This window comes from Cryptomeria japonica, chromosome 6 (assembly GCF_030272615.1).
Source record: "Cryptomeria japonica chromosome 6, Sugi_1.0, whole genome shotgun sequence".
Classification (NCBI taxonomy): Eukaryota; Viridiplantae; Streptophyta; class Pinopsida; order Cupressales; family Cupressaceae; genus Cryptomeria; species Cryptomeria japonica.
Window position 1 is genome coordinate 487,931,321 of NC_081410.1, and position 144,179 is coordinate 488,075,499.

The following is a 144,179-nucleotide window of genomic DNA, read 5'->3' on the forward strand; positions in this document are numbered from 1 at the left end:
ATCCCCTTCACTCTACCATCAGGGAATCAAATCTTGACTCTTCCATGACCAACAACCTTTAGATGAGAATCATCACCCAGATACACCTTCCCACCATCATATTCTTCATATTTTGAATACCAATCTCTGTGAGAGGTCATGTGGAAAGAAGCACTTGAGTCAATCAATAATACATCTTCTGATGCATGGGTTTCCAAGGCAATGATAAAAGCATCCACGTCATCTTGAGAGGATTTATTAGAATAAAAATCAAAGGAATTATTATTTTTCTTTTTCTTCTCCTCTTTACAACTTTTCCGAAAATGACCAGATTTTCTGTAGTTCCAACATTTCACCTTAGACTTTTTACCAGGAGACTTAGATCTCCCCAGAGACTTTGATTTTCCCTTCTTGTCCTTTTTCTTGCCTTTCTCCTTCGATCTACCACAAACAACTAGGGCCTCCTTAACCATCTTATAAGTCTTCCTTCACATCTATTCAAATAGTAATGAAGAAACCACATCCTCCATCTTGAAAGTGGTTGTTGTGCTTCCAATGGCCATCACAAGGTGATCCAACAAGTCCGACAAAGAACATAATAAAAGAATGCATTTGTGGTGTAGGGCACCCTCATGGTCTCTTGATTTTATTTGTTGTTTGAGTGCTAGATAGGTGGTCTTAGATCCTAGGTTGGTGTGTTGGATCATTTGGGTTCCTCTTGATGTAATAAGGAACCCATTTGTAAGGCCAATTGGCTCTAAGGTCATTTATAAACCAAGAGACTAAATTAGGCCATGGGGTTCATGAAGTGTATGGAGACTAGTTTGATTATTGATTTGGTCCATTAGAGGACAAGGGAATATGTCCAAGTGACGAGTTTAGTTTTTCAAATCCATTCTCAAGTGGTTGCTTTGGAAAACAAGCCTAATTAGGCCTATTAGGTCCGTGTCCATAGTAGGTGCTTAGGAGTGCTGGAGAAGAGTCAAGCCTCTATCTATTGGGATTGGATGTAAGCCCCAAAAAGGTATTTAAATATGCAAATTTTTCTAAGGGTGTTTTGGAATAATTTTAAAAAAAGTTGGAAATACCAGTCTGGCAGTACTAGAACTAGGCCTAAATAGGGGTTTCTTGACCCGGGTGCACAAAGGAGACTTCCAAATTTGATTGGAAGGTTAGGGTGAGTTATCCTAGTTATGAAAAAGTCCAAACCCTCCATTGGAAGTACAATTGGTGACTGGTTGTCATTAGAGTGTGTAGAACCCTAATTGTGGGGTTATATTAGGCCTTGGACTAGGCATAGAGGATTGATTTTGGGTCTTCTATTATTCTAGTTGCCCACTCTGCATTAGGTGGTATCAAAGAGAAGAAGGTTCTTGTAGGTGTAAGAAGAAGGTTGACAAGATGTTAGGAGGAGAAGACACCAGTTATGGGAGAAGGATGACCAATGTTGAATTGGCCAAGATGGTAAGAGATCAAGTAGCAACAAACAAATAGATTTGAAAATAATTGGATAAGTTGAAGGGAAATATGGAAAAGAAGAAAGGGGACTCTAATGATGAAGAAGAAGGGAATAATGAAGATTCCCTTTTGCAGGCAAGAGAGAGGATACCTGTAGATCAGATAAGTTTCCTTGAAGCCCTTGAGAGAGTAGGTAGCAGAGATGACAAAGAAAGCTTACCTATATTCACTGGGAAGATGAACCCAAAGGAAGTCATGGACTGGTTGGAGGCCTTAGAGAACCACTTTGAGTGTGAAGATGTGCCTAAGAACTAGAAGATGAAGATTGCTAAGTCTAAGATGAAGGGATCCACCCTTAGTTGGTGGAACTTCTTACAAAATGAGAGAGTAGAAGAAGGGAAGAACCACATATCATCATGGAAGAGGATGGTTGTAGAGGTGAAAAAAAAATTGTACATGAGGATTATGAAGTGGAAATGCACGAGAAGTTGCATAGCCTAAGACAAAAGGATTTGGATGTGAGTGGATAAACCGAGGAGTTTCACAAACTATCCCTAAGAGAAAACGTGCCAGAGAGTGAGAAGCGAAAGTTGGCAAGATACATGAATGGCCTCAAATATGCCATTCAAGATGAACTAAGTCTCTTCAATCCTGAGACAGTTCATAAATGATATCAAATGGCATTAAGAATTGAAGAAAAGTTCAGAAGAATGGGAGATTAACAAGGTAGAGGAAGATGAGGAAACTTCAAATGAAGGGGTAGATTTGGTGGAAGAGGAACATCTCCTAAACCACAAGGAGAGTCGATCAATCAATAACCTAAAGGAGAACCAAGCCATAGGGGTAGTTTTAGAGGAAGAAGACCAAATGGCTAAGGTAGATTTGGAGGTAGAGGAGCCAATGTGTTCATCGGAAGATGTTTCACATGTAATCAAGTTGGTCACCAATCATTGAGATGTCTGGAAAAAGAAAGGCTCTAACAGTCAAAGTGGAGAAAGAAGAGTTCATTTGGCGCAAGAGGATGACACCCAAAGTGTGAAATCATCTTCAAGGCATGTAGATCTAGAGCAAGGGGAGTGTCTAATGTTCCAAAGGACCCTCTTGAAGGTACCAACCCCCAAGGAGCCACCACAAAGGAAGGAACTGTTTAGAACTACTTGCTAGGTATGTGGGAAGGTATGTAGAGTCATTGTGGACTCAGGGTCAACTGATAATCTTGCTTGAACAAAGATGGTTAGCAAACTTGGATTGAAGAAACTCCCTCACCCTTGCCCCTACAAAGTCTCCTAGTTGAGAAAAGAGCAACAAGCCCTAGTAAGTGAACAAGTTTGGGTATATTTTTAGATAGGTGAATATAGAGACAATATTTTGTGTGATGTTTTGATTAAGTAAAAGCAGGTATTTGAAAGGTACCTGAACCTTTTACAAGCCAGGAAAACAAAAATGCTAAAAAAAGTGCCTAATCACTTCAAAAAGACAAAATGAACCCATCGGAAGGGAACAACTTAATACATCATTACATTAAAAACTCAAAACAGACAGCAAAAGGAAAGCACAAAGACAACAAAGAGATAAAACCAAGGACAACAATTGGAACTAAATACTATTAAGAATTTCCTTAGCCTGAACAACCATTTGTTTCATGTTGTTCGCTGAGGTCTTCATATCCTCCAGCTCACAACCTTCGATGTCATCCTTATTCTTTGTGTTAGCTCTGGTCCTCCTTTCATGACCCTTCTTGTTCACCTGCTCTTTATCACCATCCTTCTCTGCATTATTCTTAAACCTGTTGATAAAGATGTTCATGTTGTCCACCGAAGATTTGAGGATTTGGAAATTTTGATCAGCAATCTGCTTGACGTTGTGCTCCTGCCTGTCAATTGTGCTGCCAAAATCTTTCATTTTGTTTTCCATTTCCTTTCTATCTCCCATCTCATTGACCTTTTTTTCATTGCTAAGATTTTTCCAACCATACATTCAATAGCTTCCGCATTATGTAGAATGACCCCTAACTCTTTAACATGCTCCGCCAAGGGCTTGTCACCAACTGTAATTCTTGCCATGGCCCGTGTATCAGTTTTCAAACTGTTAATATCCTTCACCATAGTAGCAATGGTCTCACAGAAGGCCTTAATAGTATCTTTGTCACCACTGTCACTTTGACCCCCTTTTTCCTCCTTATGTAGACTAGTGGTATTCACGGTCTCCAAATTGTCCTTAATCGGGTTACCCTCCCCTTCTTTGTCCTGACTATCGATCCTCTTTTTTCTTCATCCTCCTTCTCAGATTCAACCAAAACATAATTGAAATCAGAATTGCTACCCTTTTTAGTGTTCTTTTTCTGAGCCTTCTTTCCAGTGGCTTTCCCTTTCCTCTTTTTAATAGGTTTTTCCTCAAGGGATTCAGTTTCAGAATCCGACATTTCAGATTCCACAATAATCCTCCTCTTCTTTGCCCTAATCCTCCCTTTCTTGCTAGTTTCTTCCGACTCTCCCTCGGTCTCCGAATCAAAGTTGAAACCACTATCCTTACTTTCTGTAGTCTCATCTCTGGCATTTTTTCCTTTAATAGGCTTTTCAATGCACTTCCCCTTTAGCATTTTATAAACTAGGACCATAAGCCCTTGGTGGAGGGCATGATCACCTTTAGGGTCCTTCTGGATCTCCTTTATAGTATGATCCATTGAACAAGTAAGGTAATAGGGAAGGCTAACCCTTTCTCCATGATGGAAATGGTTGAGAAGGACGAAGTGATGCCCATATGCCTTGGTAAACCTACCATCTAAGGTAATGTATTCAATAGAAGCAAATAAGACAAATCTTCATGGCCTGCAAATTCTCTTCGGGGAGTGGTAGGAGTTGTCAATTTTGATTATCTTTCTTCTCTCACCATCCATAATAGGAAACTTGTCTGCTGCTTTATCTAATATCCCTCCGTCCCTGTAAAATTTCATACCCTTGGTAGTCATCCCCGTGGCCTCAGCGATAACCTCTTCGTCTACATTCATCATATGTGATCCAATCATAATTTTTCCATTTTTCCAGTTCTTGATGAAATAGCTGGTGATTGTGAGGTCCTTCCCATTTAGTTGTTCCATGAAAACATTGAGACCCCCCTGCTGAAGGATACCCCAGACTTCTTCATTCTTTCTCCATTCAGAGCAGGAAGCAGGTTCAAATCTTTTCTTGTTACCTCCCATTTTTCCAACACCTTCCTTGCAATGTCTTCTCTCATTTTGATAACTTTTCCTCTAGTTTCTATGGTTATTCGATAAGAGTGCCCATAATCCATGCCAAATATTAATGATATGACACCTATTTAATAGCTCATTATCTTCAAGCAAGCCCTGCATCGAAAAAGGTGGAAAGGTCATTAGAAATAATGATTAAAAGTACCACGTTGCCTTGTATAGCTTCGGTCCTAATTGAGCAAGGATTTCATTTTACTTGCAATCTCCATTTTACCATAACTAGTAATGATGTCTCCTGATTGGCAAGCCAGGTTGGCTGCCCAATCAGCGCAAGAGTTGGCCTCCCTGTAAACATGTGTAAAAACACACATTTCAAACTCTTCGCTGATTTTCCTAGTAGCTTTAATAGCATTACTAATTGACCAAGATGGTGGGAATTTCATATTTAAACAATTGATAATGTTTAAGGAGTCTCCTTCACACCAAACTTTAGTGTAATTGGCTTCCTTGGCAAGGATAATCCCATGATAAGCTGCCATGGCTTCAACAACATGATTGGTCTGATTTCCTATAGGAATACATTTTATGATTTTACATATTCCCCATTCATCCCTTAGGACCACTCAACATCCTGCAACCCCCAGGTTTCCCTTAGAGGCCCCATCAAAATTGATTTTCATCCATCCTCATCAATATTTTGTGTGATGTTGCAGAGATGGATTCTTGCCATTTACTCCTAGGAAGACGATGGCAATATGATGTAGACTCAAGGCATGATGGGAAGAAAAATGTCTACAAGTTGACCAAAGATGGTGTGTAGTACACTATGACTCTAGTACCAGATGATGGTAAATAAAATAATGTTGTGATTAGTGTCATGTTAGTAGGTAAGGAGGAGTTTATGCAGACAATCAAAGAGAAGGATAAACCATGCTTTTCCATAGTGGTGAATCCAAGAGAAGAAGTGAGGAAGAAAGAAGAAGACAAGGTGGAAGAGAGGACTGCAAGTCCTAGAGAGGTGAAAGAGTTGTTGGAAAGATACAAGGGTATAGTTTTAGGAAGAAAACTAGAGACCCTACCACCTTTTAGAGATGTAAGTCACTACATTGACCTCATACCAGGATCTACATTGCCCAACAAAGTAACATATAAGTTAACCCCTGATTAGAATGAAAAACTTGCAAGGCAAGTACATGAGTTTCTAGAGAAAGGTTCATAAGGAAGAGCATTAGCCCTTGTTTTGTCCCTAAAATATTGGCCCCAAAGAAAGAAGGTACATGGAGATTATGTACAGATTCAAGAGCCATAAACAAGATCACAATCGGGTATAGGTTTGCTGTGCCTCAGATAGAAGACTTGATGGACTATCTAGCAAGAGCCAAGTACTATTCCAAGGTGGATTTGAAGACCGACTACCATCAAATTAGGATAAGAGAGGGAGATGAGTGGAAGACAACCTTCAAAACAAATGAAGGACTGGTTATGCCTTTTGGCCTCTCAAATGCTCCCAGTACATTCACAAGACTCATGAATGAAGTCTTGAAACCCTTTATCAATCATTTTGTTGTTGTATACCTAGATGATATCTTGATTTTAAGCAAGAATAGAGATGAACATATAATACATTTAGATTTGGTGTTGAAAAGGTTGAATGAAGAGCAGTTGAAGATCAATTTGGAAAAATGTGTCTTCTTATAGGAGGAGTTAGTGTTTCTTGGTTTTGTGATCTCCAAGAGTAGCTTCAAGATGGATCCATCCAAGGTGGAATTAATTCTCAATTGACCTACACCTAGAAATGCAAGTGAGGTAGATAGTTTTCATGGTCTTGCAAACTTCTATAGGAAGTTTATTAAGAAATTTAGTGGTGTATGTGCACTTATAATTGAAACTATAAAGGGGGTAGAAAATGTCAGTTTGTATGGACTAGTGAAGAAGAGAAGTCCTTTGAGTATTTGAAAAGAAGGGTAGCAGAGCAACCTATATTAGTTATACCTGATTTCCTTAAGGCCTTCACCATAGAATGTGATGCAGGTAACAAGACAATAGGAGAAGTCTTGAGTTAAGAAGGTAGACTAGTAGCCTTCTTTAGTCAAAAATTAAATGAAGCCAAAAAAAAGTATTCACTTATGACTTGGAGATGTATGCCATGGTCCAATCTTTGAGGAAATGGAGGCATTATTTGTTGCCAAAGGAGTTTATAGTCTATACTAATAACCATGCTCTAAGCTTTTTGAATAGATAGGACAAGTTGAACCATTGACATATGAAGTGGATGGAATACCTTCAAGAATTCACTTTAACCATCAGGCACAAGAAAGGAGTGGCAAATAAGGTGGCTGATGCCCTTAGCAGGAGGAACTTTATAGTGAAGGAGGTACAATTGGAGATCATAGGAATTAGTTCCATGAAGGATATGTACCAAGGAGTTAGGACTTCAAAGAAGCATACCAAGTGTGCAAGGAAATGAGTGACAAGTACCACAAGGAGTTCTCATACTTTATTTTGTAGGAAGGCCTAATTTTCAAAGGAAGCCAAGTTTGCATCCCTAAAGGATCCATGAGAGAAAACATTGTGAAAGAGAAGCATTGTGGGGGATTGGCAAGTCATTTTGGGATTGACAAGACCCTTGAATTGGTTAGAAGATTCTACTTCTGGCCTAGGATGCAAACTAAGATCATAAAGTATGTGGAGGGTTGTATCAGTTGTCAAAAGGCCAAGGGTAGCAGTTCAAATGCAGGTTTGTATACTCCTTTGCCCATACCAAACAAGCCATGGGATTCGGTCAACATGGACTTTGTATTAGGACTCCCAAAGACCAAACAGGGTTATGCCAACATCTATGTAGTTGTTGATAGGTTTTAAAAAATGGCTCTCTTCCTACCTTGTAAAACCACACATGATGCATCTCACATGGTAGTTATATTCTTCAAGGAGGTTGTAAGGTTACATGGTTTGCCACTGTCAATCATCTTAGACAGGGATTCTAAGTTTATTGGGCATTTTTGGCAAGCACTTTGGAGAAGGCTAGGTACCAATCTATCATTTACTTTAGCCTATCATCCCCAATCTGATGGACATACTGAAGTCATCAATAGGTCACTTGGAAACCTATTAAGGTGTCTAACTAAGGATTAAGGAGCTACATGGGATTAAATACTTCCTCAAGCAGAATTTGCTTATAATGACTCAGTGAATAGGAGCACTAGTCACAGTCCCTTTGAAATAGTGTATGGATCACACCCTAGAGGTATATTGGAGTTGAGAGATGTGAAGGATTTGGAGAGGAGAAGTGCATAAGCAGAAGACTTTACAGAAGTGATGAGAGACATACACAAACAAGTATAGGATAGGTTGGAGCAAACCTCAGAAAAATACAAGCATGCAACATATAGGAAAAGAAGAGATTTGCAGTTTAAGGTTGGAGATATGGTGATGATTCATCTCAAGAAGGAGAGACTCCCTAAGGAGAAATATACCAAGTTAATGATGAAGAAGATAGGTCCTTTCAAGATCATCCAAAAGTGTGGCAACAATGCCTACAAGATTAATCTTCCTCCAGACATTGGTCTCTCTAACACTTTCAATGTTTTAGATATATATGCATATAAAGGTCCTGCTACTGATGTGTGTGATGCAGGTCAAGATGACTCCAGTAAAGACAAAATTTTACAAGACCTATCTAAGTAGCCTAAGCTTGAAGTTGAGCATGTACTTGACAAGAGGGTGAGTAAGAAAATAGGGAGGCATACCTATTATGAGTATCTAGTCCAATGGAAGGAAAACCCTTAGAAGATGCAATCTGGATGACAGAGCAGGCCTTGGAGAAGATTGGATACAAGGTTCTAGATTTTCCAACTCAAGAGACTTGAGTTTTTTCTAGCCTCGAGAGTATGGTGCATGGAACCCTCTTGGTCTCTTGCTTGGTCTCTTGATTTATTTTGTTGTTTGAGTGCTAGATAGGTGGTCTTAGATCCTAGGCTATTGTGTTGGATCAGTTGGGATCCTCTTGATGTAATAAGGAACCCATTTGTAAGGCCAATTGGCTCTAAGGTCATTTATAAACCCAGAGACCAAATTAGGCCATGGGGTTTCATGAAGTGTATGGAGACCGGTTTGATGAATGATTTGGTCCATTAGAGGATAGGGGAACATGTCAAAGTGATGAGTTTAGTTTTTCAAACCCATTCTCAAGTGGTTGCTTTGGAAAACAAGCCTAATTAGGCCTATTAGGTCTGTGTCCATAGTAGGTTCTTAGGGGTACTAGAGTAGAGTCAAGCCTCAATCTCTTGGGATTGGATATAAGCCCCAAAAGGGTATTCAAATATACAAATTTTTCCAAGGGTGTTTTGGAATAATATTAAACAAAGTTGGAAATACTGGTCTGGCAGGGCTACTAGAACTAGGCCTAAATAGGGGTTTCTTGACCTGGGTGCACAAAGGAGACTTCCAAAATTGATTGGAAGGTTAGGGTGAGTTATCCTAGTTGTGAAACAGTCCAAACCCTCCCTTGGAAGTGCAATTGGTGACTAGTTGTCAGTAGAGCGTGTAGAACCCTAGTTGTGGGGTTATATTAGGCCTTGGAATAGGCATAGAGGGGTGATTTTGGGTCTTCTATTCTTTTAGTTGTCCACTCTACATCAATTTGTCTTGATCATCAATCTTATCACCAACAAAAATTATTTGAGCAACTAGCATGTTGAATGCATTCAGGTGATCTACAACAGAACCTCCTTCCTCCATCCTCAGAGGATACAAGTTCTTTCGCAAGAATAACTTATTTATGAAGGATTTACCTTGATAAATATCACCAAGCTTCTTCCAAAGTGCAGCTGCAGTTTTCTCCTCATGAAAATTTAGGAGCACCAAATCAGCCAGACAAAGTCTTATCAAACCCTTGGCTTTTCGATCCATTTTGTCCCATTCATCTTGCGTTGTATTTTGTGGTTTTTTCGAGGAAACTGCAACCCATATATCTCTATCCATGATAATTTCCTCTATTTTGAGTTTCCACAAATCAAAATTGCTGCCATTAAAATTATCCATCTCTATTCTATTGGATGTGCTTGCCATAACTAACTTGCAACAAAGTTACGAAATCTTCCACTACAAAACTCCCACTGAATTTAGATCTGCACAAAAAAATGTCAACCCAACAATAATAAGAAAGATGGGTAGGCTCTGATACCAATTAAAAGAAAACCTAAGTGTGGAATAATGCTTCCAAATGCTAAATCTAACATGAGAGGTGATGCAGAAATTTCTTACAAATTTTTAAACAATTGCAAATTAGATAAACACATATAAAATCAGATTTTACAAATAAAACCACAACACCAAATTTACGTGGGAAAACCCTTTCAAGAAAAAAACCACACTCCAAAAGCCAGACTCAATTATATTATTCAACAATAATAACAGTTACAATACAATGCACAAAGCCAATGCTCTTCAGGAGTAGGTACAATAGAGATTTCAAGAATAATTCCAGCAACATTACAGTGCCTTCAACTTGTCTCATACAAAACCACTAAGGCATCAATGTTAGGGGTCCCACAGATATTGAGAGGGGGGGGGGGGTGAATCAGTATTTGACTGGTAATTAAAATTTCTTAACTTAAAACATGCATAACATAATATAACAATGTATCGGTATGCAAGAAATAATGCAATAAACAAAATCAAGAACATCCACATGAAAAGCACACCATAACACAAGATTTTAACAAGGAAACCCGGTGTGGGAAAAACCTTGGTGGGATTTGTGACTCACAATATTCACTCACTAGCCAATAAGAGAATATTACTTACAATAGGGGCTTGCACATGCAGGAAGGCCAACTGCCTAGAGCTCACTGCTCAATGGGAAGTCACACTGACTTACAATAAGGATTATACAAATCCAATAACTTGTACTACTTTACAATAGCATCTTCAATGCTTGATTCAGTACCGGTTCCTACTCTGTTCTTTACATATACCCCTTGACCTATATTTCACACATTAGGTCTGCCTAATATTTTCCTTAATGCTTCTTACATCACTCATACAAATGTCTACAATGATCTCCTTTATATATAAGAGTCATTTTGTGTATTGAGTACCGGTGGAAGTAACGAAGCTTGTATTGACCTCTGGTAGGCCAGTTTGTGTCTGCATTTATTTAAGCACTGGTTTTCCTACTTCAATAGTTGCCGGTGGCACTGTTTCCTTATGTACCTATTCTGGTTGTTGTTCTGGAGCCTTTAGCTTTGTTTGTTTCTCTGTATGTTGTATTGCCTCAGTCTATGACTCAGTCTCTGCCTTTTTCTCTTTATCTTCTGCCGGTTTTTTAGTTTCCCCTACTACCAGAGGCTCACTAGCCATATCTGACTTTTTAGTTGTATCTTTGTCTACTACTATGTTGATCTTCTAAGTATCAACATCCATAGTATATAGGACTTTAGAATTAGGATTATTATCCTCTACATCCATACTCTCAGCTGCCAGTTGATCTTCAGTAGTTGTTGTTTTCACCGGTGGAGTATTTAAAGAAGGTGGGGGTAAGTTGTCTTTAACTTTGATGCTTGGTGGTCCACCAACTTTACCTTTACCCTTGTCTCTTTCTTTCTGATATACCTTTATAGGTTTAGGATTTCTGTACTCTTCTTGTTTTTCTTTCTCAACTAGGAATATATCCCATCCATCTTCTGTTTCCTCTATCACTTCATTAACTCTTCCTGCCATTAGTGAAATATGCTCATGTACAGTAGAGAATACTGACCGGTTTGCTTGAGCAATTAGGTCATCAATTTCTTGAGGAGAGTTTACCGGATATACAACAAGTAATTTTTCAATTTTTATTTTCTTATCCAATTCTATCACTGCTTGTCTTCTTGCCTCTAGTCTGTTGAATAATTCATTAGGAATTTCATTGACTACTTCCATAAAAAATTTCTTATACATATCCATATGTAATATAACACTATTTTCAACTTGTTCTTTCTCATCAGCTATTAGAGTGTCATATATTTTCTCTATATTTTTTAGTTTACCTTCCTCTGTGATTTCATTCAGCAGTATATCAAGAGGGGCCAAATCTTTGTTTGTCCTTTTCTTCTTCTTAGGTGTCAGTTTCTTCTTTGGTGTGGCCTTTCTAACTGGAGATCTCATTGCTTGTTGCTTTGGCCTTGTCCTCCTAGGTGAAGGTGTGGTTGCCGGTGAGGGATCTCTTTTTCTTACAACTCTTTTAAAAGTTGCAGGCATGTGACTTCCTGAAGAAGTACCTACTGGTGATAGGTGAGTTTCAGGCTGTGGAGTTGCTAACTCATCCTCTATTATGCCGGTTTTCTTCAATACATCTTCTTTAATGGCTTTTTCTTGTTTGGATCCTTTCCTTACAACTACCTCAACCTTTTTCACCCTTTTCTTTGATTGAATTTGTCTTTCAATATTATCTGCACTACCAAATACTTCTTCCTTGGGTTCTCTGGGGGCTTTCAGAAGTGCTTTAGCATATGTTTCAACTATGTGATCATCTGTTTCATATCCCATCTCGGTTACCCAAACTGTCCTTGGGATGGCCGCTTCCATCCATATTTCTTCTTTCTTGATGACAAAGCATATATCATCTTTGTATTTGTCTACAATATTCTATGATAACCTTACTCTTTTCTTCATTTTGGTCTTTAATGCTTGGAAAAAGTCATTAATATTGTTTTCCTTGTTCTCACCCATGTTATTGAATAGTTCAGTCAATTGTTTACCTACCGGTATGTCATATCCAAGTTCTTTGTAACCTATATTGGGAACCTATTTTGTTATGTGTAGCATCAGACATACTAACAAATTTCCAAATCTGAAAGTTCCTTTCTTGTCCTTTTTGATCTTTCCAAGGTTGTCAATTAGTTCATCCTTTAACCATTCACATATATCAATTTTTTCATTATCTGTGACCATGTCATAAGCACTCTTAATGCATAAACTTAAAACTGAATTAAGTCTATTAGCATGAGTAGCTTTATAACCTAATATCATACCGATGAATCTCACATTGATATCTATTACATCATTAACCCTTAGAGACCTCTTGTCAAATGTTGCACCAGTTAGGTCTATAACTGGGTCATTGGAAACCTTCTTGGTTTTATTTGGTCTCTTACCGGTGGTTGGTAACCCTGTGAAAACTTTCACAGCTTCCTTGGTGATCTTATGGATTTCATTTAACTAGAAAAACTCTCCATGTACCCTACTTAAAACTATCCTAATCACATCCTTTGGAAATTCAGGAATGCTAAGGATTTCTGTAAATCCTAGGGTCTCAATGATTTTTTGTTCATCCTTTACATTGCCGGTATTATCACATTTCATGGTTTTATACATGGTTTTAATTTCCTCATCTCCTAACTCTTCAATGTTGCAGTGGATGTACATTCGGGGGTCTTTAGCATAAACAATTCCCTTAGGAATTTGAGAGAAAGCACCTAGGGTATCATCCTTCTTTGCTATCTCGGGAACTAACTGAAATACGGGCCTAGGTCTTTTTATCACTTCAACAACATTAGGGTTTGTTATGTATTCAATTGCAGAGGTGGATGCCATGATTAAATACCTTTTACTGCCTTGGATGGATGATTGCTTGGAGTGTGCTTGCTTCTTGCTTGAAATGCCTTAGCTTGGAGTCTTCGCGCTCTCTGAAAATTTGAAATCTTGGTGAAATGAAATGGAGCCAAAACCTTAACTTTACAGTGTCTTTTTTCCATCTACCACATTAATTGCATGCCGGTTAAGTATTCACTTAACATTGTTTGCCGGTAATAAGTAATTTTCAACTTCTTATCTCTAATTGAGGGAATAATAGCACATGTATCAATAGATTGCCAAACCCTCAAGGAAATTTTCTTCAATTAGATGAAGAACTTCCTGCCCATGGAGCACTGCTCTATCCTTCAGGTGAAGCATCACTCTATCCTACCAGTGAAGCATTGATTTGTTTTACCGGTGGAGGAGTATTCCCAATATTTAGATCAGCTTTCCTAATCCATTGTTTTGAGAATTCTTTCTTAACCTCTTCAACTTTTTCTTTACCTTTCAAGCTAGAACTTTTGTTGTCTACCGGTGTTGCTTTACTTCTACAAAATTTAGCAATATGCCCAATCTTGTTACATGCATAACAAGTTACATTATTTTTCTGAATAGCTTTCCCATAACCTATGCCGGTTTGTGTTTTGCATTGATTAGATAAATGAACAAATCTTCCACAAACATAACATCTCACATTCATTTTGCAGTTTTCAGAGTTGTGACCTACTTTGTTGCATTTAGAACATTGATGGGTGGGTGTGTTGATGTTCTGATAATTTTTAGATCTACATTCATTTGCTCTATGACCATACTTATTACAGTTAAAGCATTTACCATTGAATTTATAAGCATTAGGTTGTCTTACCAGTTTGCTGTGATCCTGAGTATTTGCAGTACCAGAGCTTTCACCAACTTCAAAGCCAATTCCAGAAGTGTCACCTTTAGGTTTTTGATTCTTCAGCAAAGTGCCAAGTTCCTCTAAGCTTTTCTTGAATTTATCTTTGTGTTGATTTGCAGTTTCTAGTTCTCTTTCCAAGATTTCTTTTTGTCTCATTAGTTCATTTGAGTCATTCTGAGTATGCATCAGATTTGTCTTCAACATGTCATTTTCATAGCTAAGTCTTGTGTTCTCATTTGCTGCATCACTTAGTCTTCTGGTCAATTCTTCTTCATTCTTCTTCCTATCCTCAATCTCTTTGCAAAATCTCATAGTCATATCCTGCATTTCATTTTTTGTTGTCATGTTCTCTTGTTTCAACTTGCTTATCATATCATTAAGTGATTCCTTTTCATCATTCTCATTTTGCAATTTTTCACAAAGTTCTCTTCTCTTATTTCTTGCAATAGTAAGATTTTCTTGAAGTGCCTGAATGATATCCTGAGCTGCTCTTAAATCATTTTCTAATTTTATATTTTTCAATTTTTCTACATCATAGTCTGTAAGAGCTCCTTCAAGTTGCTTCATTAGATTTTCCATCTTTACCGATGTTAAGATCTTCCTCAAGCTGTTAGGCTTTTGAAAATAGAGGACAAAGCTCTAATACCAATTTTTAGGGGTCCCACAGATACTGAGAGGGGGGGGGGGGGTGAATCAGTATCTGACTGGTAATTAGAATTTCTTAACTTAAAACATGCAGAACATAATATAACAATGTACTAGTATGCAAGAAATAATGCAATAAATAGAATCAAGAACATCCACATGAAAAACACACCATAACACAAGATTTTAACGAGGAAACCCGATGTGGGAAAAACCTCAGTGAGATTTGTGACCCACAATATTCACTCACTGGCCAATAAGAGAATATTACTTACAATAGGGGCCTGCACATGCAGGAAGGCCAACTGCCTAGAGCTCACTGCTCAATGGGAAGTCACACTGACTTACAATAAGGATTATACAAATCCAATAACTTGTACTGCTTTACAATAGCATCTTCAATGTTTGATTTAGTACCGGTTCCTACTCTGTTCTTTACATATACCCCTTGACCTATATTTCACACATTAGGTCTGCCTAATATTTTCCTTAATGATTCTTACATCACTCATACAAATGTCTACAATGATCTCCTTTATATATAAGAGACATTTTACAATTTTCCAAGTTGGCTTACAATAATAAACAAAATATTGTATAACAAAAATCTTATTGGCCTTTGTGCCGGTATACTTCTTTTCTTCTGTGCCGGTGCTGGTGTCCTGAGTGCTGGTGTAGATTGTGATATGCTGATGCCGATATAATGTCTTTGCCGGTGCCATAGGATTGCAAGGTTGCCATCAATGACAAAACCTTCAATCACATACAATGTCTCATTGGAGTGTGCATTTGCCAACAATCAACACATTTATAGAGCTCATCACAAAGTGGTATGTGCACATGGTTTTCAAAACCAAATTCAAAGCACAAGAGGTAAGTTGTGTCACAAGCAACATCTTGCTAATCCAATGACATGTTGCACATTGCAACTTTTGAAGCAACAACACCTATCTCTTCTATAACTGTCATCTTGCCAAATGCAATGTAAGTACAACATAGAAGTTACCATGACCAAATAGGTGCCTTCCTTACCTCACACCACTTGTCAAAAGTGAAGTCAAATCATAAATACAAACTACCTAAATATAACTCTCCATAACTCTTCTACCGAAGTAGAAATCACTATAATCATAATAGGAAATTTTATCACAATCTAAACATAGCAACATATGACACTAGTTCCCAAAATAATATTAGAACTTCCAAAGTGGAATGAAAAATAAAACAAAAAAATAAATTAGCATGTTTGGACTCTAAGGTTGAGACACCTTAATCCCAACATTAATCAATTTTAATTTCCTCAAAAAAATTGAATTGTGTGTGTGTGTGTGTGTGTGTGAGAGAGAGAGAGAGAGAGAGAGAGAGAGAGAGAGAGAGAGAGAGAGAGAGAGAGAGAGAGAGAGAGAGAGAGAGATGCTTAAGTATCTTTTTATTAAAAAAATATTTTTCAAATTTTTTGAAATTAATTAGTAATGTGTTTGTTGGGATTCTTATTCATATAAGAAACAAAGATACATCATAAAATACAATAAGACATGATAATATAATTCTTATAAAACACTAAACTTTGAAAAAGACTTTATTAAAATATTATTTAAAATAATTAAAAAATAAAATAAAATAAAACAAAATTATATGACTTAAGTATCCTCTCATTAAAAAGATTTTTCAAGATTTTTTGATTGATTAGTGATAGATTTGTTGGGGTTCTTATTCACACAAGAAACAAAGATAAATAAAAAATGCAATAAGGCATGATGATGTAACTCTAATAAAACATTAAATTTTATAAAAGAGCTCATTAAAAAGAAAAATTTAAACAAAAATAATAATAAAATAAAACAAAGCAAAATTAAAATAGAAAAATTGAGAACATGGTCTTTAAATTTTTCTATAATCTAATTAAGAAACTTCCAACTTTGATCTCTTCACCTATAATTTCCATTCACACTTCTTAAAAACTTATATAAACTCCCAAAAAATACATATTATAAATTCTCTTTTAAGGTAAAATTAAATAAACTTCTAGCCCGTACGGGTAGGTGAGTTGGCTTGGGCGGTGGGTTTTCTCCACATCGGTCTCAGGTTCGACTCCCTCTCGGATTTTAGAGGGAGGATTGGTTGCGGGCTCTGGATTCTCTCCCTAGGGGACTAGTCTCGCCTCAGTTCGCCCCTTCCTGGCCCCAACTTAGCAATAAAAGTAAGCCCAAGGTAAGGCAAGTAAAAAAAACAAAAAACAAAAAAAACTTCTCCCTCTAAATTATTGGAAAACTAAATTCTAAATTTAGTAATCCTCTTGAACATATACCTCACTTTTAATATTGACAATGAGTAAAACTATTTTCAATATTAAAAAATATACTAATTAATTTCAAACTATAAATTAATTATAAATAGAAATCTTGGAAATTGAATATGTAATTATTTGTGAGTTCAATAAACTATAATATTAAATTATAATAAAATTTTAGATAAAATATGGGGGATGACTTCACAATGCACAATGGTTAGTTGTGAGCTTCCTGTTCACCTTTATTTTCCCCGATGTAAGTTCTTGGCAAGCCCGGTTGTGATTGTTGTTTTTCTTTAGCCAGCAGGGATGAACGTGTGTGACACTTGGTGGCCTGGCATTGCTCCCTCGGTTCTTCTTTGGTGTTCCATTTTTGAAGTAGCATGGGGGTGACAAATGACAATGCTCATTTACTATTCTTCTAGGTGGGCCCACTCGTTTGCGTAGTTTGCAAGCGGTTTCCTCGCAGTGGTCCCCTTTTCCGTAGTCCTTTCTCTTCTGACAGAATCAATTCAGTTCTGGGTAACCTCCAGGCCATTAAAGGAAAAGTTTGAGTTGCAGGGTTTGTTTTGCTGGGTGCGGCCTCTGTTGTGACATGCCATGTTTTTCTGTTCCAAGGAGGTTGTACCAGTTTTGGATTTTTAGGAGAGCTATTTTTAGAAGCAGTGGCGTATTTAAGGGGGGATTTCTCTGTCGCAGAAGGGAGGATTTTTTAGAGAAGAAGAAGAACGGTCTAATTTGCTAAGTAGGAGTTTTCTTTCATTTCCAGCCTTAAAAAACTATTTGGGATTTGCTATAAGAAGATTATTCAGATTGTGCCTGTGGCCTTTATGATGTCTTTCTTGGCTTACTGTTTATAGTGTTTTCTGTGCTATTGTTGTTGAAAATTCTGACAAACTTTGGGAATATTTTGTCTAAGACTTCACTGATTAAACTATGTTTTTCTATACTTGTTATTTAGTGAATGTGTGATGAATGTGTCCCTTTTGTTTTCTGGCAAATTTGGTTATGGTTTTGATTACGTCTTTGGCTTAGATGCTTATAGAAGTTGCAAATATTCTTTGATTTCTGTTGGTTCATTTCCTATTAATGATATGGCGCATCACCTAAGTATTTAGCATCTCATTTTCTTAAAAAGTATTTGTTTCCTCTCCCTTTCCTCAAAACTCAAGGAAGAGCCGGCTTCTCAACTCTGGAGGTCATTCAGTGTTTCTTTGCACGAGTCGGTCCTCCAACACTGAATTTCCCATAAGGCTGTTTGTCCCCAAAGAAAAATTTAGAGTCAATAGTTCTTTTTCTGGCACGCCGGGTGGGACCATTACCTTTAAAACAAAAAAAACACATCCCAGCTAGTTTATGAGTCATAGGCCCGTCACCAGGAGTCAAACGGCCCTAAATCCCCATCTTCTTTTCCCTCCATTGGTGACCATCCATTCTACCTTTGTTTCACTTCCACAGGGTTCCCCCACCATCATATACCCTGCAATGGCCCAAATTCCCCCCCAAAATTTTGTGACCTGGGACAATGGTAGTCCTCTCATCCCTCCAGTTCTACCCATAGTTCGGGGAGCCATTCCGACAGCCACGCTGAAAGCTATTCCCAAATTCATGGGAGAATGTCACAAAACCCCTGGAGAACATCTGCAGGATGTAGCTACTGTTTGTACCATACATGACATCACCGAGCAAAATGTGGCTTTGCGGTTGCTCGTAGCTTCTTTCAAAGGAAAAGCTCTGGACTAGTTTAGATCTCTAGGCCCTAGTACCATAGGGGACTAGGATCAGTTGGGAGATCGCTTCTTTTAGAGATTCTCAGACAAAGCTGACAGATCATCCCTCATGCACCAACTCATTACGATCAAAAGAGCTCCCACAGAGGCCTTAACTGATTTCAACCTAAGATTCCAGCGAACCTGGCAAAGGATACCATTGTTCACCCACCCGCCGGCAGATATGGCCTTCGTATTTTATCTAAAAGCTTTCAATTCTGATATATCAGTAATGATCCAATCCTTAGGGGGTAACACTCTTCCGCAAGCTTTCGACTTAGCAGTTCAAGCTGAAAATAACCTTATCGACGCTAGAAAGCTCGCACCTCACCCTACAATGCCAGTATTCCCCGAAATGTCTACCCAAGTAATGGAGGAAGCTGCACCGAGCACTTCTGCTCCACAGTTTATGTATTTGTTCCCCACTCCTCAAAATACCATCCATTCCGCCTCTGTGGCTGCTGAGGTCAATGATATGAAAAATATCTTAAGATCTTTCTCTAATGAAATCGTCAACCTAAAAAGGGCTCAGGTCTCTCCTACCAAACCTCCTTTTCAGCAAAATTTGCAAGGAAACAGACCCCCCTATCAACATCCTAATTATTGAGCTGAGAAAAATACCCCGCCGAATGGCCAAATAGTCCCTGTCCCTAATCCATTACAGGCCATCCACCCAAACGGCGATAGAGAATTGACTGTGGGTCAGAATAATTTGGCGGACGATGCCAATTCTTGGTGTTTTCCATGCAACAATGCTCACACCCCGAAGAATTGTCCAAGGGGTAATCTGCAACAAAAGGTCGCGGAACAAAGGAACTTAGGTATAATACCAGATGAATCCGCATATACATCCCCGGGCATGGATAATGCGACTTTTGTTGCTCAGATGCAAGGAATGTCATTACAACAAGAAGCGGAAATCGCCCATGATCACGCACTTTTTTCATGGATGGAGGACGACGATACAATACTAACTATTGAGGAAAGAACTTCAAAAAATGGGACCCCTATGGTGCATTCAGACTACAACCTTCGCTCTAAAAGGAGTTTGATCGGGGAGGATGCCAGTAATATAAGGTCAATACCCATAAACAAACCTCCAGAACCACCAGTCATCGTTTCTGCCTATCCCAGGAAGGAATTCATCCCTTACAAACTGAAAAAGCCTAGGGTTTCCACACCCCCAGTGTTGGATGTAGTAGATCAGATGAAGAAAGCTCTAGCCCATGTCTCTCTCTGGGACCTCCTGAGTATACCAGAGAAGAAAAGCCAGCTAAGGGAGGCATTGTCCCATGATCAAAAGGATACAGTCGCAGTAGCTCCACCACCCTCTCAGACGAATGGAATGGATTGCCACTCAGCAGTTAACAAGGCATACTCCCCTGCTACTTTGACAAATGAAGGCTCACCCTCCACTGCATAAGGAGAAGGTAAACCTAAGCCAAATCCTTTTTACATCACCTTGATAGTTCGAAACAAACTTTTGCATAACTCCATGATAGACTCTGGTGCTAGAACCACAGTCATGCCTAAGCAGATTGCTGAGGTATTAAACATTAAGTATGACCCTTTAAGTAAAGGGGTAATGCAGCTTGATGGGAACAAAGTCCAGACAATAGGTCTCATCAAAAGCCTCCCTTTGACCTTATTTGCATGTCTAAGTATAACAGTATCCCAAGAAGTAGTGGTCATCGACATCCCTCTCGTCTTTGGACTCTATTTGTCTCGAGACTTCACCGCTAAAATAGGAGGGTATATGTCCCTAGATTGGTCCCACCTGATTCTCCGTACCCAACATGGTGCTAAAATGAAAATATTTTTAGAACTTCTTCACGCTGAGCATATAACTGACCAAGCCTTGATTAATTTCGAGCCTACTCACACCTCTATAACCCATGATGTGCGAAAGGTGGTAGAACTGTTAGAAGATGAAGAAGTGACTAGGGAAATCCCACCCGAACAAGAAGCCTTCCTAAATGAGTTCATAAACTCTGATCCCTTCTCTAATTACCATGCCACCGGCCTAGGAACTTATTGCATTTTTGAAGAGGATCAACCAATCCCAAAACTCACCAAAGATCCTTTCTCCAAAGATCAGTTGTCTTCGACACTATGGACTCTACACTTTGATGGCGCCAAATGCAAAATGGGCTTCAGGGTTGGATATTGTCTCACCCCTCTGGTGGGCGATCTGATCCGAAGGTCTTTCCAATTATAGTTCACATGTTCGAATAATGAAGTAGAGTATGAAGGGCTAATTCAAGGCCTGAACATGGTAGAAAAAATGGGCATCAAGAAGCTTAAAGTTTTTGGTGATTCCAAATTAGTAGTACATCAAGTCCGAGGGATATCCACCGCCAAGCACGTCCGTATGAGATCCTACCACTCCAGAGTCTAGGATTTAATAAAATTTTTTGATGCTTTCAATATCACCAGCATTCCCCGGACACTAAATACCGAAGCTGATCACATGGCAACCATAGGGGCTCATTTTGATCTAGTTGTAGACCTCTTGGCCGACAATTCAACAGTTAATATGGTGGTCCACCGAGCTATTCTTGATAATAATACATATTGGCAGGTATTTGAAAGCGATGAGTAGATTGCTCTGTTTATTCAAAGCTCGGGAGAATTTGCCGATCACCTGCAACCTAGGATTAAAGAGGCTTACGGAGACCAAATTATCCAACTAAAATCCAACAAGCTCCCCAACGGTCTGATCACCTTGGAGAATTTGTTTGATCATGAGGATGTTAAGAAGGATAAGCAGAAGCTCATAGCGGACAAAGGAGATTACACTGAAATGTCAGTGGGACGCGAAAGAATCCTCAAAGTGGGCAAAGGTGTTTCCGTTGAAGACATGGCAAAATTGGCTTGATACTGTGATGAATATGAAGACATCATGGCTTGGTCTTATGATGATCTAAAAGGTTACAATCCCAGCATCATTCAGCACACCATCGAACTCACAAATGAAGCTAAGCTAGTCCGACAAAAATAGAGGCCTGTTAATCCTAAGATTGAATCCCTCATGGCTCAGGAGTTGAAGAAACTGATCAAGTCAAGGATTATTTATCTTATAAAACATAGTACATGGGTATCCAATCTGGTCCTAGTGAGGAAAAAGAATGGGGACATTCAGCTCTATGTGGACTTTTGGGACCTGAATCGCGCATTGCTTAAGGATCATTATCCCCTGCCGTCAATGGAGAAATTATTAAGCATTGTAGCTGGATCAGAAATGTTTTCTATGCTCGATGGTTTCTTAGGATACAATCAGGTAAGTGTCAAAATGAAGGATCAACACAAGACCACTTTTACCACCAAGTGGGGGACGCTTGCATATCAAAAGATGCCCTTCGGCTTGTCAAACGCTGAGGCTACTTTCCAAAGGGCCATGGATTTGGCTTTCAAAGAGTTAATAAATAAGATTATCTTAATATATTTAGATGACCTAACCATGTTTTCTAAACACCAAGAGGATCATTTCGACCATCTCGAGTTAGTCCTACAAAAATGTCTGGAATTTGGGATCTCCTTGAACCCCAAAAAGTGTATTTTCAGGGTTCCCCAAGGGAAGTTGCTGGGACATATAGTTTCTAAAGAAGCCATATCTATCGACCCTGACTGGGTCAAGGCTATCAAAGAGCTCCCCCTTCTGGTCAACAAAAAGGGAGTGCAGTCATTTTTGGGAAAAGTTAATTTTGTTAGTTGTTTCATTTTCGACTTCGCTGGGATAATAAGACCTATCACCCTCATGCTTAAAAAGGATGTACATTTCAAATTGACCGCTGAAGCCAAAAATGCCTTTGACCAAATAAAGCATGCTATCTGTTTAGCCCCAGTATTATCTAATCCGAACATGTCGAAAGATTTTATAATGTATGTCTATTCCAGCCAGCATAGTATTTCCATGGTCCTAACTCAAAAAGACACCCAAAAAGGAGAGCACCCTATCGCCTTCCATTCAAAAACTCTCAAAGATTATGAGCTCCGCTATAAATTTGTGGAAAAACAAGCCTTAGTTGCCGTAAAAGGACTGAAAAAATTCCAACATTTCATTGCCTGCAACAAGACTACAGTATATGTAGCTCACCCCGCAGTAAGAGAATACATTATGGAGGGCAACATCACGGAAAAAAGAGTGAATTGGATCACTAAGATCCTAGAATATGATGTTGACATCAAGCCCACAAAGCTAGTCCGCAAGAGAGGTTTATGTGAGTATATAGTGCAGGATGGTGAATCCCGTGTCTTCGAAACCATCCCAGAAGAGATGGTTATGTTTATGCCCGACACCCCCAGCAGAAATTGGATTGACAAAAGGAAGAATTTCATGAAGACAAGGACCTTTCTCGAAAATCTCCCTCCGACCAAGAGGAGATTCTACCAACTCCAAAACAACGGTTTTCGCCTCATAAATGAAATTCTTTTCAAAAGGAATTTTGACAGAGTCCTACTCCGATGTGTAGATCAAGGCCAAGCTGATAAAATTCTCCAAGAATTTCACTACGGCCCCTCGGGAGGTCATTTCTCCGCCCCAACAATTGCGATCAAAATTAATCAAGCTGGATACTTTTGGCCATCCATGTTCAAAGATGTACACACTCTAGTAAGAGGATGTAAAGAATGCCAATATTACACAGGGAGGGGTAAGAAAGCGGCCATGCCGTTCAGGCCTGTGTCAATTGAAGGACCTTTTTCTCAATGGGGACTCGATTTTGTCGGAATGATCAATCCCCCAAGCTCAGCCAGACATAAATGGATCCTGACCACCACAGACTATTTCACCAGATGGTCTGAAGCCGTTCCCCTACGGAATTCAACTGAAAACGAGGTGCTATCTTTCCTGGAAGAACTGACTTGTCGGTATGGTCCCCCAAAAACCATTATATCTGATAATGCTTGCGCATTCACTGGCTCATGGATCATGCAATTCACTCTTAGTAGAGGTATTTATCTCAAAACCTCCTCTTACTATTACCCCCAAGGGAACGGTCTGACGAAATCTACTAACAAGAACCTGATCCGACTTATCAAGAGGATAGGCGTAGAAAATAAGAGGGAGTGGCACCATCACCTGAGGAGTGCATTATGGGCCAACCGCATAACACCCAAGCAGATTCTCAAGAGTTCCTCGTACAAGCTGGTATATGGGAAAGACGTGTTTTTTCCTCTGTCACTGGAAATCCTGGCATTACAGTTGCTAAAATCTATGGATATCGCCGAAAATGGCCTGATGGTTGTAAGGCTAGCAGAGATTATGGAGTTAGAGGAAGTGAGGGAGGCTGCCTTCACAACTCTCCAGGATAGGCAAAAGGTCATAAAAAGATGGTTTGATAGTAAAAAGAGTTCTGATGTTATATTCGCCCTCAGAGACCTTGTTCTAAAGTACAATGAGAGAACGACAAAGCCAGGTCAACACACCAAGTTCGACTGCCTATGGGAGGGTCCTTTCTGCATCATAGGATGTAAAGGTTTCAACGCCTTTGAGTTAGAGGACATGAATGGAGACTCCCTCTCCATCTCGGTTAACGGTTTTCATCTTAAGCCTTATTATTAAGGGTCCTTCCCCTTTTCCATGTAAATAGTGTATATGTGTGGTGTGTATTTATTTTAATTATTTTCAGCTCAACAACCAAAAAGAAAGAGAGACTAGATAAAGAAAAAATAAAATCATTATATTAAGTCTTTCTCGTACTATTACAAAATGTGCGGGCCCTTGGCCTCTATCTTGTTTACATCTATCAGTTCTAGCACAAGTCGCGTTTTGCCAAGGACTTAGAGGCTAGTCTCAGTATCCTCCTCCTTAGTATCGGAGTCCCCTTCTTCTCCTAGCCATTCTGAATCAGAAGAACTCTCAGGCTCCTCGTGCATGAATGTAACCACCAGGTTAGGAGGCTGATTAGGCAATGGGACTCTTGGGAAGATATAGTCCCTGAAACTAGTATACCATTCCATGTCTTCCGGAATAGGGACCATCATATGCACTCATAGAAGAAACTCGACAGCTAGCTTGGCACGGTACTTGTGGGAGGACAGTGACATGGTTTTCAAGCCATTAATAAGTGGATGCCACCTCATTTCTTCATTCTGAAAGATGAAGCACTCTAAGTCAGATGCCACAGGGAGTTTGAGGAAAGGTACATGATATGCAACTACATCTTCAAGGCCCCCCAGATAGTCTAAAGGAAAGAGGGCCTGTGTCAGCTGCATTGTCAGTAGCCCAGATTGGCTGCAGTCCAGCAGAGAAGCCACGAAGCGTGAGTAGATATCTGTATTCACTCGGTATTGGTCTGGATTGCGAATGAAATCTTCCCCAAGTATCCATTTGATGGCAATAATTATTAATGGATTTTTCCTTCTTATCATCCCTTGCAGTCTCTGGTCTGATATATTCCCTAGGAAAGCGACTTGCGCCCTTCTACTGACGAGCCAAACTGGAGTATCCATTTCTTCAGAAACTCCACCGTTATAGCTTGCATTGTGATAAAAAAATGTCTAAAAAGACATATTTATAGCAAAAATCTTGGCAGATAAGCAATCGGCAACTTGAGCTCACCCTTGCCCCATTTTAATGTCTCTATCACACCTCTATTAATTTGCGTCATGCGAATGAGATTATTTCCAAGATATCGACGTCTAGTCAGTCACTTCAAAAAAGAATGGATGGAAACAAAGAGCCATACGTACTTTTAGGTACGCCCCCCCTTAAATGAGCCAGCTCCGCCAACCCGTTTCGGCTCATGTGGCCATTATCTCTAGCTGATCTCCTCGATTAAAGAAAGATTTGGCCCAAGGTACTTTTCTCAAGGAAGGCCATCACAATCAAGTAGTTTTTGGGAAAGTGGGAATGCCAGCTCCCCTCATTCGTGGAAGTTGATCATAGCGGCATTTTAGTTGGCTCGCGTGTCAGCCTAGCCTTAGCTTTCATGAAAAACAAGGCATATCATGCATTTAAAAGCTCAAAGTTTCTCCCGGTCATCAATCTATTCATTTTGCTGCCAAGGAGTCAGGCCAGAAGATGACGTGCAGGTTTCCATTCTCAATCTCCAGTCTGATAGTAGTCCAGGAAAGGCCGATTGTCGCCTTGATGGATTCAAAGGCTTCATCCGTGAAAGCCTCTCCTAGGGGTTTCTGGGTTGATATTTTTGAAGAACTATCTTACTCTTCTCATGCCATCCCACCAAAGAAGGATTATCCAAAGACTAAGGCCAAAAAGAAAGCGACCCGGAACCCGTCAGTTGTTCTGGATTCCTTAGAAAACATCTATGAGCCTGAGATCCGAAAGAAGCCCAAAAACCTTAGAGAGGCCACTTGTTCGAGGATGTTGCATCACAGAAATGACCCTCATAACGTCGTGGTGCATTTCTAGAAGAGTGGTACTCCCTAATCTTTGGTCCCTGCAGTTCCCTACTGTCCTGAACTTGTAGTTGCCTATGCAGAGGCTTTTGATCCTACCTCATTTTCTATCAGTGGCTCGCACTTGAAACTAATCACATCTCCAGAGGCTATTAGGGAAATGCTCTGCTCCCCAATCTTGGAGAATACTAAGGTTTACTTGGAGAGATCCATGGAGGAATTTTGGAGCACCAGGAGAGAAGCATTAACTTTCTATCAGAATGCCCTCAACCAGAGTTTATAAGCAGGGCCTCTAAAGTTTTCTTTGTCATACAATGATCTAAAACAAGAGGACCTTAGAGATATTTTATCTACCCTAGCTTGGTTATGTAGTCATGATAGCGACCGGAATATCACAGCTTCCATGATGGGCTTTCTTTTCAAATGCACGAAGCAAAGGGAACCTTTTCACTTTCACTTCTCCGTGACTATCGCTAAGGCCATGGTCAAGCAGTTATCTGAATTCCAATAGCTACGACGTTTCAGGTTCTCTTCAGTATTGGTGCACCTGCTTTTGCATCATAATGAATCCTTTTTCGCATAGTTCATGCGCTTGTCCACTTTCGATGAGATGGGAAGTGTATTGCCGGTATCTTGTTGGACGTCTCTGTTGCTGGCCTCTTATGACTCCTATCAGTTTTTTGACTTGTTCTTGGCTCCTGTACTCAAGGATTTTGGAGTGATTCCCAATGAGCCTCTCGCCCGTTTCTCACAGGTCCAAATGAACTGGATGCAGAATGAACGCCCTCCTTGCAACTAGTTCGTGGGCCCAGATTTCTCTTTCATCCACGTGCATGGTTTCTCTGAAGAGCCATTCCAACTACCTACTCACGTGACTAACAGAACCCTAGCTCTGGAAATGGCAAGGCAACTGGTAAGGGTCAAGCAAGCAATTGGAGCTGGGAAGCACGATACTTCCATCACAGAGGATAACAAGGCCATTGGCCCAATTACCCTAGTAAGAAGAAAGGTAGTTGAGGAAACCCTAACTTCAAAGCTGGTGCAGCTGAGTTTCGTAGTAATTGATGACCTGTGGAGTTATGACCCTGATGGCTGCTTGAGCAAAAGGAAAAACACTGTGAAGCATGAGCCTCGAGACTCATGGGCAGAATGTACCAATCCCCGGGTTGATGACCCAAGTAAATATGTGGGTCCCGATGATTTTCCTATTTTGGATCACCCCTCGTGGTTAAAATTTTATTCCTCAGTGCAAAGAGTCAACCCCGCGAAGCCAATTCCTTGGGCGTTGTTAGAAAGCATGAAAGCTTTATCCTGGCCCAAAAAGAAAAGGGAAATTTTTTTGGTCTATCGTCAGGAAGTGAATCAGCTTAGAACTAGCCTTGGAAACACACACTTGGATGAGCGTTTTGAGCAGGAATGGAGTAAAGTAAATAAATCTGACGATGAGACAGGTGACAGTTCCTCGCGCGGGGACTCATCTCTCGAGATGGTTGCTTAGCAAGAAGTTGGGATTATAAGAGCCAGAGCCAGAAATCCCTCCTTCTCTAGACAGTGCAACTTGTAGACCTCGTTCACAGTATAGTAAAGAGGCGGTCTGAGAAGCAGTCCTCTGAGGGCCCCCCAAAGAAAAAACCATATCTCAGTGGGTCAGAAAAGATTGCACCTAATACATCAATGACATCATCAATAGATCTTCAGTTGCTACAGCCTTCAGCCAATCAGGTACGTCCCTTTTTCCCTTCTTCCCATTCTCTGGATGTTCTTGCAGCTGCTCTCACACCTATCATGTAAACCTTAGTCCCTACTGCCCTTACGTTGGCCCCTGCAGGCATGACAATTAATCCCCAAGATGTGCTCGCATAGACTTCCGCTCCTCTCCCGGCCGGAACCCCCATACCTAAAAATTTTCAGTTGCCCACATCAGAAGTGGTCCCTGTGTCGCGCAGGCTAGGTTTCAAAGAGTTTTCCCCCTAGAGTATGGCTGCGGTGTCTGCCAGTTCCTTCCCATTAGTGAGTTCCCCTTTTGTCCCATTATTTTCCCTGCTGGCGGTGACTCATCTAGTCCAATCCTCCTTCGCTGCCCCTTTTTATGATCGAACCATTGGTTTGAATAAGGCAAATAAGAGGAAGGAGAAGGAAGGTTCTCGTTGCGCTCATCCTCACTTGCAGACCTATTTTAGCGAGCAAAGAGATTGCCTTTACTTTGCAAATCTAGTTCCCAAGGTTGACAAGCCAAAATCCCAGATGAGGCCTGATGATTATTGGTGCAGGAGCACCCTGGCAAACCTACAAGACTAAGAAGACTAGGAAGATGCAAGGGTGGAATCATGAAGCAAATCAAGTCAATTGGAATGTATTGAAGCCTATAATGGCCTATTGTAATGATGAATTTAATAAATTGTATAAAAGTCCTAAAGGTCTTGATAAAGACCTAAGGACCAAAATGCAATGTAAATGGGTTAATGGTACCTAGGAGTTTAGATAGGTTGAATAATGGTCTAATATGCTTTAAATGATCATACCATGATTAAAACCCATTGATTTGATAGGTTTGGTTGATTGCAAGCATTAAAAATGAAGTTTAAATTCAAAACTTGACTTCCAACAGCTAGTTCCAGTTTTGGTGGGAATTAAGTTTTGGAGTGGTTTAAGCACTTTAATCATTCTAATCAGTTGGGGATTGGTTGGAGTTGGTTGGGGAAGGTCTTATAAAGTCTTTAAAGTCATTTTGGTGTGGTTGGATGATGCTGGTATGGACTTGTACGGACTGTCTCAGAAAATTAATAAAAAACTCTTTATTTCTTGTCAAATCCTTGTTTTCTCATGCTTTCTTTGCATTGATAGACAGAAGGATCACCAGTGCTGTACATGGAGAGTTAATTTTTTGTTCCTTTCATGTTTTTGAGTGCATTTTGAAGTCTTGAAAGTTGCATATTTACATTTATTGCTAACTGTCCCAGGAGAACCAGGGATTTCTCACTAATTTGTGAGACTCCAAGCATGTGTGGATCCATCCTATGAATGTACAGGTTTGATTATCATAGGATGGATGAATAATAACTTGTAAAATAATTTCCTAACCTTTGATTGACAGGAAGGAGTGAAGAGTGCAGGTGTACACCATGAAAGTTGCATGAAAGTTGAAGAAAAATGATTAAAAATGTGTGAAAATGAAGGCTAGGGTGTAGCAGCAGAGAATATAATTGAAAAAAGGGGGTATTTTATGCATTGAAGTGTTTAGACACACCATTGTGAATATTTTTGAACTTTGGTTGAGCCTCAGAAGTGAGCGGAGGTGGGATTTCTAGAAAGCCCTAGTTGTAAGGTTGATTTAGTGAGGTTTTTGGAGTTTGGGTATCTAGGAGTGCAACCAAAACCTAAAACCTAGAAAATCCTTGGATTGAGACCATAAAAAGAAACTATACAGAAGGGTTAAGCCTGGAAGTGAGTTTGGAGGGTACTTCCTTCACAAAAGTGACCTAATTAGCCCTCACAATGACTAGGGACAACAGTTTTTTGAAGGCTTTGTTTCAAAACAATCATAGGAAATATTTTAGGTGTTGATAGAGGTTGATATTGGGTATCTAAATCAGTCATAACATTGGTCTATGTTTTGGGAAATGTGTGTGAAAAGAGCCAAAAACAGTCTAGCAGGCTACTAGGAAACTAGGCCTAGTGAAGGGCTAAAATTGAGTTTTTGTATCAGTTGATGAGTTGAGGGTTTGAAAACCTTGGAGACATGTTATTTGAAGTTGTTTGATGTATGTGGAGGTGGAGGAAACACCTGATTAAGGTGAAGACAAGTTTTGAGCCTATTGAGGCACTTTGAGCATTTGAAACACCATAGGAGTGTTGGGGTTTGGGTCCATATTCCATTCTAGTTTACAAGATTGCAACTAAATCCTCCATCCTCTACATCAATTATGAGTTACAAGAGATGGGCGTTAGTCTCCAAAGCACCATGACATCTGACAAGGTTGGGATGATGGAAGAAACTTCTAAAGTAGTGTCCACGGACTTTATTAAGAAGAGCCGTCATTTAGAAAAGCTCCAAGTAGAAAACTCTAGTCTCTGTGATTCTCTTTCCCAACAAAGGAAGGAAGATAAGGCTCGAGTATCAGAGATCAATCATCTACAAAGCCTGCTAGCTCAAGCAAACACAGAAAAAGGAAAGTTGCAGTCGGCCATCAATAGTGTTGGTTCCTAACTAAAAGGTCACGAAGTGACAAGAAATATAGCCCTGAAGGAAGCGCAAGATAGAGATTCTGAGATACAATGACTAAAAGCTACTTCTAGGGATGTCACCCAGGTTTAGGTGCAATTGTGCGAAGAAATCCTTCTCAAAGAAGGTTATGCCCGTCAACTGAGTGAAGCCCAGGTGTCACGGATGGATGAGAGGATGACTTTCAAAACCGAACTGAAAGCAAAAGAAGTAAGTCTCGAGCAATCCGGAAAATGTGTTTCAGAATTGGAAAATCTTCTACAGCAGGAGCAGAATCATACATTGCAGTTGCGACAAACTGTCAGGACCGGAGAAGCAAAAATCTTAGCTTTAGAAAATCAGGTGGCTATTGAGCAAAATAAAATCCAGCAGCTCCAACAGGAAACAGTTGGGAAAGATAATGAGATATCTCGATTGATGAGTATCCCACCCCCTCAACCAATTTCCCCAGACTTCTCCACCATGCTGATGGAGCTGTATGTTTCTCATTGGGAAAGGTAAAGTAGTTCTGCCCATCTTTGCAACCGGTGTTAAGATTTCTCAGTGATGCGCAATCTCTCTGTGTTGAGGCCGGGCACCTTATAAATAATTCTATGCTTATCATCGGTCTGAAATTCCCAATAGCCCAGACTCTTATTTAGTTGCTTTATTCCTCTCTAGAGGAGGAGCTTAGGGAGAAAGGGATTGCAGATCACCAACAATTGATCAAAAGGACTAATGTCTTCATAAATCACCACAGGATAATTATGCAAGTGTCAACTGCTCTGGTGCCTTTGCAATTTTCAGTACCAGACATTAAGCGACGTGTCGAGAAATTTGTTTCTATAGGCTTACCTTCTCCTTTCCCTGTGGATGGTTCTGTGCTATGGATTGAACAAGTATTGCAATAGATTGAGATGTTACAACAGGACAATTTTTATGCAACGGCTGGGAAGCCCTATTTCAGTGAATGAAGTGGAAGGTCTTTTGCATCCTCTAGGCCAACTCTCTGCTCTCCCGAACCAGGTCCACGATGAACCTGTACCTTTGCCCCTGGATGAAGTAATTTGCCTGGAGCAATATTTCCAAGAGTTGGAAGCGCAAGTTACTCTCTCAGAGGATGAATGGCTGCCCTTGAAGCAAGTTTTTGATCTTTTTCACCCCGTTGTGGGTTGAGGTTTGGTCTTCGAACCAGTAATTCCGGGTTCTTCTATTCTGCAGGCAGAAACGCCCCTGATAGTCGCCAGGAAATGTTCACCTTTATTTTCCCTGATGTAAGTTCTTGGCGGGCCTGGTTGTGATTGTTGTTTTTCTTTAGCCAGCAGGGATGAGTGTGCATGACACTTGGTGGCCTGGCGTTTCTCCCTCAGTTCTTCTTTGGTGTCCCATTTTTGAAGCAGCATGGGGGTGACAAATGGCAATGCTCATTTATTGTTCTTCTGGGTGGGTCCACTCATTTGCACAGTTTGCAAGCGGTTTCCTCGCCGCAGTCCCCTTTTCCGTAGTCCTTTCTCTTTTGACAGAATCAATTCAGTTCTGGGTAACCTCCAGGCCGTTAAAGCAAAAGTTTGAGTTGCAGGGTTTGTTTTGTTGGGTGCGGCCTCTATTGTGACATGCCATGTTTTTCTATTCCAAGGAGGTTGTGCCAGTTTTGGATTTTCAGGAGAGCTATTTTTAGAAGCAGTGGCGTATTTAAGGGGGGATTTCTCTGTCGTAGAAGGGAGGATTTTTTAGAGAAGAAGAAGAATGGTCTAATTTGATAAGTAGGAGTTTTCTTTTGTTTCTAGCCTTTAAAAACTATTTGGGATTTGCTATACGAAGATTATTCAGATTGTGCCTGTGGCCTTTATGATGTCTTTCCTGGCTTACTGTTTATAGTGTTTTCTGTGCTATTGTTGTTGAAAATTCTGACAAACTTTGGGAATATTTTGTCTAAGACTTCACTGATTAAACTATGTTTTTCTATACTTGTTATCTAGTGAATGCGTGATGAATGTGTCCTTTATGTTTTCTGGCAAATTTGGTTGTGGTTTTGATTATGTCTTTGGCTCAGATGCACATGGGAGGTCTTGGGTTTGAGTCTACTCAACTAGTTCTTAGCTCAAAATAAAATCTATTATTATTTATGAGTTCAATTGAAGTCAAAAAAATATGTAATTATTTATTGTATATCTTTTAGGATGGAGATTATGATAATAAAACAAGGAGTAATGAGTATGGATAATTTGGTGTCCACATAAATGGTAGAAGATTTTGGCCTAAGATGGATGAAGTAGTCACACCGATACAAGATTAAATGGTTGTAGTAGCAAGATGAGATATTAGTAAAATATTTGGTAAGGTTCAACATAGGTGCATATTATGATGAGGTGATATGTGACATTGTACTGATGGATGTGTGTCATATATGGTGTAGGCATATGATTAGAGGGATAACAACTACACTATAAAAATTATATCTAAGATAAAATTTGATGCCCCTTTAAGGACAAGCGAGGGATAAATATAAAGATACAGGTATGATGAGAATAAATAAAAGGTACAAGTTTAAAAATATATAGTTTTGAGATCATTCCTTCATAGATCTTATCAAACATTGGTAACTTGATCTTCTAAAAATAAGAGGCACCAAGATGTATGCTCCAATAAAAAGCTCATATTCATAAAAAATATCCACAAAGATTAGAATAATAATATTTTTCAAGAACATTATGTTGAAATGGAAACTTGATTGAAATAGAACTAAACACTCTCAATAAATTAATCATTGTTAGAGGGATGAACTAGGATAAATTTATGAAGGAGATATATTTTACATCAAAACTAATAGATATCCAAGCAAAGAAAATAAAATCTATAGGTGAAAAAAAAAACCTTGAGAATTTTAGCTACCTAAAGATGAAAAGAATCCAAAACATTTTCATAGAAGTTGAAGCTCTTTTGCATGACTTCTTATTATTTAAATTATGCAGCAGTAACACGATAATAATTAAGGACAATTTCATTGTCATCATTTTATGTATATATAAAATATGGTCCACTAATTGGATAATAAATATCACTTTGAATGAAGTTTGTGTTATACAAGGTAGTTTAACATCTTTAATTTTCACACATTGCAATAGATGGTTGGCCTAGCCTTAGCAAGATATGGGACTGATAGCACATTTAATCTCGATGTTTGATAAATCAATTCCTATGTTGGAGTGATACTTACCACACATTTGGTTTATCTTGAGAGAGTTTTGGCCTCATTATTTTTTGTTAGATGCTTCACACTCTTTAGCTATATGATCATTTGTTTCACTCTTTCTCTCCTTTCTAGGATCTTTGTGGTACTAAAATCCTCACAATAAATTTGCTAATTCATTTTGGTAGTGAATTATAGTAGATGACCATCCTTGTGAAGATCAACAAAGTTAGATTGAGAAAAAAAATATTCTTCAAAGATGGTGAGATTGCGACTGCCATTTTATAAATGCTTGGTATGGATCTCATTAAAGGATTTAGCTGACATAGTGTTGACATTGGCATCTCTTTCATATTTATGTTTAATATCTATACCATCATTGGTAGAAAGGAACTCACCAAGACCATGAGACAGCATTGCATTTGGAATAAAAATATAATAATGTAGAAGCAATTGTTGACAACATTCCTCTCCTAACTATCACTACTCTTCCTCTCAAAATATTTGAATGTCATATATTTACTTAGATTGATATTGTTTGTGCCATTAAGTCTATATTGATGGTATTTAATAAAGAATTTAAATAGATTCTCCATAAACCTAAGAAGACATCCTCAATTTGTTTTGTTAATATCTTACAATTAGGGCGTTCCATGAGGACATATTTCTTTGAGACATTTTGTCAAACAACTCACATGCCTTGCTCATGCTTCTACATTTTGTTTATATTTAAATCATGGTACTCTGAGATATTGAAGCTTGGCTTGCAACTATTTTACAAAACCTTGAGCTCTCTTGCATCCTGATGATGGATCATAGAGTGTGATTCAAAATGTTGATGGTTAGATTTCCTTTACACAATCAAATCTATAAACTGTATACAATTATGGTACTCTGTCACATAATTATTCAAGTCATTCTGTCAAGCAATTCATGTGCCTTGTTGAAGCTAACACCTTTTTCATACATGCCTACAAGGGAAGTTGCAACTAAATATGACAAAGTTCCTCTATCATTTATGCAATAATGAATGTCCATACCTTGTTCTAAAGCTCCCATTTTTGCATGGGCTAGGATGATATTGACAAAGGTTGTGTAGTCTAGGTTTACACACACCAATCACATTTGGTTGAGAGTTTCTGAATCCTATTCAACAAATACATTTTCTGCATATCCTGCAATCATAGGGTTCCATGACAACACATTTCTTTGTGGCATCTGGTCAAACAGTTCATGTATTGTGTCTATGTTTCCACATTTTGTATAGATGTCTACTAGAGTATTTCCAACCCTTTTAATACACTTTTATGGATACTGATACCTTGATAAAAAACTCCCATTTTGACAGAGGTGAGAAGTACATTGGGAAATAAAATAGATTGGGAAGGAAAATTGTTGCATCAACTCCATCGTGAGGATGCACTCCCATGTCTTTTATCTGCTCCAAAAACCATTTGCACAAAGCAACAAAGGCCCTGAGTATGTTGGAAATATGCCTCAAATTCTCTTGACCACTGTTTGGGTTGATCGGGGTAACTTACCCCAATGGAACAGCTTGCGGGAAGGTATTAGGTTGGACTCTTTCTACTGGGACAACTCTGGCCGATGAACTTGACTTCTCAGATTTGGTATTGACTATTGGGAGAGGTTGTTATTTGCTACATCAAAATCCTAATGTGTTAGCTGTCTTCCAGTTTGAATGCTTCACATATCAGAATAGGTGGTCTTAGGTCATCCCGATGACATGACGAAGTTGACTTTTCTTATCGAGATAGCATTGGCTATCAGACATGTAGGTTAGATGCAGATCTAACGGTCATCACTTCACTGCAATGTGAAACTGCTCGTTGAATACCGATATAGACTTGGCGACAACGTGGGATAAAAGGCGTACAAGTTAGATTCAGATCTAATGGTCATTGCTATACTGTGGTGGGAAACTGTGCAATGTATAACTATCCAGAGTTGACGACCAAGTGGTGGGGCCTGACAAAAGAGCTGCTTAGATGGGTTAATGAGTGAGCAAGTCCGAGATGATCGGACGATTGTCACTATACCACTATGACAAGGTGCACAAAGTTTATCCTCCACAACTTGGCGGCCAAGGTGGGGCCCGACAAAGAAGAGCTTCATTCCGGGTGGTTAGTGAGGCCATGCTAAGGTGGTAGGGCAGGGACCCCGGATCCAATCAGAGGCTGCCACGTGGCGAAGCACAGAAATAGATCAAGGAAGATCGCACGATTGGGGTAGCTGTTTGGTTGTCTTGCCAATATCCTGATGGAGTCGCCTTCAGTGATTGAGGTATCATCTAGAGATAGAGTCTACCTATTGGAGTGCTATTCCGATGAGTCGATGAAGATGTCTACTATTGTATCTGGGACCGAGATTTCTTGTTCATAGTTTGGTCAATGACCTGATGGTTTGGTATAGACATCCTCAGAGTGATTGGGGATCAGGGAGACACCAAGAAAGTTTTGCTGATGCCTCGATGGGATCATCTCTAGGTCATCGGGAGATTAGAGTAACTCATTTGGATTCTTTCTGATGGCCGATGGGGAAATATCCGACTGCGAATGGCCGTCCGGACTGAAGTCCAAAAGACTAGTAGGCAGACACTCAGAATGTTTCTGTCAGGGTACTTGAATACGAACCGACCCGACTTCTAGATGAATCAGGGATAATTGGTTTTCATGAGTTCATGAACCGACTAGCAGTTGCTCGACGGTTACACTCCGAAGTTGTTATTCTAATTGACAAGAATGTAATGATCTGATTCAACAGATGAAAGGTTTGTAGTCAGAGGATCAAAGTGATCATTGTTGTATTCTGTGGGGAGTTATTTTATAAATTAGAGTGTGGTCGAGAAGAAAAGAGGTTGAATGATGGTTGATCAGGGTAGAGTGAAGTGATAGGTTTGTGCTGATCAGAGTAGAACAAAGTGACTACGAAGGGATTCATAGAGGCTACGTTGTTATAGTCTTGCATGTTTGTAGTCTTGAATGTTCTACATGATGTTATAGAAGAGTTCCGAACTATGTAGACTGAGAATGAATACCTTCTTTGTTAAGACTGTATTTTTATTGTAATCTGTTTACTATAAATAAAGCAGTCTTTTAGCTGGGTGGTGGGTTTTTTCCCGTAAGGGTTTTCCCACGTAAATCTTGGTGTTATTTCTTTGTGTGTTTGGATATTTGAATCATCTACCCATGTCATCTTAATGTGTTGCAAAAGAATTTTAAAAGGCATACTTGCTTTATTCCCCTTGGAATTGGCATAGGAGAGAATTTTTCACACTGTGCTTTCCTTACAAGTGGTATCAAAGCCTGGCCTATTTTGTTATCCTTGTTGGGCAGGGTTGGTTTTTTGTGTCAATTCTATTTTTAGTGTGCATCTAGCAGAGTGTTTATTTGTCTTGTTTGTAGATTGAGATGGTGAATGCTTCTGGGTGAATGGAGATCGAGAAATTCAATGGTGTGAGTTTTGAGTTGTGCAAACTCAAGATGGAAGACTTACTAGTTGATAGAGATCTCTGGGTTGCTATGACTGCAACTTCTAAGCCTTCAGGCATGAAGCAAGAAGACTGGGATCTTGCAGATAAAAAAGCTAGAGGGTTAACCAGACTTTGTTTGGAAGATTCTATTCTACTAAATGTCCATGAGGAGAAGATTGCTAATATTCTATGGAAGAAGCTTGGAGACATTTATCAAGGAAACTCTCTAGTAAATAAGCTATTCTTGAGGAAGAAGTTATATTCCCTAAAGATGGACGAGGGTACATCTGTTGTAGATCATTTGAATGTTTTCAACATGATCGTTGCTCAACTAACCTTTGTAGGAGTCTAGATTGATGACGAGGATTGATGTATGCTTCTGTTATGTTCTTTGCCTGATACTTGGGATCATCTGGTAATGGCCATTGGGAGTACAACAACCAAGATCACAATGGATAATGTGGTTGCTTCGTTACTATCAGAAGAAACATGAAGATAATCTTCTGAGATGGTCAAGGAGGCCCTTGCTATTTGTGGTAAGACAGAGGACAAGAAGTCTAAATCCAAGTAAGAGGAAAGTTCTACTCCTGGCAAGAAGTCCAAAGTGAAGTGCTAGAACTGTCACATTCAGAAGGATTGCAAAGTGAAGAAGAAAAAAGAAAACAAGAGTTCTTCTAATTCTGGGTCCTCACAGAATGAGGATGGAGATGCCTTCTGAGATTCTTTAGCAAGTCAGACATCTGGTGGTGTCTAGTTCAATCACGATGCCATGTGAGACTAGGTACCATGGGTCTTTGGCAGTGATGCAGATTCATCATTTGATGGTGAATTTTATTCATGTAACTAAAGATGCTCACATCTTGAAGATCCATAAAGGGGTCCTTTTTAGAGATGTTGTTTATGTCATAGTTTGACATTTTTTCCTTAGTTAGGATGTTTTATATTATGTCTAGGTACACTCTTGAGATGCATTTAGAGTTTTGACATAATATGATTATGTTCATACAGAGCATGTAATCTCTTTGGATGAGATATTTTAGATCATGTGTGTCATGTTTATGTTCCTGATTCTGCAGTTGAAACTTTGACATTGATCTTGGTTTTGTTTTTATGTTTTGAGTACTTTGATCATTTGCTTGGTACTTCATGATAATGTGGTTATGCATTTGAAGTTTTGGCATGGGTTGATCAGCTACAGGTGCTCTTGGAAATGTGGAAACATAGATGGTGCTGGTTTGGAATGAGTAATAGGTTCAACTGAAAGGCTTTCATATGTGATAACATAGTTAGCATTTAGAGGTGAAGAAAGGGTACAATACAGGATGCTGTGAAGATTTGCTTGTAGGTTCTTTGTTTACAGTTAGTATTGTGAATGCTCTTGGTACAAAGGTTTTATTTACTTCTATGTAATGTTAAAAAAAGGATCTTTTTTCAATTCTTACATTACCTATACAGTGGGAGCTTCTTGGTGTGTATGTGACTGTCATTGCATTTGAAGTTTGAGACTGTGAGTAACATGTTGTATATGTTGATGATTTGAAATTCATCTTGTTATACCATGAAGGTATGTATAGTTGGATGTACTAGCACTTTCTATGGGTGTTATTCTAGCTATGTTTGTAACAAATGTTGGTACATTTGAGTAGCCTTGGGATCGTGAGGTTTTTGTTCTAGGAGTCAGAGTTATGTTTTTCTTAGTAGATAGCTTCAATGTGTGTCTAGTGGAAGTGGCATGATAAAAGGTGGGAGTATCCATGAATGAGATGAGACTTCTCTGCATGTGTATCAGTGGTGCACAAAGTAAACTATATTTTTTGATGGTTTATGATCAAGTGGTATATCAACATTGATGGACTTTTGAGTCCATGGTTCTCAATGGTGTTGGTATGTGTTCGGCATGGTAGACAGGTCTAGTGGATTCCTCAGCAAGTGGGAGATTGTTGGATATATGCCTCGAATTCTCCTGACTAGTGTTCGGGTTGATCAAGGTAACTTACCCTGATGGAACAACTTGCGAGAAGGTATCAGGTTGGACTCTTTCTATCAGGACAACTCTGGTCGATGAACTCGACTTCTTGGATTTGGTATCGGCTATCAGGAGAGGTTGTTATTTGCTACATCAAAATATCGATGTGTTAGCTATCTTCCAGCTGGAATGCTTCACATATTGGAATAGGTGGTCTTAGGTCATCCCGATGACCTGACAAAGTCAACTTTGGTCATCGAGGTAGCATCGGCTATCAAACATGTAGGTTAGATGCAGATCTAACGGTCATCGCTTCACCGCAATGTGAAAATGCTCTTCGAATATAGATATAGACTTGGCAACAAGGCCAAATAAAAGGCGTGCAAGTTAGATGCAGATCTAACGGTCATCGCTATACCACAGTGGGAAACTGCATGGTGTATAACTATCCGGAGTTGGTGACCAAGTGATGGGGCCCGACAAAAGAGAAACTCAGATGGGTTAACGGGTGAACAAGTCTGAGATGATTGGACGATTGTTACTATACTGCTATGACAAGATGCACAAACTTTATCCTCCGTGACTTGGCAACCAAGGTGGGGCTTGACAAAGAAGAGCTTCATTCCGGGCGGTTAGTGAGGCCATGCTAAGGTGGCAGGACAGGGACCCTAGAGCCAATCAGAGGGTGCCACGTGGTAGAGCGCAAAAAGAGATCAAGGAAGATCAGATGATCAGGGTAGCTATTTGGTTGTCTTGCCGATATCCTGATGGAGTCACCTTCGGTGATCGGGGTATCATCGGGAGATCAGGTCTTCCTATTGGAGTGCTATTCCGATGAGCCGATGAAGTCATCTACTCTTGTATCGAGGATCAGGATTACTTGTTCATAGTTTGGCTGATGACCCGATGGTTTGGTGTAGACATCCTCAGAGTGATCAGGGATCAGGGAGACAAGAGGAAGGTTTTGCTAATGCCCTGATCGGATCATCTCTGGGTCATTGGGAGATTAGAGTAACTCGTTTGGAGTCTTTTCAATGGCTGATGGGGAAATATCCGACTGCGGATGGCCACTTGGACCGAAGTCCAAAAGAATAGTAGGCAGACACTTAAAATGTTTCTATCGAGGTACTTAAATATGAACTGACCTGACTTTCAGATGAATATGGGATAATTGGTTTCCATGAGTTCATGAACCGACTGGCAGTCACTCGACGGTGACACTCCGAAGTTGTTATTCTAATTGACAAGAATGTAATGATCTGATTCGACAGATGGCATGTTTGCAGTCAGAGGATCAGAGTGGTCATTGTTGTATGCTATGGGGAGTTATTGTATAAATCAAAGTGTGGTCAAGAAGAGAAGAGGTTGAATGATGGTTGAGCAGAGCAGAGTGAAGTGATAGGTCTGTGCTGATGAGAGCAGAACGAAGTGACTACGAAGGGATGCAGAGAGGCTACGTTGTTATAGTCTTGCATGTTTGTAGTCTTGAATGTTCCGCATGATGTTATAGAAGAGTTATGAACTATGTAGATTGAGAATGAATACCTTCTTTGTTAAGACTGTATCTTTATTGTAAATAAAGTAGTCTTTCAGTTGGGTAGTGGGTTTTTTCCCGTAAGGGTTTTCCTATAAAAATCTTGGTGTTATTTATTTATGTGTTTGGATATTTGAATCATCTGTCTGTGTCATCTTAATGTGTTTAAAAATAATTTTAAAAGGCATACTTGCTTTATTGCCCTTGGAATTGGGGTAGGAGAGTGTTTCTGCACTGTGCTTTCCTTACAGAGTATACCTCGAAAGCCATCTAGCAAGGATGTAAATCTTTACATCTGACAAAAATCTTTCATGACAATAGCGAGACAAATGGAAGTTCCCACTTTATTTTATAGACTAAAACACTTCCAAACTTTTGCGTGGGAACAATGTTCAAATTCAAACATTAACGACGAGTCTTATTTGAATGGGATCGATGATAGGGAATAGACATTACGCGAAATAAATGAAAATGATGGAAACAAAAAAATTCAAAAATAGAAAAGCTTATAAATGGGAAATGTCTGTTGAGTTGGCCTGACCACCTAAGCAGTCAATGCTTCGAGTGTGAAGGTTAAGGGCATGTCCCCATGTTGCTTCTTAGCTTATTTTAGCTAGTAGCACCTGCTCAACTTTTTAAGGAGCAATTTGTGGAGCAGATGGCCCCATGGATAGTCAAATAGCTGCCTATTTTTATGCAATATTCTTAAATAATTTTGTAGATGAAATTATTGATAATATTTTTTACAAATATAATTCATAAGAAAAATTCTAGGCAAGTAAATAGGAGACCAAAAAAATATGGTGAAGCCATGCGTCTTTTTTTTCAATAAGCAACCACTGCTTATTTCTAGCCCCCCTTTTTTTCAAAGCTTATTTTCAAATTTTAAGCAGTTGTTACTCCACTAAAATAGGGAAAGATTCCAATTTATCCTTTTCCCTTAATTAAAATTTTACATGGTAACACTCCAACTGCTTAAATTTAAGAAGAAAATGCTCATAAGAAGTCGCATGGGGACATGGGGTAAGCTTGACCTAGTTGGATAAAAGTACAGGCTTATTAGAAAACTAAAAAATATTCGTTGAAATTTTTTAATTTGGGTATGCCTTCTATATACATAAGCTAGTAGCAGTCATGGTGTAACATGGAAGACATTAAACAATTATGATTTGAGCACAACTAAGGTTTGGGTTGGGGTTCCAATATGATTCAATTATAATTAGGGTTTGATTATGGTTAGATTAGGTTTCAAGTTGGAGGTAGGGTTTAATTATGGTTAGATTAGGATATTATTATTGTTAATGTTAGGGTTTGATTAAATTGTTAGGGTTTAATTATAGTGAGATTGGTGTTAAAGTTGGAGGTAAGGTTTAATTCTAGTGTTAGAGTTAAGTTTAGGGTTAGGTTTTAATTATGGTATGATCAAGTTTAGGGTGTTGGTATTGTGGATGACTTCGTCATGTGTTGGTTTTGTCATTGATGTCAAAACTTATCCTTTTGGAGGTCTACATTATTGATTTAGCACTTTGGTTATATTGGTTTGTTGTTGAACCGACACATTGTGTTCACCGACATTGTTAGTGGCTTATGCATAGTCACCAATATATGTTTACTGGTAGTGATGATGACTTGTTATCATTTGGAGATCATTTGGTTATGTCAAAGACATGGATTGGATGTTTGGATTTGGTTTTTTGCTTATTGGTCTAATCGAGTTTGCATATTTGCCTTTACCGACAGATAAGTCTAGGTTATGGACCAGTACAAGATATCATGTTCCAGATCAGCACGACACATTTTGGAAATGGTTTCTTGATTGGATATTAAGTAAATATATTGAGGCTAACATATTGTATCACATCAAGAATTATATTGTAATTGATTTAAAATGTAATATCTCTAGGGAGCCGACCTCATGTTAAGATCTTAGGTTTTGTATAAATAAATGTAAGATCTCATTTGAGAGATGTAATAGATGAGTGTGTGCAAATATTAAAGAGCGAAAATAAGAAGATCCTTGTGCGAATCACGTAGATATTATCTGAAGGTTGAAGGAAGGTTATGAAGGTGTTTGGCACTCATGTTCAAAGCTTAAACCGGTACTGGATCCAACATTGTAGATGCTATTCTGAAGCAATACATTGTCATTGGATTTAACCATCCAACTGTAGTAAGTGTGACTCCTATTTTGTGATTGAGCAGTGAGATCTAAGCGGTTGGCCTTTCTTCATGTGCAGACCCCATTTGTATACACTTACTATCTACACTAGTATCAACTGATTGTGGGTAAGGTCTCCCACCGTGGTTTTTCCCCTTACAGGGTTTCCATGTCAAAATCTCTATGTCATGTGCTGTGGATGTTGTTTTCCTTTCCGTCTGATGCATTAAGCTATACCAATAATACCATAAACATTAATCTATTTTACCGACATTAAAGTTTGTGTTACCGACACTGAGTTTTAAGTTGAAATAATTTGTTTTGGGTTATAATTTATTGGCAACTGATTCATCCCCCCCTCTTAGTTGTCCTTCCCAGTTCGTAACATATGGAAGGCTATAATCAAGATTATTAGTTTTGGACAATGGTCAGTTTAAGGATTGAGGTTCAATTAGAATCAGTATTAGGGTTAGGGATAGGGTTCAATTAGGAATAGGGTTAGTATAAAAATTAATTTATGATTTAATTAGGGTTAGAGTTAGTGTTAGGGTTTAAGGATAAAGCATTGTGTTAGGGTTTTGTTAACCCCCAATTATTTTTCAAAAAAATACCCACCCCTTTTTAAAAGGTCATCTGTATCGATTGTTAGGCCCAATATGGAAAGCTAATGTATTGAGAGGGGAGGGGTGAATCAATACTTCAAAACTTCTCTTCAACAATAACTTTACTATTATACATAAACCGAATAGTGCAGTAACATAATATAAAGCTAAAACAAATAGATAACAATCGTACATGATTCACTGCATAACACATATATTTTGGTTACGCAAAAACTCTTGGTTAGAGAGAAAAACTGCGGTGGGGATGGCACCCACAACTTCACTACTGCAATAATAAAGGTTGCTCGGTTAGAGCTACATGTTTAGCTATTTCTGATAGCTTACCCTGTTAAGAGTATCAAGATCTGTTAGATCTACCTCGCTAATGGATTTTACAACACTTAATCTAAATGCTGCACCTAGTTAGAGGCTTTATAATTTATAGACTTGATTAGAGTCTTTTACCCTGTTAAAGGTTTCTCTTACAACTTCAAAATATTACAATAAATCATTACAAATATCTGCAACTTTACATCTGGAATGTTATAGAAGATTCTATGTGCTTAGAATAAGATTACCTTGCTTATAGCATACCTTGGTAATCCATATAGTAACTCGGTAAACCCTTCTATTTACTCTATTCTTTGATTGTTCTCTAAAATCCTTCTTGGTGACCTCTGTGTCTCTGTAACAGTCATAACACTTAGTGCTTTCACATGTCTTGCTTTGTTTATTTCTATATCTTCCTTTCTGTCATGCTACATGTATATGTTTGATCTTAATCCATGTTGTATAAATAGATCTTTTATGTCGGTGATCCATTCATTGCTTCGATCTTACAAATATGTGTTATCGAATGAATAATCATGCAAAATATTTCATTGGTTAGATGACCTCAAAATCATACACAATTTTTAAGTACAATTTCCAATGTGATAACTGTTCTATGTGCCTCGATCTTGTAACACGTTTCCATATGTATGTCCAGGTTCAATGAATCTGGTAACACATTTCACTTAGTGTATATCAACTCGGTGTGTCATCTTTGCTGCTTGGTAGACATGGAATGATACTCGGTAGATAGCTCGGTGTATACTACGCTCTGAGACTACTTTCTTCTATAACTGACTAGAGTATATAGAATAACTTTGAACATAAAACTAATGGCAACTTGATAAGTAGTAACAATCTCCCCTTTTGACATTAGTTGAGATGTTTGACAAAAACTACTTTCAAAGTTATAACTCAATAATCTATATACTTGCAAAATTTTACTATACTGATAGTATATACAATAGTCAATGAAATAGTAAATCCAGATATACTCCCCTTATCGATATACTGTACAAAACTCTGATTTTGCATGCTCGGTGTGCTGCACTTGTTCTTTGCTTACTATTTTGTTCACTGCTCAGTATACTCCCCTTGTATACTACACTCCTTTTGTTTGATGCTATACTTTGATGCTTTGAATACTATATCACTCCCCTAATACTGTATCACTCCCCCTTTTTGACAAACATCAAAACTTAATTGCCATTCGGTGGTGGCAACTGGTCAAAAATGGATTTGTACTTGGTCTGTGCTTCGGTGAGAGCGACAGAGAGGGCATCCTTTACACTGTCCATTAAAGAATTTTGTGTTTTAATATCAACCAATAATGATATTAAGCCATCTAAAGTGCTTCCCTCTTGTGTAGTAGATAAGGATGTGGCTCGGTTGATCTGTTCTTGGATGGATGAAAGATGAGGAAGGAATAATGTCTGAAGTGTCATTATGTCCATCCTGATCTTGTGTTCTTCATTTCTTAGGTCCAATTGTTGAGCCATGAGCTGTTGTAACTTTGTATAGAAATTCTGAACTGAATTTGGCTCTGTGGTCAACTTATTTGAGAGATCGGTGATCTCTTTCTCAATTGCTTCCATTTTATTTTTGATGTCTTTAATGAATAAAGAAAATGTACAAAGTTTCTGAAATAAATAAAGAATGTGCTTGAGTTGAGGAGTCAACTCAGCAATAAATTTGACAAGTTTAACTTTGCCAATAGCTATAGCTTTCTGTACCTCTTCTATCAAGTTTGCAGTGAGCTCCTTGTCTTTTAGCTTGCTCAAATATTCTGATGCATCTACTCCAGATGTCTCTATCTTTGTTAGGAGTTCATCTAGTTGAATGTGGATGACTGCATTTGTTGACACTGTAGCTTCAGGTAGCATATCTATTAAGAGTGCTTTCACCTTCTTAAGTACTTTATTTTTCTTTTGAATCACCATTTGCTTCTCTTGTTCGGCCTTTTCTTTGCATAGTTCACTGAAATCAATGAGTGCTTGCCCCTTTAATTTTGATATGTCTACATTGGGAAACACTATTGGTTTTGACAAATCAACTTTGAAACTATGCCTTTTCATCTTCTTTTCTTTACCTTTCACTGATTGAACTAAGACAATGGCTTGTGAGGCTTGATGACCCTCGATGGGTTGCTCGGTAGAGGCAACACTTTGGTTGGTTTATTTAGCTTCTATAGTGTCCTTTGGTGTCTCGGTACTTGGTGTCTCAGTTGCAAAATTTCAAGTGCTAGAAGGTGCTTGAGACATCTGTTCTTGAGTAGTACCTTCTCCTGCTATAGACTTGTGACCTTCGGTGTCTTGATCCGTATCCTGAGGGGTTTTGGTTGAGACAAGTTGATTGACCGGTGGATAAGGCTGAACTTGTTCCAAGACTGATTCACTAGATACAAGTTTTTCATATGCATTTCCTTCTATCATTTCCTATTCCGGTGCCTCTGTATCCATAATATCTTCATCTATTTGAATGGTGTCAGCAAGGTCTTGCTCGTTAACATCAAGATCTTGCTCGGTGATATCAACTATTTCAACTTTAGCTTGCTCACCGACATCCTTGATTCTAAAGATTTCCTGCCACTTTTCTTTTGTCTCATTTTCCACTTCAATATACAGCCCATTCATCAGTTTTAAGGCTCTTTGTTTGACGAGAAACTTTGTGTTGTAGGTAGTCAGATGTTCTTTTATTTCAGCTACCGACATGTCTGGAAAGAGATGTACTAGACTTCTTTCTCTGATTTGTTTCTTCGAGTCCATTGCATACTTCCACCTATTGTCAATATGTAAATATAATTCATTTGGAAGTGACTTAGATAGTTCCAATGGAGCCAATCGGAATTTTAGAAGTGTGCAGATGACAGCTTCTTCAATTTGTCTCTTTTCATCATTATTTCTGGTTTCATACTTAACATACCCGAATCCTCCAAATCCACCATATTCTTTCAAATTAGCATAGAAATTTTCAACACTATGTACATTTACCTTCTTGCTCTTGACAATCTGAAATTTGCTTGCATCCTCAGATTAGTTGTCACTAGACTCTTTCACCAAAATGAGTCTCTGAGTAGATTTCTTGTAGGTCTTTGTTACCTTGGGAACAATAACACTCTTTGTTTTCTTACTTGGTGAAGCTGCAGATGCTCTAGTGTTAGGTCGCTTTACTAGAGGAGTCAGTGTGGCCTTTGATGTGTCCTGCTTCTTTCTTTTCAACACTTTTCCCTTAGGCAATTCGGTGCTCAATGTTATAGCTGCCTCTTGGGATTCAGATTCCTCTTTGGTAATGGCAATAGTGCCTTTGACAGGTGTGGAGGAAGAGTCTTCTCCGAATTTCTCCGATAATGCCTTTATCATCTTTGTTGCCTTTCTTGTAGCTTTGGGTACTACAATGCTCATTTTTACTTTTTCCTTCACTTCTTCATAGGTTCCATACCTCAGCTTGGTAGCATGCCTCAACAATGTGAGAAATGCATCAATTTGCTATTGTGTGATGTCAAAATCAATCTCGTAACCCATAGGTGACAAAGATTGAGTTCTCGGTTCCACAACATTCACATAATAGTAATCAGTGTCTACTTCAAAACATATGTCATTTTTGTATTTCTCCACTAGCTGGGGTGGAATTCTATACCTGTTATGCATTTTCTCTTGAAACTTACTAAAGTAATCATCCATAATATCATTAAAATTATCTCCTAGCTTCTTAATGAAGTCATTGATTTGATGGGTGATTGGTCGGTGTAGTTCCCAAACAACTTTACCGACTGATGGAAAGAATTTTTCAAAATAGAAAAACATGCATACAAGTAGTGATCCAAACTTTAGTGTATTAGCCGAGTTGTTCTTCTTCGGCTTCCTGATGGTGTTTAGATTCTCAAATAGGTTTTTCAGCAGCACCTCACAAAGATCAATTTTCATTCCCTTTTTCACAATTTTGTATGCTAGGTCTACTGTTGCACAGGGTACACTGTTTTCCCTTGCCGATTGGAAGAAATAGTAACCTATTACTCTAATGGCAAATTTTAGTTCTGCATCAGTGACATTGTTCAATTTCAATCCTCTGCAATCTGATTCCACTCCGGTTAAACTGATCAATTCCTTCTGTGATATCATCTTTTGAGCTCGGGCATGATCATAAATAGGGTAACCAGTAATCAGATGAATGATTTCCTTGGTAATCTTAAATGGTTTCTCTTCTAGCCACATGAAGTCATCATGAACTCTACTTAGAACAAACTTGACCCACTAGGGTTTGAACAAATGGGGATAGGTTAGGGCTTCAATTAATCCCTTGATCTTAATGTGCTGATACTTGCTATTCAATTTACCATCGGTGCACAATTCATCATAGGTGTTTTTGATTTCAACATGATTGAGTTCTTCAACACGACATTTGGTGAAGAATCTCACATCCTCGACTAATAACACTCTATCTGGGATGAGTGAAAATGCGGTTTTGTTATCTGGTTCAGATGCAACTTTGGGAGTTAATGAGTATTTTAGTGAGGTCTTTTCAACATTCTTGACAACAATGGGATCTTGGATCTTAGGTGACATTAGTAGATTTCAGATAAAAACTAACAAAAGATCCTTAGGGTTTCAAGATTTTCAAACGACAGATGCTTCACACTTAGCAGATAATAGAAACTTGATAAGATCGGTAAACCAACTTAACAATGCGTTGAGATTGATGTAAATACCTTGAATTTGCTTTGTAGGAGGTTTGGTCACCTTAGATTTGCTTTGCTCTGCTCTCTCGAAAACTTGGTAAGTAAAAATGACCACAAAAATGCTTAAGTACACAATATAACTTATCGGGCTCCGTGCAGGTTAGGTCAAAAACATTAAATGCACTTGGTTCCACTAAACTTTCTTTCCTTTTGCGCTTTAACCAAGTAACCAAACTTCCTTCATTTACCAACTTGACAGGTTTCCTGTATTCACTGACTTGACAGGTTTCTTGTAAAGTGCTCCAAAAGACTTTGATATAATTTCAATACTTACTAATACATCTTTAACTATGTAGATTTTGACTTAAGTACATAATAAAATAGGAACTGTTAAGATTTAACCTTGAGAGAATGCAGTCCCTTCATACCTTTACTGATTAATTTGGAATAGGTACACCTAACTCGGTAGGTAAGGTGCTTTCTTCATTTGACACAATTTCCTTCTTTTTCCAAATCATTTTTAATTTGTCTTTTATTTCTTTAGTGTCTTTTCTAGGTTGATCTCTACAATCTCCAACCAAGTGTCCAACTTTGTGACAATGAAAACATGCCATACCAGGATTTCTCCATGATCTTTGGTTGTTCATTCCAAACCTTATAAAGCAGTTGGCACTTATATGTCCATATCTTCCACAACATTCACACCATATCCTTGTATTTTAATCCCATGGTACTATAGAATACTGTCGGTAAGGATCTATGTGAGCTCGGTAACCTCTAGCATTTGCTCGGTGTGCAGACCACACATAGTTCTTTTGCTTAAGCCAACACTTCTCGGTACTGTGTCCATATCTATTGCAGTTTTTACAAAACCCTTTGAATTTTGCCTTTTGATAATTGTTAACAGACTTTGTCCTACATTGATTAGATGTGTGACCATATTTATTACAATTATAACAATAACCATTGGACTTAGTGACATTCGGTTGCTTACCTTTTTTGATTTGACACATGTTGGCAGTGTGACCTTGATTTCCACAGTAGTTGCAAATCAGCTTCTTTCTTTTGATGTTCTTCTTGATTCCAACTTTCTTTGATGATTCTCCTCTCTCGGTAGTATGGATTCCCTTCTCGGTAGAGTCTTTTCCTTTGTAACCGAGTCCTGCATCTTTGTTGGGTCGTCTTGTATTCAGTTGCTCATCCAACATCTTTGATGCTTCATAACTCTTCTTCAATGTTTCTTTGGATTTCTTCTCTATTTCAAGTTCATCGGTCAACCTTGATACTTCAAGTTTCAATGCTTGATTCTCATCATTTTTCAGATTTGCTTCATGATGTGCATAACCTAGTTGATCTAATAGGTTTTGTTGAATTCCAGTCAACCTTGTGATTTCATCATTCTTATCAGATACTAAGACTTCAAGTTGTTGTTTCTCTCTTTCTAGATCTCTTACTTTATTCTCAGCTGTCCTCAATGCATCAAGATTTTCAGTCATCTATGTGCTGAAATGTTCATGTTCTCTTTTCATTGCTTTTAGTTGATCAACCAATGCTTTGTTCTTTTCTTTCAATACTCCAATCATTTCTTCAGTCTCTTCAGATATACTATTTTTAGATGATGTCTCAATTTGTTCCACTAAATCTTGAGAGTCTTGCAAATCATCAAATAATTTTCTTCTCACTTTCAGAGATTTTTGCATTTGCCTTTGCATGTTTGCAATCACTTGATTAGCATGATCCATCTCTTCTGCAGATACACAATCCTCCGAGATTGTTTATAGCCTTCCATTGATAAGATCTTTCTCTTTAGGCAGTTAAACCCTTTTCCAAGATTGAAGCTCCGATACCAATTGTTAGGCCCAATATGGAAAGCTAATGTACTCGGAGGGGAGGGGTGAATCAGTACTTCAAAACTTTATTGTTATACATAAACCAAATAGTGCAGTAACATAATATAAAGCTAAAACAAATAGATAACAATCATACATGATTCACTCCATAACACATATATTTTGGTTACATAGAAACTCTTGGTTAGAGAGAAAAACTGTGGTGGGGATGGCACCCACAACTTCACTACTGCAATAATAAATGTTGCTCGGTTAGAGCTACATGTTTAGCTATTTCTGATAGCTTACCCTGTTAGGAGTATCAAGATCTATTAGATCTACCTTGCTAAAGGATTTTACAACACTTAATCTAAATGCTGCACCTGGTTAGAGGCTTTACAATTTATAGACTTGATTAGAGTCTTTTACCCTGTTAAAGGTTTCTCTTACAACTTCAAAATATTACAATAAATCATTACAAATATCTGCAACTTTACATCTGGAATGTTATAGCAGATTCTATGTGCTTAGAATAAGATTATCTTTCTTATAGCATACCTCGGTAATCCATATAGTAACTTGGTAAACCCTTTAGTTTACTCTGTTCTTTGACTGTTCTCTGAAATCCTTCTTGGTGACCTCTGTGTCTCTATAACAGTCATAACACTTAGTGCTTTCACATGTCTTGCTTTGTATATTTCTATATCTTCCTTTCTGTCATGCTACATGTATATGTCTGATCTTAATCCATGTTGTATAAATAGATCTCTTATGTCGGTGATCCATTCATTGCTTCGATCTTACAAATATTAATTGCTTCGATCTTACAAATATGTGTTATTGAATGAATAACCATGCAAAATATTTCATTGGCTAGATGACCTCAAAATCATACACAATCTTTAAGTACAATTTCCAATGTGATAACGGTTCTATGTGCCTCAATCTTGTAACATGTTTCCATATGTATGTCCAGGTTCAATGAATCTGGTAACACGTTTCACTCGGTGTATATGAACTCGGTGTGTCATCTTTGCTGCTTGGTAGACATGGAATGATACTCGGTAGACAACTCGATGTATACTACGCTCTGAGACTACTTTCTTCTATAACCGACTAGACTGTGCATACCAACTGAATATTTCGGTAGAGATAACCGACTAGAGTATATAGAATAATTTTGCACGTAAAAATAATGGCAACTTGATAAGTAGTAACATTGATCCCCTCTTATTGGTTAAACCCTATCGGTCGAATCTTAGTGTATCAAAACTTTGCTTTGAGATTGCTAAGTTTTGTTTTCACCCGATGTCAGGATCCCTAGGAAAAGGTTGATGTTTATTAGGTGGTAGCCAAAAAAATTCACAGGATCGATTTCTAGTTTCTTCCCAATGCTCAATACTCACTCAAAGACCAATATCAAAGAATTGAAAGCTTTTCATCTCCCTTCTAGTCACCTCAAAATCAACCAGTAGCAATGCAACGCATGGTTCCCAAGGAATGGATCAAATGGATATTTTCTAGCACCATCTTTTATGATAGGTTAAACAGTTGAGGACATGTAAAGGTGGCATCATGAGCTATAATTTTTGATATTATCACCTTCTGCAGGGAAACTAAATGCACCACCTTTAGAAACTGTTCAAGTAACGTATGCCATTATGAGTTTTCTTTTCCCAGATGGTTCTTCCTCATGATGGTTAGCTGCAATTTGATAATCTAGACCTAAATTGGCCAACCACTAAACAAAGGAGTATTATCCTTGGATTACGATCTCTGGCATGGAAACAACAAACTAACTTCGCCAGATATAGAAGGGTTATCAATCTATTGGAAAAGATTGTAGAGCAAGCCAAAAATCACAAACAACATCTAGAAGAAGAAATTGTTGCAAGAAGGGATCCTGATAATTAGTTTCTCAAACATGATGCTTTAGGAATAAGGACCTATGATACAACCAGATGTTGAGCATATGCAGGATGATATCCTCTTTGACCTTACTAATCTAGCTCGATAAATCATATTGGATGAAGACAAATTTTCAATGATTCTCTGAGTACTTATCGAAGAGGAGACGAAGGCAGAGATGATTGACAATCAAACAACAGGTCAGAACCCAGAGCCTGATGAGGAAGAAGTATGAAGTTGGTGTTTGTTTAGAATGTAGGGATTAGTGCTAATGATAGGGTTTTTTGATAATTTTGTTTTCTTTAAATTGAGTTTTTAAAAATGGTCATTTTCAAGACCGTTACTTTAGAAAGAATCATTTCTTGAAAACGGAAAAAGGGTTTTTTAGGTACAAATACTTAGGAGATAAAAAAAAGGAGAGGATTTTTTGGAATATAGACTTGGTGTTGTTTTATAAAAACAAATATGATGTGTTTTTGTTTGGGTTTACAGATCAGTTTATCTCATAGATTAGACTTTGTGCTATTGGATAAATCCATATTTTTCTTATGTGAATGCTTTTCGTTCAGTTCACGTATTTTGAAACATTAAATGTTTGTTTTTCCTCTACTGCTCACTATGGTATGATATTTATTTTTAAATGGAATTATGCAACATGAACTAAGTTGGTGTTTGATTGGGCAAATGCTTTATCATTTGTAGATTTTCTTTTCTATTTTTTGGAATCTTAAGATAGGAATTCTTTCCTTTCACGCTTTCTGGTCAAAAGCATACCCTTGAAAAAACCTAAATTCATATCATACGAGGGAGATGTACCTCTAAAATTCAGAAAAAAGTTGCAAAGATAGTTGCAACTTATCCAACTATTGATTGATAGTTTGTTCTCTTGTGTGGGCATAGAGTCATATTGTTATATTTTTGAAGGGAACAAAATCTGTTAAGCAATAGGTTTAAGGATAAAACATTGTGTTAGGGTTAGGGTTCTATAATAAAGCTTGGTTTCAAGGTTAGCATTAAGCTTTAATTAGGGCTGTGGGTTACGTTAGCATAAATATTAGTGATAGGGTCAAGCGTAGGTTGCGTTTAGGGTTATGGTTCAAGTTTAAGATAGAGTTTAATTATGGTTAGGTCATCATAAGGGTTCAATTGCAGTTAGGGCTAGAGTTCAATTAGGGTTATAATTAGGGTTATGATTCAATTACATTAGTGTTAAGGTTAAATTTGTATTAGTGTTCAATTAGGATTAGGGTTAGAGTTAAATTTAGGGTTAGGTTATGGTTATGTTTCAATTATGGTAAGATTAGGTTTAGGGTTAAGATTGCACTTCAATTAGGGTTACTATTTTAAGATAATGCTTGGGGTAAGGGCTGGCATTGAATTAGATTTAGTATTAGGGTTAAGGCCAAGGTTTTATTAGGAATAGGGTTAGTATTATAATTCATTTAGCGTTTAACTAGGGTTAGAGTTAGTGTTTGGATTCAAATAGGGTTACAATTTAAGGATAAATCATGGTATGACGGTTAGGATTATATAAAGATTTATTTTAAGGTTAAGGTTCAATTAGGGCTAGGATTCGATTAGGGATATTGTCAGGGTTAGGATTTAATTATGGTAAGGTTTTAATTATACTTAGGACTAGTATTAGAATTCAATTAGACTTAGAGTTAGGGTTATGATTCAATTGATTCTAGGATTAGGAATAAATTAGGATTGAAGTTTAATTAGGGTTAGGGTTTTCTCTATAAATTCAATCATGATTAGGGTTTAATTAAGGTTAGGGTTCAAATTAGAGTTAGGGTTCAAATTAGAGTTGGGGTTCAATTAAGGTTAGATGGGATTTAATTCTATGGTTAAAGTTAAGTTTAGGATAGGTTAGGGCTGGCATTCAATTAGAGGGATAACAGGTTAAGATTATAGTTAAAAAATAGAGTTAAGGTTCAATTATGATTAGGGTTTGATTATGGTAAGGGTTTAATTATAGTTAGGGTTACGATTATAGTTTAGTTATTATTATGATTCAATTATATTAGGGTTAGGGTTAAATTAGGATAAGGGTTTGGGGTAGATCAGTGTTAGTGTTAGATTAGGATTATAGTTCACTTAGGGTTAGGGTTAAGTTTAGGGCTAGGGTTGAATTATGGTTAGATTAGGGTTAAAGTTGTAGTTAGGGCTTAATTTGGTTTAGTTGGGGTTTAAATTATAATTAGGGCTTAATTTAGGTTACGTTAGGAATGAAGTTCAATTAGGATTAGGAAATTGTTTATAAAATTAAATTAGGATTATGGTTCAATTAGTGTTAGGGTTCAAATTAGAGTTAGGGTTTAATCAGAGTTATGTTAAGGTTCAAGTTGTAGGTAGGATTTAATTCTATGGTTAAATTTAAGTTTAAGGTTAGGTTAGGGTCAGATTAAAGTTCAAGTTGTAGGTAGGATTTAATTCTATGGTTAAAGTTAAGTTTAGGTTTAGGTTAGGGTTGGAATTCAATTAAAATAATTAAGGGTTAACGTTATAATTAATTAGAGTTAGGGTTCAATTATGATTATGATTTGATTATGGTAAGGGTTTAATTATAGTTAGGGTTAGGATTAGAGTTAAATTAGGGTGATGACTCAATTATACTAGGATTAGGGTTAAATTAGGATTAGAGTTCAATTAGGATCAAGGTTTGGGGTAGATTAGGGTTAGGTTTAGATTAGGATTATAGTTCAATTAGGATTAGAGTTCAATTAGGGTTAGGGTTATTTAGGGCTAGGGTTGAATTAGAATTAAAGTTCAATTAGATTTAGGATTGGTGTTAGTGTTTAATTTGGTTTAATATTTAATTATAATTAGGGCTAGGGTTAGGGTTATAATTGAATTTGGTTTAAGGTTTAAAATGGTGTAGTTCTTGAGTTAAGACTCGATTTGGTTTATTTTTTCTGTACATTTTATAGAATATTTTTTATATTTTTGTATTTATACTTATTTTCATTTAATTCTCAAAAAATATTTAAAAAATCTTTCATAAAAAAATTATATATTTTCTTAAGTACAAAAATATAATATTTAAGAATATTAAATAATTTTTATTTATTTTTGATCGATAAAAGGCCGAGGCCAAGGAATTTTATTAATTTTAAAAATAAGATAGATTTACATTTACACCTCCATTCAGTGTGGGCACCGATAGGAAAGAATGGAGGGAAGAAAACCTCTGGTCTAGCCTAGATCCCTCAAGGATTAGAAAAAATTAAGAATGCGATACAAAATGGAGATACAAGATCACAAAGGGAACTTGTCCAAAATAATGAAGATTATATGTAGAAATCCTCTATGTAAAGTTGAGCAACAGATTGCCCATCTCTTGGGGTGATGCTGCCATTTGTGGGTGACAGTTCTTGCTATTCCTGAAACACAGGGTTAAGCATGCTTTGCTCCTTATGCTGCATAAAATCTTGAGAAAATCTCTAACCAGAATGTTAGGAAAAGGAAAACCAAACATGTCAACTTATACAATATATCATACCTACCTGGATGGTCACCTTGTTAGGATACACAACTCAAAATATTAGTCTAAAAAAAACTCCAGAAACATAATGCGAGAGTGATTACCCATCGAAGAGCATAAACTCAATAAATATTAATGAGGCCAATTCCATAAATATTCCTGCAAAGAGATCGCAGGGAGCTACCATCTTAAAGACTATGGTTCGAGAGCCTTCCAGGCCCTAATTGAGTGTCATGTGAAAGCTTTAAGTGAGATAAAATTTTATCAGGTTGAGCCTTAATCTAGTAATATGATGCTGGAGTTTATTGGGAAGAAAGAGGAAAATTGACATATGCATCTGAGACTGATTTAACTTAAAACTAAGAGAACAGGCAGGAAAATAGGAAACTATATATGAATATGATTATATAGATGTGAGTCTGAACCAAATCCTAATATATAATGTGAATGATGATAAATATATATAAAAATAAAAATATAAATATAAATATATATATATATATATATATATAGCGACCATGGAAGGCCTAGAAAGCCTGAAGGTGGCTGGGGCCGATCATACACAGGGAAGAGGATGACGCAAAGCATATACACTACTTAACAAAATTATGAAGCTAAGTTAAAGTAACCTAGAGACATTAAAACTTGAAAGCTTCTTAAGAACAAAACAAGAGACAAAACATCAAGAAAGATCAAAACTACTCATAAGATCCCCGAATGCAGAGACCAAGCTGCTAACCTTCTAGAGGGATCTTTAGTCCTTCTAGCATAGATAGCGCAATGGGCTATCATTCATAATAGATTTTGAATTAAACAGAGATCCTACCATGCCCAAAAAAGTGTGGATGATAAAAGCCATCTAAGCTAGCCTAGTACGGAAAAACTAGATATAATATAGAAGATCATCATTGAAACAAAAATATGAAAGATAGGGATGAGGATAGCTAGGTAAGTGTTAGTCCTAAAAGAAGGCAATATCTACATAAATAATAATACCTATATATCCGTGATCACATATATCCGGGAGCGAGATATGCCAACACGTTTATATACCTATGCTCATTAATGTATGGTATTGCCTCCTTCTAGTCTTAAAGCTTATCCTAGTAGAGCGGCAAGACTAAAAAAGCTAAATTTAGGAGTGATCAAATATAAGGAGGAAATACTTAAACATCTAAGTCTGAGATGGATAAATATGAATAAGAGAATGAAAATGGTTATATAAATATATATAAGTATATAAATGTAAATATAAATAAGTATAAATAAAATAAGGAGAAAAACTATATATATATATATATATATATATATATATATATATATATATATATATATATATATATATATATATATATATATATATATATATATATATATATATATGCATAAATAAATAAAACTAGATATCTAGTTATAAAACTGAAACCTATTATTATTAATTTATATTGTTGTGATTATTATGATATTATTTTATAATTTATTGAAAATAATATTCATAATATAAATTTGAAATATTTGAAATGTATTATATTATTATTTTAAATTATGTTTAGTTATAATATTATTTTTGTAGTTTTATTAGTAATATACTATTAATAGAGTGCCATATGATAAGTATAATACTATTATATTCTTATTTTGAAACTATAATATTATTTTATAGTTATTAAGTGTATAATATCAGGGTCAGGGTTTAAATATTGGTTAGAGTTAGGGTTAGGATTATGGTTAGGGGTGGTGTTGAGCATCGAATTTAAATCAATAGAATTCCATGGTTTTAATTAAAGCTACAAAAGTTTTCTTCTTCTTCTTCTTCTTCTTCAAAAAAAGAAATATAGCATGTGCTTAAGAATTTTGATAGAACCCTTGAAACTTCCACAGACATAAGAATCCTAAAAGTTATCAGCCAAACCAAAGCCATTGGATATACACACTAACCTCTCACCGAAATGTCTAGTTTGACCGAAATGGTACACCTGTTGTATCAAAGAAACCTATTGATGTTTCATTGATAAGATTATTTATCGAACAGACTTGGGCCTCGATGAACTTCAAAAGGGACTTATCGAAAGCATTATTTTTCATCAATAGAAGGTATATCAAAGAAACCAAAGGAGATTTCATCGACGAAGCAAGGCTGCTGAAGAAACTATGGTATCGGTAGGACATGTAAATAATTCACTGAAGAAGATAGTTCTATCGAAATGATGAGATCAAAGAAACTAGGGAAGGTTTCATCGATAGGAATTTTTGAGAAAAGAAGGATGTCGAAGAGATACCAAAGTTATTGGCCGATAGTGAGAGTTTCATTGAAAGACAAAAGGTCGATAAAACATAAGAGATTTTAATCGATAACATTCCATCGGTAAAAACAAAAGGTCGAAGGAAGATATTCTTCTTTTACCAACATAAGGAATTTCATTGATGCTAATGCAAAAGCCGAATAATGAGGAACCATTATCAATAAACTTAAAGATTGATAAGACGGTTATGAAACACAGCGACACAAGGATTCCTATCAAAAATAGGGTTTCGATGAACCGATGGAGCATTACATCGACATGAACACGTAAGGTAAAGATTTTGATGAAAATGAGGAGATCGATGAAACCACAAGGCTCATTGACGATAATGATGGTTTCATCGAAACAAAGGTAACATCGATGAAACATGACAATTTAAACGAAGATAAAGTGATGCCACCAAAGTGTATGACTCTAAGAAATTATGAAAATGAGAAAAGGCATATATACCTTCAGATAAATGAAGAGATGGATGAAAAAGGATTTAAGCCGATATTCAACGATGAAAGATCAGTAAACTTCAAGAGACTAATAAGGATATATATATAATAATAAAAATATAAATATATCTATATATATATATATATAAATGTATATATATATATAAATATGCCGATCATACACAGGGAAGAGGATGACACAAAGCATATACACTGCTTAACAAAATTATGAAGCTAAGTTAAAACAACCTAGAGACATTGATAAGATTATTTACCAAACAGACTTGGGCCTCGATGAACTTCAAAAGGGACTTATCGAAAGCATTATTTTTCATCACTAGAAGGTATATCGAAGAAACCAAAGGAGATTTTGTCGATGAAGCAAGGCTGCTAGAGAAACTATGGTATTAGTAGGACATGTAAATCATTCACCGAAGAAGATAGTTCTACCGAAATGATGAGATCGAAGAAATTGGGGAAAGTTTCATCGATAGGAATTTTGAGAAAAGAAGGATGTCGAAGAGATACTAAAGTTATTGGCTGATAGTGACAGTTTCATCGAAAGACAAAAGGTTGATAAAACATAAGAGATTTTCATCAATAACATGCCATCGGTAAAAACAAAAGGTCGAAGGAAGATATTCTTCTTTCACCAACACAAGGAATTTAATTGATGCCAATGCAAAAGCCGAATAATGAGGAACCATTATCGATAAAATTAAAGATCAATAAGACGGTTGTGAAACGCAGTGACAAAAGGATTCCTATCAAAAATAGGGTTTCGAAGAACTGATGGAGCATTACATCGACACAAACACGTAAGGTAAAGATTTCGATGAAAATGAGGAGATCGATGAAACCACAAGGCTCATTGATGATAACGATGGTTTCATCGAAACAAAGGTAACATCGATGAAACATGACAATTTAAAGGAAGATAAAGTGATGCCACCAAAGTGTATGACTCTAAGAAATTATGAAAATGAGAAAAGGCATATATACCTTTAGATAAATGAAGAGATGGATAAAAAAGGATTTAAGACGATATTCAAGGATGAAAGATCAACAAACTTCAAGAGACGAATAAGAATATATATATATATATATATATGTATATATATATAATAATAAAAATATAAATATATCAAAAAATATATATATATGTATGTATGTATGTATATATATAAATATGAATATATATGACTATATATATATACCTATAAAGGTGAATCAAGGATCTAACTTAATAGAGGTGTTAAGATATATATATATATATATATATATATATATGAAATGCCTATATATCTGTAAAGAGAAAATTATTACATGCGTTGAGAGTGCTTATCTGTCCCAGATAATTCATGAAGGGTCCTGGGCTGCGAGAATATATATATATTGCGACTGTGGAAGGCCTAGAAAGCTTGAAGGTGGCTGGGGCCGATCATACACAGGGAAGAGGATGATGTAAGGCATATACACTACTTAACAAAATTATGAATATATAAATATGAATATATATGACTATATATATATATATATACCTATAAATGTGAATCAAGGATCTAACTTAATATAGGTGTTAAGATATATATATATATATATATATATGTGTGTGTGTGTGTGTGTGTGTGTGTGTGTGTGTGTGTGTGTGTGTGTATGAAATGCCTATATATCTGTAAAGAGAAAATTATTACATGCGTTGAGAGTGCTTATCTATCCCAGATAATTCATGAAAGGGTACTGGGCTGCAAGAATGTGAGATAAAACCTACATATAAATATATAAGGGTATATATATATATATATGCAGATGAGAGGCTGAATATGAGGATGGAAGACTGAATCAAGGTGAGGGTCTGATAATGAAAGTTCCCAGATAAGTATATACAAAAACATTAGACGAGGGGCCTCTCCTTGGGCTAAAGGATGGAAGACTAAATGGGTATGAAGGAGAGGAATAAAAATAAATGATTGAGATTTGTGTTTTAATGACTATATCCGACCATGGATTGAGCCTAACTACCTGAGTTAAAGTCTGGGAGGACAGATATATGGGCATATTTAAACTGAATGTTTGTCTGAGTATCTATACATAAATATAGGGGGCAAGAAGAGGAATAAATAAGTGGGTTAAAACAGAGTCTGGGCAAGAGAAACATAAGGGGATGAAAGGAGAAACATGATAATGGCCACTTAGGAGACGAAAAAAAAAGAGGGGTTTACCTTAAGGTGGCACAGACAGGAGATTGATGCCATCAGCTCCCAAGTTGGCCAACTCATCTGCTCTTTTATTTCCCTCCCTATAAAAATGATTGACTGTGAACCTATCAAAATCTCTGCATAAGTCAAGAGCTTTTGACAACAAATTATTTAGTCTCCAATTAGGCATACTACCTTTCCTCAGAGCATTCACAATTATAGCTGAATCTTCTTCAATTTCCAAGTTCTTAACTCCTAGTTTCCTACATAAATGCAGACCCTCCACCAGGGCCATAAGTTCTTCCCAATTGTTGGTGTTGATGCCAACCAGAGAGGCAAGGGTTTCTAGTTCCTTGCCTTCCCAATTATGAACAACACATCCTATCCCTGCTTGCCCTGGGTTGCCACATGATGCCCCATCAAATTTTAGCTTCACCCAACCTTTGCCTGGGGGCTGCCATCTGTATGCATCCCTTGATCGAAGACTTGCAATAGGACCATCTCCTACAAAGGGAGGAAAGGATAAGACTTCCCAACGTTTTTTCATCTTTTCATCCCAATAAGTGATAGAGGCATTCTTCAATGTGCCTGATGATAGTCGGTTGTTCATGAGCTCAGTGATAGCTGACTCTATCCTGTTAATGATTATGGGAACCTCTAGTTTTTCATTCTTAAAGATACATCTATTTCTCTCCTTCCATAGTTCCCACATAATGGAAGAAGGAAGAGCTATCTATAAACCTTCATAGAGATAGCCACGCCTGAGGAGAGGCCATGCCTTGAGCATTCCAAAGATGGTGTGGGGGAAGGCCGCAGAACATTCAAGTTTGTTGGTGAACTAGATCCAACATTTGTGAGAAAAGGGGAAGTTAAGGAGGCTATGATTGGTGTCTTTCTCGTCTACCTCGCAAAGAGGACATCTACTAGGGCCCTCATACCCCATTCTTCTAAATTTGTCCACAATTAGGAGCTTGTTCTGAACCGCAAGCCAGGAGAAGATACCTGCCTTAGGCAGACAATATTTATCCCAGCAAAATTTCAAGGGAATCTCAGTCATAGGTCTTATAAACAATTTGGAGATGAGAGAGTACCCATCCTTGGAGTTGTATTCTCCTTTTAGGGAGCCATACCAGACGAGCTTGTCCTCATTCTGACGTAAGGCAATGTTCCTTGATTTAAGAATTGCCATAAGTTTTTGTTTATCCCTTACCAGGATATCCTCATCTTCCTTCTCGATCCACTGCCAACCAGCCCCATCCTCTAAAGGGGAGATATAGTTGTTTAATAGGGGTCCTCTATGAGATTCAAGAAGGATACGAGTAGCACCAAGGTCATGGATATTATCAATAGCCTTATATCCACCCCATGAATCCGACCAGAAAAGAGCTTTATCCCCAGAACCCAGGTTCCAAGTAAGTCTATTAGAGATAATCCTCATATAGTCTAACATAAAATTCCATAGGCAGGACCCTCTGGGAGGGTTGGTTTCTTTGAAGAATTGGATAGGATTCCCTCCATTAAGGTATTTGTGGTGCAACAAGTGAGCCCATTTGAGGTGGGGGGTTCTGAACATCCTTCAGACCAACTTGGCACCAAAGGCTTTGCCCTGATCACGAAGGTTTTTAATGCCAACTCCTCCTTCTTCTTTAGGTTTGCATATCTTGTCCCAGGACATGAGAGATATTTTATGGTTGTCATTAGCACCTTGCCAAAAGAAAGTCCTGAGATGCTTGTTGAGCTTTGCAAGTTTAGAAGAAGATAAATGTTGACAGGAGAGTTGGTAAATGGGCATAGCTGACAAGACCAATCTAACCAAGGTTTCTCTACCTGCAGATGAGAGCCATTTTCCTTTCCAAGTGTTAATCCTAGACTTGATTTTATCCACCAAGTTGTCCCATAATTTTGAGGGTCTTCTACCCTTGTCAAGGGGAATGCCTAGGTATTTGCAAAGAAGAGTTCCTTCACTAATCTCCAGGACATTGCTGATCACTTTTCCTAAGGAGGGGTCTATGTTGAACATAAAAACTACAGACTTGGCCAGATTTACCTCTTGACCTAAGGCTAGCATATAGGAATTAAGGATGCCTTTGAAGGCGCTCGCTTCCCTTACACTTCCCTACCCAAAAAGCACCGTGTCATCGACAAATTGTTGGTGGGTAAAGGGAGGGAGGCCATTGGTAATAGGGATTCCTTGGATCCCACCTTCCTCTTTGGCCTTAGAGATGGATCTACCTAGGGCTTCAAACATGATGATGAAGAGGAAGGGGGACATAGGAAGGGGGACATAGGACATAGGACATAAAATAAAATAATTTTGAAGATAATAGTTTTAGTTAGATATATATTTTTATATTATACATATTAAAAAAATTGATTAGATAAATATAAAAAATACTTCTCTATAATATCTATGAGCATCCTTCAAACTAATGTGTTTAATACATTTATACTAAATTTATTATCTTTTATGTGTTACCTTCATCTTTTGTTTTTGATTAAGGTAAAAATAGGTTTTGAAGGGGCCCCAAAACCCTTTACAAATAGAGCTTAACAGAAAAAGCAACAAGAGACAAAAAGGAACAGGCCAACGAAAAGCCAGCAGAAAACCAACTAAAGCCCCACAAAGCCAACAAAACTAGTCAGACCCAAGAAGAGAAACTAATTGATTTTTTTCAGGGCATTAGCCATGGTGTTGCTAATCCCATGCAGAGCTTTGATGTTACCCCTGAGATTTGGGAGATCCTTAGCAGAAGTAGCCACAACTTTCTTGACACTCTCCTTGGTCCTCTTAGCAGCACCACCAATCGAAGTAGCTTCACCATTGGCAATCTGGATAGTCTCATCATCCATGTCAAGTTCCACCACCGGTTTAGGAGAACTGGTATGATCAAAGACCTTAGCAATATACTCCAATTTTTTAGTGACAACTGTCAGGATATTCGGGATAATGCCCAACAAATGTTTCATGGCCTCTCTCCCTTCTTCAAGTGATTTAACCTTCTCCTCCATATCTTGCTTCCATTTTATCTACTCCCTGTCGTCATTCTCCCTCTTCTCATCCGTGTTTTTCCCCTTTTTTTCCAAGTTCTTCAAGAGTTCATAGGTCCATCTGTCATAATCCAGTCTCACCTCAGTGAGTTTTTTAAGGTTATCTAGGAATAACCCTTTATCCACACTTTCCTTGTCCTCACTTAAACTATCCTTAGTCATATTCTTCTCAAGTTCCTTGTTCCTTTCCCTCTCAGAATTCACATCTATTTCCTCATTATCCTTGTAATCCACATCCTCCATAGGATGGCCGTTGTCCTTGCCAGGGCAGTCACTATGGATAGGGCTTTCATTGTCAGACTCATTATCACCACTTTCTTCCTCAATACCCACCTCCTCATCTTTCCAGCTATCTTCACCATCAGAATCATCCATCTCCATTTCACTGCCTTCTTTTTCAATTTTCTCTATTTCCATCCTAGGGGCACTCTTTCTTTTTTTCTAGAAGACGCCTTCTCCTTGCCGGAATCACCTCCCTCCATCTTTCTCTTCCCCAAAGAGGCATATAACCTCTTGTTTTCTAGCAAGGTGAGGGTTTTACAGTGCTCATAAATGAGCAACAAAAGTCCGCAATGGAGAACTGGACTAGAGGGATTCTTACTGTGTTTATTAAGGGACCTAGAAAGGGACTTGAAAAGGTAGTAGGGTAGGGATACCTTTTTGTCATGTCTAAAATGGTTTAGAAGAACAAAGTCGTAGGCGTGGGCCCTAGAGAATCGACCCTCAACCGTGATATATTCCATTATAGCATTCAAAACCCAACCCCAAATTTTCTTGATATTAGCAGCTTCATAGTAACCCACTGTGGCTTTGCCAATTCTATCCCTCTCTTTTTCCTTCCGTGGGAATAGATTAACCGTGTTGTTGGAGACTTTAAGGTCTCTAAAAATGTTAAGCCCAGTATGGGGCATGCTAGTCATAGTAGCTATGAGGCCCACATCCAACTTGAACTTAACCCCATAGATTTTAAAAGATCCATGACACCAATTTTCAGAAATTTTGGAAACGGCGAGATTTACCCTACCTTTGTCATAATCCACTAGCTTCTCCATAAAGCTTGTGAGGGACCCTTTTTCCAGCTTCACCCACACTTTCAGCATCGCTTTCCATGTTGATGTATTATCTAGTTCCTCCCTCCTTAAATCTCCTCCCATCTTCGAATTCAGATTATCAGCTCTGTTCCTTTGCAAACTCAACACTTCTTTCTTGTAGTTACTCGAGATTTTGAACTGGGTGACCTACAAAGCGTGCGATGTATTATACGAAATGGTTAGGGATCTGCTGCTTTTCTAGGTAATAATTACCTTTCCATCAAGGCATAAATTATTCATATTCTCTGTCATGATTATGCGGTCCTTCCCTTCCCATATATCTGTCCTTTCTAAGGAGCTCTTTAATGTTTATGTTGACATCTTCCCTGTGCCAAATCATTTGGGAATCAAAATTAACACCTAGGTTCGCTAGACAGTCTGCCACCATATTTATTTCTCTAAAGGCATGTTGAATTATAATATCTTTAACACTAGCAATAATTTCCCTAGCTTTCATGATAATATTTTCAATTGACCATAATGGCTCCGACTCCCCCTTCAAACACTTAATAATATTAAGTGAGTCTCCCTCGAGCTATAATTTATCATGATTAAGATTCTTGGCTGTAATTAAGGTATTTAGGGTAGCTAAGGCTTCAGCAAAATGACTTGTTTGACTCCCCAAAGGACCAACCACCGCCACTAAGCAACTTCCAGCAAAATTCCTGACAATGCCCCCATATCCAGCTTTACCCAGATTCCCCTTAGAGGCCCCATCAAAGTTAGCCTTAATCCACCCCTACGGAGGAAAACACTAAACAATACCTTCTCTTCCCTTCTCCTTGCTAGTAGTAGTAGTAGAGAAGTTCCACCTATCTTTGAAGTCTTCCTTAGCAACTGGTCCATAATCAGTACCATAGATACATTCAAATATACTCCTGTAAATTTTATCCGCCACTACTTCAGGAGTAGCACTTTTATCCCTAAAAATCCTATTGTGGTGCTCTTTCCAAATATTCTAGATAACATTTGGAAGAATAAGTCTCCAAGTCTCCACAATCTTAGGATTAGAATTGGGCAGTGCCATTGCTGCCAGGATTCCCCTAGGGAGTTCGGAAAAACCCAGCTCAAGTTCCACCTGCTTAAGATGATTTTTCAGATTTCCTGACTAAAAGTACACCGATTAAGAATATGGTAGGTAGTCTCTTCTTCCTTGCAATAGAGAGAACACTTGTTAGGAAAAACAAAACCTCTCTTTTGAAGGTTGTCTAGGGTTAAAACCTTGTTTTGGATGAAAATCCAAAAAAAGATATTAACCTTAGGAACTAACTTCTTGTTCCAGACTTTAGCCCAAAAAGGAATTTCTTCCACAGATTCATTATGGATAGCCATAGTTGAGGAAACAGAGTACTTCCCATCCAGGGTTTCCCTCCATATCAATCTATCATCTTTGTTGTCTCTGGGAACTTTAGTAGAGAGAGAAATCTAAAGGAACTTAAGCCCCAGACACTGCTGGCTAAAATCAATCCAATTCCCATTTCTCTAGTAGTCTCTGACCAGCTCCCTAAACCTGCTTTTGAACCAGTCTTTCCATTCATCAAGGATTGGAACTTCCTCCAGAGGTTTGTCCAATATCCACCTATCTTCCCCAAATCTTATTCTCCTACCATCCCCAAGGTTCCAAATTCGTCCAGCAATAGCCTAGCTTTTAGCTGATTGAACAACATTCCATATAGCCGAACCTTCAATAATAAAATAATCATCTAATAATTCTTCCTCAGAAGGTTGCATATAAAGATATTTGTTTTTCTAGATAGAGTTCCATTCTCTTTCCTCCCCTTTGATTCTCCAAATTTGTTTGGCTAATAAAGCCTTATTCATGAAACTAATATTCCTTAAACCCAACCCACCTGAGGCCTTAGGAGAACATATTTTATTCCAGGCAATAAGGGGAATTCTGTTTTTGACTTCCACCCTTGACCAAAGAAACTTTTTTTGGATTCTTTCAATAGCTTCCGCAAATTTTCTGGGGATTTTGAACAAATTGAGAGCATAAACATGTAGGTTTTGGAGAGTGGCTTTAAGTAGAGTAACTTTGCTTGCTTGAATAAGGACAACCCCTTTCCAACCAGTGAGTTTTGAGTGAAATCTATCCACCAGCTTATTCCAGAAAGAATCCTCAGGCTTAATACACAAAGGAAGCCCCAAATAAGAAGAGGGTAGCTCAGAAATTTTGCAACCAAGAATTATTTCAATCCTTAGTTGCCTTTGAATAGGGGTGTTGATGAAGAACAAAGAACTTTTATCCCAATTAATTTTTTGACCAGAGGCAGATTCATAAGTATTCAACACCTTCTTCATGTTTTTAGCTTCCAAGATGGAAGCTTCCCCCATAGTAATAGAATCATCAACAAACCGTTCATGAGAACAAGTGACATTGGATGAAGATGGTTTCAGACCCTTAAGATTGCCATCTTCCACATTTTTAAGAATAAATGTACCTAGGCATTCAGCTAAAATAGTAAACAAGATAGGGGATATGGGGTCCCCCTGTCTAAGGCATCTAAAGCTTTTGAAGATACTAGACGGGGAACTATTGACAATAATAGCAGAAGAGGAAGCTTCCATAAGTTGAGAGCAAAGTTGAATTACTTTTTCACCAAAACCAAATGCTTTCATGATCCTTAGGAGAAACTGCTAGTTCACTCTATCAAAAGCTTTAGCCATGTCTAACTTCAGGAAGAAACCCTGATTATTCGCCACTTTTAGGGAGTGGATATTTTCATGAATAGATATGATGTCCAGAATCTGTCCACCAGGGACAAAGCCATTCTGCTGGATGGAGATAATTCTTGGAAGAATTTCTAACAACCTGGAAGTCAGAACCTTGGATAAAATCTTGTACACAGAGTTGCACAGACTAATGGGTCTAAACTTATTGAGAGAGTCAGCACTTAGGATCTTCAGAATAAGGATAATGAAGGTAGCATTTAGTTCCTTTAGGAGCCTTCTAGAGCCAAAGAATTCTTTAACACCATTGCAAATGTTAGCCTCCACGATGTGCCAAAAATTTTGGAAGAAAAATATTGGAAAACCGTTCGGTCCAGGGGATTTATCTCCCTGAAAAGAAAACATCGCCTTTTTGATTGCCTGATTAGAGAGAATACGGGATAAAAAGTTATTATCATCAACAGTCAGGGTAGAAGGAATAACTTGCAAGAGGATGTTTTGATTACTGATATCCAGGTTATCCACTTCTCCCAATAGGGTGCCGAAATACTCCATAGCTTCCTTTCTAATATCATTATCCTCCATTAAGATCCCTTTATTAGAGGATAATCTGGATATCCTGTTAGTTGCCCTATGCTTAAGAGTAGTTAAGTGAAAAAAATGGGTATTTTTATCACCTTCCTTCAAGAACAAGACTCTTGATCTTTGTCTCCAGAATGTCTTTTCATTAGAAATAATGGTGTGGTATTTAGACAAAAAAACATTTTCCACCACCCTAAGTTCTTCAGACAACCCAAACTCTTGGATTCTATCCTGAACATCTTTAATTTCAGTTTTAATTTGAATTTTACTCTTGAAAATGTCCCAAAAAATCTCTTTGTTCCAGATTTTGATTTTAGCCTTTAAAATATTGAGCTTTTTAGCTATTCTAAAGAGAGCCATACCCTCAACCTCAGAATTCCACCAATCAGTGACACAAGCTTCCAAGGAGGGGTGAGATAACCACACTTTTTCAAATCTGAAGGGGATGTTTCTCTTAGCCGAAAAAGAGTTTGCAGTAAAAGAGATAGGATAATGGTCTGACCCAATTTTGATAACAGAAGCAAGGGAGCAACTATACTTGGTTAACCACTCAGGAGAAATTAAAGTTCTATCTAACTTTACTTGGACCAGGTCAGCTCCGGTTCTTCTATTAGTCTAGGTGTAGTTAATGCCCTGAAGATCCACATCCATAAGAGCTTGATCATTGATGAACTCCATAAGGTCTTGTTTCCCATCACGTTGCAAGGGGAGACCTCCCATCTTCTCTTCCTCTTTTAGTGGAGTATTGAAATCTCCCATTATAATCCAGCTTTGATAAACAAACTTAAGTCTGTCGTCAGCAAGGATTCTCCAATATTTAACTCTGTTGGTTTTGGTGTTAGGCGCGTAGACATTAGTTAACACCCAAACAAAGTTATCCTTAATATGCTCAAGCTGCACAAAGTTCCTATTAAAAGTAGAGATTATTTCCTTACCTTTGATGGTTTTTTGGTTCCAAAAAATCACAGTTCCTCCAGAAGCTCCCTCCGAGCTAGATCCTATGATACCATTATTCTTAAAAATTGTAATCTTTTCCACTTTTTCCTTAGACATCTTGGTTTCCTGAACGAGGACCACATCTGGTTTATGATCTCTTATGATGTTTCGTAACACATCCTGCTTATGAGGGGCATTCAACCCTCTAATATTCCAGGATATTATCTTCATACTTTAACCGGAGATAGGGCTGACTCGATGGAACACTGTGTTCCATCAGCATGGTTCTTCAATCTTTCCTATTCCCTTTGATGTTTTAGAGATGGCCTTCCCTACTTTTTGTTCTGGCTTCCAACATCTACCTTTTTCTTATTCCTGCTTCTAGTTGAGATCCCTCCATTGAGTTCCTTCTTATTCATTTTTCCTTCTTTCGAATCCAGGATATCCACAAGCATACTATGTGATGAGGTTTTACATAGAGGAGGCTTTGGGCTTCCATTAGTTAAAAGCAATAAGGGCTCAATATCAGAAGGGTTAAACTCTTGAGCTTCATTAAAGTTTTCCTCGACTGATTTTGAGAAAGAAGAAACATGTACAGCTTCAAATGCTAAAAATAATTTGTATTTATGATTAAAACCTAATCTTTTCCATGTCACATGTGGTGACATGCACTTTTCTTCCTTTTTATCATAGTGAGATATGGTTTTGGTAGATTTTGTATTGCTTGCATTGTTGGTTAAATACATGATCTACATTTTGATTAAGGATAAGCATTTTTTTAAAGATTTTCCTAATTCCACCCTTTTCAAACTTTTTAAACCCTTTTTTTTTGTGTCATTGTGATTTTTACATAGATAAGGAATATATAGAATTATTTTCTATTGAGTTAAGAGATATTTCATTTTATTTACATTATTTAATTATTGTTATTTATTATTTGATATTTTTTTAATATATAACTATCTATTATATGTTATATCTTTTATCTTTATATTGATATTTAATTAATTTTTTTATTTGAAAATGGTAGTAAATATATATATTTTTAAATTTCCTATAAACTTGGTTTAAGCATCCAAGTGCCACAAAAAGAAGCAATTTTATTTAGATTGGGGTAATGAGGGGTCACTATTTCCATTCTAAAAATAGTTAATTATTTTTCATCCATATCCATCTATAGGAGGCATGATAAAATATAGAAACTTTCTTGTAGGACATTGTTTGTAGATGAAAACAACTCTTTGAAACCCTATTTATGTTCATTTAAGGAAACAACTCCATGAAAGTAGAAATAATTAAATCTTTAAATGTTTCCTTCAAAATATAAATTGACATTTTGATTTACAAACACTCTTCCACAATCCATTACAAACATTCCTAAATCAATTAACATAGTTGAAAACATTCCTAAATTTATCACCACACCTAAAATGGCTTGAAACTTGCCCTGAAAAAATTCTATCTATTATTTTAAGTTTCTTCTTCTTCTTATATTATTTTTGTATTCTTTATATGTTAGTTTATATTATTAATTTTTTAATAATTTATAATAATTATTTTACTATATATACATATATTTTATCAAAGATTAATATGATAGTAAAAAAATGAAATAAATCTTATATAGATTTTTGAAAAAAAATTGTTACTATATTTATATTTGTAAATATAGAAAGAAATTTGTGACATAATCTCAATTTATTTTAATTAATTAAATTCTAGAAACATAAAAAAACCTCATTTCAAATTTTATAGAACTGTTTTATTTTAGCCTATATCTTATACTTTAATCTATATCGAAGATTTTTAATTAATTATTACCTTAAAGTGCAATATTTGTTTTTAGGTAGTAAACTAAAAGTATTAAGATTCTCTTATAAAAAAATCATAATCTTCAATATTATTCATTTCAATTTCAATTTTAATTAATTATTAAACATTTTCAAATTGTATTATAAGATTTTTCATAAAAGGATAGTTCTTAAATTTATTTTAATTTAATATAATATCATTATTTTATGTAAAAGAAAAGTGTTTTTAAAGGATCATTGTAGATATTATAAATCAACATATAGAAATTCATTAAAATCATTAACCATGCCCTGAATATTTGATCAAATATTCAAAAAGTGTCATCTCATGCAACAGTACTTGCTAAAAAGTGCTTTACAAACTTTGCATGAAAATGGGAGTTTTAGAAAAGATTATGGACACCCACCAAAGCATTGCAAAGGGATATTTTTGTGAAACATTATAACTATAATTTTTGTGATTGACAAGCATGTATTCTGTATATAACATGCACAATGTGGTTTTGTTGAATCGTTCTTCATTGAAATTTTATCAATGCCTGAAGACCAACTTCAAATTAAGTGCCTGCAAAGCCTTGAGAAATCGCGTCCAATGCCTAAAAGCTATTACAGTGAAATAAGAATAGAAAATTGCTTGAACTCAGTCACCACAGATAAATACACACCAAAACAAAAGCCAAATACTAAGATTTAGATAATGCCTTTGTGCTTACATGAAGGAGCAACTCTCATTCCCTAGACTCACATGACCACTCTATAACTGCAAGGAGGCCAACACAAACCAAATGCTTGCTATCATTGCACTCTTGGTTGAGAGTTGTGAGAAACTTATAACAAAGCAACAAGAGTCATGAGGCAACTTGACTCTTCAAATACCATTCCCATTCGCATATCAAATGTTACTTGTGAGAGTCAACATGACTAATCCACTTCCCTACATTTGTAACTACAAATATCTCTTTTTGTTTAGATGAAATATTCCATCTTACTGTGGCTGTAGAAAATGCCTCTTAGTGTAATTAGAAAATTGAAAATATTTGTTGAACTCGTTCAATTTGGGTACCTTGTTAGGGTCATATTCGTAACCCTCTACACAAATTCAAATTTTATGTTGGAAGGTTTTGGGCACATGAACTAGATAGTTTAGATTGGACTATAGTGTAATCAAGACCCAAAAACTATGCTATGTAATTTTGTTTGAAGGGCACATAATGAATTTTTTTAAAATTTAGAAAAGATTGATAAAAGTTGTCTAAAGTTAACCTAGATGAGACGTATTAAGATCATTAATTTCTCCTTGAGAACAAATTGATATATTACTCTATTTTTTGATGAACTTGGTTCCTTGTGAGTTATTGCCTTTTTCACTACTTGATAAAGTAGAATTGACTTATATTTTGATCTTCTTGACCATGTATCAATACTATAGCTTTTAGAAATTAGAGTGATTGTGTTGGATTTGATTTTGTGGTCAATGATTGTTCAACAATATTTGATCCAAGTGCTAGTAATAGAAAGTATGGCTAACATATTTTCACGTTGATCATTGGATGCAATTTAAGATAGGATGGAAAATTGAGTAAGTTAAATGTATTATTATCCATTTGTTTGGTAATGGTGGATGGCCATCTAATAGAATTAAAGCTATTTGTTTGGTTGTTGAAGCCTATTTTTGAAGACACAACTATACCTTGTTTGCCCATTGAAATTAAGGGACATAATCATGTTGTTCCTTGTAATTTATGCTTTCTCATTGTAAGATCTTGTGAATCTATTGATTGTGTTTAATATTCAGCAATTTTTCTAGTCTTATTCATCTATCTCTACATTGTGGGTGTGTTGTCATGCAACATGACATGTAGTTTTACATCAATGGGTGCAGATTATTGGAGCTCATGACAAACTTGAAATTGATTCTCTTGGAGTCAACAAGAGCTTGATTATAGTTTGATATATGAGAACCTCATGCCATGTGTAATGATGCTTCAAGTGATATGAATTAAGAGAATATGTATAATCATGTGCATTGGAAGATTCATCTATTCATTTGTTGGTGGATGAAATGTTACATATCTTCTCGATTTTGTGTAACTTATGATGGGCCACAACAAATGTTACAAATAGTCAAGAAACCTTTTGTCTTGTTCAATACAATGATTTTTGGTGGGTCAAAACGGGTCCATACATTTTCAAATAATAGTTTGACACATTTGCAAATGATACTTTCTTTTAGAACATCAATATTACCATCTTCAACAAATTGGCAACCACAACATAACACAATTATGACCAAGTCTACCCTTGTTCAAGTGGTTTCTTGGTTTGAACTTGTAAATCTTAAAAGATACTTGATTCAACTTGGTCTCCCCCGCTCCACCTCCCCCACCCTTGTGAGGCTAGATCTTAAGATCAACTTTGATGAACCTTATAAAGGCAATCCAGGGGAATCAATAGCTAAGTTGCATGGCAATGGATCACATTATAAATGTTGTTGTGAAAAAATTAAAGAAATTAATGGAGGGCACAAATAATGAGGTGCAAACCTTAGTTGCAACCCTCTATGAAAATGACAGTATTTGACGTGTAGCTAGGAAAATCATACTAGAAGGCAACTTTGATAAATTTAAATGCATTAAAATAAAGAAGATGCTTAAATTGAATATTGAAAGCATTTGCACCATGTTTGGTTGAATTTTAATCAATTTTATGTTGTGATAATCTCATTTTTTTGAGATATTAACATATTGATTGATCATATTGTGAGTGTTTCAATCCATAAATTGGAGAACAAAATATTGTGAAGATTTAAACGACTGTGAAAGGCAATAAAGCATAAGAAAAACTATGCCAATCAAGCACTCCAATAATAGAATGAATTTTTGTACATCATCATCATCAAACAAAATAATTTGCACATATTTCTCACATGACTTGAACTCTTTTACATCAACATTTATTGTGGCATTAATATCCACAACTTATGGATCATAAAGATAAGACCTCACACACTTGCTATAAGGTTATAACAAAGTGAAGTCTTGGCTCAACAAAATAATCTTACTTATGACTCATTAATGAAGCTCCTTATCTTTGCCTATTCCTTGCAAATGAAGATATAAAATAAATAATTGAAACACATTACATGTAAATTGACATGTGAAGTTGTGTCAACTTTAGGATAGATTCATATTTCTTGTTGAATGCACAATGAATCATGGGCTTCATAGAGGAAATGGGGAAAATCATAAAAAATATATGTCAATTAGTCATTCAAATTAGGGTTAGATGAGGCAATGTCAAAAGAATGACATTTCCTTGAAGATATGTTGTCAACACAAAGTGAAACTTAATGGGGTGGCATCCATGACCATTTTAATTGATATAGAAATAATAGTAATGAGAAAAGAATGTGATTTTTATGAAGTATAGGAAGTGCTAGAGATTGGAGACTAATACAAACCAAGGAGGTAGCCTTCTTGTTGAATTTAGTGGTCCCCTCTTTTTGCAGAATCTATTTTCCAATTGAACTAGGCATAAGCAAACTCATGGTTGTAATATTTTTTCTTCTAGGGACTACAACTAATAATAGAATATAGGATTTATAGAGCCACATATTATTTGAATGTATAGGTTGTATTATATTTAGTATCATTAATTAAATTAACTTAACCAATGTAATATGAGAAGCTCAATTGTAAGTTGGCCATTGATGATATTTGTTTGGCAACTTGGTGATTTTTGTTTCACTTTATCAATAAAAAACTAAGGGCCCCAACCCCCTTTAGTTAAAAAAATATGATGATCCAATCTATTTAAATTTGATGTCATTTGCTTGTGGGAAGACTTGACTGAAATTCATGGAAATAAGTTACAAAGGATCATTAAGAATTGACAAATGTGTTCACAAGATTATTTTTTGATTGCTTAAATTTATCATGGCGCATGCTATGGAGATTTAGTTTTGTACACATCATGATCTTCACTACCAATGATTTCCACCAAATTAGATTTATCATCAAATTTAGATGCTTTTCCTTTCTACTTTACAACATGATGAATAATGATGAACAACAGATGCCCCAACTAGTACTGAAAGGGGGGGGGGTGTGAATCAGTACACATAAAAACTCTCCCAACAACTTATCTAGCTAAAACAATACCAACTGGTTATCGCCATTACTGAATTAACCATGGCAATATTGATTAAACACAGTAAGACACCAGACACCATAAACTGATAAGTCTGAACACTTTAGATACGATCAATACTTGACATCAACTTCACCCACAAATACATGCATGTGGTATAGTAAAAATACCATAACCTATTAACCATATACTTCATAAACATCACATGAAAAATGCATAACACATAAAACACAAAATTTTCACGTGGAAACCCAAATGGGAAAAACCACGGTGGGGATGAATACCCACAAGCTTGTTTTGAACTCTTTTGAAGCTCGCCCTGTTAGGAGCCTAGTCCGGTTAAAGACTTTACAATAAGGTTTTGCTAGGAACTGATCCTATTAGAGATCACCTAGTTAAGGGATGGCTATATACCTTGTTAAAGGTTGAAACCCTGTTAAAGGTTACCTTGCTAGAGGATTTGAAGAGCTCAATGATCTTGAGTCACCTGGATACAGGTTTTACAATAAGCCTGTTAAAGCTACCCGGTAAAGGAATTTTCCAACTGTTGAAATGGTTAGAAGACAACAGGTAAAACTTCTGATCTGATAACAACACTACATGCTAAGGTAGATCTTTTTCATTTCCTCTACTCTGCAATCACACTCTGTAGTTTTCCACTCATTGGTCTGACAAGCATCTCATCACTCGGATACACACATAACATTTGCCAACGACTTTACAATAACGAACATCATTGATCTTATAGACAACAGTTAGGTCGGTAGCATAAACCCTAAACCATAAGCATGTTAGTTATACAACATAGGCGGTCCAATCCTGACCATCCAAACATATTGCATAGAGCATTACAGTTTCAAATAGATCATAAGACAATCTGCATCGTTCATTCTTCACCGCACATGGGAATCAGTAACCCATCACACTTTCTTCTCATACCACTAAGAAGAATGATCATTCCCGAGGTAGACTCCAAACGTGGTCAATATTCTCATACCTCAATCCTTCACGCGCAGAAGGCTGACATGGCACCTCGATCTCATTCACATCTCTTAGCTAACTCATCATAGAGTATCATCGGTTGCATCACACAAGCTGGATCACCAAACCGATAACCATAGAGCTGAGACTACCAACTAGTAGTCACACTTAGTGAAACCTTGACACTGGTTCACTACATCTCTTCATAACTCTTCATACCGGTTCACCACCTTCTTTCAATCTACATATCGGTTCACTTACACTTCTTTCTAGAAGAATGATCATTCTCGAGGTAGACTCCAAACGTGGTCGATCTTCTCATACCTCAATCCTTCATGCGCACAAGGCTGACGTGGCACCTCGATCTCATTCACATCTCTTAGCTAACTCATCATAGAGTATCATCGGTTGCATCACATAAGATGGATCACCAAACCAATTACCATAGAGCCGAGACTAGCAACTGGTAGTCACACTTAGTGAAACCCTGACACCAGTTCACTACATCTCTTCATACCTCTTCATACCGGTTAACCAACTTCTTTCAATTTGCATACTGATTCACTTACACTTATTGACATCAATGACAACATACATTATCATCATATCAACATGTTGGTTCATCATATGCCAATGATAGCCAACAATCACCCCCTTTGGCATTGATGGCAATACTCAGTGTAGCATTACAAGTGAAAACCTCATAGATCAGTGTATCGACATTATCAAATATCTTCTCCTCATACATCAGATACCTTCTCCCCATACATCAAATACCTTCTCCCCATACATTAGATACCTTCTCCCCCTTTGAAAACAATGCCAAAGTGGAGGCACAAGCTTCCAAAATCTACTATGTTGCTCCCCCTAAGGAGTAGCATCCTTCAACACATCAATCTTGAAAGATTTGTCACTGTAGTACTTGAATGATGTAGAGCACACATCTTTAATTGATTTCATGAAGGGGCAGAACCCCTAATTCACCTCTCAAATAGGTAAATGTAGTCTTTGGTAAGGGCTTAGTGAATATGTCTGCTAACCGCTCCTTACCAGAAACATGTTGTAGTACAACCTCCTTATTCTGAACTTTCTCTATCAAGAAGTGATATTTAAGCTCAATATGCTTAGTTCTAGCGTGCAATACTCGATTCTTGGAAATATTTATTGCACTTGTATTATCACAAAATATATTCACCAGTTCAAATACAGGTACCTTGAAACCTTCCAATACATGCTTCATCCAAATTGCTTGAGTGCAGTTCATAAATGCTGCCACATATTCTGCTTCAGTTGTAGATTGAGAAGTACAACTCTGCTTCTTACTTATCCATGATAGTAATATTCCACTAAGAAAGAATGCTCCACCGGTTGTGCTCTTCCGGTTGCCCACATTACCTCCCCAATCAGCATCAGTATATACCTTGAGATTATAGTCATCATTATATGGATAATACAATCCATAATCAACTGTTCCTTTCAGATATCTAAGAATCCTTTTGACCGCTACCAAGTGGGATTCTCTTGGACATTTTTGAAAATGAGCTACTATGCCCACTGCATGAGAAATATCTAGTCTACTATGCACCACATAGTGCAGCTTACCAATCATTGATCAGTACTCTTTTTCATTCACCAGTGCTGAATCATCTTCCTTAGTCAGTTTATAGCCAGTCACCATTAGTGTATCAACTGATTTGCTTTCCTCCATGCCAAAAGTCTTCAATACCTCTTTGACATACTTGGACTGGGTAATAAAGATACCCTCTTTCATTTGCTAAATCTATAAACCAATGAAGAACTTTATTTCTCCTATCAAAGACATCTTAAATTATTTCATCATTTCATCTGCAAATGCATGACTCATTTTATCATCTCCTCCAAAGATTATGTCATCCACAAACACTTCACAGATCAGAATCTGATCACCTTTTGATTTCAAGTAGATGTTTCTATCTTCACTTGTTCTTTGAAATCCAATCTTCACAAGATGAGAGTGTAGTCTTTCATACCATGCCCTAGGTGCCTGTTTTAGTCCATATAGGGCTTTGTGTAATCTAAACAAAATGTCACTATCTTCTGATAAGGCAAACCCTTCTGATTGCTCTATATACACTTCCTCTTCTAGGATTCCATTGAGAAAAGCAGATTTCACATCCATCTGATAAACCTTAAATCCCTTAAATGCTGCAAATGCAAGTAGCATTCAAACACCTTCTAGTCTAACCATAGGAGAAAAGGTTTCTCCATAGTCTTCTCCTTCATCTTGAGCATATCCCTTACATACAAGCCTAGCCTTGTTCCTTACAACTGTGCCTTCTTCATTTAGCTTATTCTTGAAGACCCATTTGGTACCAATGACATTTTTATGTTCCGGTATGGGCACCAAAGACCATGTTGGATTCTTTTCTATCTGGTCTAGCTCCTCTTCCATTGCTTTAATCTAGTCTTCATCTGTAAGAGCTTCTCTTGAAGTCTTGGGTTCAAATTCAGAAATCATGCAAGAGTTTTCTTTCACTTTTCTTCTAGTGAGTATTCTTGCATCTTTGTCTCCTATGATTTGCTTCGGATCATGATGTAGCTTCACATATCTAGGAATGACTCTAGCCTGATCTGCTAGCTTTTCTTCTTCTTCTTCTCTCACTGTAGCTTCTACCGGTACAAGAACATAGAGATCTTTACAAGTTTCTTTCTTAATCGGTTCCCAAAAGGCTACACCTGGTTCATCTTCCACTTCTTCACTGCATGTTTCCTCAGGTTCCTCAGGGGATTCATCAACCTTGACATTGATACTTTCAACAATTTTTTGAGTTCTATTGTTGTAGCACTTGAGAGCTTTGCTCTTAGTGGAATATCCTAGAAATATTCCTTCATCACATTTTGCATCAAATTTGCTCAAATGCTCACCTCTCTTGATATAGCACTTACTGCCAAATACTTTAAAGTAACTCACACTGGGAGTTTTCCCGGTCCAATACTCATAAGGGGTTTTATCCTTGCCTTTCTTGATGAGTACCCGGTTCATAGTATAGATTGTAGTGCTCACCGCTTCTCTCCAAAAAGTGTGAGCATTGTTCTAGCCGCTTCAACTACAGTCCTGTTATTTCTTTCTATTCTGTTGAGGTGTCCTTGGGGTAGACAACTGCCCCTTGATACCATTATCTTCAGAGTACTTATTGAATTCATCCAAAGTGAATTCTCCTCCTTGATCAATTCTCAGGCATTTTATCTTTTTACCACTTTCTTTCTCTACTAATGCTCTGAAAGCTTTGAACTTTCCAAATGCTTCAGACTTGTCTTTCAAGAATGTGACCCACATCATTCTTGAGCAGTCATCAGTAAGAATCATAAAATACCCATCTCCCTGAATACTTCTAGTTTTCATAGGACCACACAAATCATTATGCACAAGATCAAGTAAATTTTCTTCTGAGAAAGACTTACCTTTAAAAGTTGAGGAAGACATCTTCCCAAGTTGACATTCTCTGCACAAATAATTCTTAGGTTTGTTTAGCAAAGGTAATCCTCTTACCACCTTAATCTTACCGGCTTTAACGATTTTATCAAAGTTCATATGATAGAGTCTCCTATGCCATATCCAAATATAATCAAAATTATCCATTAGACACCGACTTATCTTGGCATTCAACTAAAATAGGTTACCTCTGGCCTGTTTACTAGTCGCAATAACTTCACCACTCTTTCCAATTATACTGCAAATCCCACCTTTGAGTTCCAGAAATAATCCTTTGTCATTCAGCTGAGCAACACTCAACAGGTTATGCTTAAGACCTTCTACTCAGTAGACATCATCTGCACTGCTCTTTCCATTCAATGAGCTAGATCCTTTACCTTTCACCAAGCATGGTGCATTGTTGCCAAATCTGACAACACCTCCATCACATTCTTCCAGAAACAGAAACTTTCTCTAGTCACCAGTCATGTGGTGAGAACAACCACTATCAATTATCCACTCATTAGAGTTGTCAATGTGAGAGACAAGAGCTTTCTTGTCAGATACTTCTTCCTTTACTGCTACAAACTCTATGTCTTCATTTTCTTCATCTTTTGATTTTTCATCAGTGACACCTTCATCCACAATAACTAGACAATTTCTTCTATTTCCTCCTTTATACTTTCTAAACCTCTCTAGTTTATCCTTATTGTCATTTTTAGGACAATTAACAACTATATGCCCTATCTTGTTGTAGGAAAAACATTTCAAAGGAAGTTTACCTCTATACTTTCCAGTTCCCTTCGGAAGTCTTTTAGCAAGAAGAGCTTCGAACTCCATTAGAATCTCTTCATCATCCATATCTTTGGATTGTCTGGATTCATAACTGGTACTAGTTTCTTTTCCATTTTTGGATGGTACAGTAGATGCTTTAAAGGATGACCCAGTCTTCTGAACACTACCATCATAGCTATTCAACTCATATGCAGTTAAATTTGTAATGATAGAATCTAAGGATACCTTAGTCTTATCAATAGACCTTAGTTCCTGGATAGCAGCAACTCTGATTGCATAGATTGGTAATAATGATCTAAGGAATTTACTAACAACAATGGTATCATCAATAGTTCCACCAACGCTTTTGATATCACGAACCACAGCCTTAATCCTAATACCATACTGCTGAATAGTCTCACCTTCAACCATCCTTATATCCTCAAATTTACCTCTAAGGATTTATGCCTTAGCTTTCTTTACATGCTCATCACCACCATAGATGTTTTCCAGTGCATCCCATACATCCTTAGGTGTGTCCTTGTCTTGTACATCAATAAACTCAATGTTTGACAAGCTGCTGATAAGGGCTTCCATGACGCCCATTTTCCTGGATTTCTCTCTTTTGATCATCAGTCAAAGTGCCAGTGGGAGTAACATAGACATTCTCAACATAGCTCTAGTGTTGAGCTCCCATACTCTTGATGTAAATCTTCATTTTGTCCTTCCATATCTTAAAGTTATCTCTATTGAATTTAGGACCTTCCCTCTTCATCATTACAGTAGGATCATTTACGTCAAGTGATTAAGCTTATATTACCAAGGACATAGAGGTGCTCTAATACCAATTGATGAATAATGATGAACAACAGATACCCCAACTGGTACTAAGAGGGGGGGGGGGGTGATTCAGTACAGATAAAAACTCTCCCAACAACTTATCTAGCTAAAACAATACCAACTGGTTATCACCATTACTGAACTTAACCATGGCAATACCGGTTAAACACAGTAAGACACTAGACACCATAAACTGATAAGTTTGAACACTTCAGATATGATCAATACTTGACATCAACTTCACCCACAAATACATGCATGTGGTATATTAAAAATACATAACCTATTACCCATATACTTCATAAACATCACATGAAAAATGCATAACACATAGCACATAGATTTTTCACGTGGAAACCCAAATGGGAAAAACCACGGTGGGGATGAATACCCACAAGCTTGTTTTGAACTTTTTTGAAGCTCGCCCTGTTAGGAGCCTAGTTCGATTAAAGACTTTACAATAAGGTTCTACTAGGAACCGATCCTGTTAGAGATCACCCAGTTAAGGGATGGCTATATACCCCGTTAAAGGTTGAAACCCTGTTAAAGGTTACCTTGCTAGAGGATTTGAAGAACTCAATGATCTTGAGTCACCTGGATATAGGTTTTACAATAAGCCTGTTAAAGCTACCCGACAAAGGGATTTTCCAACTATTGAAATGGTTAGAAGACAATAGGTAAAACTTATGATCTGATAACAACACTACATGCCAAGGTAGATCCTTTTCATTTCCTCTATTCTACAATCACACTCTGCAATTTTCCACTCATTGGTCTGGCAAGTATCTCATCACTTGGATACACACATAACATTTGCCAATGACTTTACAATAACAAACAACATCAACTTTATATACAACAGTTAGGTCAGTAGCATAAACCCTAAACCATAAACATCTTAGGTTTACAACATAGGCGGTCCAATCTTGGCCGTCCAAACATATTGCATAGAGCATTACAATTTCAAACAGATCACAAGATAATCTACATCGTTCATTCTTCACCACACATGGGAATCAGTAACCCATCACGCTTTCTTCTCATACCACTAAGAAGAATGATCATTCCCAAGGTAGACTCCAAATGCGGTCGATCTTCTCATACCTCAATCCTTCACGCGCACAAGGCTGATGTGGCACCTCGATCTCATTCACATCTCTTAGCTAACTCATCACAGAGTATCATCGGTTGCATCACACAAGCTGGATCACCAAACCGATAACCATAGAGCTGAGACTACCAATCTGTAGTCACACTTAGTGAAACCCTGACACCGGTTCACTACATCTCTTCATACCTCTTCATGCCAGTTCACCAACTTCTTTCAATCTGCATATCGGTTCACTTATCCTTATTGACATCAATGACAACATACATTATCATCATATCAACATGTCAGTTCATCACATGACAATGATAGCCAACACAACAACTATCTCTCCCTTAACTAGAGGAGATTCCGAATCCTCAATTACAACAATGTCTTTCTCCTTCTAATCCTTCTTTTTCTTCTTAGCTTTTGGGGCACTGGTAGGCACATACTCTTTCCTTTTCCTCTTTCCAAAGGAAGAACCTTCTCTAGCAGAATCGGTACCATGGGATACTAGAACAATATTCCATATATCCAAAAAATATTTAAAATAAGCATTGCATGCATCCTCTTTCTTGTCCAATCCATTCAAATATTGAAATATTTGCCTAGCAACCAGGACTCCAGATTCCCATATCACAATTTCCTTAGCCAGAAGGGATCCTAGACAATACATAGCTAAACACATAAGTAGTGATCCAAATTTGAAGGGGTAACCTTGTTCTTTTGACATCTTGATATTTTTCTAGCAATAAATCATTTAGCAATTAACACAAGTTGAACACTCTATCTTCCATAACAAGCATATGCGCCATGTATATAGCAATAGACAAAGTGGAACCTTCCCTATTTTTGAAATAAATCTTGTAAGAAATGCCATACACAACATACCTCACAATGAGATTGATGATTTTGTCGATAATCAATGCTCTCTGATCACCCGTTACACCAGTTAGAGTTTCAACTTCCTTATTCTTTATAGATTTTTTAACCAAAACAAATCCACTGCTACATAAAATAGTAATGACTGGAATAATCTCCTTTGTGATTGGATAGGGTTTATCCAGCATGATGCAATCATTCTATACATGACTAAGAATTGTTCTGATCACCTCCTCATCATCAAACTAGGAAAACCCAGTCCATATATTTAATCCTTTATGCTCAAATTCCTTAATCTTCTGCAAACATGCGTCAATCAAGCTCTTTTCCAAATTTTAGATTTTTTTAGGGTTAAATTCATCTAGGCATACCTTCTCTACAACTAGAAAATCTCCGCTTCTCAATTCTCCGATGATCATCTTGATTTCCATGACTATTCACTTTGCTTCTCTGTTCTTTTCTTTTCAACTTCTCACAATCTCTTTAAGCACTATTACCATGATAAATAAAAAAATGATCTCAAGCATAGATACTTATCTTGCCAAAAATCTCTTTTTAGGGTTTATCCACTAAAAGGTGTCTTTTCGATGATGTCAACAAAACACATTGAATTACTAGATAACCTCTCCAACACAGTCATGTTAGATTGATGACATGGACCACTCAGAAAGGGGGGATCAAAATATTTTCTTTGGTAACTCCCCTTGAGTTGAAGCAATATGCTTAGTTACCAGAGGAAGAGGTGCCTACATTGGATTCCGGTACACCAGGCTCTCTTCCATTACTCACTTCCTTCTTTCTCCAAACCAAAACTTCCTTATTCTTTGATCCATTTGTAGACACATAAAAATTAATTAATTAAATTAATTTAGCCTTTCTACATAATTAGTTAATTTAATTATGTTATCCTTACTCCCCTCAAAATTAATTAATTAAATTTAATTAATAGCCCAATAATTAATTTATCAAATAAATTCATTATTTCCCTATTCTTCTAAAGTCAATCAAATCACTAATTCTTCTAAATTCCATTTGGTTAATTAGTTTTAATTAATTCCTACAAATCACTTTCCCAAATCCTCACTTTCCCTAATTAATTCTTCTAGAAGGTTGATTATCATTATTCCTCAATTTTAAATTCCTCCACTCAAATCCTCCTAACCTATCTTGATTTCTAATCCCTAATTAACCCACCTAATCTCCTCTCTTAATCATTTGAATAATCCTAATCACCTTGATTAGGAGAAAGTTAACTCTTTTCCATAAATGGCTTTCCCCTCTCACCTTCCAAACCTTAAAAGCAACCACTTTGGTCATGTCAAAGGATTTCAAATCCTTTGCACACCCCCATGCCCTCTCTTCCCAAGGAATTTTAAATTCCTTATCTTCTTTATTCTTCCCATGCAATCTCCTATTTGGGAATTTTTAATTCCCTTGTCCCTTCCCAAGGAATTTTTAATTCCTTTTATTCTTCCCATGTGCATTCTCTTCCCTATACACCTTGAGGAGTGTGGAGACAAGAAATGCCTTTTTTAAAAAATCTCTTGAATCCCACACCTTGTCCTCTCAATCATTCCCTTCACTTTCCTTCAATCTCCACACTCCATTGCAAATCAATCTTGGGCCTCCATTTTGACCTTTTCAAATATATAAATTGGGGTCTCCTCCCTTGATTTTCATATCTCAATCTTGTGCAATCTTATGCTGTTAGTTTATTCTAAGAATAACCTCCATAGCATCATCATTGTAGTCAAATTAGCTCCCACACTTAGCCATTTCAATCATCCATCCACTCATCTATCAAGTTATCCTTATTGTTGTTGTGTAGTGGAGAGCATTCCACACCCAACCTTGGATCCAATCCAATCAAGTTGAGGAGGGCCGCATTCTTGACTTCATCGAAGGCTCAATTAGAGGAACAAGAGGCAACATTGTGAAGGTATAAAGGTTAATTTGGTATTTACTTATGTGCTTATGCTAATTTTAATTTAAACTAACCTTTACATAATTGCATTATTTTCCCTTGATTCACCATTAGCCTTCATTACATTCTTCTCAGTAGAATTCTTCATATTTCTATTTTTACACTAACTAGCATAATGTCTGAATTGCTTGCACTTGTAACAACTGATGTTCTTTTGCACTGAATTCACTGAATGCAATCTAGATCTGCATTGATTAGCTTTGTGACTATAACAATTGCATGTATGACAATATCCATGTTCAATTTATTATTCACCTTATCTGTTCCAACCGGATTAAGATTTTGACTCATAGCACGATTTCTACAATAATTTGCATTATGACCAAACCTCTTGCAATTGTAACACTGAATGCTTCTATAGTTTACAACCTTATGACAAAATTTATTGTATTAAAAATAACAACCATTAAATAATGGGTACCTTTGTGCATTTGGTTGATGAACTAGTAGTCTTCCTACATTAGTACTTTGATTCTAGGTCTTACCTTAACTGATTCTAATTTCTTTTCTACTTTTGTCTTAACGTATTTGCTTTTTTCTTTCTCATTCTGCTTTGAACATTCACTGGTTTGAAATCCAAGTCTACTCTTTTCTAGATGATATTTTTGCATGTTGATCAAATCTTCCAAGAGTTTATTGCTTCAACTTCTTGACTTCTTGTTCTAACTTCTCACATTCTTTAGTCTTCAACTTGAATGATTATTTTAGGGTTTCCTCTATCTTGTTCTTCTCCTTAATCTTATGTATTAGATCTTTAATGGTCTCATTCACCCATTTCAACTGATTGTTAACTTCCTTATACCTCAATTTGAACTTCTAGATTTGTTCTCTCAACTTCTGCACACATTCATTCACTACCTTCACATTCTCTTTCAATTCCTTCTTCTTAGATTCAACACTTTCCAGATCTTCAAGAGTTGTCTGTAATTCTTCATCCAACTAAAATTCTTTGGTCATACTCTTCGGTGCCATGATTCAACCAACATGGATCTCCCTCAAGTAGTTAGGATTTCAAGCAAGGGACCGAATCTTTGATACCAATTGTTGAAATGGTTGAATGGACTAGAATACTGAGAGGGGGGGGGGTGAAAAAATATTTCCATAGAATTAAAAAATTTCCACACTTTTAAGATTTTACTGATATGTCAATTTCATCAATTAATCTCATCTACATAAAATACCAAAATGCAGAATAAAGAAATAACACAACCACACATGAAAAAATGGGTTTTATACGTGGAAAACCCAAATGGGAAAAACCATAGAGAGTGTTAGCTCTCAATATAATATAACTAATTATATGGTGTTTACAAAAGGGGTGGCTCACTGCCAGATTACAAAAGCGGCTCACTTCTAAAATTCTCACTGCAATAGAAAAATAGTTGAACTAAGGAAAATTGCATCTACTAATTCATGAGGTAATTTCCAGATTAAGCTCAAATAACAACTCACAAAACACACAATAAATCCGGTAAATGATTACTGTTACACCGTTCACAATCACTAGCAACAAATCCAATAAGGGATTACTGCATCATTGTGTCTTCACTCTACTAACCAATTGCTCTTCTGTCCACACATCTATTACACACACACTCCTTACTCTACTATTCACTATACTCATATTTCTCTCCACTTCCCTTATCACCACACACACATAATGCTGAATATATATACATACTGGTAAGCACATACACCAAGATAATATGTCGGCCAAGCACAAATAATATGCTACTTGGATCAACACATTATCCAATAAAGACAACTAAAAACGTGATAACAAAGTTTGCCTTCATATGAACTTCTACATGCTTCCTTCACACATTTCATTTATCAATGCATATACCCTAATTACTGGAATAGAACAGGGGTCTACCAGACCTATAGATATAGACCCATAAGCATAAAACTCCAAGCACGACAAGTGCTAACTCCAAAATACAACTACCACTGATACCATCAACACTAGAACTCACACAACTGATACCAAAATATGATACAGATCCATAAGCACAAAACTCCAAGCACAAAAACTGCTAACTCAAAAATACAACTACCATTGATACCATCGATACCAGAACTCACACAACTGATACCAAAACATGATACAAACCAAAATAAGCACAACTCAAGATTCTAGAGGTGAGGATCTTCCAGAAATAACTCCAATAGATCAACTATGCCTTGCTACATCATATCACATACATACATATCTTCCATTGATACTCGACCAACAATACCAAAACTACATACCAAAAATTGCTTCCAACAACATACCATATCTAGTCCTAACAGGATAACCATGTTTTGAAATCAATGGCAACAATGACAATATTCATACAAGTCTAACAAAATGGTTCATCTTAAGAAGGAGAGACTCAAATGTACTTTTTGTTAGAAATATGGGCATAGTGAACAAAAGTTTTATAAGAAGGAAATTCATGAGATGAAATAATTACTCAAGGAGCATCATATTTCCATTCCTTCATCTAGTTTACCTCCTACTCGTCATGAGGACACTCCATGCAAACATCTAGGAAAGGGTCATGCATTATTACCACTCATGTTGATAGGGACATTGGATGGATGATTGATTCAAGAGCTTCATTTCACATTGCTCGTTTACCTAATTTCATAATTCCAGGTGCTCTTAGAGATCCATATTCTGATAGACTCTTGATTGCAAACATTTGTTCATATTGCTATAGTAGGTAATATTTATTTGGGTAAAGATTTAGCTGCTAATGTTCATTGCATTCTTGATATTGCGCATAATCTACTTTGAGTATTTCAGATACCAGAGATAGACAACACAGTTGAGTTCACTTTAGATTCAATGTTCATTCATCATCCTATAGGAGAGGTTTTTTTAGTGGGTAGGGTTGATCATCAGTCTGAGGTGTATAATTTTGACCACTTTATTGATCCTAATGAGCCAAATATTCCTCAGTCTCTAAAACATCTAGTGTTGGGAGTAATTTAATTCATCTTAATGTGTTTGTTGATCTAATCATGATTTCCCAATTATTTGCTTCACTAGAGTTGATAGTTGACATGGATTCCAAGACTTTGACACATTAGGAGCTATTTGATTTTTTAGATTTATGGTTTTAGGATGGTTTCTTTTTAGGTTTTTCTGACTTAAATTCTCATTCTTCTACTACATATTTGGAGGAAATTCTTGAGGGAGTCACTCTCCTCTTTTCAGATTTCACATTGGAGGATGTTCTTGAGTCTCCTTCATCTATTGCTTGACTCTTCTTCAAAGCTTTCAAATGTGAGATTTCATCCTTCTCACTTCTTCATGGAGATGGATTTTCTTCAACATGCACCATTGGATTTGTTTCTCCCCAAAGGGAGACATGCTGTTTTTCATCATTGGATTCTCTTTTGGATTTAGACTTGATTTATTAATAGTGGTTTTGATGATACTTCTTAATGGGGAACAATGTTGTCTTCATCTTTCCCTTCATTGGAGGGGTGATTGTATCGTATTCTTGCAATGGACATAGTTCTTGGGGGTATTAATGTTGATACATCCACATATCACATGATATATAACTTGTACATGATTTACATTATCTCTTTTATGGAGAAGATTTTTTTCCCACAAGGTTTCCTCCTTTTCTTCATTTGTAAGAGACTAGTTGCATAAGGGTACCTAGCATTGCCTAGTTGCTAGGAAACATATTGTATATTCATATTAGTCTTGCATCATTTGCATAATTTTTTCTCCCTGAGTTTCACTTAAGGGGGGTTTTAGTGTTAATGTCGTTATATCCTAACTAGTTTTTAGTTAGAACCTATTCACATGTTAAGTTTGCTTAGGACCTAGCTTGCATTTAAGTTAGTTCTCATAAAGTTGTTTTATACAACTTGTAATTTAATAATGTTCATAGGATCATGTTAGTAATCCTAGGTGGTTTTCTAGAAGATATGAGGCCATGTCTCATTACTTAATATATTCTTTAGACATTTGTCATTATGCATTGACATTTAATGTTTGTATCTAGTGTAGTTGTCCTTAAAACATCACACCTTGCCTATACATACAAGGTTCTTGTACAACGTTTCACATGACATTTTTAATTGTATTTAATCAATATCATTTCATTTGTTTATGCAAGATCATGTTGCAACATTCTCTTGTGGTTGTCATCTTTCTTGGTTGATCTTAGAAGTTTGTAGCTTCACGATGGGTTCTTTATCCTTTCAATAGTATTGAGGATGAAATATTTTCTTGATGATCTCCTTTGTTTACTGAGGTAGATATATTTAGACAAAGATCTCTTCCTCCATTTTTGATAGTTATATACCCTTGACAAGGATCCCTTTACCCTTGTTGCAAGATATTTCCTTTATGTATGTGTAATGTGGTGAAAGGTGACGAGGAGAGATCAAGTGGAAAGCTTTACTCCCCTCAAAAGAGGAATGAAAGTTTAACAAAGGAATCCCTTCAACTTCTCACGCACATTAGATTTAAAACAGGGGGGTTGAATTCACTAGATCCAATCTCAATGGAAACAGATTGAATGCTAAATGAATTGACAATGATTTGGAAAGTAAAGTAACCCTCTTTTAAAATAGACAAGTTGAATTAAGTGAATTGAAGCTAAGCATGAAGATGACAAAGAAATGATTATATCTTGAGATAGAGACGTGGGATAAAGTTGTGCACCTAGAATTAGTAGTAAAATGTCGAGACGAAGCTCCCTTGCAGATTTGAGTGAAATTTTCTAGGACCGGGTTGAAAGTGTACTTGGTCCTCCAAAAAACCCGTGTGTTGAAAAAGGTTTTTACATATCTGAAAACAGAGTCTAAACCTGCAATTATAGCTGCACACCTGCAATCTACACACATTAAAGAGAGGAAATGTTGTTAGGATTGGGGGTTTTCCTTCAGGTCAAACCCCGATTTGGAGTTAACCAAATGATGAAAAATACTTGCAAGTAAATGAAAGGAAATGTCTGAAGTAGAATAAACCTCAAGAGAGGATGCAATTGAAATGATGATAGAGTTAGTTGAAAGGATATGTAGAAGAGAATTTCTTGAAGGTTGGTAGAGATCTCCTCTTCAATGATTGAATCCTTGACTTGAATGCAACACCTAGCCTTGAAAGGAGACTTGAGATGCTTAATGGATGCTTGAATGCCTGAACGCTTGCACTTGATTTCGCTTCTTGAACTTATTTTCTCTTGATTGTACTTGATTGAACTTATTTTGCTTATGCAAATAGGAGGGGAAATCCTCCTTATATACTTGCCAATTAGGGGTATTTAGCTAATTTTCTGTCTTAGGCTGACATAGGAAAATTTTTTCCCACTCGCAATTGACAAGCCCAATGCAGTTATAGGTCAAGGAAGGCCCAAAATAGGGTAGGACCACACCCCTGTCCTCTAGGGGCATGGTGCCCCTGTCCTAGGGGGACAGGGGTGCCACGCCCCTGTCCTACCTTAATTTAGGATAGGTAGTGAGAGCAGATAGTGAGGGGTGCAGGAAAATGCAAGTTTCAGGTGGTATGAGCATATCTTGGGTCTCCAGTCAGGCTTAGGGATTCATCCACCAATGCAAAGACCCAAATGCGATCAAAAATTGTAGGGTCACAATTTTATGATGCTACATTTAGCTCCCACTTTAGCGGGATTATAAGCGTATGCCAATACTACCAGTAAAGTACAAGGAAACAAGATTGAAAGACTTTCACCATATCAAGGAGGAAAGATTCACCAATCCCCTAGTAGACTAAGGATCCCCTCACTATGAGTCATGAAAAGTAAGGATACTGAAAATTACAAAGCAAAGCCAAGTTCACTAAGTAACTTAAAGTATCAAGAAGGAAAATATGAGCGGAGTGTATGCCCCCACGTTAAGGTGATCGTGCATGCCTTGTTGAGAGAGATTTCTTTAAGGTAGGATACACCCAAGAGAGAAAGAGAGGGAGCATGTTATCACAAGGATTTGGCCCCCAATCGAGGAATATACCTAGGGATAATGAACACAAAACACAAAGAACGAGGTGGATTCTCTTTCCTCAGGGTCAGTATGTTGTATGATAACTCATGTATATCATGTATATATGCATAGAATAGTCCTCATTACCCAAAGAAAGGAAACTACCTTGGAAGAAAGGGAACACATGTGTCTTTTGAGTCAACATGAAAGAGACCAAAAGGGATCTCAATTCTTTTCATCATCCTAAAGTAGACATCACTAGGGACAACAAATAGAAAAACATGGATAAACATAGAGGAATGGGCACAAAAGAGCGAGAAAAGAGAGAGGTCTACGGTGCTAATGTAGCTAGTCTAGCATGACATCCACTTCCCGATCTTGCTAATCACTATTTTGGGAAGGTGAGAAACATGCCAGAGGAGCGACATCAAGAATAGAAGGTGGAGCTATCACAAGATCCAAACAAGGACTATGCTCATGTGCTAAGTCACTTTGTTTGTTTTAAGGAGCTAGGATCAAGGCTTTTGAAAACTCTGTAGATAAATTTTTGTCAACGTCAACATATTCATATTCACTATCAGAAGCATTAGGAGTTGTATTGCCATCATAAATAACATTTTCACCTATTTCTTCAACAAGATTTATAGAAAGAAGAGCCCTAACATGAATAGAAGTAAAACTATCACATGTTTTTTGCAACTTATGATTTGGAGATTTAGGTTCAACATCTTGCTTATAGGAGAAAATGGAATCATGTCAACTGTTGGTGTTTTGGGAAATTGAATAGTTTGAGAAACAACTTCATGAGCTCTAGCATGACGTTTTCATAGGCGATCTCTCGCACAACGATTCCGTCGAATCTTAGTGGAAGGCTGAGAAGGAGGAATATTTGTTAAAGAAGGAATATTTGTTGAAAGATGAAGATTCTCATCTTTGGTAGTTGGAGGTTTCGGTTGAGGTCTCTTAGGTTGAACAAGAGAAGAGGCAGGTCTCTTCTCTGTATAAGAGCAAGGAGGCGAAACTGCACCATATAAAGGAGGAATGTTTGGTGTAGGAAGGAGAAGGAGACCGGGTCCATCATGAGGATGAGGTATAGATCTAACCTTAGGAAGAATATTATTTTTCTTTTTAGGAGAAGGCCTAGTTTCATCCATAGGAATAGGTTGGGAATATTCCTTAGGAAGAAGATTAGTTCTATCCATTAGAGGAAGAACTTCATCTTCAAGAATAGTGGGAATAGAAAGTGTTGGAGTTCTAGGTTGGCTTAAGGATAAGATCACATCTTTCTTCCATTTCTGATAAGATTGAAAGAGATCATCACTTCTTGTTGGAAGAGATTGAAATTATTGAGGCCAAAAGTAATCAATAGGAACACCTGGGCTTCTTTCTGTTGGTAGAAATAGGTCGTGGTTGATAGTTATGATTTCTCCATTGTGGGGAAATTTCAAACACTTATGGACTGGAGAGGCAATAGCCTTCATGGAAGATAGGCAAGGGTAACCTAACTTCATACGGAATTGTTCACATGAAGGAATGACAATAAAGTTGACATCTATATATTTAGTGTGAACTTCAATAGGGAGTGTGATAGAACCAATAGAAGGACAAGAAAATCCATCAAATAATTTAACGACCACATTAGTATCATCAAAGATTTATTTATGCAAATGTAAACTATAAAGATATTCTTCAGTGATGACATTAACCATGCAAGAGGGATTAATAAGCACACCACGACAAGATTTGTCTTGGATTTTCGCAACTATGTATAAAGGGCCATCAGGTTCTCTAATGGTCTCGTGAGGGTCAAATGTGATACATTGATCCTTAGGTATTTCTTGTTTCTCTACCATATTCACTAAATTTGGAGCCGTTGTAGTGAGATTTGAAGGAGAGAAAGAGGTATGTTCAGTTTCAATCATGTTAGAGGTATGAAAGGGTAAAGGATCAGTAAAAATCTTAAGATTTTGATTAGGAGGAGCTACTGATTTGTTTCCCTTATCATTCACACCTGCCACAGAGATAGTATTATTATCAATCTGGTCTTGGATCTTACTTTTTAATGCAAACCATTTCTTGGTATCATGACCAGGTTGACGATGAAATTGACAAAAATAATTAATATCAAAGTAAGGTGAGGCTGCCTTAAAAGGGTCAACTAGTTTTATTGGAGGAAGTTTGATAATATTTCTTTGTAACAATTGAAACATGATGCTATGCAAAGATTCATTCAAAGGAGTAAATTGTCTTTATCTTTTGAAAAATTTAGAAATAGGAGGCACACCTATTGTAGCATTCACATTGTTGTTGTTGATGGTGTCATTGAATTTGAGAAGCCTTTATTTGGTTTGAACTTTGCATATGGTTGTTGAGCACTCTCACCCTTATCACTCGGAGCCATAGGAGTAGATTCCTCCAGTTGACACACAGTTAGTTGATAATTGTGAATTGTTGCACACAACTGCGGAAAGGAAGTAAACTCAGAAAGGAGAAGTTTGTCCCTAATGTCTTTTTGCAAATTAGAAATGATTTTTTTTTTAATATCATTATCAGGCACTGGAAAAGAAATTTGAGAACACAAAAGCTTATATCTACCAATGAAATCAGCCACTTTTTCTTTAACGCCTTGTTTACAATGCATTAAATCGGTCAAAGTGATTTTAGGACCTATGTTATTTTGAAATTTTTGAATAAAATCATTTGCTAATTGTTGAAAAGAAGTAATAAAATAGGAAGTCAAAGAGAAATACCATTGTAAAGCCTTATCTCTTAGTGTTCTAGTAAACAATTTGGCAAGCAATCTTTGATCATAAGCAAAGTCAGTACACAAGGTTTGGAATGTTTTGACATGTGTTAAAGGATCACCTTTTCCATTATAGAGTTCCAATTGAGGGACTTCAATGTGTTTAGGAGGGACAACTCCTGACAATATCAAGAGAAAGTGGGCTCACAATATCAAATGTGGGTACATTAAACTTGGATTGACTCATAGAAGCAATTTGTTGTTGCAATAATGACACAGTTTGAGCAAGGTTATTAATAGTTTCTTCGGTTGAGGAATTTATCTTAGACATGTTTGATTGAGAAGGTGGTGTGATGTTATTGAAAGAAGGCATTGATTGAGAATAGGGTGGTGGAACACTATGGTAAGTAGGCATAGGTTATGATTGAGTAGGAAATGACACACTAAAAGGAGGAATGTAATGCTTGGATGAATTGCCCCCTTATGTCACATTGATTGGTTGAGAGACAATAGGAATACTCATTGAAGGCATAGACAAAGATGGAGGATTGAATGAAGAAGAGGGATTTCCTCCATGACTAATGGATGTAGGTATGATATTTTGAGTTGATGTAGTCATGATATCTGAAGTGAAAGTAGGAATACTAGTCATTGAAGTGGTCAAAGGAACAAAATGATTGATTTATGTAAGAGGTTGTGAATAACTCAAGTTCTCAGCGCAACTCTTTATAGGCATGACATTAGAATCAACAATGTGAGCAATTCCACATAATATATCAATTCCATTCTTATCACTTTGAATCATGCACTTTAGACCTTCAATTAATGGAAGAGCTTCACTATTAGGATATTCTTGGTACATCCATTGTTGGAAGTTGTTGAATTAATTGTCCAGTTTTGAAGGTTTATCTATGGAAACTTTAGTCAAAGCTTCTACTTCATCATTGGAATCATCAATTGGGTAGATCAGGATGTTACTAGGATGGGGAGAATTAGCCATATCCTCATTGAAGAAGTCACCCAAATTAGGATCCATCTCTTTGGGAATTAAACCTTGTGAAGCCTTAATTCTAATGCTTCATCTAATGAGGATAGTATAGGTAGGACTAATAGTGGTAAAATTCATGCACTAGATGGAAAATTTAAATTTTGAATTTTGGGAACGAAGTTTGCAAAATTGAATAATTCAAGAAAATGATGATTATACAATTTGAACTTTGTGGAAAGAGGAAGATAATTTATGATGAATGAAAATAAATTGAAATTGAAAATCAGGGCCAATGAGATACCACTTAATTTTGACAAAATTAGGATTTTTAAAATCAGGGCAGATTATAATTAACCACTTTAAATGTTTTCTTGAAATTTGTAATGTTGAAATTGGGAAATATTTTTGATTTTAGAGGGATCAAAATTTGACAAAATCAGCCAATTTTTTGGATTTAAGAAATTAAAAACAATCATAACAGTCTGCCAAAATTTTGGGAAAAAAGACGAGAACCAGGTTGAAAGTGTACCTGGTCCGCCCAACTTTTTTGGAAATTTTTAGGGATGAAAGCTATGATGATTTGAGAGCTAACCCCCTAAAAATGGTTGATTTTACGAACTTTAGATATATGAAATTAAGTTTTGAATGTGAAAATAGGACCCTATTAGGGTTTAGAAAATGATGAGAAATTGAATTGCAAATTTGAAAAAGGTCAAACCTAATGGATAGGGCCACCTTGAATAATATTTGGAAAACTGAAATTGGTTGAAATTGATTGAAATTTTCACAAAATCCAAGTAAAATTGAAAATTAGGGTTTTACGGCCTAACCACTGAATTTTGAAATTTTGAATTTTGGAAAAGGGAGGGAAACTGAAAATTTGAATTTTAGGCAAGAAGACTAGTCTGAAAATAGTCCTAAATTTAAAAATTAAATGTTAATCCAATGTTTTCACAAATTCAATTTGATTTTTGAAAATTAGGGTTTTGCCAATTAACCACTTAATTTTGTAAATTGAACAAGACAATGAAATAATTGAATTTGACAAGTAAATTACTTTTCAGATCTAAGACAATATGTATCAATTTTTGCAAAACACAAGTTAAATTTTGACAACTAGGGTTTTGAATGAATTAATCAATGTGTTTAAGGAAATTAAACTTGTAAATGAAAAATATGCAATAATTTTTAATGTAAAGCATGTAAGACGTCAGGTTCACCAAAATGTAATGTGGTGAAAAGTGACAAGGGGAGATCAAGTGGAAATCTTTACTCCCCTCAAAAGAGGAATGGAAGTTTCACAAAGGATTCCCTTCAACTTCTCACGCACATTACATTTAAAAGAGGGGGGTTGAATTCACTATATCCAATCTCAATGGAAAGAGATTGAATGCTAAATGAATTGATAATTATTTGGAAAGTAAAGTAACCCTCTTTTAAAATAGACAAGTTGAATTAAGTGAATTGAAGCTAAGCATGAAGAAGACAAAGAAATGATTATATCTTGAGATAGAGATGTGGGATGAATTGGTGCACATGGAATTAGCAATAAAATGTCGACACAAAGCTCCCCTACAAATTTGAGCGAAAGTTGCCAGGACCGGTTGAAAGTGTACTTGGTCCTCCGAAAAATCTGCACACCGAAAAGGGTTTTTGCGTCTCTGAAAATGGAGTCTAAACCTACAATTACAGCTATGCACCTGCAACCTACACACATAAAAGAGAGGAAATGTTGTCGGGATTGGGGGTTTGCCTTTAGGTCAAACCCTAGTTTGGAATTAATGAAATGATGAAAAATATTTGCAAGTAAATGAAAGGAAATGTTTGAAGTAGAATTAACCTCAAGAGAGGATGCAATTGAAATGATGATAGAGTTGTTTGAAACGATATGTGGGAGAGAATGTCTTGAAGGTTGGTAGAGATTTCCTCTTCAATGGTTTAATCCTTGACTTGAATGTAACACCTAGCCTTGAAAGGAGACTTGAGATGCCCAATGGATGCTTGAATTCTTGAAATCTTGCACTTGATTTCACTTCTTGAACTTAATTTTGCTTGATTGTACTTGATTGAACTTATTTATCTTATGCAACTAGGAGGGGAAATTATCCTTATATACTTGCCAATTAGGGGTATTTAGCTAATTTTCCGTCTTAGTTCGACATAGGAAAACATTTTCCTGCTCACAATTGACAAGCCCAATGCAAGAATAGGTCAAGGAAGCCCCAAAATAGGGCAGGGCCACGCCCCTGTCTTAGGAGGATAGGGGCATGGCGCCCTTGTCCTAGGGGGGATAGGGGCACCACGCCCCCATCCTACCCTAATTTAGGACAGGCAGTGAGAGAAGAGAGTGTGGAGTGCAGGAAAATGCAAGTTTCAGGTGGTATGAGCATGTGTCAGGTCTTCAGTCAGGCTTAGGGATTCGTTCGCCATTGCGAAGACCCAAATGCGGTCAAAAATTATAGGGTCACAATTTTATGATGCTGCAATATGATCTCTCCCTTTCTTAAAGATTTGCATCTTCTATAAGGATCTCATTCCTAGCTTGGACACATGCATTCTTCAAAGGGATATCTCTTTGGTGTGTAATATGTTTATCCTTCATGTGAATCTTTGTCTTCCTAAAGATATCAACATGTCAATATGTTGACATCTTAAAGAAGCATATGTGATCTCCTTGTTACTTGTGTTCATTGACGTACATTAATGGGAGTTTATTCCAATAAAAAAATGTAAAGGACAAATAAATATTTATGTAATAAATAGAGGTTTATAATGTAAAGTTAAAATATATAAAGAAAATAAAGTAACAGGTGTTTCCACATGATGAATTAATGTAATGTTATATTTTTTAAAGAAGGCTGTGATAGTTGGAACCTCCCTTTACTATTGTATATTAACCCGTGGAAAAATATTATGAGGATACAAAGAGGAAAAGAAGGAATTATTGGGAGAGATTGCATAATTGAGATCTCTAGTTAGCAATCTATGGCCATTAGAAATTGAGGCACACTAAATGTGTCTAACCTAGGGTACAAAGTGTGTACTCTGAACCAACCTGGCTAGGACTTGGGTAGTGGAAATTATGTTGAGAATTGTTCCTGATGGAACCAAAACTTGTGTACAGAGAAAAATTATCCTTATTTCTCCTTGATTGCCCATCGAAAAAAGAGGTTGAATCAGGGGACCAATCCAGGCAACTTGAAATAGACAATTCTACATATTAAAATAAAGATAAGTATTTTATGATATTATAATGGAGTAATATATTTGTGATGATTATTCATATCTTTGTGATGCTTATTAATTAATTATTTTCTTCAATGAAATGAAATACATTTACTTTTTAATTTTTTTTATTTCATGCATTTTAGTTTGAAGTAATACATTACAGTGCTGCTTTTAATTTTAAAAAATAATTTGGTTACATGTACCCATTAAGTGGCGGTGTTGCATAAAACCCCTTGAGAAGTGGTTATCAATCTATTTATAAATTGTTTAGGACATATAACTTTTATTTTGGTCAACTAGTACAACATGAGGCTTGCTAGGTTTCGTTTGATCCTTGAAGAGCCAATGACATCCATATGATGCATTCCTGATAATCTAGCACAACACATTTTTATAGCTTGATCCTTTGTTGAACATGTTTATGCTTTCCACGATATTGGTCATCTAGTATAGCTTGATGCTTGCTAGTTTTATTGTTGTTGTTGCTTCTTATGCTTTCTTAGGCAATGGTCATCTAAAATAACACAGCTTGTTAGCATGATCATTGTTGTTGTTTACACTTTCTAAGGCATTGATTACCGAATATAGTGAGGCCTACTAGTGTAATCATTGTATTGCAATACACTGATCACATAAAATAACACAACTTTTTGGCTAGTAGAATTCATGGCTCATCATTAATTAATGTTCTCTTGTCTCTTTCTAGAAGTCCACTTGTTATTTTATAATAATATTTTGAGAATGATATTAGTGGTTGAGATAGTTTTGATGTCAAGGTCTCTTCGACTAGTTGACTTGGAGTTTCATCTTTTGGTGTCTTTTCTTTTTTCTTTATTTTCTTTCTTTGTGTTTCTTTATTTTGATTTGTTTGTTTTGTGTATCTTTCTTTTGTGGTTCTTATGTTAGATAATAATATCCTAAGCTTGGGGGCTTGCTTCTTTCAACTTAGTGAAATCTTATCCCTTATATATCTTTCTCTCGATTGCTTTCTCTTCTTTGTTGAGAGTATGAGTCTAAGTTTATACTCTTGTTGAAGTGGGAGATAAATGTAGTGTCGTAAATTGTATCCCTTTAAATTTTCACACTCTATTTGGCCCCTACTTTAGTTTTCTTTCTCTTAGACCATTTTAATCCTATTTAGGCCTTATCTCACTCAAAATTTAATTGTTAAATTTTCAACTTAATTTCATCACATGGTAATTTTGAGACTTGGTCTTTTTTTTTTTGGATCTCAATACTTTGCCACCCCTTTTGTTGGTCCTTTTTTTTGTGGACTAGGGCACTCTAGTCCCTCTAAAAGGAACTCAAATTCAAATGTGTGTAAGTGTTAGCCTTCATCATTCATGATCCAGAATCAATCTTTTCATTTGACATTAGTTGTCAACCTAAACTTGGAAATACCTTGTCAACCTTATATAAAGAAATCTTCTATCATTCACAAATTTTAAGTTATAATTCAATACATTCATGTATAATTTCATTTTGATTATGTTTTTTTTTGTCTCCTCTTTCTAGATTTGAGCTACTGTGTTGGTTTTCTATTTTCTATTACATTGTTATTGCTAAAAGTCATCATTTCCTCTCATTTAACCTAACTCATTCACACACTTGATGAGCTCAAATACATTGCAACAAAGGAACATAATTAAAGTGTCCAACTCTCCTATCTATATTGTAGTTGGAGCTATTCATGTTCCTAATGATATGCAGTGAAGTTTTGTGATCTTAATTTTCACCCATATGCCTAGGATCTCATTTCCATACATAGCAGATGGTCGATGAGGTTTTTATTTTAACTTATAATAAGGTTGTCTATGGTTACTGGAAACTACCCAATTAAGTTGATGTGGCAAGATCAATAGCTTATGTTACCTTTTAGATTTTATTTGGGATGGGTAGATTACCTTTATTAATAGTCTAAACTAAGACATATTGATCCATTTAAGAGCTTAGGGGGCTTTTGGCTTTACTTTTCAATAAGACTTTTTACACTTAGCACAAATAATTAAATCAAATTGATGTGACAAGATCAATGAGAAATGCTATAATTTAGCATGTTGCTTCTTAAGAGGTTAATTTTCTTGTTAGATGAAGGATTTCTATAGGGTTTTTTAGTGTGGCCTGTGATTTAAATAAAATGGTCAAAGGAAATAATGCCACAAGAAAATATACAATAATTATTTATATAATTGGGAAGATGATAAAAAAGACATATATGTAGGTAGGACACAACATGAAATGATGAGACTTTACATGGGAGAGATTGATTAGATAGATAGATGAACACATGTACAGAAATCGATTATATATAGGAAAGGAAAAATACCTAGACAACAATGTCACGTGAGATGATTCAAACTATACTTTTTCATAGTGTCTTCAAATTTAACCAAGATAGGATAAAGAAAACTACCAAGAAGAAGTATGTTCATTTGTAACTTGTATTTGACTCTTGCTTCTTTGTGACTTGTGAAGCTAAAGTTGAATTTGTTTGCAACTTGTTTTCAAAGTCTCAAATTAAAATAAATGATAGCAATGAAAGAGGCACATATTTAAGAAATGACAACTCCACATTACTCACCATAAATGATCACCAAAAATTATTGATATTTCATTATGATTGAAAATGATAATATCACAATATTAAAATTATAGTGACAAAAAATGACATTATTGAAATGTTAAAGTCAATGACTTTTATAAATTCCATCACAATAATTTAACATTTCATCAATCCCACCACCATAATTTATCATTTCATCAGAATATATTATTATATGTTAAAATCCTATTTGTTGGGAGAGCAACCACTACCTTATAAATATGATATATGGAGCAAACTATTTAACACGTGTTTTACTATTATATATAGTGTGTACATACATACACAATTTTCTAACAATGAAATCTTGCCTAACATCCTAATAAAACCTTGGTTTGGTGATATTTTATTTCTTCATTGTATTGATTTTAATACAATTTATATATTGGTTTGCTGATTTTTATTTTAAAATGTTAACTAATCTACTTTTAGTTATTATTGCAAATCATGAAAACAATAAGATTTGATTTAGAACATAGATTCAAAAAAATCTTAAACAAATTTTTACCAACAATAGATTAATTTAATTACAATGTAATACAAAAATCTTGTATCTCTAATATTCTACCCTCACAATTAATTGTATTCCTCTATATATTTTCTTTAAATGAATTAAGATTTAAATAACATAATTGAATTTTTTACTAGTTATAAATCCATATAAATAGATAAATTATTATTATTTTTCATTGTTAAATAAATTAACTATTTAATTTTCTTAGATTTTAAACTAAATTGATAATCTAATATTTTGTGTGTATAGTGCTACAATATTAATGTTAATCTATTGGTTTGTTGAGTTTATTTATTTTTAATTAAGTAATTAATGTTAAATTATTAAATTATTAATTTATTTAAATTTTTATTAACTTAATTAATTCATTAAATTATTAAATTTATTAATATCAAATTATTAATGTTGGGAGGTGATAATGGATTTGTGTCAATTATATAATAAATAATTAAAAAGACAAACTATATATGTGCTTCAAGGAATAGGCAAAAAAGCACTGTGCACTTTTAGATATTTACAAGGAAGATCTAATTACTAGTTTTTCAAAGTCTAAAATTCTTTTCTTAAGTAAAAACAAAAGTAAAATAAAAGAAAACGATAAGATCCATGAAAATGAGATAACACATTTACATTTTCTTTTTAAAATGTATTAAAAAGATATTTTACATAAAAAAATAAAATTAATTCAAGAAAAACAAAAGAAATATGTACAATTGCAAAAATGTAAAAACAATAAATACATATATTTTTTAAAACTCAAAACAAAGATAAAATAAATTTTTGAAATTAAAAAATTGCAAATCCATAAGCTCTTGTATAAAATAAAATAGAAAAAAATTACAAATACATAAATTCAAACAAATTTTATTATTGATCTTTGATTCTTAATCTTCTTCTCTTTAAACAAATTTTGTAAAATAAATTACTATGAAACAAATATTTAAAAAATAGTATTTAAATATCTTAATAATAGACTCAAATATTAACTAAGCTTAAAAAAATTACAGTGAAATCACCGTAGTAAAACATGCGGAGAACCAAAAAAGAATCAATTGAAGTCCATTGTTTAAACGCAAATAAAGACAATTTTACCTTCGAAGGGGAATATGGCAATGATGGTGCTTTTTTGTCCTACCGTCACCAGGCACATTATGGCAATTATTCCGTCATTTAACACGGAATATAGAATGGAGAATGTGACTTAATTTGTTCATTTTAATACAAGGGAAATAAAAGCGTAGTCTACAATAACATCTTGTTTAACAGTAACAGAGAGATTGTCGGAAGCGTATTTTCTATAAAAACGGATGAACCGTCTACGTTTGAAAACCGATGAACCGTGAAATTTCCCGGCCGGCAAAAATTCCGGCGAGAGACAATTCTGGTGGGAGGCTTTCCCACATAGAGAAGTCTATCGTCTAAATATCCTTTATAATACAACTATTACATAAAACTAAACTCACCACAATGAATTTTTCTTATTATTACATAATAGAAGGAAAAGTAAAAAACAATTACCAAGGCCGACAGGAAAGCTTGGATAATAAAACTCATTGACTATGTCTTGTATTACTGTTTACATTGATACAACGCAGGGCTGAGATATATTCGTCAGTTGTTTGTAATGTTCTTGTTTTCTCCGATCAACAAGAAGGTAGGTATTTACGATAAAAAAAGACATAGGTGTGAACGTGACGAGATTAGCTCACACCTCTGTAGTTTGTCGTACACCAACGGCGGCACTATTCTTTTCTATATTGGACTGTCTCCCATATAATTATTAAATTTTTTTTTTTTTGTCTAATTCTATTGAAAAAATTGAATGTTTTAGATTGGAGTTTTAATTTTTGTTGGAAATAAGTTACATTATCTATGATCAAAGAGATGAAAGAATGGTCTTTTTTTTATTTATTAAAAAAATTGAAATTCATAAGAACTATTTTGTGATTTTCAATTTATTTAATTAATAAAAAAAATGTCATATTGTAAAACACACTTAAAGCAAATAGAAGGTCCTAAATTCTAGTTCAAGCTGGTTTATATGAGTTGTAATTCAACATGTGGCATCAAAGTCAAATTAGGATCCCCAAATACCTACATTGCGAATTGTCTATGTAGCACACATAATGCATGTCCACTACGTTTATTAATTAATTAAAAAAAAAAATTGTTGTATTCTGATTTTCTTCTAATTTTTAATTAATTATTAAATATAGTCAATGGTACATTCTTTTGCTTCATAGATTTTTCTTTTACATTGTGACTTAAGTAAGAGTGTTGGAAATAACTCACACCCAAATTAATTTATCATAGGCTAAAGGAGTGAACAATTCAATTGATAAAACACTTAAGCAGTAAATAGAAGGTCCTAATTTCAACTTTGAATTGATCCACACAAATTGTAACTCAACAATCTTATGTTAATTTTTATACAATTTAATTTTTTATATTATATTATGACTTTGTAATTAATATTTTTATTTCTTAATTAAAAAATGATTTTGTATATTTCCAAAAGTTCTTGTAAATGTTTTTAGAACAACTTTCATAAAAACGTTAAAATAAAGTCATCGAAATTTGCAATTGGAAAGCTTTCACCAGCAATTTGTACTGAGTACAACAATGAAATGCGATACCTTCTATATAATTAACAAGAGAACGAGACTCTGAGATATTCTTCGAACAATAACACTGGGCGAAGTTTCCTGCAGATGCCCAAAGTCTTGTGTCCGTCGAGCAACGATTGCAGTATTACAGCCGAAACAAGATGGTAAACTTTATGACTTCTTTCTTTATTTCTCAAAGAATGATATACATGGAGGCTTAGATTTTGTACTAATGCAGAAGATCAATTTGCAGGGGGAACTCACAAAGAATTCAGAAGAGTCCAAACACAATTCCAAGTTTAATGAGCTGGAAGGATTTGTGGACTGGAAGGGAAGGCCTGCACGCAAGTCTAGCCATGGTGGAAAGCGCGCCGTCTATTTTGTTTATGGTATATATATTAGTTGGTTATTAAGCAGCATATTAAGTCTTGAAGATTTTAGTCAATTTTGAATGTTTAACACTTTTAAGTCTAGAAGTATATTCTTAGTGTGATATACATTAAGTAGCATATTAAGCCTAAAAAAAAGTCCGTCACGCCCATTCTATTTTCTTGATCAATTGAAACGTAACAAATGATGAAGATTGTGGACTCATGCATGTTTAATGTTGTGTTGCACTTGCAGCAATGACAATACTGGATAACTTGGCTTTTGTGGGGTCGATCATTAATCTTGTTACGTATTTCATGATGACTATGAATATGGAACTTGCCGAAGCAGCCAACACGCTGACCAATTTCGTAGGTACCACTTTCCTGTTGTCACTGGTGGGAGGATTTATTTCTGACTGTTGGCTTACCAGATTCAAAACTGCCATTTTCTCAATTCTTATACAAATAGCCGTAAGTCCACGAGATCGATTATCCTAGTGATTTCAAATTTCTGAGATAGTGATTCCAAATACATTTGAAATATCGTATATATCTTTGTTGTTGGGCAGGGATATCTTGTATTGTTAATACAGGCGCACGATAAATCTTTATGGCCTCCACAATGCGACCGACGAGATCTGACTGCGGTCTGTGTGAAAGTAAGTGGCGGTAAAAGTGCAATGTTATTTGTTGGGCTGTATCTGGTAGCTATTGGAAATGGAGGCAGCAGGGCTAGTTTGGCACCTTTTGGAGCAGACCAGTTCGATGAGAGAGATCCCGATGAGAGAGGAAATGTATCCCACTATTTCAACATGCTGTTTTTCTGCGTCACCGTGGGCTCAACTCTTGGAGTGACTGTGTTAGTTTGGATTCAAAACTATAAAGGATGGGATAAAGGTTTTGGAATTTCAGCTGGAGTTGTTTTCTTTGGAATGATATGCATTTTGCTCGGATGTACTTCTTACCGTAACAGAATTCCACAAACCAGTCCCCTAACTCGAATTCTACAGGTGCGTACATAATTGTGTTTAATCGGTAGTAATGGAAAGGCTCATCAATTTTGCTAAATTAATTTTAGAGAGATTTTTTCTTAAACATTGGAAGGTGATTGTTTTCTAAATAGCTAAAAAATACTATGTGATTGCTGCTTTGATCTCTGATCTAAGCCTATAAGTAAGTCTTACCGAGCTGTTTTCTGATTGTTTTCTTAACTAAATTGAAGCAGAGTAATGATATGATGAGATAAACCCCACACACACATATATATATATATATATACATTGGAAGGTGATTGTTTTCTAAATAGAAAACAAATACTATGTGATTGGTGCTTAGATCTCTGATCTAAGCCCATAAGTAATTCTTAACGAGTTGTTTTCTGATTGTTTTCTTAACTAATTAAATTGAAGCAGACTAATGATATGAATATTGAAACAGTTCAAATGTGTTCCAAACAGTTTTGAATGAATTGACGCCATTCATAACACCAGGGTTTTTCCCTGTTCACGTAAAGAATAAGTAACTGCCTAGTACTGACTATTTAAGTCGTATACAGTAGCAAATAAATAGGGGAGACGGCCACAACTTGCCGGCTGTTTAAGTCCTTGCAAATTGTTTAGGCTCGCTGTAATAAGATTGATAAAATTTTTTAAGCCATACATTGAATCAGCAAACTTCCAATAGCTTTATAGATAAGAACTAAGACGTAGGTTTAAGAAGACAAAGGGTCTAGCTTGCCCACAATTTTGATTGTATTTGCCGAATCGGTATTCACTGCTGAGAGTATAGACAGCCCAAACTCACCTCTCCTGCAATATGTATAACACTAGAGTAGTCTATCTCTGTTTTTAAATGAATAAAGTCTGCAATCACAATGTTTCAGTGGGGGTTTGAACGTGGATAGTCAGTTAATCATGCTTCTTCTAGAATCATGTTATTGATATTCTTAGCTAGATATAAATTAATTAGAAGAATCATGTTATTGATATTCTTAGCTAGATATAAATTAATTATGTAGATTATACATGCTACAACTTATAACCAATAATAATTTGGTAAATATTTAGTTTAACATATTCTTGCCTATCTACAATCGTTCTCTTCTATTTTTTCTACTATATCAATAGATTAAGGTATATGCCTAGTATTAAATTGCTTCTAGATTCTATGATCTATGTAAAAATTCAAAAAATCATTTATATATATATTTATTATTTTGATCAATTATCATAAATTTTATATTGTGTTCTCTTTGCTTCTCAATTTGGGCTTGGAGTTAGCAATATATCTTAAAATGATAATTATTATGCTATAATAAATATACTCATGTCTTCCTATTGTAATAATTAATAAATACCAAAAATAAAAGCACCCAACAATTAAAGGTGTATGCATTGGTCCATACAACTTATATAAATTTTTTTTCAATTGTTACTTTTTCTTAACTTAATTTCCTAGTTGGAAATGATTCTTTATGCCACTTTCCTGAAATGCACCCTTCACACCATCTAATTTTTTTATCAATGAAAAACATTTTATCCTATTTTTCTTGTGTAGCAAATTTAGAATTAAAAAAACCAAATTTCCAAATTGCAAATGTGAAAGTATAATCTTATGTTTTATTTTTGATTGAAAATCAATATAAGAAATATCTTACTAGGTTCATTGTGAGACTATTTGAAAGTTTTTAACAATTTCTTGATCCACTTGAGATCTCTCTAAGGGATAATTTTGAGAAAAATTTGATTCAACAAATTCTAGATTTAACCTCAAAGAAAATATTTTTTATTGATCATTTGAATTTTGGCCATTAGCTAACCTCTTAAGAATTTGTTCCAAATTATATTTTACTACTTTTAAAAACACTCTATACCCTTCTAAACAAGTTGTTCAATAATCATCAAGTTATTGCTATAAAATTAAAATATTAGTAAAAAAATTGACTTATGTTTTTTTCTCTTTCTATTTAGTTAGAATATTTTCAATGCCTTTTTCCATGATTATAATTTTATTATCAAAAACCAAAGTAAAATTTGATTTTACAAATTTATAATTCAAATTAGAAAAATATTCCTAAAGTGTCAACCATATGATTAATACAACTTGAATCTAAAAACCAAACATATTTTGAAATCTCCTAAACAACATGTTACATACCAAAAACATAATACCCTAATTCTAATTTTCTTTTAACTTATTTTATTTTATTTGTTAATCTACACTCATGTGAATATTGACCATATTTTTTTTTAGTAATTCAATTGAACTTGATATTTCTCATACGTTTGACTATGAGACTAATTTTGACTTAGATTTGGGTTGCTATTTTGTTTCCACTTGAATTTACTAACTAGTTCTTCCATTAATTTATAAAGTTTGTATCTATGTCTTTTAAAGAATATCTAAAATAATGAATTAGCCCAAGCTTATGAGAAATTAAAGATTGAGAATTTCATGTATAGAAAACTATGATTTTTTAAGATTCAAAGTTTATGGGTAGACTCTTTTGAATCCTTTCTACTATTCCATTTTTTTCACTAATTTCATCATAAGATCTAATTTGGTCAATTAGAATAATAAATTGAATAAACAATGAATCCCTAGACTTAAATTCTCTTCTCAAAATTTATAGATCTTTATTTTCTTACTTTAGCCATATCTTACTATGGAAATTGAAGGATATCCAATTCTTTCTTTCTTTTTCCCTATTGTTACAACCCTTGGGAAGATTGTTTCACACATTTCCTAAAAATTTAAAAAAGAACCTTGGAATTGTTATTATTTCTATCCCTAAGGAAATCCTTTTCCCTTGAAATTGTTACTATTTCTATCCCTAAGAAAATCCTTTTCATCTCATAATTCATTGTGTAATGCATCTATAAGTTTAGGAAACTCTTTTTCTTTTTAAAGAAATCTCTTGTATATCTTTAGAATTGAATAAAGTCTTAATTATAATTGACATATAATAAATTAAAGAATTTAGGGATTAGTGAGACTTGTGCTAGATGAAGATGCAACTATTTGCTTTGATACTAAGTGAAAGATCAACTACAAAAATATATAAACAAAATGAAAGACACAATATATTACTTCTTTATATTGATAACATGAAGCTTCTATAATAAAATATATTGCAAAGAGTTTTAACTGCTTAAACATCATTTATGAAAAAAATAAAGAGCTTTTTTTTTTTCAAATGTTGTAAAATTCTTCTACTTTAATATTTTTCGTGTAAATAAATTTTGTTAATATGAATTTGATGATATTTTTTTATGCATATACTATAGGTATAATTTTTAGGTAATATTAAAAGAGTATAACAAGATGGACACACAAGAAAGAAAGCTAATTTCTTTCCAAAGTTGTCTACAATAGATGAAGAAATGATGCTAGTTGAGATATTATATGCTAGAGAAAATAATAGGAAAAAAACAATGAGGGATGGGATTATATTTTAGAAAAAATACAGTTCATATATATTGTTCTTCTAAATCATGGAATTTAATAAAAGAAACAAAGAAACAAACAACCCGTACTTTTAGTTTTATATATATATATATATTATAAATTGAAATTTATTTATTAAAATATAATTTTTTTTTATCAAGTGAAAAGTAGGTTTTGAAGGGGCCCTGAAACCCTTTTACAGATAGGAATTCAAAAGATAAAACATTAAAGTCTAGCTAGATATAGCAAAACACAAAAAAGAGACAGCTAGCTAAGACAAAAAGCCAGCAAGAAACCGAAAGAAGCAAATGGAAAGCACATAAACAACTAAGGGACAGCCACAAGAAACAGACCTAAGAAAGGTTTATAATAAGCTCCGCCGCTTCTTGCTCCAACTGGACCATAGAGGCAACAACACTCTTCAGTTCTTCCAGTGCCTTGGCTTGCTAGGTCATCTTCCTAGTACTTGCTCGAGTTCTTTTGCCATGACCAGTAGTCCCCCCTTCAAGAGTCAGAATCTTATCCTCAGTAGTTTCAATTGTGTTCTTTTCCTGATGGATCTGTTCCTGTATGTTGATCATCACACTGAAGCTATCATTAGAGGCTTTTAGAATTTTTCTGCTTTGTTCTCCAATTTTCTTCAGGGTATTCTCATGATTGAGTACTCGCTTCTCTAGATCATTGAATCTAGACTCCACAACCTTAAATTGAGATCCATACGCTCCAGTGATAGCCTCCGCATCAATGATTCCTCTTGCTTGTTCTTCAGACTATCCATCTCTGAATAGACCCAGTCAATAATCTTGTAGAACTCCATCATCCCACTCTTCGCGGTATTCAACATAGTGATAGGAGAGTTACTACTATCTATGTTGAGCTCATGAGCACTATTATCCAAAGTCTCCACATTAGCCCTAGTTGTTTTATCATTGGGAGGCAGAGTATCACCTTCCCTCACCGTCTTTCCATCTTCTTCAACATCATCTATATTTTTATTGGGTCTAGAAGATTGGATTGGACATTTAGAGAATCATTCCCTTTCTCTGGGCTGATACGAGAAGCTAAAATATGAATTATGTGAAGCTAAAATATAATAATATTATTTATTTTTAAGGCAGTGATCTAATTTAAAAGATTTTGCAGGTATTGTGATCCAACTCGCTCCATTCTTTTGCTTCGTGCAACAGAGCTTTGATGATCTATGGGACTAAGCACATAGAACCATATTGAAATTTTTCATTCGTTTAAGTTTATTTGTTGTTTATCTTAATTTTTACTTATTCTAACTTCACATTTTGTGTTCAAGTGTTTGAATTATTTATTTTGTAGTGATCAAAACTAGTTGCCATTACAATAGGTATTCGTCGTTGCATTCAAGAATCGAAAGCTTCAAGTGCCCGAGAATCCCGAAGATCTCTACGAGCGGGATGACAAGGAAGCAATTTTGGTTACCGATAGGCTTCTGCATACAGATCAATTCAAGTATGTGATTTAATACTACGTAACCAATTAAAACACAGTAAAATTCTTGTACATCAAACACATGGATTAACTTTTCCCTGTATGGAGATTACAGATTCCTCGACAAAGCGGCTGTAGAAACAGAGAATGGCAAGGGAAAAAGTTCCTGGTATTTGTGCAGTGTGACCCAAGTAGAAGAAGCCAAAATTATAGTGCGAATGATGCCCATATTTGCAAGCACAGTATTGATGAGCACATGCTTAGCACAACTGCAGACATTTACTGTTAATCAAGGTGTGACCATGGATAGAAGCATGGGAAAGAATTTCGAAATTCCAGCACCATCTCTGGCTGTAATTCCTTTACTATTTCTAAATTTCATGACTCCAATCTATGACAGATTTGTTGTTCCCCTTGCACGAAGATTCAGTGGACATGAATCTGGAATTACACACTTGCAAAGAATTGGAATTGGATTAGTATTGTCTGCCATATCCATGGCCATCGCTGCTCTTGTGGAGGTGAAGAGAAAAAATGTGGCAATAGAGAAAGGAATGGAGGATTTTATACCAATTCTGATGCCACCTATTCCAATGAGTGTCTTCTGGTTGGGATTTCAGTACTTCGTTTTTGGAATTTCAGACCTCTTCACCTATGTGGGTATGTTGCAATTCTTCTACAGTGAAGCTCCTGCGACTATGAGGTCCTTTGCCACTTCTTTTACATTTGCTTCCTTGTCCATGGGTTACTTTCTCAGCAGTGTCTTCGTTTCTATTATTAACTCTGCTACTCGCAACATCACCGGGAGCCATGGCTGGCTTCATGGTCATAACATCAACCGCAATCACCTTGATCTATTTTACTGGTTTCTTGCTATTCTTAGCATACTCAACTTTTTCAATTACCTTTTCTGGTCAAGCTGGTACAAGCACAAGCCAGTAGATCTATATGAGCCTTCTATTAAACAGTCCAAGGAGGAAATATAAATGTTCTTTAATTGCTCAAATAAGCATTGGGATATTATTCCATCTTCTCACAACTCGCTTCTTTAGTGTAGTCTGAGAGTAGAATGGATAAGACCTGTCCCAGTCATTTCTCTCTTTTCCGTTTCGTTTTTAAAAGTTCATCATCCCTTTTGTAGAATGATATGCTTATCAGTTCTAAGTCATGTTCAATTGATGTCTTTCAATTTTCGCTAAGTGAAAAGATGAACTCATTAATTATTTCTACTAAGTGAAACAGATCTTTTATTTTTTGGATTGGAGCACTGTACACGTATAAATATGATTTTTAAAAAATATCGAGATTATATTGTTTAAGGTGACTTTTATGGGGAGACTACTGTAACCAAATATTATTTCTTTTAAGAGAATACGATTGTGCCAAATAAGGTTAACAATCTTTAATAAATAAACAATAAATGTAATGATAAAGTAAACATTTATTTATTAATTTTTTTTTTTTTTTGATGGAGATCTATTAATTTATTTTGGATAGTGTAATAGTCTTATAAATATATATATATATATATATATATATATGTATGATTGTAAGGGTTAAAATTATTCCGTTTAGATAAAATGAGAGAGGTTATGAGTCTTTACATAATAGACATAATGCTAAGACAGGGGTCTCTTGAGGAGTGAGAGAAACCATCAAACAAACTAGTTGACAAAAAGGAACTAGAACTAGTTGACAACCAAAAGCAACAAACAACAAAAAAACTAAACCAAATATCGAAGGGAACCAAACGACCTACACTGCCCATAGAAGACACAAATCGATGGTTTACCTAGTGGGGTTTTTCAGCTTGCCAATCCTAGTGAAGCACTTTAACCTTCCCATAAAAAGACAATATTTTGTTGAACATTTGCTCAAAGAGATAGCAAGGGACTTCAGTGTAGTCTTAACCAAGGATTCAATAGGCTTTGAAACATTGGCTAATGTCATTTCCAAGTAGTGCTTCCTCTTCGCATGTCTTCTATTAATCAGTTCTTGGATAGCTTGCAAAGAAGTTGAATTTTTTTCTTACTATTTCATTGTTGAGGGCCACCATCTCATCCAATTTTTTTTGTAAGAGTATCATGGTTGCCCTATAATTCCACAATAACCCTAGCCATCTCCTTCCTTTCCTCCCTCTGGTCCAACTTACAATTGAGAGCCTTAATTTCCTCCTCTAGATTATTCCATTTCTTGAGCCTCTTCGCTAGGTCATTAGCTACCAACCATACCCTTTCATCTTTATCTTCCATCACCCAAATAGAAGCTCTAGTGTCATCTGTGGCCAATGCCTCCAATCTATTAATTCTCTTCTTTGTAATATTAAACTATATAAGGAGGTAGTGAATGATGACATTATGCCTTTTATAGGAACCACAAAGTTCATTACCCTACTCAACAATTTCCAATAAATCCCACTCCTGAGGGGAAGAAACAGGGGAGGGAGGAGGGGGCGTAGAAGGGGTAGAAGATTTCACATTGGGGTTGGTTGAATTCCACTTAGTGCTTGTGGACCAAGAGGAATTAGATTCCTTAGAAGCAATTTCCTCAACACCCCACACTTCAAACATTTTCTTTAGGAGGAGTAGGGGGTTCTTCTTTTTGGAAAAATAGTTGGGATTAACCTGGGTAGGCATTCCTTTAGACTTGGGGGTAATTAGAGCACTAGGAGTGTCCTCACAATTAGGGATTCAAAAAATTTCAACAAAAAAGGTGGGGTTAGGGAGGGGACCAAAGGGGTTAATGGAGGGCTTAGGGACCGCTAGTAGGGGTTATAGCTATGTAGGAATTTTATCGCCTTAGGATTACTCCTTGATGTAGGGGGAGGACATTCTTGGAATAGAAGAAAAAATCTAGTAGGGGAAGTTCATTTTCACACTGCACCTGAGATAATTTAGCATTGGGGATAATTGGGAGTGAAAAAATTTAAATCTACCATACAAGGTAATGTATTTCATTAGGTAGCACAACCACTTTCCAAATGCTAGGAAGATATTCCGTATTAAAACTGTGTTGTAGATGAGCAACGTTTTCACCTAGCTCTAAGAACCTCTTGAAGTCAATTTTGTAAATGCCCCTTAGGTTTTCTGGGCAAGGTCACTTCTTGTGCAATAAAATCAGTAGTAGTAGTAATAGACTCCATGAATATAGTGAAAACCACACACCCAATACTAACTTCACCCTCACTTCAAGAGTGAGAAAACTATTTTGAGAGAGAAGGGTTTTAAAACCCTTCATGCCATCAACACAGGGTGTAAGATTACCTCTCTCAGCTAAAGGCCAAATATACCATTTTTTTTGAACATATCACAATTATCTAGCTCAGTTTAGATGATATTACACCCCATAGTCTGCTCCAAGAAAAACTAGTAATAGTGATGAGATTTAAGGGTTATGAAAACTACCTCTAGGAAAGAGACGACAACTGGAGGTATTGGGATAGGTGTTTCTTTCATTGGATTTAATAAGACATCTCTATGTCATTAAATGATTGAAGGACACGATGGACAAGACAAAAAAAAAAATTAGTCAATCCTTAGATCTTTATCATCATTGGGATTTATGTTTGCTTGTATCATGACATGAATGTCATCAAGTAGCATGTGCAATTCCATCCATATTTTGAGATGGTTGGAGAAAGGTCCGATGTTTTCCAACCTATCCATAGATTTGTTCCCATATCTAAGGCTATGGGTGATTCTTATGTGGCCAAATGTGGATAGGAAACTTTGGCATTTAGTGATGAGGTCTTTCATACTCCAGCTTGGTGTAGCTTTACCTTGAAGCATCATGATAACATTGTTTGAGTCAACCTTTATAATAATTCTTTAATAACCTCTATCCATAGAAATTGAGATGCCATAAAAAGCCATTACAACTTCAACCAAATTGGAAGTTTGAGTATGAAGGTTACCCACATAGGCCAAAACTAGCTTGCCATTTGGGTCCTTGATGACCCCACCTCCTCTCGCCCAACACAGGTTACGTAAGGTTTAAAATTGTTTATCTTGTATTTTTTTTAATTTTATTTCAAATTTATATTGATTAGATTATTTTAATACAACTATTGTTATATAACTCACATGTTTATGAATACAAGTTAAAAATTCACATAATATTTATCCTGACTAGTCCTAACTCTCATCTTATCCATTCAACTATCTAGGCAAGTATGTGGACCCAAAAAATAATTTACTTCAATGTGATGGTATGAATATGACTATAGAAGGTTTAAATTCAAATTTGATATTGGGTCCAAATCAACTCCTTTCTAAATAACCATTACCTAACTACTTGACTACAAAACATTTTAAATTACATGGTAGGTTGTTGAATAAAAAAATAAAAAATCTAATTTATTTTTATGAATGAAGAAGATCCATCATAATATTTCATAGAATTATTATTCATAATACCAATAAATTACATTGAAACTTATACATTTAATAATAAACTAGGTTATGGATAGCAAGGAAAAGAAAGTGTGGTGTAGCTTGTGATAGTTGGCAGATGATTTTGTACATTTTGTGAGTGCAAAGGAGGGCAAATTAGATTTTCTTCAACCATCATCACACAACTTGTTCTACAACAAATTCATCCATAATGGAGACATATACATCTTATTCTCCATTTAAAATTTCTCTCTTCATTATCAATGATCTATATAGTCGTGCGATATATGTTGTACTTAGACAAGCATGATTTACAAAGGAGCAAGTACCCACTATTATAGGTGAAAGACCATTTAAGAGCATTAGGGATAAAATCACTACAGATGAATCTATGTTAGATTCTTGATATTTTTAAAGGCATGAATGTTTAACTTCAGTTTGTGATAAACATTGACTATAGCGTTGAAGGCAATGACATGGATGATTTTGTTGGAGAAGATATCATTAGTCACTTCTATTGAATGCTAATGCCTAAATAAGTACATCAAGATTTTTTTTAATTACATTGGTGTGTTATATAATGTCGTTTTAGCCATCTTTGATGTAATTCAATTATATAGGGAAGACACTTTCACTATGAGTTTAGGAATATGTAGGGGAAACCAACTTGCTATGCCAAATACTCACATTATTTTGCATCAACTAATGGGTGGAATAAGGGGGGAATCATATAATGTCGAGAATTAGGAACCTCTAGATGATGTTGTTTTTGAAGATTATAGTCTTGAAGATACTATGAATGGGTTCATACTTTAAGCCTTCACAATTGGAGGTTGTAAGCAATCGAGGTAGGAGGTCATCTATCATTCTGAGCTAGCTTCTCACTTAGGGATGTTTCATTGCATGAGAAGCATCTTTTTTCTATCTTTGAAGAAAAGAGGAGGCTTGGCATTATGTGGCACTTGAAGTTGCAAGGAGGGGCTAGATTTATTTTGGGTGTACTTGGTGCATTCATGTTTGGTTTGTGATTATAATGATGGATTGTTTCCATAGCATTGGAGGAGGTATTAGACACATTCAAAGGATATGTGGACTTTTAGAGGAAAAGTGTCTTATGTGCAACACTAGAGGAGGCATTAGATACACTTAGAGTAGATGTGAAATTTCAAAGGAAATGTGTCTCATTGTGCATGGAGGTTGTGAACAATTTTATGTTCTCTCATGTTGTGTAGATGGTTGTAGGTTCTACAGTTAGGAGATCCATTGATACAGTCAATCTGGTGTTTCCTGGGTGAGTGAGGAGAATTGGTGAAGGAGCTCAATCAAAGTCTCCAAAAGGGTTGTGTTCAACCCTTGCATTGTTCCACTCTTTTTCAAATTAATATAATAAGGGGGGAATATTGTATAATATACATTTGTAGGTTATTTTTTAGTAGTTTTAGATAGGTTAATAAATAAATATTTAGTTTCTAAGAGTTAGTTGATAGGAAGCTATTTCATGTAGGGTATTTATGAATAAAATGACAAGTTTATAAAGCCAATGCTATTTTTTAAGACCACCCCAATTAAATCAATTTAATATCAATTTCAATATTGAAATTCGATTCTAGTTTTTCTCTTTTGCGCTCTTAGTTCTTAACATAGTAAAGAAGATATAGTTGATCACAATACCTATGTTGTGTTTATGAATAAGAAATATATTTCTTTTACTACTCACATCTTATCTTTTTATCTTGTATAATTGGGTAATGATTGTAAATCCTATATATTTGGTTGACACTCTTCCCAAATTATTGATTAAAAAATATACAAATTAAAAATGCTTATTTAAAAGAGGTGAAAAGGTTAATTGTATAATTTCTTACTTGGTTTGTTAACCCACCTACCACCCAAGTATCATCTTAATCCATACCTCCAAATTCGTTCATCAAATATTGCATGTGTTTAGTTACTTCTCCTATCTCTACAATTTATCCTCTCCCTATTCTTGTTTTCACTTTAAACTATTTGATATGTATAGAATTTTTAATTTAATCCTAACCATCCCATTTTTGGGGTGCATTCATCCCATCCCATCTTTTTGGTGTCCCCTTTCAACTTTCTAGTATTTTTCCTTCATAACACACCAATAATATCACAAATACCTCTATTCCTATCAGTGTGATCACCACTAATTATTCTCATCTTACTAGTACGTTATCTATGCTATACATTTTTCATTCGACCATCTTCCCTCATCTATGATCCAATTAATACCCCACCCCTTGTTTTTCATGGCCACTACAACCATCTCTAGTCTTGACATACTCTTTTAAAAAATTGTTATAATATAACATAAAATTGATACCTTATTGTATGTAATAAAATTAATAAAAAAATGAAGCAAATTTGAAAGAATAAAACATAAACCAAATCAAATCGAAAGCAAGAGATGCAAGGGATTGAAGGGGCTTGGATGATTCTACTCTATCACTAGATTGATGTCCGTAGAGATTGAATCGTTTGCAAGTGGCGAATAAGGTTTTGAAATCTAAGTAGAGAAAGGAAGGGGAATGGGAGGAGTGAGAGGGAATCATTTTATATTAATTTAAGGTTGTTGAAACTATTGTGGATAATCATATTCTTTCAAAGGAAGGGACAATTAATTACAGTACTCTCCCTTTTTAGAATATCATTTAAAAATTAAAAATTAAAATATTTATGGTTTTCAATATAAAAAATAATAAATTTGATGTAATGATTAGTATCTATCTTTAGGAATATCATAATTAGCAAATCTACTTTTAGAGGAATATAGGTAAAGTATACCAAAAGATGTCATATTTGTCCATTATTCCACTTAAAAATTTATTTATATTATTTGTCACATCTCAATTCTATGCCTCTTTTATTACTCAATATATTTGACGAGGAAAATAAGACTTGCTTGTATCTATAGTCAATGTATTAAATATATATTATATGTATATATTTTAATATTAGAAAACATATATTTTAGTTTTAAATTGAACATTATAAATTCTAATATATTTATATTAATACCTTTATTTAAAAAAATAAAGTTGCATGTTTTAAATAAACATTTATAAATAAAGAAAAACATATTATTTATATAGTAAAAGCAAATTATAAAATAGTTTAATTTATTATAAAATGTGTCCTATTTTTCCTTTTATTTAAAAAAGAAGAAAGAGAAAGAGTAAAGTAAACCTATTTTTAAATAAGAAAAGTTTACTTTAACTCCACTTTAAAAGGGAGGGTGAATGAGTCTAATGTGAGCCTTCAAGGAGAAGAATCTTAAGCTAAGAAAGGTGATGGGCTTGGCTTTGGTAGCTCTAAGTCTCAGAGGGCTTCGGTGGATGCTGAAGGTGTGGGGGAAAATAATCCCTAATTTGATGTCATGCTGCATCTTGCTTGCCTTTTTTATTATATGGGTTTCAAATTTTAGCTCTAGGCCCCGTCCCTCATTATCTGCTGGTGAAGTTCTCTTTAGTTGTGCTCTCAAATTTTGTTTTAAGATCCTATGCCCTTTAATTGTGTTCACTTGTATATGCAGATTGAGTGATGCTCTCTGTTATTTCTCCTTTTTCTCAAATTTTGTTGTTGTGAGTAAAGTTTTTGATGCAGATTGAGATTCTCTCTCTACCTTAGTAGTTTTAGTTTCTATTTGGTGCTCTCGAGTTTATTAATGTTTTTCTCTCCTCTTTTGGGCTTGGGTGTTGTTCTCTAGTTTTGGTTATCTAACTATGTTACAGATGGAGCTAGGCTCTCTATGTTTTTTGTCATATTTTTAGCTTCCTTGAACCCTATTTATTTTCTTCTATTATTAATATAATAAGTTTATGCACTCACACTTTACCTTAAAATAATAATAATAATATAATACTCTAATTATTCTTAAACTTGTTAATTTAATTAAACAAACATTAAAAAAGAAATTTATTACTTATTAATTGTGAGAGTATATAATACTAATATTAATAATAACATAATACCTTAATTAACATGTTTTTATTAAATGGTTATTTCTAGGCTGTTGTGGCCATTTAGAGCTCAATGGTTACGCAATTCTTGTTTGCAGTTGTGGGATCCAAGAGTTTACTTTATTTTTGGCTTTCTTCCGATCTTCTCCATTTGAGGAAGTGTGTTCTCCTATAGATGTGAAGATCTCCCTCTTGGACTTGACAAGGGCTTGGCCTCCTTTACGTCTTTCTTCTTGTCTCATGGATCCTATTGAGGTAGAGGCTTCTCTTATCAAGGTAGAGATTTTTTTTTGTGGGAAATGTTGGAAGCTACTTGGAGGGGTCTGATGTTTTTCTACTAGTGGTCGTTGATCGCTCTATTGATGTAGATGCCTTCTTTTTTCTGCTCTGTCTTTTGTCTCCTATGGAGGTTGTGACCAACATGGAGTTCAAGATTTTGGTGCTTTCAAGGATCGTGTTTTTCTTCCAGGTGAAGATTATGGGAGACTTTTCAAAACACATATTTTTTTGTTAGTAACATTTTAATGTCCCTTGAAGTGAAGGTTATGGGAACCTTGGTAAAACCCATGTCAATGGTTAAGGGATCTTGTAAAAAATTTCTTTAAATGATTATTTGAGGTCATAATGTCCTAGGTATTCTTATTGGTTTAGCCAATTCTTTGATGCTTATTTGATTTGACTTGGTTGTGTGGTGGATGCTTATTATTTTCTGGTGTATTTTTTCCAACGTTCCTTGTAGGGGCTCTAGATGCCCTCTAATTCCAGAAGGCTTTGGGTCCTTTCAAAACTTGTTATTCAAGGTTTCGAGTCCCCGCAAAACCTATTTTCCCCTTAATTAAAAACATGTTTATATTAAATTAATATCCATGTAGCTCTCTTAAATATTAATATAGTTTTATTATATGTATATGGGCATAGTTCTCCAGAGAGGTGATTCCTTTTTTAATTCATAGTTTTTAGTAGACACTTTAGGCTTGCCAAAGATAGATGGATTAAGCTCCATGAGTGACACTTAGTGTGTACACATTTAGAAAGAATAAAAAAAATGATAAAATGTAGGAGAGAAAAATATAGTAGTGATGTAATTTAAAATGGATAATGCTATAGTTGTAAAAGAGTACATGAATAATGCTATGTGTAGACGTATAAAAATGACCATATTCCTAAATGAATATTTTATGTTCATTTTTCTATTTAATTAAATCCAATTTAATTAAATTATCCACATTCCTCTATTTAATTAAGTAAATTACTCAATTTATTTAAATTAAATTCACCATACCCATTTAATGAATAAATCATTTGATTCAATTAAATTCCCCCTATCCACTTTTAATTAAATTCAAATATAATTAAATAGTTATCCTAAATTAAATAAATCTAATTTATTTAATTAAAACCAAATTGAATGAAATTCATTAAATTCAATTAAATCCTATTATCCCTCCATCCACTTGCAAAATCCTACATCTCCCACTTGCCTTCCTAAACCCCTTTCTAATCCCTTCTAGACTCTTCTAATCGCTTCTAATTAGCCTAACCCATCTTCTAAACTTTGTCACATCCCTAAGCAAGGGGAGGTCACTTCTTAATTCCTCAAAGTCTTTGATAACCATTAAAGGCTTCAAGCCTTCAACCACTTAATTCCTCAAAGTCTTTGATAACCATTAAAGGCTTCAAGCCTTCAACCACTTAATTCCCCAAAGTCTTCATAACCATTAATGGTTAACTCAAACCCTCTTACATGGTTAAAGAATTTCTTTTAACTCAACCTTCATCCAACCCAAGGGTCTCATCAAGCATTTAATGCTTTTACCATGATTATCTCTTAATCATTTGCACAAGGGTTTATCCTTGGATTAACTCTTAATCCATTGGGTAATCTTAATTTAGGCTTGACCCTTACCTTCTAGATAACCACAAGGTCTTCTCAGGCATTTAATGCCTCCAACCCCTTCTCTCAACCCAACCCTATGTTGACACTTGTCACCATTTCATTGGTGCAAATTGCAAACATGGATCCCCAACTTTCAAACTCAACTCTTGATCAACTCTTTCAATCCTGACCATCCATTGCCCTGTTTTTGCTATAAATAGAGCTCTCATTCCTCCATTTTAATCATCCTTCAAATTTTTAGTATCATACTTATGCTCAAATACATTCAAGCTTTCATATATCATTTTTATGCTCATCATTTTAGCCTCTTTGAAATCAGGAATTAGTCTAAATATGTATGTTTAGAATACTTTCTTTATCATTTAGCTCATTCATTTCTAATATATCATGTTAGGATAGTATTTATACTAACCTTGTCATCTTTTAATCTAGTTTATTTCATTATAAGATCTTGCATACCTTAGGATGCATTTTATTCTAAAATCTATCAAAAACATCCATCATTCTTGCATTTGCCATCCCTAAACCATTTTGCTCAATGAACTGAGAGCAAAAACATTGGTTTGAGGGACCGTGTAAGATAGAGAACCATGGGACCAACCTTGAGAAGCTGAGTGATACTTCATTACTCCATAGCTTGCACCAAGAAGTCCTGTGGGTGTGTGAGCAAGGCTCCATAGAGCTCCATTTTTCACATTTTGAGTTCTATCGACCCGCTTTTCCCGCATACATTTCTGGTGCCCATTGTAGGGCACAACCCCATATATCAAATCGATTTTTAAATTTAACCACTTTTTCAGGCACGTGGGAAAAATAAATTAGCGCGTTAAGTTGACTGTTTAGCGCATCCGGTTAACAGTCTAGCGCATCCAGTTCACTGTTTAGCACGTAGAGTCCATCATCTAGCGCGTGAAGTTTATATATTAGCGCATCAAATCACTAATTTTCTTGTAGGTCTCGGCGTGGGAGAAAAACAGAGCTGCGCTTCCGACGCACAGAGTAGCGCATCTAGAAAACAGTGTAGCACATTGAGACATTATTTTAGCGCATCTAGGTTATATTGTAGCGCATACAGTTCTTTCTGTAGCACATCACAGACAGAAGGCAAAAATTAAAATTGTAACCGAGTTTAAAGTTAGACTTGTTGAAGTCCACAAAATTTTATATTTTTCTAACTATTGTGGTGGGTATTTTACAGGATTTCTGACATCTTATTGTATGGAGGAGCTTAGTGTTATTTTTAGAATTATAAATTGTTTAAATTTTTACTAGCTTGTTTAAGTTAGTTAGAATTTAAAGTCTTTTTAATTCTTGTTAAATAAAATTGAACTCACCTTATTTGGGCTATAAAACGAACCACAAAAACAATCTTTTCTTACTTTTCCTAGGAAGACAAAATTTTCATTTTGGGCTTTAAAAAAGAACAAGTCAATTTTTCATTTTTGCAAACAAAGGTGTTTAAAAAGAATTTCACCATCCTTTGGTGCATAAAAGGATTCATTTCAAATTTTTTCAAAGTAAAAAAAATCACACATGTCCGAAGTCATTGGCAACTAAAGAGGGAAGATCCCCTTTTGATCGATTTCTTTTGTTGACGAAACATCGAGTTTATTTTGTTGACCAATCCTTTTTCATAGATCAAAAAATCATTGCCTTAAAAGGATAAAATAAACACTATGTTTTCATGGAGAAACATCTCCATATAGATTTTAGCAAATCATTGCCTTGAAAGATAAAAGGAACCTTGTTTGCCTTGTCTCGAAAGTGGAAGGAATATGCTCTCCCCTTAACTGGGTGATCAAAAATCCAGACCACTCTTAAAAGCTTTCTGTATTTCAAGCATAAATCCTTTAGCAGGCCTGCCTTCCCGAGGAGTTGAAATCAACTCTTAAAGCCATTTATGGCCGGTGTGAAGGGAACGAATTTGACGCCAAGAATTCCAACCCACTATAATCAAACATGGAAAGTGACAAAAGTCCTTTTCAATAGTTGCACGCAACGATTAGCCTTCCCCCAGTATCCTTGAGATACGCAAAGCCTTTGTTCTAAAGGTTGGGAAGCCTCCTGAGGGAGTTTATCACTGACGGCCGAATGGGAAGCTTGATTATGAACCATAGAAATAGAAGCTTTGAACCCAGTCAGTAACCAAATATTTATAACATCATAGTGCAAGGGTGGGGAAGAATCTGCCCCCAAGATTACCCACCATACATCTCCCAAGATAATTACTCAACTGTGAAGCGATTCACTTTGGGTTAATTTCTGGCAAAAGGCAAAAAAATGGGTGCCCTCTAGGGGGTGACACAAGTGTTTGAGTTGACGGAGTATCGAGACTAGTGGGCTATGATGTTATTTATGACCCCTGACTAAAGAGTCTTTCTGAAGTGTATTATTCGTATCCAAACCTGTTAAAACATTGAGGATTTGAATACATCCTCACAGAACATACACTTTTTGTTAGATTAGGCAAAATGGTTGTACTTTTTGTGCTATGCTTGCATTTACTACTTCAGAAAATCATCCATCAAACTTGAAAAATTCACAACAAAAATTCAAAATTTGCAAAAAAAAAAAAAAAAAAAATCAACCAAAAGAAAAATCACGGCAGTTTAGCGCATAAGAGCAACTTCTTAGCACGTGAGGAATTTTTTTTAGTGCATCCAACCATCAAATTAGCGCGTCGGTTCCAAATAGTAGCGTTTCATCTCAAAGCAAAACATTGTGAAATCATTTAGTGCATCAAAGAAACAGTTTAGCACATGGAAGCATCAGCTTAGCGCGTGGAGGCTAAACATTAGCGCATCAAGTTCACAGGTTAGCACGTTGTAGGCCCAGGGTAGCGCATAGATTTTTCAAAACAAATAGAAAACAATTTTGAGTAGTCAAAACTTTAGCACGTGTCTGGGGGCAGCCTAACGTGTGTGCTCATTATTTTAGCACATGGGGTAATTTTGGTAGCGCATATAGTCTTTGTTTTAGCACGTGATCCAAAACACAAAAACAAAGGGCAGAACAGTGAAGAATTTTAAAAATTTTGAAAACATTTTCAAAAGCCTCTCATTACCAACAACATTTTTTTAAAACAGAGTAGCCAAAACAAATCGTTAAGACTATTTCTTGAGCTAAATTTGTGTCAAAACAAACGTTGTAAAATCCTAAATGAATCGCACGATAAAACATGTCTATCTTATCATAATCTGGAAACCTCATCATTAGTATCAACAAGATCCTTTACCATCTTACAGATTTTATCTCACAAAAACACTTGTTTAAAATTTTCAAGTTGTCAAATCAAGTTTCCATATCAGGAGGCTTTTATCCATATCATTTGACACACTATCGTGAAGGGGCATCTAAACCTTCACTCTGATAGAGTAAGATTTGAAATTTTCAAACAAGATCAACTGAATCCAAACAAATCAAAGGAAACCATTGATCACTCATGCATGACTAATCCTCATATTCTGAGAAGAAAGAACCTTTATCGTAACATCACGTTGAAGAAACAACAACCTAGTTTTTCCAAATTCATCAAGAGAAACAAGTTTTTATACATCAATCGTCAACTCTTCAAATCTCATCGGGTATTCTTTCATCACGTCAAACGTTATATCCAAAACAAATCCAACGAATTTGACAAAGAACCCTTGAAGACAAGAGCCTACTGTCAAAAGTCTGCTTTTAATCAAATCATAAACCGCAGAGGAAAAATCAATCCAGCATTCTTGCTCGATGAGTGTATCACTTATAACACATCTCGACCAGAACCACCCACCCTCGAACAACATATCCATGAGGCTTTTGTCCCCTTCATCACTGAAAGTTTCTACTAAAATGCCTGTTACTCGCTCTCAAAGAAACCAACAAAGCGAGACACACGCCGAGTCTAGTATGAATCGAAGATTGTCAAATCCTTTTGAAATTCCACACTTAGAAGAACCTGAAATTTCTGAAGCACTTCTTCAGGAATGTCAGGAAAACCCTTCATTCTAAAATCTTGTAAAAAGGCTCATGGAAAATGACAAAGAAAAATATCTGCTCATGCTTACAAGTAAAGGTGTTAAACTTCCCAAAGATTTAGACTCAAACATCTTTAAAACTGGATCTCGACAATATGCATATCAAGAGCAACAAAGAGAAGATGAAACTCGTAACTTTGAACAACATATACCTGAGCAACACATTCCAGAACAACGCATACCAGAAATGCATATACCCGAACTAGAAACACCAGAGCAAAAATATACCATTTACCACACCTTTTCAGCTGAGAACAAATACAAGGGAAGAACTTTTCCTTCGACAAGACAATATACCTTTGGCTGCCCTTACTCAACAAATGCAAATGTTGCAAAGGCAAATACATGATATGCAACAAGGGACAACAGTACGGTACTCTTTAAACGAAATCTGTCCTTATCCATTCGACAGAAGATTGAACATGGTGCCTTTTCCTCCCAACTCAAATGTTCCCAAATTTGATAAATATGATGGGAAAAGTGATCCCTGAGATCATGTTCAAGAATTTTGCACCATGAGCCTTGAATTTGCTCATGATGACACCTATTTGATGAGGTTATTCCCAAGAAGCTTGGGAGGGCAAACAATGGAATGGTTATCAAAAATTACACCACCTGTCAGATCATTTGATGAATTGGTTAACAAATTTATAACCCAATATTCCTATAACATCCAACATGCCATAACCATGCTCGATGTTTGCAACACCAAACAAAAGAACAATGAAACATTCATAGTGTTCCTTCAATGTTGGCGACGTATGGTCTCCAGATATCCTCGAGATATTCCTGGAAAGGAGAAAATGGAAATCTTCATCGATAAATTGAATGGTGAAATGAGTTATAGACTAAAACTTCAATGCATCCCATCTTTCGCTAAATTGATTGAAAATGGCATTCAAGTAGAGGAAGCATGTGTCAAAAAGGGAACACTCAAATTCTACAAGGAAGGAACAAACTCATCAAACTACAATAACCAGAACAACACCAACCTTGACAAATCTCGATTTTGGACTCAGAACAAAAACGAAGGCAACAATGAAACACATGATCCCAAATCTAAGCAACCAGTGCTCGCATTATCCGGGAATCCTCAAAACACGAAAAATCCTAATAATGCTTATCCAAATGCTAACACATATGCACCAAACACCGATCAAGGACAACTCAACACAAACAACACCAATGATACTCAAAACAAAAACATGAATCTAGGACCTAACAACAATTCACGCAACAATACCAACAATTTCCAAAAGCGTATCTTCACACCACTGGGGCAATCACTAGAATCAGCATTCAGAGAACTTTTGGCACATAAGATTCTTTCCTTACCTCCAATCAGTAACTATGAACCCCAAATCAAACCACCTTGGTGGAATGATTCACACTATTGTGATTACCATCGTAACAAGGGTCATCAGACGAACGATTGCATGAGGTTAAAACACGTGGTGCAAGATATGATTATTCGAGGTGACTTAACAGTAGATGGTCTCAAAACAAATGGTGATCATGGAGCCTTTAAAAATCCTCTTCCAAATTATAACAAAGATGGAGCTTCAACCTTGGATAATACATGCGGAGCTTGTGTCAACCATATCTACAACAACACCATAAATCACATATCAGCTGAAGATCATCAAGTAAATGTCATCACCATCCGAGATAAGAGTGATCATGAATTTGTCAATGTAACAACCCGAACTTAGAAATATGTCTTGAAAGGACATACTGCACCTACAACTACCACACCAAAAATCCAGTATGACTTGGTTAGCCAACTACGTAAAACTCCAACATAGATATCTATACAAGAATTGCTGAAACTATCACCAAAGCATAAAGACATATTAGAACAAGCGCTATTGGAAACTAATGTACCTCAAAATCTGGATACAGACAGATTTCAAGCTATGGTCGCCCATATGACAGGACCTCATAACCTCACCTTCTCAGAACATGATGATGCTTCCTTAAGCCATCCGCATAATACTCCTCTCCATATCGAAGTCATTATTTGCAAACACCGAGTAAAAAGAGTCTTAATAGATGGAGGAGCCGGACTTAATATATGTACTTTAAAGCTTATCCGTGCATTAGGCTTCTCAGAAGAATTTATTGATCCCTACAAGAAGATTACCATAAAGGCATATGATGATGAGGAAAGGTCCTCTAAAGGAACTATGATATTACCCATTCAAGTAGGACTAGTGCAAAAAGCTACTATATGTCAGGTCTTAGATATAGATCTCACCTACAATATTTTGTTAGGGCAACCCTGGAAACATGAAATGCAAGCAGTACCTTCTACATATCACCAGTGTGTCAAATTTCCTTATGACGGACAAGAAGTCTCCATATCTGCTGATCATAATCCATTTCAACATTGCAACGCAATGGGGGCAGCCCAAGACAGTTTGGTTCCTCATAATAGAGAGAAACAACGATCTTTAACATCAGATCTACAAACAACAAAGTCCAACTCATTATTTGGAGACTTCAAACAGAAAATGCAAATCAAAGACCAAGGTATGGGAGAATACTCTTTGGAGCCTTTATGTTTGGCCGAATTGCCAACATCACCTAGATCTCATGGATTGCGTACTACATCAACACATCTGGTCACTCAGCCCATCACCAAATTTGATGGTACCTTTATCCAATTGGGCACTCTAGCACATGAATCAAAAGACAAGGATGTTCTTAGCTAGTTATACAAAGATGAGAAAGAAGATAATAGAGCAGCTGCTCTGGAAATTGTTCTACCTACACACCTATATGGAAAAGGATACTTAATCATGCAGAAAATGGGATATGACGGTAAAGGACCTATTGGGAAATGCAAAGGAGTCACTGAACCTATAGATCTTCCTTCACAGCCCAATGGAAACAAAGCAAGATTGGGCTGTGAACTCAATTTCCTATTAAAAAGGCCACCCCACTTAACTACAAAACCTCAATGGAAATTAAAGAAGAAGTACAAAGAAGAATCCTAGCAGGAAGCACTCTTTGAATCAGCAGAAACAATCCAAAAGGCACGGGAACGTCAAGATCAGAAATTACATCAGGAAAAGCTTCAAAAACACAAAAGGGCCATATCTACAGCAATAGCTCATATTCAAACACCAATATCTCAAGAACAAATAATATCATCTCTGGATACCATTATTCCTCCCTGAGGAAGCACAGTCTATGAACAAATACAGAAAATAGAAGACGGATTTGACACAGAATCAACAAAAACTATCAAAATGGTATCTATCATCAAATATTTGTTTTCACCATACAACATACCAGTTTACAACACTAATAAAATCTGGGATGATGCCTCTGAGACTGATTCCAATGAATATGAATGGGGTACCTGCTCCAATGCTACTACAGATATCCCTGATGATACTGAAAACATATCCTTTTCTCCAGAAGAACATAACGCAGAAGATAGACCTCTTGAATTTGGACCGCAGAATATCTATGATGCCGGGGAAAGCGAACAAAAACGTTATGAACAAGTCTATGTGGAAGATAATACCATCGAAGACCTCGATGAAATCCCGGACTTCTTTAAAAACAAGAACAATCACGATGAACACTCTATCCTAACACTCACAGTAGCCGAACTTGATCCACCTAAAGATTCCTTACCGCTTGTCTTTCCTGACCTCATCGACTGGGATGAACCTGAAATCCATGATATACCAATTTTTCTAGATGATAAATCTATTATCCATTACCTATGTACCGTAAATCCAGAAACAGGCTCTACCAATGAACAAAGTAACGATGTGTGCAAACCAGGGAGTGCCAAGTCTCTCAGTCACAAAAATGGACCAAGTAAAAGATCTAATGCTGAAAACCAGTCAAAGGTAGTTCTAGATCACAAAAAAGTAAAAATAAAGGACGCATCGGAGGGTGAAAACCTTTTTAAGGCACCTAACGATGGGAGACTTGACACTCTTCCTGAGCACTTTCATGAGCGATCACCCATATTGATTGATCCCACTCAATCAATCAACATTGGTACCATAGAAGCAGTCAGAAACCTACACCTTGCAGAATCTCTGATAGAGGAGGAAAGATCAACATTAATCATTTTCTTTAAAGAACAACAAATTAACTTTGCTTGGTCATATGCTGATATGCCTAGAGTGGATCCACACTTAATCATGCATCACCTGTCCATCTCTTCAGGAGTTAAACCAGTCAAGCAAAAGCTACGAAAGATGAATCCACAGGTGGCACTCATGGTCAAAACTGAACTAAAGAAACTATTAGATGTCGGATTCATCCGCCCCATTGACTATGCAGAATGGATTTCAAACATCGTTCCAGTATCAAAACCAGATGGTAGTATCAGAATATGCACTGACTTCAGAGACGTCAACAAAGCTTGTCCAAAAGATGACTTTCCTCTGCCCAGTATCGACATAATTGTAGATCTCACAGCAGACCATGCAATGCTCTCACTAATGGACGGTTTCTCAGGCTATAATCAAATCAAAATCACTCTAGAAGATCAAGATAAAACCGCGTTCACCTATACTTGGGGAATGTACTGTTGGAATGTTATGCCTTTTGGCTTAAAGAATGCAGGAGCCACTTATCAAAGAGCAATGACAACCATATTCCATGACATGATGCATACATTTATGGAAGACTATGTGGATGATTTACTAGCTAAATCCTTTACCAGAGTAGAACATCTCAGTATCCTAACAAAGATATTTGATCGATTGGAGAAATTCCAAGTCTGGCTCATCCCTAAGAAGTGTGTCTTCGGGGTTACATCAGGCAAGTTACTAGGCTATATAGTCTCAGCTAAATGTATCGAAGTAGATCCAACAAAGGTACAAGCCATTATGGACATGCCACCACCACAGAATATCAGTCAACTCAGATCTCTACAAGGACGACTTCAATCAATCAGGCGATTCATCGCTCAACTAGCAGATAAAAGTCTACCATTTAACCATTTACTACACAAAAATGTACCATTCAGATGGGAGACCAAGTGTGCAGAATCTTTTTACCAAATCAAACAGTACTTGATGAATCCACCAGTTCTAGTACCACCAGTTGCAGGAAAGCCACTTATCCTATATATCTCAACAATAGATATATCACTGGGGGCACTATTGGCACAAGAAGATCAACAAGGAAAGGAACGTGCCATATATTATATCAGTAGGACATTGAATGGCTATGAAATCAACTATATATTCATTGAAAAGGCTTGCCTAATAGTGGTCTTCACATCTCAGAAGTTCCGACATTATATGCTTGCACACACCATTAAGCTAGTCGCAAAAATTGATCCTCTCAAATATCTACTCAGTAAGGTAGCTCTTACAGGCCGATTGGCTAAATGGGTCATGATTCTCAGTGAATTTGACATCCAATACACAGAAAGATGAGCCATCAAAGGACAAGCAATTGCAGATCAGATGGTTGAAGCACCACTACCAGGCAAACACACCATGGAGTTTGAATTTCCAGATAGGGACGTTCTTGCTCTTTCTACCAAACAATGGACCCTATACTTTGACGGATCCTATACACAACATGGTTCAGGTGCTAGCATTCTGTTCATCACTCCTGAAGGACACACTATACCAAGATCATATAGGCTTATGTTTCCCTGCACAAATAATGTGGCTGAATATGAGGCATTGGTTATAGGCATCAAAATGGCCATAGAATGGAAAATCACAGAGTTAAAAGTCTATGGAGACTCACAGCTAGTCATCCATCAAATCAACAACAACTATCAAACAAAAGATGACAAGCTACTACCCTACAAGCGAATGGTTGATGATTTCAAATAGTATTTTGTGCACATCACCTTCGAGCAAATACCAAGGTTAAACAACAAAGTAGCCGATGCAATGGCTACTATCGCTTCACTACTACAAATTCCAGAGCAACAAAGTCGTTATGAGTTCCTGGTAGAGCAACTTTTCTCCCCCGCCTATGACCACTCTGAAGCCCATGTTATCTATGCCTTGACTAGTTCAGATTCTCCGCTATATGGACCAATATATGACTACCTCAAGCACAATATCTTACCAATTGACCAATCCCATAACCAAAAACGTAACTTTATTTGACAAGCTACTCGTTACACCCTTACTACTGATACTTTGTATCGTCAAGGTCTAGATGGTACTCTTCTTCGTTGCCTTGATCGTAATGATTCCGATTCTGCTTTACACGAGCTTCACGAAGGTATTTGTGGAACACATTCAAGTGGTACTACTCTTGCTAAAAAGCTTCTATGGATGGGATACTACTGGCCTACAATGGAGAAAGATTCATACCACTTCGCCAAGAAATGTCCTAAATGCCAGATCCATGGCAATCTGATACATGCACTAGCACAGGAACTGCAGCCATTTACAACATCCTGACCCTTTTGTCAGTGGGGATTGGACTTAGTAGGAAAAATTCATCCTTCATCTTCAAATGGACACAAGTTCATTATAACAGCAACAAAATACTTTACCAAATGGATAGAAGCAGTTCCCATGACCATAGTGACCGGGAAACAAATTGCCTCTTTTATCCTCAATTATCTGATCTGCAGATATGGTATTCCAAGTTCAATCATCATAGATAATGGACGGCCTTTCAAAAATCAAGATGTCCAAGAACTATGTGAAAATTTCAAAATCCAACATAGGTTCTCTACACCATACTACCTATAGCGAAATGGTCAAGCGGAAGCATCTAACAAAACTATCCTAAAAATCCTCAAGAAAATAGTGAATGATGCAGGCAAAGATTGGCATGTATAACTCAATCCAACACTTTGGGCATACAGAACTAGCATCTGCACACCTACAAGAGCAACACCATACTCATTGGTATATGGATCAGAAGCCATTTTACCCCTGGAAGTAGAAATCCCATCTCTCAGAGTCTCTTTAAAAGGCTTAATCCCAGATGAAGAGTATCGAGTTAACCGACTACAAGAACTTGAACTATTAGATGAAAGACATCAGCATGCTTATACTCATCTCAAAGAATATCAACAACGCATGTGCAGAAGGTACAATCACAAGGTCATCCCCCACAACTTCAAAATTGGTGACCTATTCCTCAAAGAAAATCCAAGAAATCAGCAAGATTTAGAAAAGAAAGGGAAATTTGAACCTAATTGGTTGGGTCCCTATGTTATCATATCAGTCTATGGATCAGGTGCCTATCAGCTAACAACTTCAGAAGGAGATGTGCTCGACGAACCAACTAACAACATCCATCTGAAAAAGTACTACACTTAAGAAGCCTAGTGCATGGAAAAAGCCAAAACAAGCAAAAAAAAAACAAACAAAAATCTAGAAAAAAACAATAACATAAAGTACAATAAAAACAAATGGTGAAAACCTGGTAAACAGGCACTCTTGTGAAAAAATGGCTCCTCTATTTATCTCCATACCATTTTATCCATACGAACACTATCGGCCATCGCTCGACACTTAGCAAATATCCATTCAGGACATACTTAGCATAGTCACTATCCTGGTTTATCCATTTATATCCTCTTACCACAAATCCACCATGGCTTGGAAATCACTGTACATATTCACATCAAGAGGCCCACTCAGCTAGGGGCATTCAAATCATCTAAATATTACAAACATTCCAGACATCAAAGCTATTTGCAAAACTCAAAAGCATGACATCCAACAACCAAAAACTACGCTTCATCGCAAAACAAAAACAAAACAATCCACAGAAATACCAAGGATGGATGATTTTCTGAAGTATTGGATGTTGCATTATAGCATAAAATCTTGACTGGTTTTGCATTTTGAACTTTCTCGATTATTGGATTCTCTTCCTTATCTCACTAAATGCTTCAAAGCTAGAGATCATGATGAACTTCCAATATTTTCTTAGTCTTCTGTCTGGGAGGCGATCACTTGTATTGTGTGAATACTTGCCTCGAGACGTGATACATCGAATATCACTGAAGGCCTGATTCCACTTCACGCATACAAATGATTTAATCTTGTCTGTTTACGCAATACGCACTCAGGTTGTCCTGGTTCAATTATACCTTGATGCTTGTGCTATCTTGCAAAATCAAATATCATGTAAATTTTTCTTAGGTCATTATGGTTCAATTATACCATTATGCTTGTATAAATTTTCAACATATCCTAAAACAAATCAATGCTCCATGATGATATCTACAAAGACAACACATAAATATGGCTATATCGGATGACAAATACAGAATGAGGATGCTACCAAAAACATAATTGCATATCATTTTAAAATAGCTGCATATCATTTTAAAAAAAGCTACATATTATTTTAAAATAGCTGCATATCATTTTACATTTAGTTGCATATCAAATCATACATCTCATTTTCAAGATACATCTCATAGCATATAAAAGCATACATCCTGCATCATACATTATATCATATATTTAAGCATTGTATCATCATCACATAAATGAAATAACCCACATAGCATGCATCCATATAAACATACCACATGATCAAAGAAAATGGTGCCGTATATATATATATCTCAAAAATGATCAAAATATACAAAATGTATCAACACTGTGTCCAGTACAAAGAATACAAATGATCAAAAATACAACAGAGACCATGTCTCTCAAGTATGACTATCCCTGGATGGCGATGGTCTAGCTCTAGATGTCCCCGCTCCTAGATCCCCAGGAGGGTCCTGTCTCGATGGCCCTGTGACACCTCGGCTCTCAGATTGTGACCCAGTATCTCGAGATCGACTAGATCTCGACTGTGCAAAGCTTTGTACTCGACGATCCCTGGGTACCGCCGTCTCATAGTGCCGCCGATAGTACTCCACCTCCTAAGCTCTCAATGCTAGCTCTCTCAGGGTGTCTCTCATCGGACCACTCGTCGCTGCTCTCTGCATACTGGATACCAGCTCCTCCACTCGCCCTCTCCGCTCTATCTCCGTATCTCGCTCAGTAATCAACTGCACAATCTGCCATTGATATGTCAAAACCCGTGCCTGTAGCTGCTGTACAGTCACCTGTAGGGTCCAAATCTAAGCATCCTCCACATGTGTAGGGACTTGAACCTGTAGCAGTACCTGTGCAGGGGCAACCCCTCCCACTCTGCCTATCCTCGGTACTGGAGGTGGGAGCACATCCATCCTCCTCCTCTGCGCTGGTCGCCTCACCTCATCTGTGCCCCCCACTACAGCTAACACCTCCCCCACTCTCCCCTCTCCACTGGCTCCAATAGCTAATCCACCTCTCCCCCTGTCTATCACCCCCTGTCTCACCGCTCTCTCCACACCCCTATCTGCTCTCCTCCCTCTATCTCCCCGTCTCCCTCTGACTCCTCTCCCTCATCCTCCTCCTCCATCCTCTCCATCATCATCATCATCTCCCTCTCCCTCCTCCTCATCAGAATCAAAAGCTGGTCTCATCTCCTCCAGATCAGATATCCTAGCCACCGCCCGTGTAGCAAACAATCTGGCAAACTCATCGGTCATGCCCGCATCCAGAATCTCTAGGGCATAATCCCATATCTGCCTTGCCAACCTGACAAACTCCTCCACCGCCACTACGCTATCAATGGTTAGACCCCAATTAGCTACATCCTGCCTCTGACGTGCATATAGGCAAGCTCCCTGCGGAATACCCTGCTGGCGCCCAAACTGTCTCAAAACTTGGGTCACCACAAACCTCTCTATAACAAAATGGGTCCTCCCGATCAGGTATCTGGTCATAAAAACAAAGGGCATCTCCAGCCCATCCTCCGCCCACACCTCACATCTTGTATACAGTCGTCGTGTGACCGTATCAATATCACCAAGTACACTCCTCCAATGCTCTAGTTTGCCCAGCTTGCGCTGGACAACTAGACCCCTGTACGCCACTCCAACAGGCCTGTCTCTGTCTGCTAGTGGCCTCGCCGCTGGAATGTGCTCCCAGCACCATACCTGTAACAGTGTCACGCCAGCTGACAAACTACCGTAACCAAGGTATACCACCTCATGTAGGCCCTTGTACAGATGGGCCAACATAGCTGATCCCCATGAAAATCTCTGACCCTATGTGACCATCTCCTCCAATACTAGCCCCCATCCCACAGAGAATCCCTTTGACCTGCAATTAGGACAAAGAAATCCACCAATGAACCCTGCTAGTATGGATGGGAGGGGTGCGTAATCCAGGTCTAAAAACTCCTGCCACGGGATCTCATAACCGCAAACTGTCTCATCATGGAAAATACGGCGAAGAGCCTCTATACCACCCTCCTCCGACTGCTCATATGGTAGTAGTGCCCCTACTACGGGAATGCGCAGGATCCTATAACAGTCCTCTGGTGTGACTGTCATCTCTCCAGTCGCAAAATGAAAGGTGTTCATGTCACTGTGCCACCTCTCTGCAAGTGCTGTCAGTAGCCCCCGGTTCACAGTGAACCGAGACATATCCAAAAGGGAGGTCAAACCACATCTCTCAATAATGTCCAGATCAGCCTAGGTCAACCGCGGTATCAATGTCCATGGTCTTGAAAATCTCTCCCGCGACTACACCACACCCAATCGCTCCTGTCAACAAGCAAAATAAATCTAATATCAGTTTTCATATCAAAACAAAGATATCGAAATCAAACTCACATCAACAACATGAAACAATTTGCTCATCTACATCAAGTTCAATATCCTATCATTTCATATCAACTTGTAACACAACTCCAGTTATCACAAACCATATCAAAACTTGTAACACAACTCAAGTCTCCAAATCACATAAACTTGTAACACAACTCAAGTTTCCCACCCATATCGGCTTGTAAAACAACTCAAGTTTCCAACCCATATCAGCTTGTAACACAACTCAAGCTTCCCACATTGAACTTGAAACAGGGTACACAAATAAATCATATTTTGATCAAAACATCACATTGATATCTATACATAACTTGACATATCACAAAACAAAACAAGTTATATCGACACTCATATTGGACAAATCCATAAAATCATGATAGCATGACACAACAAATTTACAAACCACCTCATCTTGCAAATTTTTTTCCAGATGCGCTAAAACAGACTCCTGCTGCGCTAAAATTTACCCACGCGCTAGGCTGTTTTTCCTACGCACTAATCTATTCACCCTATGCGCTAGACTGACTCTACGCGCTAATCTTTTCGCCCCATGCACCACTTAACCTACCCCATGCGCTAAACCCTACCCACACGCTAATCTATACCTCCTGGGTGCTACCTGTTTGACCCTATGTGCTAGGTTAACCCTACGCGCTAAACCCCCTTACCCATGCAAACCCCTATGGCCCCTATGCACTAGGTCTACACTACGCGTTAACTTGTTGACCTGACGTGCTACCCGGCTATCGCCATGCGCTATTCTATGTCTATGCGCTAACATATATTTCCTATGTGCTATCCTATTTTATTTTGGATGCGACCCTAAAAATCGACTTGATGTGCTACTTAAAACTTCGTATGTGCTAATCTATGACTTTGACGCGCTAAAACGCTAAAACCGAGTTTCAAAAATCAAAAAATGACTAAAAACGACCAAATCAGAAATCGAAAGAGGGTCAAAAATGTTGATTTATTGGTGGTCCATATGCTACAGGTCTCCGGTACCTCCGAACGCGCTCGAAATGGTGTCTAGAATACGGAATAGGCATTTTCTCTTCAGACCAAATTCTCTTTCTCCAAAGTCAACAAGGCACAAATGAATCAAATCAAAGCTATTTTCCCCTTTTATAGAAGGAAAATGAAATTAGGGTTAGCCCAACGGACATATAATATGGTCGCGGTCTCCCTTATACCCTAAAATTTGTAACTTATTGGGAGATGAATCAATTTGCACATATTTTACATCGACAAAATCCTACACACCACACACAACTCATCAAATTAAATAATTTTTTTTCAAAATATTGATTCATCTCTCGAGGGGGCATTACCATCAAATATCAAATCTGGGGCATCACGCATCAAATCAAATCTGGGGCACGACTTGCAAATCAAAAGAGCGACACAAAATGACATTTGATCATAAATCACGATAATGCATCTTTTTCTTTGAAATAACATGTGCACACACGTCACTTCAAAGAGGGGCAAAATGTAGACGTATAAAAATGACCATATTCCTAAATGAATATTTTATGTTCATTTCTCTATTTAATTAAATCCAATTTAATTAAATTATCCACATTCCTCTATTTAATTAAGTAAATTACTCAATTTATTTAAATTAAATTCACCATACCCATTTAATGAATAAATCATTTTATTCAATTAAATTCCCCCTATCCACTTTTAATTAAATTCAAATTTAATTAAATAGTTATCCTAAATTAAATAAATCTAATTTATTTAATTACAACCAAATTGAATGAAATTCATTAAATTCAATTAAATCCTATTATCCCTCCATCCACTTGCAAAATCCTACATCTCCCACTTGCCTTCCTAAACCCCTTTCTAATCCCTTCTAGACTCTTCTAATCGCTTCTAATTAGCCTAACCCATCTTCTAAACTTTGTCACATCCCTAAGAAAGGGGAGGTCACTTCTTAATTCCTCAAAGTCTTTGATAACCATTAAAGGCTTCAAACCTTCAACCACTTAATTCCTCAAAGTCTTTGATAACCATTAAAGGCTTCAAGCCTTCAACCACTTAATTCCCCAAAGTCTTCATAACCATTAATGGTTAACTCAAACCCTCTTACATGGTTAAAGAATTTCTTTTAACTCAACCTTCATCCAACCCAAGGGTCTCATCAAGCATTTAATGCTTTGACCATGATTATCTCTTAATCATTTGCACAAGGGTTTATCCTTGGATTAACTCTTAATCCATTGGGTAATCTTAATTTAGGCTTGACCCTTACCTTCTAGATAACCACAAGGTCTTCTCAGGCATTTAATGCCTCCAACCCCTTCTCTCAACCCAACCCTATGTTGACACTTGTCACCATTTCATTGGTGCAAATTGCAAACATGGATCCCCAACTTTCAAACTCAACCCTTGATCAACTCTTTCAATCCTAACCATCCATCGCCCTGTTTTTGCTATAAATAGAGCTCTCATTCCTCCATTTTAATCATCCTTCAAATTTGTAGTATCATACTTATGCTCAAATACATTCAAGCTTTCATATATCATTTTTATGCTCATCATTTTAGCCTCTTTGAAATTAGGAATTAGTCTAAATATGCATGTTTAGAATACTTTCTTTATCATTTAGCTCAATCATTTCTAATATATCATGTTAGGATAGTATTTATATCTAACCTTGTTATCTTATAATCTAGTTTATTGCATTATAAGATCATGCATAGCTTAGGATGTATTTTATTCTAAAATCTATCAAAAGCATCCCTCGTTCTTGCATTTGCCATCCCTAAACCATTTTGCTCAGTGATCTGAGAGCAAAAACATTGGTTTGAGGGACTGTGTAAGATAGAGAACCATGGGACCAACCTTGAGAAGCTGAGTGATACTTCATTACTCCATAGCTTGCACCAAGAAGTCCTGTGGGTGTGTGAGCAAGGCTCTATAGAGTTCCATTTTTCACATTTTGAGTTCTATCGACCCACTTTTCCCGCATACACTATGAACAATGAAATTTTTGTTTCTTATAAACTTGCAATAATACATTTTTCATAGGTGTAAGTTGATGTATATAGGATATGTAGTTGTTTCTAAATTCTAACCCTTCAAATTTTACCAACCGATTGAAATATTTTATAGATTGAATAAATAATTAATTTATGAAAACATGAATCTTATTAGTATGAGATGGTATTAAAGCAAGGGTCTACCAGCCTAAATAAGTGACCTTATATTAGGAATGTGCAAAGGTCACCTTCATAAGATCTGAACTTTTAGAGAATATTCAGTGAAAACATAGAACTTGTAATGAAAATGATGCTGGCAATTCTCTCTTATAAATTCATTCGAAGGAAAATTAATGTACTCATTTGTGGTTGTTGATTTTGAATTTTGATAATGTGTGGGAAAGAATCAGCCATTTCATATTGTAGTTCCCATTTATTTCTAATCTCTATTGTGGCTTGAATGAATTTAGATTTGTATTTGATTTAATATTATTTTTTATGTTTATTTCGGAGCCTTACACCATTCACTATATGTGTAGGATCAATAGTAGATGGAAGTGATGTATGAAGATGTGAGAGGATGTGTGGGAGAGTGTGCAATTGATAGGTCATAAAGTTGATATGTGTTTGATATTATAACATATTAGACAACAAATATTTTAAGTTTTGAGCCACTTGCATAGGGTGGCAATTGTAAGCATTAATGTTATTTTGTAAAATTTAAAAGCGGACAATTTTGTGCAACTTGACATGTATTGTAACTTGACTTGTTCCAATAGTTGTTTACCTTCAATTGTCACAGACACATTTACTTGTGAACAAATATTGGTGTAAATAATTTTTTCTTTTGGGTTTTTTTTATCATAATTTAATTGGCTAAATATATTTTTTTTGGGGGGGATTAGGTGTGCTTTTAGTGAATGGTAACTGTAACATGGATGGTAACTATTTCTCTTCCCCTAATATTTTATCTATGCTATACATTTTTTATTCACCATCTTCCCTAATGTATGATCTTATTATTATTCCACCCCTTATTTTCCATGGCCAATGCAACTAGCTCTACTCTTGACATACTTAGTAAAAATATTGATACAGTACAACATAACATTGATAAAAAAGAAATGAAACAAATTTGAAAGCATAAAACATTAACCAAACAAAAGAAAAAGTAGGGGACATAGGGAACTAAAGGGGTGAATGAAGCAAATTACCCCCACAAAAAGAGAAACAATACCACAAGGAAGGGGTAAACTCGCAGAACAACACCTTGAAAACACCAAGTGCCAAGGAAACAACACATGCTCAAGAGTAGGCTTACTCCTTTTTAAAAAAATCTCTTAAAATATATAATTTAATATTTAAGGAAAAATAATGATTTTCAATCTAATAAATAATAAGTGTTATGTAGTGATTAGTGCACACGTGACACTGAAATTTAATGGCAAGTGTCTTCAAATAAAAACTTTCATAAGTTTTCAAGCTAAAGGGACTTGTAATACTTAAAAAGTTGATGTTGGGTGTTATAATACAAGGTCTAAGTTACAGATGAAATATATTGTATAAAAATATTGTCTTTGTTATAGTTTTGGGCTAAGTGTTTCTTTATTGATAAATTTTATAAACTAAAATTACAATTTATGTCTTATTAAATCATATGTATAGATTTTATATTTAGCAAAATTTGTGTTTTCTTTTAATATCACAATATATTCCATTCTATATGAATCATAAATATTTTTATTGTATTATAATCTCATTTTTAATAATATATTTAATTTTTATGAAAAAAATATTTTATATAGAAGATAATTCCACATTTGATTTGTTATTCCATTAAATCATTTGTATATGATGTATTATAATTTATTTTATTACTATATTAAATAAATAAAGTGCTTCAAAATTGGATATTGATTTGTTTATATATATATATATTATATTATAACATTAAACATTAAACATAACAAACTAGAATCAGAGAAGTTGCCCTAAACATAAACATTTCAGTTGGTAGCAAAAAGTCAGTGTAAAACAAGCTAACAACACAACAAAAACCACAAAAATAACGAAGATTAGGTCAGATTCTTTAGGGTTTCAGCTACCTCCACCTCAAGTTGATTCCTGATTTGTGCCACCTTCAGCTCATATAGATCTTGAGGGGACTTTTCAGCCTTTCTCTTCAGGTTGCCTCTGGTTCTCCAAACCATCTTAATCTTTGAGTTGCTCTTCAAAACCCTAACCAAGTCCTCTCTTTCCTTCTTTGTTTTGGGAAATTTCTTCGTAGCGAGGTCTGAGTATTTTCTATCTCTATAGAATTTCAAGCCCTTTGTTGACAAAAAATATTGATGTGTGTTAATAATATGTTTTTATTAAATTAATTCAAAGTAAAATTTACAAAGAAGTGAGAATTTATCATTTTCTTCCATTTGATCAAGTTTGTATATTGTATACCCCTTCACTCTAAAATAAGAAGTATGAAATTGATATGTTTGATATCTACCAATTTAAATAATAATCATTTGTTTGAGATTAAGTTAGCAAGGAAAAGAGTCTGAATCCTACAACATAACAAAATTAGATATCAACAACATATAGTCTGGCATCGCACAACCAACAAAAGCCATATTTTATATATACTTAGTACAGAGTTGTTTAATAAGACAAATAAAATTTCAAAAATTATTTTAATATATATAATTAGTTTCATAAAATAATTATTAAAATAATAATCATTTGTTATACTTTCTAAATTATGTTAAAAGAATTGTCGAATCCATGCAAAAGACATATAATTTTTTATTTATTTATTACAAAGTTGTTTAATAAGACAAATAAAATTTTTAAAAATATATTATTTTTCCATAAAATAATTATTAAATATTATAAATATTTTAATTAAAAAAAACATTTTTGAATCAATATGAATTTTAATAATTGTAGCAATGTCCTTAGGATAAGTCCTTCATGTGTTGAATAAAAAAAAGTGTGATGAAGCCATTGTAGAAGACTATAGATGCTAGGGTTTTGCCACTGTAGAGTTGATACCATGGGGATTGGTTAACCATTGCTAGAGATGGCCAGTGGTAGGGGATAAATCTCTTTGTTGGGCAAGAGAAGAGAATTATTAGGAGATATGCCTGCAGGGGTGGTGTCTATAATGCTGGTAGGAGATATACCCGGATTAGTGGTGGATTGGAGCACCCTTTAGACTTGAGGGTGAGGTGCTCCAAGACTAAATATGCTTGGGTATCATTGTAGAAGACCATGAATGCTAGTGTTTTTCCATTAAAAAGAGGCTCAATTAGAATTCTATAGAGCCAGTACTGAGGGGATTGGTTAACTGTTGCCAGAGATGGCTAGTGGCATGGGATGGATCTCTCCTTTGGGCAAGAGAAGAGTGTTGTTGGGAGATATGCCTATAGGGGTGGTGCCTATGATGATGGTAGGAGATATCCCTAGATCGGTGGTGGATTGAAGCATCCTTTAGTCTCGGGGCTGGGGTTCTCCAAATAGGGGGATAGGAAGATTTCCAAGTTCCAAGAGAACCGCTCAATAGGGTTTTCAAATGAAAATCTTGTTCCTAGTGGTGTCGATGGGAAGTTTGAGATGGTCTTGGGAAGACTTATTTTACTTAAGCTAAGGCTCCCACTACAAAATCTGTTTCTGTGACTTTAGATGTGGAGGATGAAAAAGAAAGAGAGTATAATGAAAACATTTTTTTAGGGCTAGGCTTGATTGGGCGCTTCAAAGGCCTTTGGCCAAGCTTATACGAGTTTCATCAATGGATCTCTGAAAACTGGGAACCCATTTTGGATGGGTGGGTTCAAATCTACCCAGATTCCCTAGGGTATTTTGTAGTAGTTTTTGAAATAGTGGAAGATAGGGATAAGATTCTTTGCAACCATCAATGGAGTTGGGATGGCAACCATTTACTCATCTTGAAATCCTAGCATCTGAATTTCAACTCAACTACTGAATCTTTTGATTAGATTCCTATTTGGGTAAGGCTTCTTAACGTACCTTTACATTAATGGTTTGATTCCTATCTTGAGGTTGTAGGAAACTCTTTAGGAAGTTTTTTTTATGGTGCATGAGGGCTCCTCCAATCTACTGCATTCAACATATTCAAGACTTCTAGTGAAGACATATGTCACTAATGATTTCCTAGATGTGATTTCAATTTAAACAACGAATGGTTGCTGGATGCAATCTTTGGACTACATATGAAGGAGTCCCTTTCAGATGTAGGTGTTACCAAATAGGGTACATTGCATCTCAATGCACAAAAAACAGAGTAGAAAAAGATACTACTTGGTCGAAAGATGTGTCTCCTCTCCATTACTCTCTGGGAAAAAAGGATAAGAGTCAAAAGAGTGATCTGAAATCTTTGAGTCAAGATGGCAATTATCTCAAGGATCAAGACAATGATTTTCCTTCTCCAATAGGTTGTAACATGATTTCGATTCCAAATTTGAATAGTGTTGAAGATGGTTTTTCAATGGAGAAGAGACATTCAGAGGGGTCTATTCTTATGGAACGTAAGGAAAGAAACAATATGATGCCTTTTCATGGCAGCGAGGTTGAGCCCTAGGAGGTAGAAGGACAGGGTCCATTAGTAAAGCAAGAGGAGGAAGAGGGATGGAAGGAGGTGAAAAGGAAGAAAGACAAGAGACATAAGAATGATGGACCAAGACATATGCTCTTCAAGTCTAAGGTCAAGAACAAGAAAGATTGTGCTATAATTTTCAGACCTCTTAACGGGTCTTTGCTTTTCTAATTTGTTTGTTTTTGTGGGAGGTGGCTTCCAGTTTGTAGCAATTATAGAACCAATTTTGTATTGCTGGAATCTATTTTGGGTTTTACAAGACTTCTGTTTTATGGATTCTGCAAATCCTTTTAGATTTAATATACTGAGTGCCGACCCATCCAATAATTTATCTAACAAAAAAATATGAATTTTAATAATTTATTAAAGAATAATTTATTAAAAATCAATTAAATAATTGATTGATACATATAGCTACGACTAAATAATTCTGATGACAATAGTAGTACCAAAGAGGTCCTTTTAGCGTTTTGGCACAATTAAAAACAATTCTTTTACGAAATTGACATCAATGAGACCCGAGTTAAACTGCTAAGACAAAAGGAGCGGAAAAAAAAGAGGAGAGAGAAGAACTAGACAAAATTTATCCATTCTATTCATAGACAACACTTAAGGAACTGCATTGTGGGGATGATGACATAGTAATGAACACTTATGTTTCGTTCTCTGATTGCCTTGTACAAGGCTCATAAGGAACTACTGGTTTGCGCTTGTACCAGCGTGACCAGAAAAGGTAATTGATAAAGTTGAGCACGCTAAGTATAGCTAGAAACCAGTAAAATAGATCAAGGTGGTTTCGGTTGAGGTTGTTACCACCAAGCCAGCCATGGCTCTCGGTCATGTTGCGAGTTGCAGCATTTACAATATTAACAAAAACACTACTGAGGAAGTAACCCAATGACAATGAAGCATATGCAAAAGCAGTGGCAAACGACCTCATCGTCACAGGAGCTTCACTGTAGAAGAATTCCAGCATACCCACATATGTGAACAGGTCTGCAATTCCAAAAACAAAGTAGGGAAATCCCAGCCAGAATACACTCATTGGAATAGGCGGCATGATCAATGGTATCGAGTCCACCATTCCTTTTTCTATTGCCAGATGTTTCCTCTTCACCTCTACAATAGCAGCGAGGGCCATGGATATGACAGACAATACTAAACCAATTCCAATTCTTTGTAAGTGAGTAATTCCAGATTCATGTCCAGTAAATTTGCTAATAAGCGGAACGAAGTATCTATCGTAGATTGGAGTTACGAGGTTTAGAAAAATTAAAGGAATTACAGGCAGAGATGCTGCTGGAATTTTAAAATGCTTTCCCATGCTTCTATCCATGGTCACCCCTTGAGAAACAGTAAATGTTTGTAGTTGTGCTAAGCATGTGCTCAGCAATACTGTGCTTGCAAATATGGGCATCATTCGCACTATAATTTTGGTTTCTTCTACTTGTGTCACACTGCACAAATACCAGGAATTTTTACCCTTGTTAACGTTTGTTTCTACAGCTGCTTTGTCAAGAAACCTGTTGTGTCCATACAAACAACAGTTAATCCATGTGCTTGATGTACTAGATTTTGACAGAGAGTGTTGATTAGTAAGGTTGTATTAAGTCACATACTTGAATTGGTTTGTATGCAGAAGCCTCTCGGTATGCAAATCCGCATCCTCCTCATCCAGCTTGAAAATATCATTGGGATTCTCTGGCGTTTTAAGCTTTCGATTCTTGATTGCAACGACAAATACCTGTTTTCATTATTATAAAATAAACAATCCAAACTTCAAACACATGGAGAGAAGATATAAAGATAGATTAATGTCTAGACATAGTTATGCACAAACCTGTAGAATTCTAGTTAGTGGGCTGCTTTGTGGAATTCGGTTACGATAAGTGTTACATCTAAGCAAAATGCACACCATTCCAAACAAAATGACTCCAGCTGTAATTCCAAAACCTGCATCCCAACCCCTATTGTCTTGAACCCAAACTAGCACTGT

At 36.2% G+C, this 144,179-nt stretch overlaps 2 protein-coding genes across 2 annotated transcripts in view; one reads left to right on the plus strand and one right to left on the minus strand.

Annotated features, from left to right (window-relative positions):
- The first annotated feature begins 36,990 nt into the window (after positions 1-36,990).
- On the plus strand, positions 36,991-110,647 carry LOC131052762 (protein NRT1/ PTR FAMILY 4.5-like). The gene is made up of 6 exons (XM_059222110.1): positions 36,991-37,151; positions 103,489-103,772; positions 104,008-104,225; positions 104,324-104,764; positions 109,558-109,682; positions 109,777-110,647. The coding sequence occupies exons 1-6, from the start codon at positions 36,991-36,993 to the stop codon at positions 110,645-110,647; spliced, it is 2,100 nt and encodes a 699-aa protein (XP_059078093.1).
- A 32,188-nt stretch (positions 110,648-142,835) lies between these two features.
- LOC131052763 (protein NRT1/ PTR FAMILY 4.5-like) overlaps positions 142,836-144,179 on the minus strand; it is a 2,218-nt gene continuing 874 nt past the window's right edge. The window contains exons 3-5 of the mRNA XM_057987364.2: positions 144,024-144,179; positions 143,803-143,927; positions 142,836-143,706 (exon numbers count right to left, since the gene is read on the minus strand). The exon at positions 144,024-144,179 is cut by the window's right edge and continues 285 nt beyond it. Of these exons, the coding sequence (XP_057843347.2) occupies positions 142,836-143,706; positions 143,803-143,927; positions 144,024-144,179 (1,152 nt within the window). The remainder of the gene's footprint in view (positions 143,707-143,802; positions 143,928-144,023) is intronic.

What these genes read in the sequence shown, in the direction of transcription:
- LOC131052762 (XM_059222110.1), top strand. Translation starts at nt 36,991, where the DNA reads ATGGAGATCGAGAAATTCAATGGTGTGAGTTTTGAGTTGTGCAAACTC. An exon ending in GCAGATAAAAAAGCTAGAGG is followed by an intron (nt 37,152 to 103,488) that starts GTTAACCAGACT and finishes AGTTTCCTGCAG; the next exon opens with ATGCCCAAAGTCTTGTGTCC. An exon ending in CGCCGTCTATTTTGTTTATG is followed by an intron (nt 103,773 to 104,007) that starts GTATATATATTA and finishes TTGCACTTGCAG; the next exon opens with CAATGACAATACTGGATAAC.